This window comes from Megascapheus bottae, chromosome 1 (genome assembly GCF_031878675.1).
Source record: "Megascapheus bottae isolate mThoBot1 chromosome 1, mThoBot2.hap1, whole genome shotgun sequence".
Taxonomy (NCBI): domain Eukaryota; kingdom Metazoa; phylum Chordata; class Mammalia; order Rodentia; family Geomyidae; genus Megascapheus; species Megascapheus bottae.
Genome location: NC_143509.1, coordinates 4,767,433 through 4,904,670, shown reverse-complemented (window position 1 = coordinate 4,904,670; position 137,238 = coordinate 4,767,433). Strand labels below are relative to the sequence as shown.

Below are 137,238 nucleotides of genomic sequence, written 5' to 3'. Positions count from 1 at the left end.
ACTAACACTGAGAGAAAGAGCTCTGTGTTGAAAGCAAAGAGTTTCTTGTTTATTAAGACTGCATGGAAATAGCTCTGTTCTTCCTGGTTTTCCACTGATCTGCAGTCACCTCTGCTGGTCTTGGGGTATTTGTCAAGCACCAAGGCAGTAACCACGATCTCAGGTACATCCAGCTGATCTCCCACATCTACTGCTTCCTCTGCTCCTTGCTCGTCCTCAGCCACCCCCACACAGCCACATGCATCCTCCAGCAGTCCATATTGGCATTGCTCTTCTCCAAGGCTATCTGCACTGTCCTGGCCTAGACCATCAATATGGTCCTGGCCTTCAAGGCCACTTGTCCAGGGAGAAGGATGTGGTGGCTGCTGGTATCTGGGGCTCCTAACTTCATCATCCCCATTTGCATCCTCGTCTGTGTGGCCTCTGGCTGGGAAGCTTTCCTCCCTTTGTGGACATAGACGCACACTCTGAACATGGCCACATCATCATCCTGTGCAACAAGGGCTCCCTCACTGCCTTCTACTGTGTCCTGAGATACCTGGGCTCCCTGGCCTTGGCCAGCTTCTTGGTGGCTTCTCTGGCCAGGAACCTTCCTGACACCTTCCATGAGGCCAAGTTCCTGACCTTCAGCATGCTGGTGTTCTGCAGTGTGTGGCTCACCTTCCTGCCTGTCTACCACAGTGCCAAGGAAAGGTGATAGTGGTTGTGGAAGTCTTCTCCATCTTAGCTTCCAGTGCAAGGATCCTGAGCTGCATCTTTACCCCCAAGTGCTACATCATCTTAATAAGACCTGATAGGAATGTGCTGCAGAGGTTCAGAGCAAGATATAAATCTGAAAGAAATGAATGTTAACATGACTACAAATGTTGCTTAGATGAATCAGAGATTCTGAGACCAATCTTTACTATTTTAGAAGTCAAATCTTAGTTTAACTTGAGGAATTTTTCAAACAAACAAGTTATTCTCATTCACTTTGCTGGTTATATGCATCAATAAATTTTCTGCCCTGTTATACAGCTTATGCATACATTTTCCTAACAAGAGTTATACACACACACAAACACACACACACACACACACACACACACACACACACACACAAATGGAACTGTGGTACAAGTGGTAGAGTGCTAGCCTTGAGCAAAAAGCACAAGGACATTTTCTTGACCCTTAGTTCAAGTCCTAGGAATGGTGCAAATAAATAACAATAACCAAAAAAGCATCCACCTCACTTTTATTTACCAAGAGCTAGAGGCTCACACCTTTAATCCGAGATATACAGAGTGCTGGGATGTCTAGATCTGGCCAGACTGTGGCTAGAAAAGCTCTTGATCTCATCTATAAAATAACTATTTAAAAAAAATAGAAGGCACACCATTTGGTTAGCAATCAGAAAGCCCTGTTCAAACCTCAGTATTATGAAAATCAAAAAAATAAAGTAAAATAAAAGAAGACAGGAATATATAAAGAAAATTTATATAATAAAAACTTTACATCTCAATAACCATAAAATTCAGTTTGTAGACTGACCTTCTAGACACTCATCATCTTTACAAACTAAAATTTCATACATTAAAAAAATGAGCTCCTCCTTCATAAATGCCTATTAACTTGGCTCCAATCTTCTTCCAGTGCTACTTTGTCAAGAATTGTACAGATGAGAAGAAGGAACATGGCGCCGAGACAATAGGGATACTGCCTAGCTCTCTGTCACAAAAAGAGAGAACCAGGGAGTCCCACGAGCCAATTATCATAAGAAATCCACAACAACAAACTCAAAAAGCAACAGAGAAGGACTCAAACCGGAAAAGAAATCCAGATAAAGCTTACATCCAACTTTCTCAAAGAATTCGGATCGCGAGGATCCCTCCCCCACCCCTCCCTGCAAGCTCCAAGATGCAAAAAGCGGCGGTGGAGGGCACCTGGCCAGGAGCCTAACCACTGCAGAAATCAGCACAGGACTGGGCCAGAGAGCCGCGGAAGCAGCAGAACACAGACACAGAACACAGGCAGCAGAGGAGATGGGAGGGGAGTGAAAGACTCCCCACCACCGTGGAACAACCATAGATGGAATACAGAGGTATGAGTAGCACAGCGCGTCCCCAAGCACATAGGGAAAGCAGAGCCGATGCCAAGCAATAGAATTTAACTCAGACCCCTCCACCCCGTCCTAGAAAGACTGGCAGGAGCAGGGAGGCAAGGAATTTACAATCCTGTCCCTTCCCTCAACAGCCCCCTCAATCAGGCCATTAACTGGAAAATGACAGGGGGTCTACCTAAGACCCAGCAACCCACCAACTCCCACCCGCCCAACAGGCTCAATTCCCAGCAGTCTGACTGGAGACTGACAGGTGGGCAGACCCTAAGACTTAGCACCCCACCAGGGGAGGCGGAGCTGTCCCAGCTCCCACCCGCCCAACAGGCTCCTCTCCCAGGCCACTGGATCTGGAGAGGGGAGGACGCTGGGACAACAGCGGGTAGGGTGTGTGGTAAATTAGGAGCCAGCATCTGCCTCCCCTCAATTCTTGAGCGGGGCATCCTCCAGCTGGGAATCCTGAGCATGACAGCACCCAGGGGCCCCCCACAATCACAGACTCTCTGACAAAGCAATGGAAACACAGCAGGGATCTGAACGGCCAATCAGCAGCCAAGCTCCCATTCTGAGAATCAGAAAGGCGAGGCTCTGCACTTGGAGCCCACATCCTGAGGTGGGCCCCACCCCCGGGAACAGAGTGGTCTCCTGCTGGTCCTGCTGAGAGCCCCTGGAAATTCTCAAACCCCAGACCCTTGGCTGGGGGCCGCCCCTGGAAGCAACACAGGAAAACGCCTGCCCAGGGCGGTCAGACTGAAGCTCACAGACCCATTCCATGGTCCACTGTGAGGCCACTTGTTGGGCTAAGAGCTAGCGGTGCAGCAACACATAAGTTTTATTCTAATACTTTCCGAACATTGTACTCAAATAAGCTACCTACTTACCAACTTAGGTCAGTTATCCTTACTCTATACATTTTCTACATTACTATAATATTCTTACACTCCTATGTTAATCCTCTTGTACCTCCACTGACCTCTCTCATTCAATTTTTCCATCTCTGGTCCTCTGTTCCTCTTTCAACCCTTAAAATGTATGGATCTACACTTGATGACTGTTGAGCAATACTGTATATCTAGGTGTTTAATTATTCTCTAAGCTCAGAGGGACTTAAAGACAATAGAGATTGGATTGAGAGGCTTATTGTTTTGGGTATAAGTTGCTTATCAGTGGTTGTATTAGACTGCTCTGTAAGTGCACAAAAAGAAGGGGTGATAGCACCAATCAAAAATTGTGAACATCTAGTGACTGCCAGTTACAGAGATCTAGGTTGGTTATATCTGCAAAACTATAATCATGTTTAGTATTAATCTTGCTCCCATTTTCAAATGGACAGAACAAGAAACTCAAGAAAAATGTCAAATCAAGAAACAACATACCCCACACAATCTAAACAGACAATGGAACAGTCACTGGCAAAGCTAGAGGAGAGTCTTCCAAGTGCTATACAAATGCAAGTGATAAACATCATGAATGAAAAATGTGAAAATAAAAAGAAAGAGATAAGGGAGGAAGCCATAGCTAAACAAAAGGAAACCATAAACAAGGTCATAAGTGAAAAAGAAGAAGCCATAAAGGAGGCCACAATAAAGGTTTTTCAAAGAAAGATGGAAGAATTCATAGAATCCACAAATAAAAAGGTGATCCAACTCCAGCAAATGTCCAAAGAGAATAAAGATACTGAGCTAACCACTCAAATAGAAATCAAGGAGCTAAAGAAATCCATACATGATCTAAAAGAAGAGATGCAAGGCATCAAAAATGAGCAATTAGAAGCAAGGGAGATGAAAAATAAAGTAGATAGCTTTGATAGCAGGTTAGACAATGCAGAGGAGAGAATTTCTGGGGCTGAAAATAATTTAGTTATTATAGAGAAAGAGCAGAAAATGAGTCAATCCAAATCTAGGAAATATGAGAGAGTGCTTCAGGAGGTCCAAGATACAATTAGGAGGCCGAATTTAAGGCTAATTGGTATTCAGGAGGGCATGGAGAAAGAGGTCAATGGTATTGGAAATGTACTTCAGGGAATCATCTCAGAGAATTTCCCAAATATCCAGAAGGGCAGGCCCATCCAGATACAAGAAGCTTTTAGAACTCCAAACAGACCTGACCAGAAAAGGACATCCCACCGCCACATCGTAATCCAAACTGGATCAATAGAAAGCAAAGAAAGGATCCTAAAGGCAGCCAGGGGAAAGGGATCAATAAACTGTAAAGGCAGGAGAATAAGAATAACCCCAGATTTCTCAGCAGAGACCATACAAGCAAGAAGTGACTGGAAGCATATATGTCATGCCCTTAAGTCAAATAACTACCAACCAAGAATACTGTACCCAGCTAAGCTCTCATTCATAACTGAGGTAACAATAAAAACATTCCATTCCAGAGAAAAGCTGCAACAATACGTAGCAACAAAACCAACACTACAGAGAATTCTCAAAGAAGTTGTATACATAGAAAACCAAAATAAATGCAATATAGGGAAAGAAATGGCATCTAAACAGCATACAATCTGAGGACCACAGAACTGTCAAGACAGAGGCCCTAATAAAAGCTTTTAAAAATGGTAGGAACTAATAAATATCTCTCAATCCTAACTCTCAAAATCAATTGGCATAACTCTCCAATTAAACAGCACAGACTGTCTACTTAGATCAAAAAGCAAGAGCCATCGTTCTGCTGTCTTCAAGAGACACATTTACCCAAAAAAAACAATCATCTTTTGAAAGTGAGAGGTTGGAATAAACTCTATCAAGGTAACGGCCCCCATAAGCAGGCTGGAGTTGCCATCCTCAGACCAGATAAAATAGACTTCAAACTAAAATTAGTGAGAAAAGACAAAGAAGGTTACTACATACTACTAAATAGATCTTTCCTCCAAGAAAAGATAACGATCCTAAATATTTACACACCCAATCCCGGAGCTCCTTACATCATCAGGCTAACTTTACTTACACTGAATCCTTACATAGATCAAAACACAGTGATTGTCGGTGACTTTAGCACACCACTCTCACCTACGGACAGATCAACAAGGCAAAAACTCAACAGAGAAACCTTAGAACTGAACAACTATATAGACCAACTAGATCTAACAGACATCTGCAGAATATTCCACCCAGCAACAACACAATATACGTTTTTCTCAGCAGCACATGGAACATTTTCCAAAATAAACCACATCTTAGGCCATAAAACAAACCTGGTCAGATTCAGAAACTCTGAAATTATTCCCTGCACGCTCTCAGAATACAAAGGCATCAAATTGGAACTGAACACACATCTCCACCAACGAAAACCCTGTAACTCATGGAGACTGAACAACACATTGTTGAATCACCAATGGGTCATCGAAGAGATCAGATCAGAAATCCAACAGTTTACGAAATTTAACAATAAGGAGCACACAAAATACCAACTCCTTTGGGACACAGCAAAGGCAGTACTCAGAGGAAAATTTATAGCGCTGAGTGCCTATAATAACTAGTTGGAAATATCGCAAACCAACAAGTTAATGTCTCACCTTAAGTTCCTGAAAAAAAGAGCAACAAACCAACCCTAATCCCAGCAGAAAAAAGCAAATTATTAAAATCAAAGCAGAATTAAATGATTTGGAATCCAAAAAAACTATAGAAAGAATCAACAAAACAAGTTTTTGGTTCTTTGAAAGAATTAACAAAATTGACAAACCCTTAGCAAATCTTACCAAAAAAAGAAGACAGCAGATTGAAATAAATAAAATTGCAGACGAAAATGGTAATATCACGACAGAAATTACCAAGACCCAGAATATCATGAGGGAATACTTCTCAAACCTTTATGCCAACACATTTGAGAATCTAGAAGAAATGGATGAATTCCTAGCCAATATTAACATACCTACCCTGAACCAAGAAGAACTAACCCAACTCAACAGGCCTATTTCAAGCTATTAAAGAGAAATGGCAATTAGAGAACTTCCACCTAAGAAAAGCCCATGATCAGATGGATTCATAGCTGAATTCTATAAGATTTACAAAGCAGAGCCCACACCAATACTCCCCAAGCTCTTCAACGAAATTGAAAATGAAGGTTCTTTACCAAACTCATTCTATGAAGCCAGTATAACTAACCCTCATCCACAAACCAGACAGAGATTCATGAAAGAAAGAGAATTTTAGACCCATTACTTTGATAAACATCGATGCAAAACTTCTCAACAAAATACTGGAAAACAATCTACAACAACTCATCAAAAATTATACACTATGATCAAACTGAATTCATCACAGGGAGGCAAAGGTGGTTCACCATACACAAATCAATTAATATGATTCAACACATCAACAGGAGCAAGGACAAAACTCACATGCTTGTCTCAATAGATGCAGAAAAGGCAAGGTCTGGAGAAACTAGGAATCCATGGAACATTCCTCAATATAATAAAGGCTGTGTATGACAAAACCACTACCAGTATTACACTTAATGGTGAAAATCTAAAGCCATTCCCTCTAAAATCAGGGATGAGACAAGGATGCCCACTCTCTCCCCTCCTCTTCAACATAGTATTGGAATTCCTAGCCAGTGCAATAAGGCAAGAAGCAAGCATAAAGGGGATCCAAGTTGGGAAAGATGAAGTAAAACTATCCCTCTTTGCAGATGACATGATTTTGTATCTAAAGAATCCTATCAACTCTACTCGCAAGCTCCTCAAACTGATTCAAGACTTTGGAAGGATAGCAGGCTATAAAATTAGCCCTCAAAAATCAACTGCCTTCCTTTATGCCAACAGTGAGACGAACAAGGCAATAATAAGGAAAGCAACTCCTTTCACAATAGCCTCAAAGAAAATAAAGTACCTAGGAATTAGCTTAACTAAGAATGTAAAGGACCTTTTTGATGAAAACTTTAAAACCCGAAAAAAGGAAATTAAACCAGAACTGAGGAAATGGAAAAACCTGCCATGCTCCTGGACTGGAAGAATCAACATTGTGAAAATGACAATCTTGCCAAGGTCTGTCTACAAATTCAACACAATACCCATCAATATCCCAATGGCATTCTTTAAAGAAATAGAAGAGGCAATTCAAAATTTCATATGGAATAATAAAAGACCCCGTATAGCAAAAACACTTCTTAGCAGAAAGAACAGCGCTGGAGGAATTTCAGTTCCAAATTTTAGACACTATTGCAGGGCTATAATTATGAAAACAGCTTGGTACTGGCACAAGAACTGGCCTGAAGACCAATGGAATAGAACGGAGGACCCAGATATTAAACCACAGACCTATAGCCACCTAATCTTTGACAAGGGAGCCAAAAAAAAAAGAATGGAAGAAAGATAGCCTCTTCAACAAGTTGTGCTGGCAGAATTGGTTGAGCACCTGCAGAAAACTAAAGTTGGACCCTTCTTTGTCACCCTGCAATATTATTAACTCCAAATGGACCAAAGGCATGGAGGTAAAAGCTGACACAAAGAAAACTTTACAAGAAGGAATAGGAGATACACTAGGCCTCCTTGGCACAGGTCGAAACTTTCTCAATAAGGACCAAGAATCACAACAAATCAGAGAAAGGCTGGATAAGTGGGACTGCATTAAACTGCAGAGCTTTTGTATGGCAAAGGACATAGCTAGTAAATTAATTAGGAAGCCTACACAGTGGAGAAGTTCTTCACCAACCAAACAACGGACAAAGGCCTCATATCTAAAACATATCTACAACTCAAAAAATTGAATCACTCCAAAACTAATCTCCAAAGTAACAACCATCCCATTAAAAAATGGGCTAAAGACTTAAAGAGAGTCTTCTCTGAAGAAGAAACAAAAATGGCCTATAGACACATGAAGATATGCTTAACATCTCTGGTCATAAAAGAAATGCAAATCAAAACAACTCTAAGATTCCACCTCACTCCTGTTAGAATGGCAAGGATCAGGAAAACGAATAATAACAGATGCTGGAGAGAATGTGGCCAGGAGGGATCACTACTACACTGTTGGTGGGAGTGCAAACTCATTCAACCACTATGGAAAGCAGTATGGCAGTGGCTCAAAAGGCTAAACATAGAACTCCCCTATGACCCAGCAATTCCACTACTTGGCATTTACCCAACCATCCAGAATCTAGGGCTACTAAGTCCACTAGCACAACAAAGTTCATTGCAGCACTATTCACCATAGCAAAGTTATGGAACCAACCCAGATGCCCTTGTGTTGATGAGGGGATTAACAAGATGTGGTATTTATACAAAATGGAATTCTATGCTGCTTTCAGAAAAAACGACATCGCCCCATTTGCTAGGAAATGGGAAGACTTAATTTGACACATTAATTCTTCACTTGTTTGTGGGGAGAACTTTCCATTTAAGATATTCATGTACATGTACAATGCATTTTAAAGCCAAACACACCTTCCAAAATACTTCCTCTTCCCTCCCAGAACTCCCACATTAATATCCACACTTCCTTTTATACATGAACATTGAGTATTGTGACAAAATTCTCCCCTCTGTGTTCACTGATTCCATGTGATCCATTCCTTCTTGGTAATCCCCTATTCAAGACACTGATATTCTAAGTATTTCCTTTCTGAATTGTCTGGGAACTACCCAAAGGGTTTGCAAGGCAGAATGCCCTTCCTGAATAGGCTATAATTAGTCATACTTTTCATCTTGTCATCTATGTATAGACTAGACCAGCTTTGTTTACCAAAGCACATGCTTCAGAACTATTCTTTAGGCTGTTGTTCTTCCTCACCCGCCATCCAAGTTAGTGGTTCCCTAGAGATGATTTGCTCGGCACCAGTTTGGCAAATTGTGAGCTCTGTGAATTGTGCATCCACAATCATAGAAGAGCCTATTATCAGCCAGTCCCCTGACATCTCCCTAAATATATTCAATGCAATTCTCCTGTGTTGTCCAATTCATGGTCAACTGTGAGGATTGAGCCTGAGGTTTTCATACACTTCAGACATGGGACAATCTTTTCATCTGTACTTCATGGACATGACCCAACAGAGAAGCAACACAACCAAGTGTGTAGAGGGTACCACACTATTCATACAAGCGTGCTTTCTTCAAGATTCCTGGTGATTTAGAGTTTTCCTTCTTGTCTTGATACACAGTCTAATGTCTTAACTAAAGAGCAAAACAACTGCAAGTACTGTTTTTGCATAATGAAGACAAGCCAGCATTAGTGAAGAATGTAAGTTATTTCATTGTTCTGCTGAAGCTCACAGGAGTCGTACCTAAAATTTCTTACTGTTTTCCTATAGTCTGCCTTGTTATCTAATAGAATATGACTGAACAAACTATTCATATGTAAGTGGTGGTAGATGGTTAGATAAAAAAAACAGCGTGAATCTAACTATTTGTCTACTGTCACTGAATATACTGAATATTAAAAACTGGAAAATGATTTGTGAAAGACCTTGTTAGGCTCCCAGTGAGAACCTGGGTATGTGTCTCATTTCTCTCTGACTTTGAGGCAGAGAATACCAGATTCTTGTTGAGGGGATTACTGACTGAACACAAAACAGAGCTGCAGGGGTCAAAGCTAGAAACCAGTATAGGAAGTGCAATAATCAGAAGATGATTGTAAAGGAAGAAATTACTAAATGTCAATCAACATTGCCTAAATCTCAGGAATCCCTTGCTACATTGTCAGCAAATTCCTCAATTCCTGAATATACTTCAGGAAGAAGCAGGTATCATATCGGAGATCTTGATATACTTATATGATGGAGACTTAAGAATTCATGTTTTTTTTTAAAGTATACTTCAGTCCCAGTCCTGGGGCTTCATACCTGGAATCCTAGCTACTTAACAGGCTGAGCTCTGTAGGTAGAAGTTCAAAGCCAGTATAGGCAGCAAAACCTGTGAGCTCTCATCTCCAATTAGCTACCAGGAAGCCAAAAGTTAAGTTTCTTACTCAAAAGTTTGAGCTTTCCTTTGTGCAGGAAAACCTCAAGGCCTGTACACAAGCCCAGAGTCAAAATACTAGGATCCATATGGGGAAGGAGGAGGGGAGATGGAGGGATGGGAGAGAGGGAGGGAGAGAGAGAGAAAAAACAAGGATGCAGAAATCTTCTTGGAGCTTGCATGCACATTGGATGAAAATGAATTTCACAGATTAAAAGAAATTACTGCTGTGAATTATCCTGTAATGAAGAATAATATGTATTTTGTCTTATCAGAAAACACTGCCTATAATGTTCTAACATGATTGAGTATCTACAATGAATATATAAACAGGAATATATGAGATATAAAATATCTAGGATGATTGTGTTTGTCACAACTGAAAAGTGTGGAACAGAATGTCAATATCAACTATGCATATTTGAGTTCAAAATCATTCTGGAATTCTGACTTCTTCATTTTGTATTGCTCTCTCTTTTCATTGAAGGTTTCCAATTAATGCAGAGCTGTGTAATCTAACACACACATTTCAGAATTTTATCTCCTGGCATTCTCAGATGACCCCGAGCTACAACCCATGCTATTTGGACACTTTCTATCCATGCACCTGATCACTGTGCTCAGAAATCTGCTCATCATCCTGGCCATCACCTCTGATCCCCACCTCCACACCCCCATGTACTTCTTCTTCTCCATCCTCTCCTTAGGTAACATTGGCTTCACCTCCACCACCCTTCCCAAGATGGAGGTGGACATCCAGACTCACAGCAGAGTCGTCTCCTATGTGGGCTTACTCATCCAGGTGTTTGGTTTTCTTACTTTTGGTTGTATGGAAGTTTTGCTTCTTAGTGTGATGACCTATGACCGATTTATGGCCATCTGTCACCCCCTGAATTACCCTCTCATCATGAACCCTCGTCTCTGTGTCTCCTTGGTTCTCCTATATCTTGGATGGAGAGATGCACGTGTGGATGGCATTATGAAAGACTGATTTCAAGGATGTGGAAATCCCAAGTTTCTTCTGTGATCCTCTCAAGTCCTGGAACTTTCCTCACACTCACTGATAATTTTATTTAAATACATTATTGGTAACATTTTCTGTTTCCTTCCTATCTTAGGGATCCTTGTCTCCTATTACAAGATTATTTCTTCAGTGCTGACAATGTCATCTTCAAGTGGGAAGTACAAAGCCTTCTCCACATGTGGCTCTCACCTGTGAGTGGTCTGCTTATTCTTTGGGACCTCAATGAGGATCTACTTTGAGTCACCTCTGTCACATTCTCCCAGGGGCAGCGCTGTGTCCTCAGCAATGTACACAGTGGCCACTCCTCTCCTGAACCCCTTCATCTACAGCCTGAGGAACAATGACCTCAAAAGTGCCTGGAGCAGGTTGTACAAACCACGAGCTGACAACATCAGGTAGGAAGTTTATTTGTTATGTCGTTTTTGCAGAAGCAACAAACTTGAGTATATAATCTGATAAATTCTACCTGTTTGAATACCTGATTATTCTAGCTTCATTAGTACAATCAATCCTTAGAAAACTCCTGGCTAAATCAGGATAGATTCCTACAGGAGGAATGTATGATTTTAATGTTTAAATTGTTACTTTGTAAAGAATGATGAATGTCTGCAGGTGGTGAGCCCAGCAAAGAATTTAGCAAGGATTGAGTGGCAAATTTGTAATATAGACAATTTAGCTCAATAAAATTGGGCAGAAACAGATATTTCTTTTCTTTATAAGCAGACTTTGAAGTCATAAATTTCTAATTGGTAGGAAGATATCCTGTTTCTTGTCCTTTAGTTTTGAGTTATTTTAGACTTATGAGTTAGTCTCCTAATTGTTTCTTGTAATGCATTTTGTTATTTTAAAGGTGACATGTAGATGGCTTCCATTATCTAATTCAAGTAAAGAGTGCATTTCATTCGGGACAGTGAAATTCCTTCCTTCCCTTTCTTCCATAATATCTTTCAAAGAAAATTGAAAATCTTGTTTCCTAGTGAAATTACCTGAGGATAGACAAACCTAATCCACTGGCACCTACACTTGGTTCTAGGCTGCTTGATTTTCTGGGTACATGAACTCTATGATATGGGGGTCTTGTAATGCTTGAGTGAGCTGGAGGAAGCTGTGAAATGGCAATCCATTACATAATCTACAGGGATTTGAGTGGTTGCTTGGACAGAAAGTTGAGTTTTCATCCCAAATTCACTTGAAGAAAAACCAAGAGTAAGGGACATCGGCTTGGTCCAAGTATTGGCAGCCCCGCACTTGGAGATTGAAGAAACTCCTGCATCATTCATAGTCTCATGCTGACCATCGACACACATGCATAGAAACTATTTGGATAGGTTTCTAGTTATGAATATAGAGATGTAGTACTTTTCTGACCCTTATATCTGTGCTATTCTAACTATAAATCTAGGCACAATTACAATTTCATGGATTGACATGTAGAGGAATGAGAACACCAGTGGGGTTTTCTGTCTAATACCAGGGTTTAAATTCAGGATCTCTTCATTATATCCCATTTTTTCAGCTCTTGTTTGCTCATTTGACCTACATCTCCAGCCTGCCTTTTTGCTGAATAATTAAAATATGTTTTCAGACAGTTTTTCTAACAGGACTGACTTTGTGAAATTCACAGGACAGATAGAAAATCCTGAAGATATAAGAGGAAAATGCAAGTGACACTAGAAGCAAGTAAAAGTACACCTATGTCACCGACAAATATTCAAAAGAAGTGGTATGGCTTGACTCTGATATTAACCTTCCCCAAATCCTGCACTTGTGATAAGCCATGCACAAGGAAGTCAGTTATCATTTTATTAGCTCCAAACCACTGCTTTGTATGCATTGGGCTGATATGTTATATCAGGCCACAGGAGGTTATCTAGGCTTATCTCTGAAGGCAAACTACTCGGCTGTTCTTGACAGGCTTATTTCCATAACACAGAAGGATGATATTCTGTTGTGGTAAGGTAGATTCTGTAAGAATATAAACGTCAAAAAGTTTGAACTTTACTTATTTAATGTTTTGAGGGTCATGGGGTTTGAACTTAGCCTGGGCACTGTCTCTGAGCTCTTAGGCTCAAGGCTATCACTCAACCCCTGGGCCTGGGTTCTGTCCCTGAGCTCTGCAGCTCAAGTCTACCACCATACCCTTGATGCAAGCCCCCCTTCCATTTTCTAGAGGTTAATTGTAGGTAAGAGTCTTAGGTCCTTTTGTGCCCCAGCTGGCTTTTAAACTTGATCCTCAGATCTCAGCCTCCCTGCTAGCTAGGATAAGAGTGTGAACTTTGAGTGCTTCTCCAGTATATCTTTAGTTGATAGTTTTACTGTTGTTGACAGAAAGCATCTTTCTATCTATTCCCTACGTTCATGACAAAAATTATTTTACTTCAATCATGTATATTTCACCTTCATAGACCAACTAGTAAAAATTTATAATAGTGGCTTTCTCTTCTAGTAAATTATAGCTACACATAGCCTTAGACTGAGGGTAAAACATCACTACTTATAACCTGGGTTTTTGAAATAACTACTACTTAATTGTGTTTCAAGTTTTCTAGTGTTTCACTGGCACTTAGGTCAGTTTTATATTGCAGACCAACCAGAAAAACTACATGAATGAGTGTTGGGTCTACAGTACCAACGGACTGAGTAAGTAAATCTTTACAGTAGAAAATTAGTTGTTGCCGAAGTTTCCTTGCTTAAGGATGGTGCTTTACCACTGAGTCAAAACTCTCATTCCTTCACTTTTTGGAGAGGGTATGAATTTTGAGGAGCTTACTTTATTAGGGAAAACAGGCCCCTGCACTTCTCGCACAGCCTTGTTGGAACCATGAACTTCAGATTGCCATTTCCTGAGGAACTAGGATTGCTAACTGGAGCCAAAGGTCATCTATCCTTTCCTGTGTTTTGAACACATTTAATTATTTTCCCCTAACCAGAGGCCCACTGAGTAGACAGTACATCATTTGAGTCAAAGGCACAAAGACAGAGAAAGAGAGATAAAGAGAAAGACAAAATGATTGTGTGTGTGTGTGTGTGTGTGTGTGTGTGTGTGTGTGTGTGTGTGTGTGTGTGTGTGTTATGGCCTAACAAGATATCCCCTGTGATATGAATTTCCCAGAATATATTGTAAGAATTCAATTCTGTATTGGTAGATAAAAACTATTTCCTAGACTTGGACAGCCTAATACACTTTGTTAAGTACCAGGACCAGGGCCCAAGAAATAAATTCACAAATAAATATAGGCAGCAATATAAAAACATTAAAATTATGTGGTAAATAAGAGTTTAAAACATTTATGTATATCCATGAGATCGATGATTGGTAGAAAGGCAGGGGACACAGGCTGTGGCCCTCAGTGTGGCCTTCAGCCTGTGAGGTGGTAGAGACACACTGGAGTCAGGCAGTTCACCACCAGGCTGCTGGAGTAACCACCACTTCCTGTCCGTGAAAACATTGGGAGGAGGGGCAGAGGGAAGAGGAGGAACACAAAGAGGAGCACATCCACCGCCAATGGCACCACTTCTGGGGGCCTAACACATCTAAAGGGACCACCTGTGTCCTCACCACACCGTTTTCACCTAGAGGGTTCAACCTAGCAGGTGTTTTCTAGACACTGCCCATCAACCCACTCAGCTCATCACATCACCAGCTCTGGAGCCAGCAGCACAGACCCCGCTAAGCCCAGCTTCTCTTTCCTGTCCCCTACAGTGCTGGACAGTGGGTGGGTGGTTTGTGAGCCATTCCCATGTCCCCTACTTCATTCTGCCGAACATCCAGCACGGACCCAGAAAAAGAGCCAGATAGGCTGTGTAAACTAGCTCAGAAGAAAATCCAATCCCCCTACTCAGCCTGCTTTCTACCTGACCAGAATCAACCTTCCCACAGCAGAGCACACCCTAACCATGGGTAGTGGGAGGGTGGAGGATTTGGAGGTTACTGGAGATGTGTCTCCAACCTACAGGAGACACATCGGGCTCCAGTTCAACAAGGGGTCCCTCATTGCCTTCTACTGTGTCCTGGGATACCGGGGCTCCCTGGCCCTGGCCAGCTTCATGGTGGCTTTCCTGGCCAGGAACCTGCCTGACTCTTTCCATGAGGCCAAGTTCCTGACCCTCAGCATGCTGGTGTTCTGCAGTGTGTGGCTCACCTTCCTGCCTGCCTACTACAGTGCCAAGGGGAAGGTGATGGTGACTGTGAAGGTCTTCTCCAACTTGGCCTCCAGTGCAGGGATCCTGGGCTACAATTTTGCCACCAAGTGATATTGTCTTTTAAAAAAAATCTTTGTTCTTTTTTTTTGCTTTACTGACTTCTACTCAGGGACAGGGCACTGTCTTGGTGTTTTTTCTCTAGGCTAGAGCTCTACCACTTGAGCCGGAGTACAACTTCTGGATTTTTTTTCTGTGCATGTGGTACTTGTAATAAAGGCAAGACATGATACAGATTCTCAAGAAGATCAGAGAGAATTTCTCTTCAAAAGTTCAGAGAGATACATCCCATTGTGTAAGCAAGAAATCTTAAGGTGAATGTTACGTGTTGCCTTTAATGCTTAAAGATTCTGTGCTATTTCGACAGCCATAACTCAGTAGAATTTCAGGAATTCCATCAACAATAAGTTACTATTCATTTCATTAGTTATATTATTGTCACAGCAAGTTTCCTCTAAGACTTTTTCATTATGCATTTTATCCTGGACTTTCTATATTTTCTAAGCAATTGGCAGCAGATGACTTTCGTTTTCCTTTCTTCCACCCTTCCTTACTTCCACCCCCCCAAACCCACCCTGCTTTCTTTCAGAAAGAGATCCTCTAAAAGCACAGGCCAATGCCGAGAGTTTAGCAGGAGGAATTCTGCTTGCCTAGCATGCCAGAAGACTTGGGTACTATTCTTTGGTTCTGAAAAAGCAGGAAGTGCTGTTGGGGCTCAAGTGGTAGTGGTATCCCAGTGCAAAAGAAGCTCAGGCAAAGTGCTCAGGCCCTGACTTTAAGCCCCAAGACTGGCAAAAACAAAGCAAAGCCCACAGAGTGCCCTGAAGTCTGGGGCAAACCTGAATGATCAGAGATTCATTCAACAATTATGGACCCAGGAAGTGTCAAAACACTTCGGAGGTGGAAGGACTGTGAAGAATTGAAATCATGCCCCAAGAAGAAAACAAGGCTTTGACCATTCCTCTCCCAAAAAGGTGAATGTGCTCATTTGAACTTCAATCACCAACTGCAAGTTTATGACAAGATCTTAATCCCCTCACTGCCTAGGGATCACTGAAGACTCAGGAAGACTTCTGAGCACAGTGATCAAGTACTAAAGACAGAAACATCCTACAGAGGATGAGCTGCAGATCTGGATTCTCAGAGAGATTTAGGAGATGGAACTCTGAGACTGGGGTAAAATTATCTGCTTTTGTCTTGCTTGGACACCTATTGAAACAAGAACATGTTTTAGAAAATTAAGTGGACAACAAAAACTATGTATAGATCTTCAAGTATCTGCAATTTAGTGTCACCACCTGATACCTAATAGTCTGAAATCATTCTCCATGGTGACATATCGTGAATGTCTTGAACTCTGTCTTTTGGTTGCTCTACTCTCAACTTCCTATTTGCTTCTACTGTAGAGATATACAGCCTTAGAAGGCAAAGATCTAAGTGTGTACAATAGCACTGAGATGCAATCTAGTCTTCAAAAATAGAGAATGAAAAGCTGGGCACTGATGGTGCACAGCTGTAATTCGAGCTACCCAGGAGGATGAGATCTGAGGATTGTGGTTCAAAGCCAACCAGGGAAGAAAAGTCCATTGACCCTTATTTACAATTAACCATAAAAAACAGGGGTTTAGCTTTGGTTTGAGTGGTAGAGCAGCAATTTTGAGCAAAAGGAAGCTTAAGGACAGCACTCTGGACCTCAGTTCAAGTCCAAGGTCTGGCCCAAGCAAAAAAGGGACAAAGAGAGAAACTAGTACACTCCCACCCCTTTGTAGAAGAGTATTATCCCAATGGAAATAATTTCAGCATCCATCAAGTTTATCTTATTTTCTTAAAAAAATTATAAAACTTTCCTGGAATTGGGTTTTGTTTTTGAGTAAACACAAGGTAAGTCAGGGCAGCATTTCTGAACACAAGTCGCAATCTGCAAATATTGTTTTTTGTGAATTCCCAGAAGTTTTAAATAGAACAGTTTAGGCAGAACAATTTTAGACAATTTTAGACAGATGCAGATTAGACAGAACAATTCTTAGCAGATCATCAGTGCAGAAGTAAGTTCAAGGCAAAAATTCAGTCTCCACTATAGTGGATCAAAGACTGCAAGGAAATAAAATCAGATACTTGAAGTTGCATATAGATGAATAAAAGACCCTTTTTAGACAGAAAAATCCTTTGCAGATAGAACAATGCAGGAGGATGTTCAGTGCAAAAATTCAGATTCCACTATACTGGATCCAAAACGTTGAGAAGTAAAACCAGACAAACTGAAGTTGCATAGGGATGAAAAATGCCCCCGTTTAGATCGAGCAATTCGTAACAGGTAGAACAATGCAGGCAGAAGATGAATACAAAATTCAGTCTCCACTATACTGGATCACAGGCCTCAATTAAGTGAAAGCAGGTACACTGAAGTTGCACAGGGACGAATTAAAAACTCCGTTTAGTCAGAACAATTCCTAGCAGATAGAACAATGCAGGACAAAGATCAATGCAAAAATTCAGTCCACCTTATACTGGATAAATACCTCAATTAAGTGAAAGCAGTTACACTGAAGTTGCACAGGAACGAATAAAAATATCCATTTAGTCAGAACAATTCCTAGCAGATAGAACAATGCAGGACAAAGATCAATGCAAAAATTCAGTCTAAATTATACTGGACAAAAGGACTCGAAGAAGTAAAATCAGAGATACTGAAGTTGCATATGGAAGAATAAAAGACCCTGTTTAGACAGAACAATACTTAGAAGATAGAACAATGCAGGAAGAAGTTCAACGCACAAATACATTCTTCCTTATACCGGATCAAAGATCTCGAATAAGTGAAAACAGATACACTAAAGTTGCAGAGGGGAGAATAAACGACCAGGTTTAGACAGTGCAATTCTTTGCAGATAGAACAATGCAACACAAAGTTCAATACATAAATTAGGTCTCCATAATACTAGATCAAAGACCTAGAAGAAGTAAAAGCAGAAACACTGAAGTTGCACATGGATAAATAAATGACAGTGTTGAGACCGAACAATTCTTAGCAGAAAGAACAATCCCAGAGGAAGTTCGACGCAAAAATCCAGTTTCCATTATACTGGATCAACGACCTGGAAAAAGTAAAAGGAGATATACTGAAGTTACACAGGGAAGAATAAAAGACTCTGTTTAGACAGACCAAATTTAGCAGGTAGAACAATGCAGGAGGAAGTTTAACGCAAAAATCCAGTCTCCCATATACTGGATCAAAGACTTCGAAAAAGTAAAACCAGACACACTGAAGTTGCATACGGGGGAATAAAAGACCAGGTTTAAAATGAACAATATTTAGCAGATAGGACAATTCATGTGAAAGTTCAAGGCAATAATCCAGTTTAAATTACACTGGATCAAATACCTCGAAGAGGTAAAAGCAGATACACTAAAGTTGAATGTGGAAAACTAAAGACCCCATTTAGACAGAATTCTTAGTACACAGAAAAATGCGGGATGAAGTGCAACGAAAATCCCATGTCCATTGTACTGGATCAAAGACCATGAAGAAATAAGATGAGATACACTCAAGTTGCATATGGAAGAACAAAAAATTCTGTTTAGTCAGAATAATTCTTAAGAGATAGAACCCTACAGCACCAAGCTCAACTGAAAAATCTCGTCTCCATTACACTGGATCCAAGAACTCGTAGTAAAACCAGATTCACTGAAGTGGTATATGCAAGAATAAAAGACAACGTTTACACCAAAAAATTCTTAGCAGATAGAATCATTCAGACCAAGTTCAACGCAAAAATCCAATCTCTTATTCAAAGTCTTTGAATAAGAGAAAGCAGAACACTTAATGGTGAAAATCTAAAGCCATTCCCTCTAAAATCAGGAATGAGACAAGGATGCCCACTCTCTCCACTCCTCTTTAACATAGTACTAGAATTCCTAGCCAGTGCAATAAGGCAAGAAGCAAGCATAAAGGGGATCCAAGTAGGGAAAGAGGAAATAAAACTATCCCTCTTTGCAGATGACATGATTCTGTATTTAAAGAATCCTATAGACTCTACTCCCAAGCTCCTTGAGCTGAATCAAAGCTTTTGAAGAGTAGCAGGCTATAAAATCAACCCTCAAAAATCAACTGCTTTCCTTTACGCCAACAGTGAGAGGAACGAGGCAATAATCAGGAAAGAAACTCCTTTCACAATAGCCTCAAAGAAAATAAAGTACCTAGGAATTAGCTTAACTAGGATTGTAAAGGACCTTTTTGACGAAAACTTTAAAACCCTAAAAAAGGAAATTAAAGCAGAACTAAGGAAAGGGAAAAACCTCCCATGCTCCTGGATTGGAAGAATCAACATTGTGAAATGACAATCTTGCCAAGAGCTATCTACAAATTCAATGCAATACCCATCAACATACCAATGTCATTCTTTAAAGAAATAGAAGAGGCAATCCAAAATTTCATATGGAATAATAAAAGACCCCGTATAGCAAAAACACTTCTTAGCAGAAAGAACAGCGCTGGAGGAATTTCAATTCCAAACTTTAGACTCTATTACAGAGCTATAATTCTCAAAACAGCTTGATACTGGCACAAGAACAGGCCTGAAGACCAATGGAATAGAACTGAGGACCCAGATATTAAACCACAGACCTATGGCCACCTAATCTTTGACAAGGGAGCCAAAAAAATAGAATGGAAGAAAGACAGCCTCTTCAACAAGTACTGCTGGCAGAACTAGTTAAACACCTGCAGAAAACTAAAGCTGGCGAGAGGTGGGGGAGGGGTCCTCACGTTCCGAATTCTTTGAGAAAGTTGTATGTGAGCTTTATCTGGATTTCTTTTCCGGTTTGAGTCCTTCTCCGTTGCTTTTTGAGTTTGTTGTCGTGGATTTCTTTAGAAAGTTGGCTCGTGGGACTCCCTGGTTCTCTCTTTTTGTCAGAGAAAGCTAGGCAGCGTCCCTATTGTCTCGGCACCATCTTCCTTCCTCCCCCAGGAAGTTTTCATATATGGCTTTCATTATTTTGAGTAATGTACCTCTTATTCCTATTTTTTCTAGTGCTTTCAACATGAATGGATGTTGTATTTTGTCAAATGCCTTCTCCGCGTCCAGAGAAATTATCATATGATTCTTATCTTTAGCTCTATTGATATGATGTATTACATTGATTGATTTCCAAATGTTAAACCAGCCTTGCATCTGTGGGATGAAGCCCACTTGGTCATAGTGTATGATTTTTTTAATTTTTTTCTGGATTCTGTTGGCTAATATTTTATTGAGGAGTTTGCATCTGTGTTCATTAGAGAGATAGGTCTGTAGTTTTCTTTTTTTGTTGGGTCTTTCCCTGGTTTGGGGATTAGAGTAATATTAGATTCATAAAATGAGTTTGGTATTGCTCCTTCTGTTTCTATTTCTCGGAAGATTTTCAAGAGTATAGGTGTTATTTCATCTTTAAACGTCTTGTAGAATTCCACAGTGAATCCATCTGGACCTGGGCTTTTTTTGGTTGGCATTTCCCTGATTGCTTCCACAATTTCGTTGTAAGAAATTGATCTGTTCAAGTTGTTTACCTCATCTTTGTTCAGTGTGGGTAGCCTATATTTATTTAAGAAATCATTCATTTCTACTAGATTTTCTTGTTTCTTTAAATATAGGCCCTGGTAATACCTATTCATTATGGACTGGATTTCTTGGGAATCAGTTGTGATTGTTCTTGTGGGGTCTCTAATCTTGTTTATTTGAGTCTCCCCTTTCCTTTTTTTGATTAATCTTGCTAAGGGTCTGTCTATTTTGTTGACACTTTCAAAGAACCTACTTTTTGATTTATCAATTTTGTGTATAGTAGATCTTATTTCAATCTCTGAAATTTCTGATTTTATTTTTGTTATTTCTGTCCTTCTAGCTGTTTTAGAATTAACTTTTTCTTGCTCCTCTAGGTGTTTTAGTTTTTTAAGGCTATTTATGTGCTCTTCTTCTGTCTTTTTAATATGCGCTTGTAGTGCGATAAATTTGCCTCTTAGAACTTCCTTTGCTGTGTCCCATAAGTTCCTTTGTGAGGTTTCTTGATTATCATTACATTCAAGGAAGTTTTTAATTTCATTTCTGATCTGATCTGTTACCCAGGAGTTATTGAGAAGTGTGTTGTTCAGTTTCCATGTGATTGAATGTTTTTTGACTTTGACTGCATTGTTCAGAATTAGTCTGAATCCACTGTAGTCTGATAGGATGCATGGATTATATCAGACTTCTTGTATCTGCTTAAGTTTTCTGTATGAACTATTATATGATCTATTTTGAAGTGTGTTCCATGTGCTGCTGAGAAAAATGTAAAAAGTTTCGCCATTGGGTGGAAGACTCTGTGTATATCTGTTAAGCCCAGCTGGGCTATGGTGTCATTTAAGTCGATGGTGTCTTTGCTTAACTTTTGTTGAGTTGACCTGTCATTTGTTGAGAGTGGAGTATTGAGGTCACTGACAATGATTGTGTTTGAGTCTATCTTGTTCTGTAGTTCTAAAAGAGTTTGTTTGACGAATTTGGGTGCTCCCATGTTGGAGGAGTAGATGATTATAACTGTAATATTATGGGCATGTATTGTACCCGTTACTAATATATAATGGCCATCTCTATCTTTATGTACTGATTTTACTGAGAAGTTAATTTTGTCGGAGATTAAGATTGCTACTCCTGCTTTTTTGCGTGGTGCATTGGAGTGGAAAATTCATCTCTATCCTTTCACTTGGAATTTGTTTCTGTCTTTGGCAGTGAGATGGGTCTCTTGGAGGCAACATATGGATGGGTGGTGTTTCTTAATCCAGTCTGCTGCTCTGTGTCTTTTGATTAGATTGTTCAGCCCATTCACATTTAGGGAGATTATGGAGAAGTGGTCAGTGTCCACTGTCATTATTTATTTTTACTTCTAGGTTTCTTTCTCTCTCTTTTTTCCCCTTTTGTGTTTAGTGAATTTTAGATGTTTGCTTCTTGATGGGATTTCTTGATGTTCTACAATTTGTTCTCTAATTAGTATTCTTTGTAATGCTGGTTTAGTGTGCACGTATTCATAAAACTTCTCTTTGGAGTGAAATATTCTTGTTTCTCCCTCAAATGTAAATGCTAGTTTTGCTGGATATATCAGTCTGGGTTGGCAGTTGTTGGTCTTCAGGACATCAATGATGTTTTTCCAAGCTTTTCTTTCATTTAGGGTTTGCGTGGAGAGATCTGCTGTAATTCAAATATTCTTCCCATTATAATATAGCTCCTTCTTTGTTTTTGCAGCATTTAAGATCAATTCCTTGGTATTCGGGTCTAATGTCTTTACTATGATATGTCTAGGTGAGTTCCTTCTAGGATCTTGCCTGCTTGGGGTCCTGAAACCTTCAATAATGTGAGTATTTTCCCTTTTGAAGTTGGGGAAGTTCTCTGCTATGATTTTGGTGAATAAAGGTTGCATACCTTTGTCCTGGAATTTGGCCCCCTCCTCAATCCCTATTATATGAAGATGAGACTTCTTTGCTGCATCTGCCAGTTCCTGGAGCTCTCTCTGGTAGATTCTGACTGACTTTTCCAAGGTGGCGATTCTCTGTTCCAGCTCTTGTGTTTTGTCTTCTGTTTCTGATGTTCTATTTTCCATCTCCATCAATCTGCTGCTTAATGCCTCCATTTTTGCTTGAAGTGTGGACACTGAGCTGATCATGTCTGCTCTGAGTCTATTGATCTTTTCTTCCATTTCTCTTTTGAATTCGAGGAGCTCTTTGGAGATTTCCTGCTTACGTTCCTGGAATTGTTTTTGGAGTTCTGTTTTAATCTCTTAGTCACATTCACAATCATCTCCTTAAATAGGATTATGTTTCGTGTCTCTTCAGGTGTCATTTCTTGGGATGGTGACATCTCTCTTGTCCCTTCGCTCTTGTTACCTTTTGGGCGTTGGGTGGGACTTTGATTATTTATGTGTGTCGTAATTCTTCTTTGCACTCTCCTCGGCATCGAGAACTGTTCTTGTAGTTCGCTCTCTGGTCAGTAGGTAGCTGTCTTTACTTGGATTGGGACTGTGGTTCTGGGAATATGTGAGTACCTGTGGTTCTCGGCCAAATTGGTTTCTCTGCTGACTAGGTCAGAGTTTGCAGTTTTTGCAGGTATTCGGCCCATTCCCAGAGGCTGTGTGCTGCTGCAAGACTAGCTCCCAGCCCAACCAGTAGCCTCACAGTGAGCTGTGGGATGGATCTGCGAGCTTCAGTCTCAGTGTGCTGGGCGGATGGCTGGTTTTCCTGTGCTGCTTCTAGGGGCGGGCCCCTGGCCAAGAGTCTGTGGTTTGGGAGTTTCCAAGGGCTCTCAGCAGGGCCTGTAGCTCTCTGCTCTGTTCCCAGAGGCAGGGCCCAGCTGAGGACATGGGCTCCAAGGGTGGAGCCTCGCCTTTCTGATTCTCAGAAGGGGAGCATGGCTGCTGGTCAGCCCTTCAGTTCCCTGCTGCTTTGTCAGAGAATCTGTGACTGTGGGGGGCCCCTCGGTGCTGTCTTGCTCAGGATTCTCAGCTGGAGGATGCCCTGCTCAAGACTTTAGGGGGACAGATGCTGGCTCCTATTTTCCCACACACCCCACCCTCTGTTGTAAGGCAGGGTCTCAGCGCTACCCACTCTCCAGACCCAGTGACCTTGGAGAGGAAACTGGTGGGCGGGTGGGAGCTGGGACACCTCCACCTCCCATGGTGGGTTTCTGGGTCTTAGTGCAGTCTGCCTGTCAGTCACCAGTCAATGGTCTGGGAAAGGGGGTTGTTGAGGGAAGGGACAGGATTCTACATTCCTTGCTCCCCTGCTCCTGCTCATCTCAGGCGGGGTGGAGGTGTCTGAGTTAAGTTCTATTGCTTGGCACCAGCTCTGCTTTCCCGATGTGTTTGCAGACCCGTTGCAGTACTCATGCCTCTGTGTTTGTCTGTGGGTGCCGTACGGTGTTGGAGAATCCTTCACTCCCCTCGGATCTCTGCCACCGCCTGTGGTTCGAGTCTGAGTTCCGCTGCTTGCTGTTCTGATTCTGTGTCTGGGTACTGCTGCTCTGTGGCTCGCTGGCCCGGTCCTATGCTGGTTTCTGCAGCGGTCAGGGCTGCCCGGCCCGGCGCCCTCCGCCACTGTTTTCGCGGGTCAGAGCCGGCAGTGAGGGGTGAGGGAGGGATCCTCGCATTCCGAATTCTTTGAGAAAGTTGGATGTGAGCTTTATCTGGATTTCTTTTCCAGTTTGGGTCCTTCTTCATTGCTTCTTGAGTTTGTTGTTGTGGATTTCTTAAGGTAATTGACTCGTGGAAATCCCGGGTTCTCTCCTTTTGTAAGAGAGAGCTAGCCAGCGTCCCTATTGTCCCGGGGCCATTTTCCGCACTCAGATAGAGCAATTCTTAACAGATACAACAATATAGGAGAAAGTTGAATACAAAAATTCAGTCTCCACTATACTCAATCAAAGGCCACACTTAAGTGAATGCGGGTACACTGAAGTTGCACAGGGAAGAATAAAAAACTCCGTTTAGTCATAACAATTCCTAGCGGATAGAGAAATGCAGGACAAAGATCAATGCAAAAATTCAGTCTACAATTATACTGGATAAAAGACCTTAAAGAAGTAAATCAGACACCCTGAAGTTTCATATGGAAGAATAAAACAACCTCTTTACACAGAAAAACTTAGCAGATACAACAATGCAGGAGGAAGTACAACACACAAAACCAGTCTTCATTATACCAGATCAAAGACCTCAAATAAGTGAAAGCAGATACACTAAACTTGCAGACAAAACAATTTTTAGCAGAGTTCACATTGCAGGAGGAAGTTCAACTCAAAAATCCAGTCTGCATTATCCTGGATCAAAGACCTTGAAGAAATAAAATCAGATACACTGAAGTAGCATATGGAAGAATAAAAGACCCTGTTAAGACAGCGCAATTCTTTGCAGATAGAACAATGCAACATGAAGTTCAATGCAAAAATCAGGTCTCCATTATACTGGATCAAAGACTTCGAAGAAGTAAAAGCAGATACCCTGAAGCTGCAAGTAGATAAATAAAAGACCCCTTTGAGACCAAACAATACTTAGCAGAGAGAAAAATGCTGGAGGAAGTTCAACGCAAAAATACAGTCTCCATTACACTCGGTCAAAAATGGTGTAAAGTAAAAGTAGATACACTGATGTTTCATATGGAAGAATAAAAGACCACATTGAGACAGAACAATTATTAGCAGAAAATAAAATGCCAGAGGAAGGTCGACGCAAAAACCCAGTCTCCATTATACTGGATCAACGACCTGGAAGAAATAAAAGCAGAATTTGCACAGGGCAGGATGAAAGACTCCATTTAGACAGACCAAATTTTAGCAGGTAGAACAATTCAGGGCAAACTTGAATGGAAAAATCCAGTATCCCATATACAAGATCAGAGACCTTGAAGAAGTAAAACCAGATACACTGAAGTTGCAGAGGGGAGAATAAAAGACTCGGTTTAGACAGACCAAATTTTAGCAGGCAGAACAATGGAGGAGGAAGTTCAACGCAAAAATCCAGTCTCCGATATCCTCGATCAAAGTCCTCGGAAAAGTAAAAGCAGACAAACTGAAGTTGCATAAGGAGGAATAAAAGACCAGGTTTAGATAGAACAATTTTTAGCAGAGAGGACAATTCATGTGAAAGTTCCAGGCAATAATACAGTTTAAATTATACTGGATCAAATACCTCGAAGAGGTAAAAGCAGAAACACTAAAGTTGAATTTGGAAAACTAAAAGACCCCATTTAGACAGAATTCTTAGTAGACAGAAAAATGCAGGATGAAGTTCAACGCACAAATCCCGTGTTCACTATACTGGATTAAAGACAACGAAGAAATAAGATGAGATATATTCAAGTTGCATGTGAAAGAATAAAAAACTCTGTATACAGAAGAGCAATTCTTAAGAGATAGAACCATACTGCACCAAGCTCAACTGAAAAATCGCGTCTCCATAACCATGGATCAAAGAAATCATAGTTATAACAGATTCACTGAAGTGGTATATGCAAGAATAAAAGACAAGGTTTAGACCGAAAAATTCTTAGCAGATATAACCATTCGGACCAAGTTCAACGCAAAAATCCAGTCTCCATTGTATGGGATCACAGACCTTGAATAAGAGAAAGAAGATGCACTGAAGTTGCATATGGATGAACAAAAGAACCTTTTTAGACAGAGCAATCCTTTGCAGATACAACAATGCAGGAGGATGTTCAATGCAAAAATTCAGACTCCATTATACTGGAACAAAAACATTGAGAAGGAAAACCAGACACACTGAAGTTGCATATGGACAAATAAAAGCCCCCGTTTGGATAGAGCAATTCTTAACAGATAGAAAAATGTAGGAGGAAGTTGAATACAAAAATTCAGTCTCCACTATACTGGATCAAAGGCCTCAATTAAGTGAAAGCAAGTACAGTGAAGTTGCCCAGGGATGATTAAAAATCTCTGTTCATTCAGAAAAGTTCCTAGCAGATGGAACTATGAAGGACAAAGATCAATGCAAAAATTCAGTCTACATTATACTGGATAAATGACCTGGAAGAAATAAACTCAGATACACTGAAGGTGCATATGGAAGAATAAAAGAACGTGTTTAGACAGAACAATACTTAGCAGACAGAACAAGGCAGGAGGAAGTTCAACGCACAAATACATTCTTCATTATACCGGATCAAAGACCTCGAATTAGTGAAAGCAGATACACTAAAGTTGCAGAGGGAAGAATAAAAGACCCCGTTTAGACAGCGCAATTCTTTGCAGATGAAACCATGCAACATGAGGTTCAATGCAAAAATCAGGTCTCCATTATACTGGATCAAAGAAGTCGAAAAAGTAAAGGCAGATACACTGAAGTTCACGTGGATAAATAAAAGACCCCGATGAGAGCTGAAGATATACAATGGAACAAACACAGTCTATTCAATTATTCGTGCTGGCAAACCTGGGCAGCCATATGCAGAAAACTAAAAATTGACACTAGCCTTTCACCATGCACAAGCATTAACTCAAAGTGGATCAAAGACCTCAAGATCATACTGGAAACCATGAAACTGCTACATGATAAAGTAGGAGAGACACTGGAACTCATAGGCACAGGCAACAGATTCCTAAACACAATCCCAGGGTCACAACAGATTGGAGAGAGACTTGATAAATGGGTCTACCTAAAAATAAAAAAGTTTCTGAACAGATAAAAACATAGTTGCAAAAGTAGAGAGACAGCCAACCAACTGGGAAAAGTTATTCACCAACAATTCATCTGGCAAATGCTTAATATCTAGTGTCTACAGGGAACTCAAGAAACTAATCCCCCAAAAACCCAATAAAGCATTCAATAAATGGGCAAGGGAACTAAAGAGACACCTATCAGAAGAAGAGATTAAAATGGCAGAAAAACATATGAGAAAATGTTCATCATCTATGGTCATAAAGGAAATGCAAATAAAAACAACCCTAAGATACAACCTTACCCCAACAAGAATGGCCAAGATTTCGAACTCAGACAATGGTAGTTGCTGGCGGGGTTGTGGAGAAAAAGGAACCCTACTACGCTGCTGGTGGGAATGCAGACTAGTTCAGCCACTCTGGACAGCAGTGTGGAGGTTCCCTAAAGAACTGAAAATAGACCTTCCCTCTGATCCCGCCATACCACTTCTGGGCATCTATCCTGAACAGCATGACCAGGATATTATAAAGACACCTGCTCAGCTATGTTCATCTCTGCACTATTCACAAGAGCCAGGTGATGGAAACAATCCAGATGCCCTACTGCAGATGAATGGATACAGAAAATGTGGTATATATACACAATGGAATTCTAAATAGCCAACAGACAAGATAAAATAATGGCATTCACAGGGAAGTGGATGAATCTAGAGTGAATCATGTTGAGTGAGACAAGTCAAGACCTAAGGAACAAAAGGCACATGTTATCCTTAATATGAGGCTATTAAGTCCAAAGAGTACAAGAGCGAAGACTCAGTAACTGCATATGCAAAGCTATGAACATGGTAATGGAAATACAAACCTAACTATATAGATATAAATTCTCCCACTTGGATTTCCAAACCATAGTCTGAGCCGGGAGAGATATAAGATGGAATGAGCAAACAAAGGACAGTTTAAGAGCACTAAGAATTGCCCCCGTCCTTGAGCTGGCAACATTCCCAGAGCACAGGGGCATCCTGAAAGACCAGTCATATCATAGATCACAAAGATGGTAGAGAAAGTTTCTGGCAATAGAAAAAGCCATGAAGTTAAAAAAAAACTAACCATAATTGTTCCTCAGCTTCAAGATAATGCAAAATTATAAAAATACAGTTTTAAGTGTCTAATTGTATCTATGCACCTCCACTATTTTGCACATAAGATATTAGAAATAACCAGCTACAACTTCAACTTATCTTGATCTTGGTAATAACCAAATAGAAAATTAAAGTGAAACCACTTTGGTTATCCTAAGTATAACAAAGGAAGACAAAAATATTACAAAGGGGAGATCCTTTCGGCAGGAATACATTTGAACATATAATTGAAAAAACGTATATATTTTCACTACGGAATCTAAGTCTTATTAATAACATTTTTAATTTTCAAAAAACTTATTTGTTTAAATGTATTAAATAATTATTTTAAATTATAGAATTCAAACTATAAACCCATATGAAACACACACACAACTCCATATGCATATGTACACAGCCAGACTGATGAAAAAATGATACATACTAGGATGGATTTCCATGGTAAAAGTTCTTAAACAATCAAAAACTAGTTTAACAAAGGAACATTTGAAAGCCAAAACATGTTTTGTCTGAGCTATAGGACTAAATGTAGACTGGTAGACAAATGGAGAGGAGAATGCTGACCAAATATGGTCATAATATTCAATTATACGTATGTGGAAAATGGAAATTTTAGGAGAGAGGTAGGGATCTATTAAATGGGTAGGGAGAATGACAGATATGCAATTAAGATACATTATAAACAAAAAGGATATGTTAAAATACTGCACTTTAGCACAATTACTTTAAAATTTAAAAGCATTCAATGGATTTTATTTTTTATAACTCGGAATTTTTTTGTTGCACGGCAAGCTCTAGAAGCATTAAAATTAATCTAAGGGAGAGGAAGACATAAGATCAAATCATGACAAAAGAAAATGTTGAACTTTCTCGATGGCCAATGCAATTACCTTTTTCCACAGAGCTTAAATGTCTTCATACATAAAAAGTAACTGGATAGAACCAAGGACACACTAAACCCACTAGTACAACGATGTTCATTGCAGCACTATTTACCATAGCAAAGATATGGAACCAACTCACATGCTCCTCAGTTGATGAGTGGATCAACAAGATGTGGTATTTATACACAATAGAATTCTATGCTGCAATCAGAAAGAATAACATAGCCCCATTTGCAAGGAAATGCAAAGACTTGGAAAAAAGTGAAGTAAGCCAGACTCAAAGGAACATAGGTTCAATGGTTTCCCTCATTTGTCACAATTAGTATAAACCTTGGACTCTCCTAGCAGTTTACATAGGGCAAAACCTAGATACATAAGGCCATATAGGATGAGGCTAAATGAAAGGACCTCCAGGATATGGAAACAAGAGCCATATAATGTGTGATTATTGTTTTTAATGTACTATGTTATTTCTCATCTCTTTTGTTGTCCCTTGGTTATCTCATATTCTTACAGTATCTTACCTTGTTATCTGGTATATGGTATATATGTTTATTTGAAATAGGATAGGGAAGGGGAAAACAAGATGAGGGGAGGGCATAGGAGGAGGGAAACGGAGACAAAATCATGAGGGAGCATCAATGTTTGTGAAGTAATTCACCTCCTATCTGGCAAATATAATGTAACCCTTCTATTAATTACAATAAAAAAGAATATACAAAAAAAATTAGCAGATAGACCAGTGCAGGTGGAAGGTCAAAGCAAAAATCCATTCTCCATTATACTGTATAAAAGACCTCGAAGAAGTAAAAGCAGATACACTAAAGATGCACATTGAAGAATATAAGACCTCGCGTAGACAGAACAATACTTAGCAGATGGAACAATGCAGGAGTAATGTCCACCGAAAAATCAAGTCTCCATTTTATCGATCAAATATCTCAAAAAGTATACATAGATGCACTGAAGTTGCATATGGTAGACTAAAAGTCCCCATTTAGACAGAACAATACTTAGCAGATCGAATAATGAAGGAGAAAGTTCAACGCCAAAATCCTGTCTCCATTACACTGGATCAAAGACCTCGAAGAAGGAAACACAGATACACCGAAGTTGCATATGGAAGAATAAAAGACCCCATTAGGCAGAACTTTTCTTCCCAGATAGAACAATGGAACAGAGGGTTCAACGCAAAAATCCAGTCTCCATTTTACTTGGTCAAATAGCTAGAAGAAGTAAAAGCAGATACACTGAAGTTGCACGTGGAAGAATAAAAGTCCCTGTTTATACAGAACAATACTTAGAGAGAACAATGCTGAAGGAGGTTCAACTGGAAAAATCCAGTCTCCATTATATTGGATCAAAGACCTCGAAGAATAAAAGCAGATACACTGAAGTTACATATGGAACAATAAAAGAACCTATTTAAACTATTCTTACCAGATATAGCAATGCAACAGAAGTTTCAACGCAAAAATCCAGTCTCCTATGAACAGAAGATGGCGCCGAGAGAATAGGGATGCTGCCTAGCTCTCTCACAAAAAGAGAGAACCAGGGAGTCCCACGAGCCAACTATCTAAAGAAATCCACAACAACAAACTCAAAAAGCAACGGAGAAAGACTCAAACCGGAAAAGAAATCCAGATAAAGCTCACATCCAACTTTCTCAAAGAATTCAGAATGCAAGGACCCCTCCCCCACCCCTTGCCACCGGCTTAGCCGTGAAAAGTTGCGGCGGATTTCTCCCTGACCCACAGAAACCAGCATTAGACCGGGCCAGGAGGAGACCCGAGGGGAGTGAAAGACTCCACACCACTGTGGAACATCCACAGATGGAACACAGAGGCATGAGTATCACAGCACATCCCCAAATACATGGGGAAAGCAGATTGGTGCCAAGCAATAGAACTTAACTCAGACCCCTCCACCCCATCTGAGAAAGACAGACAGGAACAGGGGGGCAAGGAATGTAGAATCCTGTCCCTTCCCTCAACAGGCCCCTCCCTGAGGCCATTGACTGGAGATTGACAGGCAGGCTACATAAGACCCAGCAAACCACAAAGGGAGGCGGAGCTGTCCCAACTCCCACCCGCCCAACGGGCTCAACTCCCAGCCTTCTGACTGGAGACTGACAGGTGGGCGGACCCTAAGACTCAGCACCCCACCAGAGGAGGTGGAGCTGTCCCAGCTCCCACCTGCCCACCAGGCTCCTCTCCCAGGCCACTGGATCTGGAGAGAGGAGGGCGCTGGGAACCTGCCTTACAACAGCGGGAGGGGTGTGAGGCAAAATAGGAGCCAGCATCTGCCCCCCCTCAATTCTTGAGCGGGGCATCCTACAGCTGGGAATCCTGAGCAAGACAGCAACGAGGGACCCCCCACAATCACAGACTCTCTGAGAAAGCAGTAGAAACAGAGCAGGGATCTGAACGGCCAACCAGCATCCAAGCTCACCTTCTGAGAATCAGAATGGCGCAGCTCAGCCCTAGGAGCCCAAGTCCTCAGCTGGGCCCCACCCTGGGAACAGAGCTGTCTCCTCCTGGTCCTATTGAGAGCCCCTGGAAACTCTCAAACCCCAGACCCTTGTCTGGGGGCCGCCCTTGGAAGCAGCACAGGAAAACGTCTGCCCAGCTCGCTCAGACTGAAGCACGCAGATCCATTTCATGGCCCACTGTAAGGCCACTAGTTGGGCTGAGAGCTAGTCGTGCAGCAAGACATAAGTTTTATTCTAATACTTTTCAAACTTTGTAGTCAAATACGCTACCTACTTACCAACTTAGGTCAGTTATCCTTACACTATACCTTTTCTTCATTACTATAATAATCTTACATTTCGACGTTAATCCTCTTGTACCTCCCCTGACCTCTCTCATTCTATTTTTCTATCTCAAGTCCTCTATTCGTTTTTAAACTCTTATAATACATGAACCTACACTTTGATGGCTGTTGAGCAATACTGTATATCTAGGTGTTCAATCATACTCTAGGCTCACAGGGGCTTAAAGACTATAGGGATTGGATTGAGAGGCTTATTGTTTTGGGTATAAATCGCTTATCAGTGGTTGTATTAGATTGGTATGCAAGTGCACAAAAAGAAAGACTGATAACACCAATCAAAATTTGTGAACATCTAATGTCTGCCAGCTACAGAGGTCTAGGTTGGTTATATCTGAAAAACTATAATCGTGTTGAGTAGTAATCTTGCTCCCATTTTCAAATGTACAGAACAAAAAATTCAAGAAACAACATGCCCCACCCAATGTAAACAGACAATGGAACAGTCACTGGCAAACCTAGAGAAGACTCTTCCAAGTGCTATACAAATGCAATTGATAAACATCATTAACGAAAAATGTGAAAATATAAAAAAAGAGATAAGGGAGGAAGCCATAGCTAAACAAGAGGAAACCATAAACAAGGTCAAGACACAGGCCCTAATAAAAGCTTTTAAAAATGGTAGGACCTAATAAATATCTCTGAATCCTAAATCTCAATATCAGTGAACTTAACTCTCCAATTAAATGGCATAGACTGTACAGTTGGATCAAAAAGCAAGAACCATCGTTCTGCTGTCTTCAAGAGACACATCTTACCCAAAAAAACAATCATCTTTTGAAAGTGAGAGGTTGGAATAAACTCTATCAAGCTAACGGCCCCCATAAACATCCTGGAGTTGCCATTCTCATATCAGATAAAATAGACTTCAAACCAAAATTAGTAAGAAAAGACAAAGAAGGTTACTACATACTACTAAAGGGATCTTTCCTCCAGGAAGACATAGCGATCCTAAATATTTACACATCCAATCCCGGAGCTCAGAACTTCATCAAGCAAACTTTACTTTCACTGAAACCATACATAGGTCAAAACACAGTGATTGTGGTGACTTTAATACACCACTCTCACCTATAGACAGATAAACAAGGCAAAAACTCAACAGAGAAACCTTAGAACTGAACAACTATATAGACCAACTAGATCTAACAGACATCTGCAGAATATTCTACCCAACAGCAACACAATATACATTTTGCTCAGCAGCACATGGAACATTTTCCAAAATAGATCACATCTTAGGCCATAAAACAAACCTGGACAGATTCAGAAACACTGAAATTATTCCCTGCATGCTGTCAGATCACAAAGGCATCAAATTGGAACTGAACACACATATCCACCAACGAAAACCCTGTAATTCATGGAGACTGAAAAACACATTGTTGAATCACCAATGGGACATCGAAGAGATCAGAACAGAAATCCAACATTTTATGAAATTTAATAATAAGGAGCACACAAAATACCAACTCCTTTGGGACACGGTAAATGCACTACTCAGAGGAAAATTTATAGCGCTGAGTGTCTACAACAACAAGTTGGAAAAATCGCAAACCAACAAGTTAATGTCTCACCTTAAGCTCCTGGAAAAAGAGCAACAAACCAACCCTAATCCCAGTAAAAGAAAGCAAATTATTAAAATCAAAGAAGAATTAAATCGTTTGGAATACAAAAAAACTATAGAGAGAATCAACAAAACAAGCAGTTGGTTGTTTTAAAGAATTAATAAAATTAACAAACCCTTAGCAAATCTTACCAAAAAAAGAAGACCAAAATAAACTAGGAATCCATTGAACTTTCCTCAATATAATAAAGGCTGTAAATGACAAACCCACTGCTAGTATTAGACTTAATGGTGAAAATCTAAAGCCATTCCTTCTAAAATCAGGAACAAGACAAGGATGCCCACTCTCTCCTCTCCTCTTTAACATAGTATTAGAATTCCTAGCCAGTGCAATAATGCAAGAAGCAAGCATAAAGGGGATTCAAGTAGGGAAAGAGGAAGTAAAACTATCCCTGTTTGCAGATGATATGATTCTGTATATAAAGAATCCTGTAGACTCTAATCCCAAGCTCCTTGAGCTGATTCAAAGCTTTGGAAGGGTAGCAGGCTATAAAACTAACCGTCAAAAATCAACTGCCTTCCCTTACACCACCAGTGAGAGGAACGTGGCAAAAATCAGGAAAGCAACTCCGTTCACAATAGCCTCAAAGAAAATAAAGTACCTAGGAATTAGCTTAACTAAGAATGCAAAGGACCTCTTTGATGAAAGCTTTAAAACCCTAAAACAGGAAATTGAAGCAAAACTAACAAAATGGAAAACCACCCATGCTCCTGTATTGGAAGAATCAACATTGTGAAAATGACAATCTTGCCAAGGGCTATTTACAAATTCATAGCAATACCCATTAATATACCAATGGCATTCTTTAAAGAAATAGAAGAGGCAATTAAAAATTTCATATGGAATAATAAAAGACCCTGTATAGAAAAAAATACTTCTTAGCAGAAAGAACAGCGCTGGAGGAATTTCAATTCCAAACTTTAGACTCTATTACAGGGCTATCATAATCAGAACAGCTTGTGACTGGCACAAGAACAGGCCTGAAGACCAATGGAATAGAACTGAGGCCCAGATATTAAACCACAGATCTATGGCCACCTAATTTTGGAGAAGGGAGCCAAAAAATGGAATGGAAGAAAGACAGCCTCTTCAACAAGTTGTGCTGGCAGAACTGGTTGAGCATCTGCAGAAAAATAAAGTTGGATCCTTCTTTGTCACCCTGCACTAGAATTAACTCCAAATGGATCAAAGACCTGGAGGTAAAAGCTGACAAACTGAAAACTTTACAGGAAGGAATAGGAGATACACTAGGTCTCCTTGGCACAGGTCCAAATTTTCTTAATAAGGACAAAGAATCACAGTAAATCAGAGAAAGGCTGGATAAGTGGGACTGCATTAAACTACGGAGCTTTTGTATGGCAAAGGACATAGCTAGTAAATTAATTAGGAAGCCTAAAGAGTGGGAGAAGATCTTCACCAACCAAACAATAGACAAAGGCCTCATATCTAAAATATATCAACAACTCAAAAAATTGAATCTCTCCAAAGTAACAACCATCCCATTAAAAAATGGGCCAAAGACTTAAAGAGAGTCTTCTCTGAAGAAGATACAAAAATGGCCTGTAGACACATGAAGAAATGCTCAACATCTCTGGTCATAAAGAAATGCAAATCAAAACAACTCTAAGATTCCACCTCATTCTAGTTAGAATGGCCAGGATCAGGAAAACGAGTTATAACAGATGCTGTAGGGGATGTGGCCAGGAGGGATCACTACTACACTGTTGGTGGGAGTGCAAACTCGTTCAACCACTATGGAAAGCAGTATGGCAGCGCCTCAAAAGACTAAACATAGAGCTCCCCTATGACCCAGCAATTCCACTACTTGGCATTTACCCAATCATCCAGAATCTAGGGCATACTAAATCCACTAGCACAACAATGTTCACTGCAGCACTATTTACCATAGCAAAGATATGGAACCAACCTAGGTGTCCCTCAGTTGATGAGTGGAGCAACAAATTGTGGTATTTGTACACAGTGGAATTCTAAGCTGATGTCAGAAAAAACAACATCGCCCCATTTGTTAGGAAATGGAAAGACTTAGAAAAAATCATATTAAGTGAAGTAAGCCAGACTCAAAGGAACTTAGTCTCAATGGTTTCCCTCATTCGTCATAATCAGTAGAAACCTTGGGCTCTACTAGAGGAGATCTGCAATAGAGCAAAATCTTGATACATAAGGCCATATAGTATGAAGCTAATTGAAAGGACCTGCAGGATATTGAAACAAAAGCCATATAACGAATGATTGTTGTCCTTAATGTACTATGTTATCTCTCATCTCCTTTGCTGTCCCTTCAGTATCTCATATTGTTAGAGTATCTCACTTTGTTGTCTGATATATTGAATTTATTTGTATTTGGATATTTGAAATTTGATAGGGAAGGGGGGAAAACCAAGATGGGTGGGGGGGTGGGGAGAGGGTAATAGTTACCAAGACATGTTAAAGGGTATCAATGTATGTGAATTAATGTATCTTCTATCTGGCAAATATCATGTAACCCTTTTATTAATTACAAAAAATATAAAAAAATGGAAAAAAAATCCAGTCTCCTAATGGAGACTTGTTCAAAGAGCTGGAAGAAATAAAAGCAGATACGCTGAAGCTGCATGTGGAAGAATAAAAGCACCGTTTAGACAGAACAACTCTTAGTGACAGAACAATGCAGGTGGAAGTAAACCTCGAACACTCATTCTCCAATATACAGGGTCAAAGACCTCGAAAAAGTAAAGGCAGATTTCACTGAAGGTTCATAGGGAAGAATGAAAGACCGAACTATTCTTAGCCGATAGAACAATTCTTAGCAGACACACCACGTTTAAGCAGAGCAATAATTAGCACATAGAACAATCCAGGAGGATGATCAACACAAAAATCTGGAAGCTCAACACAATCATTCAGGCTCCTTTGTACTGGATCAAAGACCTCAAAGAAGTTAAAGCACATACACTAAACTTGCATATGGAAGAATAAAAGACGCCAGTTAGACTGAACTATTCTTTTTTTTAGCTTTTAAAATAATTTAATTTACATCATGTATGAAAAATATAAATCAAAACTTCCCATATTTTTATATAAATGACTATTATTACATGGCAAGTGTATATCATTACGTACACTGGACTCAACTGAATGAGTAGGTAAAACATTTTTCATAAGTATTGATTATAAAAATGAAAACAAAATCATAGTTGCCAAATATTCAACATTCACCTCAGAAAACCATACACATAATGGTAGGGGAATAAAAGACTTCATGTGTGGAATTAAAATGGAATTTCTAAAAATTGTACTCCACTTGCTTTTCATTTAAATTTTATTGTAAAGGTTATGTACAGGTGGGTTTCAGTTACATAATTAAGATAATGAGAACATTGCTTTGAAAATAGTGTTACCTACTCCTTCATTTTCTCACCATTTTCCCTCTCTCAGTGCCCTCCCTAGTTATAAAGTTCATTTTCAGCATATTGTCTAGTGAGTATCTGTTGAATTGGTTCACTCTTGGTTATACTGTTTCTGTGATTCCCTTTTCCTTCCCCTAATCAGATAAATTTACATTCAAAACAAAGAGTACAGAAATAAAAAAAACAGTGACAACTGAGAATAAACCAAAGGAAAGACGAAATAAAAGGTAAAAACATATTAAGTAACCTAAGTAAGCCAGACCTAAAGGAACATAGGCTTAGTGGTTTCTCTCATTGGCAATAATTAGTACACATCTAGGACTCTTCTAGCAGAGGATTACAATAGCATAAAACCTAGATTCATAAGGTCATGTAGGATGAGACTAAATGAAAAGATCTCTAGGTTAGGGAAACAAGAGCTTTATCTTTTGCGATAGTTGTTCTTAATGTACTATGTTATTTCTCTACTCCTTTGTTGCCCTTTGGTTAATCTCATATTGTTACTATACTTGACTGTGTTCCCTGGCATATTGTATATACGTTGGATTATTTGAAATAGGAAAGGGAAGGGGTCTAAGGACCCGCTAACATGGATGGGGTGGTGAAGGGAACAAATGCCTAATAGTTTTGAAACATGTGTTTTATAAAAAAAGCTGGTTTAGTCTATGCATAAATGACAAGATGAAAAGTATAATTATAGGCTAATTATAGGCTATACAGGAAGGCAATTATATGTTACAAAACCTTTGGACAATTCCCAGATAATTCATAATGGAAATACCTAGAATATTGGTGTATTGAATGGGGGACTAGCAGGAAGGATTGAATCACATGGAATCAGTGAACAGTGGAGAATTTTCTCACAACACTCAATATGCATGTACAAGACAACGTGTGTCTATTAATGTTTCTGTTGGTGGATGGAGAGGGGGAGTATTTTGGAAGGTGTGGTTTTTTTCATATATTTTTATTGTAATTATAGAAGGGTTACAGTATATTCACCAGAAAGAAGGTGCATTAATTCACATACATTGATACCTTTCTTATGCCTTGGTTCCCATTTCTCTCCCCACCCACCCACCCCTCATCTTGTTTTCCTGCCTTCGCTATCCCCTTTCAAATAACCAAATACAAATGTGTCCAATATATCAGATAACAAAGTGAGATACTCTAACAATATGAGATAACCAAGGGACAACAAAAGAGTGAGAGATGACATAGTACATAAAGGAAAACAATCACTCATTATATGGCTTTTGTTTCTATATCCTAGAGGTCCTTTCATTTAGTGTCATACTATATTGCCTTTTGTATCAAGGTTTTGCTCTATTGCAAATCTCTGCTAGGAGAGACCAAGGTTTCTACTGATTATGAAAATGAGGGAAACCATTGAGCCTGTCTTCCTTTGAGTCTGGCTTCACTTAATATTATTTTTTCTAAGTCTTTCCATTTCCTAACAAATGGGGCGATGTCGTTCTTTCTGACAGCAGCACAGAATTCCATTGTGTACAAATACCACATCTTGTTGATCCACTCATCTGCTGAGGGACATCTAGGTTGGTTGCATATCTTTGCTATGGTAAATAGTGCTGCAATGAACGTTGTTGTGCTGGTGGATTTAGTCTGTCCTTGTTTCTGGACGATGGGGTAAATGCCAAGTAGTGAAAATGCTGGACTATAGGGGAGCTCTATGTTTAGTCCTTTGAAGAACTGCCATACTGCTTTCCATAGTGGTTGAACGAGTTTGCACTCCCACCAACAGTGTAGTAGTGATCCCTCCTGGCCACATCCCCTCCAGCATCTGTTGTTATTAGTTTTCTTGATCCAGGACATTCTAACTAGAGTGAGGTGGAATTTTAGAATTGTTCTGATTTCTTTTATGACCAGAAATGTTGAGCTTTTCTTCATGTGTTAGTGTTTTGGGTCAGGAAAAAAATAATAATGACTTTCCTTGCTATTTAACCTAGAAAAATATTAAATACACTTTCCCACATGACAGAAGGTTCACTTGCATGTAGAATATGGTTCAAACAAATGAAACTGCCTAAAATAAATCATATGAAAAGTGTGTCTCATCGTTTATAGTTTTTAAGTATGGGGAGGCTTTGTGTGTCCTGATGTCACTTCTGTAACCTGCCATAGTATACCACCATGTGCATTTAACTGGCATTTCTAAATAAAATTTTGCATTTCACATGAGTCATTGATGAGAGTTAAATATACATTACATTCTGTTTTTAACATTTTTTGTGCCGGTCCTTGTGGTTGAACTCAGGGATTAGACACTGTCCATGAGTTTTCTGGATCAAGTCCAGTGCTCCACTCCTTGAGCCACAGTGCCAGCCCTTGCTGAGGAGTCTATTGGAGATAAGAGTCTCACAGACTTTCCTGCTCATGCTGGCTTAAAAACCTGATCTTCACTCCCAGCATCCTGAGTAGCTCGGATCACACATGGGAGCCAACAGTGCAGCCTCGGTTCAGAGATATTAATTCTTCACTTTTTTTTACACAGAACCTTCCATTTAAGACATTCATGTACATGTACAATGCATGTTAAACCCGATCACACCTTCCAAAATTCTCCCTCTCCCCCTTCCCCACCTGCCACATTAATATCCACACTTCGTCTTATACATGAACATTGAGTATTGTAAAAAAATTCTCCACTGTCTGTTCACTGATTCCATGTGATCCATTCCTTCTCGGTAGTCGCCTATTCAAGACACTGATATTCTAGATATTTCCTTTATGAATTGTCTGGGAACTCTCCAAAGGGATTGCAACGCAGAATGGCCTTCCTGTATAGCCTATAATTAGCCATACTTTGCATCATGTCATCTATGCATAGACTAGACCAGCTTTGTTTATCAAAGGACATGCTTCAAAACTATTCTATCAGGCCTTTGATCCTGACCCGCCATCCATGTTAGTGGATCCTTAGAGATGATTTGCTCAGCACCAGTTTGGCAAATTGTGAGCTCTGTGAATTGTGCATCCACAATCATAGAAGAGCCTATTACCTTCCAGTCCCCTGACATCTCCCTAAATATCTCCAATGCAATATTAGCCCCATACAGACACACACAGAGAGAGAGAGAGAGAGAGAGAGAGAGAGAGAGAGAGAGAGAGAGAGAGAGAGAGAGAGAGAGAGAGAGAGAGAGAGAGGGACGGACAGACAGACAGACAGAGAGAGCAAGAGAGAGAGAGCGAGAGAGAGAGAAATTAGGAAACAAAGCAAGGATGCATAAATCTAGGAGCTTGCAAACACATTGGAAGAAAATGAATTTCAGAGATTAAAAGAGAACTGTTGTTCATTACGCTGTAGTGTAGAATAATCTGTATTTTCTCTGATCAGAAAACACTGCCTGTAATGTTCTAACACAGTTGAGTATGTACAATGAATACGTAAATGGGAATAAATGAGACATAAAACAATCTAGGATTATTGGGTTTGTCACAACTGAAAAGTGTGGAACAGAATGTCAATATCAACTATGCATATTTGAGTTCAAAATCATTGTGGAATTCTGACTTCTTCATTTTGTATTGTTCTCTCTTTATATCAAAGGACTCCAATTAATGCAGAGCAGTGCAATCTAACACACGTCTCAGAATTTTACCTCCTGGACTCTCAGATGATCCTGAGATACAACCCTTGCTCTTTGGGCTCTTTCTGTCCATGTACCTGATCACAGTGCTCAGAAATCTGCTCATCATCCTGGCTGTCACCTCTGACTCCCACCTCCACACCCCCATGTACTTCTTCCTCTCCATCCTCTCCTTAGCTGACATTGGATTCACCTCCACCACAGTCCCCAAGATTCTGGTGGACATCCACACTCACAGCAGAGCCATCTCCTATGTGGGCTGCCTCATCCAGGTGTCTTTTTTTCTCACTTTTGGTTGTATGGATGTTTTGCTTCTTAGTGTGATGGCCTATGACCGCTTTGCGGACATCTGTCACCCCCTGAATTACCCTCTCATCATGAACCCTCGTCTCTGTGTCTTCTTGATTCTGCTGTCATTTGTCTCCAGCTTCTGCTGATGTGGATGCAAGTGTGGATGGCATTACAGATGACCAATTTCAAGGAAGTAGAAATTCCGAATTTCTTCTGTGACCCTTCTCAAGTCCTGGAACTTTCCTGTAAGCACACACTCATTAATAATTTATTTAAATACGTTATTGCTACCATTTTCGGTTTCCTTCCTATCTTAGGGATCCTTTTCTCTTACTACAAGTTTATCTCTTCAGTGCTGAGAATGTTCTCTTCAAGTGGGAAGTACAAAACCTTCTCCACATGTGGCTCTCACCTGTCCGTGTTCTGCTTATTCTTTGGGACCTCAGTGGGGATCTACTTTGAGTCAGCTCTGTCACATTCTCCCAGGGACAGTGCTGTGTCCTCAGCAATGTACACAGTGGTCACTCCTCCCCTGAACCCCTTCATCTACAGCCTGAGGCACAATGAGCTCAAAAGTGCCCTGAGCAAGTTGTACAAACCACGAGCTGACAACAGCAGGTATGAAGTTTATTTGTTATGTAGTTTTTGCACAAGCAACAATCTTGACTATATAATCTGATAAAATCTACCTGCTTGAATACCTGATTATTCTAGTTTCATTAGTACAATCCATCCTTAGAAAGGTCCTGGCTATATCAGGATAGATTCCTAAAGGAGGAATATATGTTTTCAATGTTTAAATTGTTACTTTGTAAAGAATGATGAATGTCTGCAGATGGTGGGCCCAAGAAAGAATTTAGTAAGGATTGAGTGGCAAGTTTTTAATATGTATAATTTACCTCAATAAAATCGGACAGAAACAGACCTTTATGTTTTTTAAGCAGTATTTGAAGTCATGACTTTCTAATTGGTAGCCAGATATCCTGGCTCCTGCCCTTTTGTTTTGAGTTATTTTAGACTTATAACTTAGTCCCCTAATTGTTTCCTATGATGCATTTTGTTATTTTAAAAGTGATATGTAGATGGACTCCAATTATATAATTCAAGAAAAGAGTGTATTTCATTTGGGACAGTGTAATTCCTTCCTTCCCTTTCTTCCATAATATCTTTCAAAGAAAATTGAAAATCTTGTTTCCTAGTGAAATTACCTAAGCATAGACAAACCTAATCCACTGGCACCTACATTTGGTTCTAGGCTGCTTGATTTTCTGGGTACATGAACTCTATGATATGGGGATCTCGTAATGCTTGAGTGAGTTGGAGGAAGCAATGAAAGAGCCATCCAATACCTAATCTACAGGGACGTGAGTGGTTCCTTGGACAGTTGAGTTTTCATCTCAAATTCACTTGAAGAAAAACCAAGAGTAAGGGACATCGGCTTGGTCCAAGTATCAGCATCCCCATAACTGGAGATTGAAGAAACCCCTGTATTATTGATAGTTGCATGCTCACAATTCACACACATGCACAGAAACAATTTGTATAGGTTTCTAGTTTTGAATATAGAGAGGTAGTACTTTTCTAATACTTATATGTGTGCTATTCGAAGTATACATATAGGCACAATTACAATTTCATGGATTGACATGAAAAGGAATGATAACACCAGTGGTGTTTTTCTGTCCAATACCAGGGTTTCAATTCAGGATCTCCTTTTTACATTATGTTTGCTCAGATTGTTTGCTCATTTGAACTATATCTCCAGCCTGCCTTTTTGCTGAATAGTTAAAATGGGTTTTCAAACATTTTTTTCCGAGCCAGACTGACTTAATAACATTCACAGGACAGAGAGAAAATCTTGAAGATAGAAGAGGAAAATGTAAGTGACACAAGAAGGAAGTAAAGTACACCTATATCATTGAGAAATATTCAAAAGATATGGTTTAGCTTGGCTCTGATATTAAGCTTCCCCAAATCCTGGACTTGTGATAAGCCATGCATAAGGAAGCGAGTTATGATTTTATCAGATCCAAACCACTGCTTTGTATGCATTGGGCTGATATGTTACATTAGCCCACAGGAGGTTATGTAGGCTGATCTCTAAAGGCAAACTACTGGGCTGTTCCTGACAGGCTTATTTCCATAACACTGAAGGATGACATTCTGTTGTGGTAAGGTAGATTCTGTAAGAATATGAATGTAAAAAAGTCTGAACTTTACTTATTTAGTGTTTTTAGGGTCATGGAGTATGAACTTAGCCTGGGCACTGTCTCTGAGCTCTTAGACTCAAGGACACCACCCTACCCCTGTGCCTGGGTTCTGTCCCTGAGCTCTGCAGCTCAAGTCAACCACCCTACTCTTGAGGCAAGCCCCCCTTCCATTTTCTAGAAGTTAATTGGAGTTAAGAGTCTTGGGTGCTTTTGTGCCCCAGCTGGCTTTTAACCTTGATCTTCAGATAGCCTCTCTGGTAGCTGGGATAAGAGTGTGAACTTTGTTTGAGTGCTACTCCAGTATATCCTTAGTTGATAATTTTACAGTTGTTGACAGAAAGCATCTTTCTATCTATTCCCTACGTTCATGACAAAAATTATTTCACTCCAACCATGTACATTTCACCTTCATAGACCAAATATTAAAAATTTATAATAGTGGCTTTTCTCTTCTAGTAAATTACAGCTACACATAGCATTAGACTTAGGGTAAAACATCACTGCTTATAACTCCAGTTTTGAAACAAATACTACTTAACTGTATTTCAAGTTTTCTAGTAATTCACTGGCACTTAGGTCAGTTTTACATTGCAGACCAACCAGAAAAACTACATGATTGAGTGTTGGTTCTTCAGTACCAATGAACTGAGTAACTAAATCTTTACAGTAGAAAATTAGTTGTTGCTGAGATTTCCTTGCTTAAGGATGGTGCTGTACCATTGAGTCAAAACTCTCATTTCCTCAGTTTTTGGAGAGGGTATGCATTGTGAGGAGCTTACTTCATTAGGGAAAACAGGCCCCTGCACTTCTCCAGCAGCCTTACTGTAACCATGAACTTCTGATTGCCATTTCCTGAGGAGCTAGAATTGCTAACTGTTGGGGACCAACTGTGGGGTCAGTGACCGACTGTGGAGTCAGTGACCATGACTGTGGGGTCAGTGACCTTGGACCCGCACAAATGTGTACACAAGGAAGTACCTCTTATGATTTTGGGCTGTGTCAATAGCTTCTCATTTAACCTGTTTAGGACTTCATAGGTTCTCATTTAACCTGTTTGGGACAAACAGACCGAGAGAGAAAGAGAAAGACAAAATGATTGTGTGTGTGTGTGTGTGTATTATGGCGTAACAAGATATTCCCTGTGATATAAATTGCCCAGAATATATTGTAAGAATTCAATTCTGCATTGGTAGATAAAAACTATTTCTTAGATTTGGACAGCCTTATACACTTTGTTTAGCACCAGGACCAGAGCCCAAAAAATAGATTCACACATAAATAGTGACAGCAATATAAAAACATTAAAAATATTTGGTGAATAAAAGAGTTTAAAGCATTTTAATTATATCCCTGGGACAGATGATTGGTGGAAAGACAGGGGACGCAGGCTGCGGCCCTCAGTCTGGGCTTCAGCCTGTGAGTTGGCAGAGACAAACTGGAGCCAGGCAGTTCACCACCAGGCTACTGGAGAAAACAACACTTCCTGTCCATGAAAGCACTGGGAGGAGGGTAGAGCGAAGAGGAGAAACACACAGAGGAGCCCTTCCACAGCCATGTAAAGTGACCACCTGTGTCCTCACCACATCATTTTCACCAAGAGGGTTCAACCTAGTAGGGGGTGTTCTCTAGACACAGCCCCTCGTCCCACTCAGCTCATCATACCACCAGCTCTGGAGCCAGCAGCACAGACCCCACTGAGCCTAGCTTCTCCTTCCTGTCCCCTGTAGTGCTGGACAGTGGGTGGGTGGTTGTGTGAGCCATTCCCAGCTCCCCTACTTCATTCTGCAGAACAGCCAACACACAACCAGAAAAAGATCCAGAGAGGCTGTGCAAACCAGCTAAGAAGGAAATTCCTCCCCCTACTCAGCCGACTTTCTACCTGACCAGAAGCAACCTTCTGCAGGTAGGCTCAACTCACCCAAAGGCAGCACTTACCTATCCTGATTCAGTTCTGGTCCAGTTTACAGTGGATTCAGGTCCAATGTGGGTTCATTTTGTACACAGAACATAAAATTCTCACTAGTGGTGCCACCCTGTTTCAGTTAACACAACAGACACTTCACCAGTCTCTTTCAACCAGTTCCAACTAGATTCAGTAAGTCCAGCAATGGGGCAACATCTCACCACCACCTCAGCTCCAGATGTACAGGCATGTCCAGCTCACCCACAGGCCTAGACAAGGCCCATACACACTGGCAGAGTTCAACCTCCATAACAGATAAAAAATATTCCTGACCTTCAGAGTTAAAGTTATTCATATTCTCTTGCCAATGGTTTTCTTCTTGATGAAAAATGACTTTGAGTGCACATGACTTCATCTACTCATCCAGATCATTACAAGGCAATATTGACTCCAAACCTCCCTGACGACTGAAGGTCGATGAAAGCTCAAGGCTCAACTCTAGGGTTCCTGTGAGGGCAGCCAGTGTTTAGCTTCCAGGGTCAAGCATCTCAGGCACGAGATACTCAGCTGTGAGCCCATCAGAACTGCAGTCATTCAGAATGAACGTGGGTGCATACCAGGCCGAATAGCTACTGTAAGGAGCCTTGAAATTACAATACAGACCTCAAAAGTCCCCTGTCTCTCAGAATATATGCTTGCGCTTGAAGAACAAATTAGAATAGTTCCACAGAAGTATTTGTTCAGACTCTTCATATATTCCAGGAGAAACTCAAAGGTCAAATGGATTTCATTCAACTCTTCCCTTCTCTATCATTGCTTCTTCCAGGAAATTATTTTTTTCATATATTTTATTATAATTAATAGAAGGGTTTCATTACATGCACCAGAAAGAAGGTACATTACTCCACAAACATTGATACCCTTTCTCATGTCTTGGTTCTCATTTCCCTCCCACCATCCCACCCCTCATCTTGTTTTCCTCCTTTCTCTGTCTGACTTCAAGTAATCAAATATGCATATATCCAATATATGAGATAACCAGGTTAAATCCTATAAGAATATGAGATAACCAAGGACAGCAAAAAAGATGAAAGATAACATAGTACATGAAGGACAACAATCACTCATTATATGGCTTTTGTCTCTATACCCTGGAGGTCTTTCATTTAGTGTCATTCTATATGGCCTTATGTATCTAGGTTTTGTTCTATTGTAGATCTCTGCTAGGAGAGCCCAAGGTTTCTACTGATTATGAAAAATGAGGGAAACTATTGAGCCTATGTTCTTTTGAGTCTGGCTTACTTCACTTAATATGATTTTTTTCTAAGTCTTTCCATTTCTTCCAGGAAATTCTTAGAGTCTAAAATACCGTTGCAATTTTGTTCTATGCACATTCTATTTACACGAATTGCATTGAGAGCCTCACAGACAGAAAAACCATTTATTCTCCTGAACTGAATCTTTGCATCTGTCTATAAATACTCAGTCTCCAGAATACTAAGGCTCTTAACTACTGTGCAACAAAGGAACAAGTCGGGGAATTAATTAGCCAATTATTCTTCACATTTTCCACATGGAAAAAGAAGCAGAGAGCTGCCTAATTCTTCTATTTAGTTAAGTGTCCTACCCAAGTCCTGAGTTCCAAGGATCCTGCTGCCCAGCCTCTTCAGAGTCCTGCTAATATCCGTATTCCTCAGGCTGTAGATGAAGGGGTTCAGCATGGGGGAGACCACCGTGTACGTCACCGAGGCCACCACAAGCTTCTTGGAGCCATGGAACACAGTGGAACCACAGTACGCACCAAGCAAGGTGCCATAGAAAAAGCAAACCACTGACAGATGAGCCCCACACGTGGAGAAGGCTTTGTGCCTCCCACTTTCTGTGGGGATCCTGAGGATGGAAGAGATAATTTTGTAGTAAGAGTAAAGGATTCCTGAAAGAGGAAATAACCCCAAGACTACAGTAATTAAATATATGAACAAGTTATTTGTAAGGGAACCAGAACAGGACAGTTTAAATATTTGAGAAGCATCACAGAAGTAATTTGGGATTTCCACACTTTTAAAGCAAGTAAATTGTAAGATCAATATATTGTGTGACTGGGAATTCAAAACACTAAAGAAAGCAGACACCAATACTAAGATCCGACAGCAGCGAGGGTTCAAGAGGACCGAGTAGTGTAGGGGGTGACAGATGGCCACAAAGCGGTCATAGGCCATGACAGTCAGAAGCATGTCATCCATGCAGCCAAAAAAGAGGAAGAGAGACATCTGGGTGAGGCAGCCCCCATAGGAGATGGCTCTGCTGTGACTCTGGATGTTCACCAGCATCTTGGGTACAGTGGTAGATGTGAAGCAGATGTGAGCCAAGGAGAGATTGCAGAGGAAGAAGTACATGGGGTTGTGGAGGTGAGGGTCAGAGCTGACAGCCAGGATGATGAGCAGATTTCCCAGTATGGTGGTTAGATACATGAAAAGGAAGAGCCCAAAGAGGACTGGCTGTATTTCAGGGTCATCTGAGAGTTCCAGGAGATGGAACTCAGAGACTGTGGTTAGATTTTCTGCTCTGAGATGACTTGGACAACTGCTAAAGGAAGAAATCTCATTAGAAAAGCATAATGTTTGTCTAGGAACGTTCAACGGTATATACCTGATATTCAAATATGTATACGTTTAAATGTGTAACATACTTGAGGTGCAGTGTACTTGGAAATATTTCTCTGCTGTGGCAATCCCACACTTGTAGCCTCTGCTAACTCAGGTAGGCCTTTTTATCCCAGCCCTGTGCCTACACATCTGACCCACTGGGAGAACAACATATTAGAAATCCAAGATCATAAAAATAACTAGAGCATGTCAATACAACAATACAGCCTACTCTTATCTTCTTTTTAGAACAGCTTTTTTGGGAGATCATTTGTATAAGAATCATAGATTCACAGTAAGACAGCTTTTAGCCTAGTTGAATTTGACTATACTGAGAAGAAATCAGACCCACCAACAGTCACTTACTGTCCCACTGCAACCCAGACAGACCAATTTGCTTCTGGTCACCGTTGACTTTCCTATTCTGGTACTATGGCATTTGCAGGGAAATGAGTAGACCTAGAAATGTGCTAGTGAGTTCAGTAAGTCAGGCTCAGAGACAAAGGACACTTGTGCTCTCTCAGACATGGCTGTTAGATGTCATTTATATCCATATAAAAATCCATATACAGGTTCATGTGCATCTATACCCAAATTAATGTGTGATGAGTAGAAGAGGATTATGAGGGTGTTAACTCCTTGATCGCCTAAGCTGCAGTTTAATGAAATGAATATCCCTTCTTGAATACTTGTTTGTTAAACATGACATTTGAAATATGATGTAAAAATCAATGTTAATAAACTCTTTTTAAAGAGGGGTGGGAGTTCCCCCATGCCCTTTTTATGGTCTCTGATGTGGCTAACAGGTCTGTAGAAGTTCATACATATGATTTTACATGTCATTTTCTTCTTTATTCTATTTTTTGCCAATTGTGGGCTTGAGCTCAGGGCATGAGCACTGTCCTTGGACTTTCTCAAGGTTAGAGCTCTACCACTTGAGCCACAGCACCATTTCTGGCTTTTTTTCTATGTATGTGGTACCGAGGAATTGAACCCGGGTCTTCGTGCATGCTAGGCAAGCACTCTACCACTAGGGCAAACTCCCGGCCCTCCTCTTTATTCTTTTAACTCTTCTTAAAAGTCCTTGCTATCTTTGGGGCCAGCAGTTTGTCCTAGTGGTAGTGTGCTTGCCTAGCATTCATGAAGACTGGGGTCTGATTTCTTGGTGGTGCTATGGCTCAAGTGGTAGAGCTGTATCCTTGAGAAAGCCCAAGGACAGTCATCAGGCCCTGCGATCAAGCCCTGGACTCGCAAAAAATATTTTTTAAGTCTTTGCTATTTCTTGCAACTAGTCTGGAGGAAATAGTAAGTCCAATCTTCCACTTGTGTAATACGCTTGTTTGTGTATGAGTTAAAAAAATGAAATGAATATCAGAATGCTCAACCTACTTTAATTGTTTATATTTAGTTATTTATTTTGGGGGTGTCTTGGGGCTTGAACTTGTCCTGGGCACTGTCCCTGAGCACTTCATCTCAGGGATACCACCCTACCCTTGAGCCAACCCCACTTCCCATTTACTTGAGGTTAATTGGAGATAAGAATCTCAGGTACATTTGTGCCCAGGATTCTCAGACCTCAGCCTCTTTAGTAGCTAGGATTACAGGCAGGAGCCACCTCATTCAGCTCCTAGTTTTAAAAAAATATACAACATTCTATTTTCCAGTGACTCATGCCTGTAATCCTGAGATCTGAGGATAGCAGCTCTCAGTCAGCCTGAGCAAGGATGTCCTTGAAACTCTTAACTCCAGGGAACCACCAAAAGAGCAGGAAGTGGAGCTGTGGCTCGAGTGGTAAAGTGCCAACCTTGAGCTAAATATCTCAGGGATAGGTTACATCCCTGAATTCAAGACCTGACACTAATATATTATCCCTTTCCCTCTCTCACTCCCTCCCCCTCTTCTCTCTCTCTCTCTCTCTCTCTTTCTCTCTCTCTCTCTCTCACAGACACACACACACACACACACACACATACACACACACTCACAAAAGTATGGAGGAAAAGTGATGCATATGAAGTGAGAATGAATGACTTATAAAACTGAGCCCTGAAGCCAGGCTCTGGTGACCCACTTCTGTAATCCTAACTACTCAGGAGGCTGAGATCGGAAGATCATGGTTCAAAGCCACCCTTGGCATGAAGCCTGTGAGATGCTTATCTCCAATTAAACATCAGAAAACCAGAAGTGGCACTGTGTTCAAGGAGTAGTGCAGTACCCTTGAGCTGAAGGCTCAGGAACAGCCCTCAGACTCTGAGTTCAAAAAAAAAATCCAAACTGATCTCAGAGATTATCACATGGCATTCTGTAAACCATGGCTCATTGTTGTGTGGTGTTCCTGTCACAGACAGCAGCAGCAGCAGCCTCCACCACCTCCTCCATCTCGTCGTCGTCATCATCATCATCATCATCATCATCATCATCATCATTATCATCAACATCCTCTCAGTAAAGCCATCCTCATGGTCCACAAAACACACCTCCAAATCCCTTCTCCATCCATCCTCAGCACTCACTCGCTTAAGCTGCCTCTCTCCTTAGACATGATCCAGGTGGACAGGTCTGAGGACCCCAGACCCGCCGTGTAGCACCAGTTCAGCCTCTGTCCTCAAAGTGGATGTGAAGACACCATGGAAGCAATGCTGGGGGATGCTGACAAGAAGGAGATAGGTACTGCAAGCAGGAGAGTGAAAGGCAGGGAGCACAGGGTCACCCTCCAATTCTAGGTGGCCTTGGAGGACTGAGGCTCCCAATTAGCCAAGTTGAACACATCAATGACCAAGTCTCTGTAGACATTTCAAACAGAGAGCTGAGAGGACCTAAAGGAAATCCATGCTGGTTCAAGACTCTCTGTCTATGCAGATGATTACTACACTAAAACTTCTATCACTTATGCTTATGTGATGGAGAGATGGCATGGACTTTTCACAATCCTTATAATTGATCTCCAAACTTGGGTGACTTTTAATAAATTTTCTTTGTTCTCTATCCACACCATATATCGTCAGAATTATTATGATTCCAACTTCAAAGTTTACATCTTTTCTAATTTTATTTTGTTTTATTATTCATATAAACATTTAATCAAACATTTTCTTTTGTCCCACCCCCAAATGCCTACAGAAAACATTCCATGATTTAAGGATATATAAACCCTGAAGCAGTATAAACCCTGAAATTACAAATACAATAAAGACAACGAGTTGAGAAGTTGGGTATTAATTCTCCAGGTCTCTCTATTCCCTTACAAACAGTACAATATATTTTTTTCAGATGGGTGTATACAATTTCATTGTGTTTATAGACCACATTTTCTTGATTCATTCATCCACCCAGGGGTATCTCGGTTGATTGCATATCTTGGATAAGTAAACAATGCTTCAGTGATAATGGTGGTACTGACAGTTGCAGTGGGGAAATGTTTGTAGTGGATTTTTATCAAATGACCCAGAGTGGGAATGCTGGGTCATAGAGAATCTCTGTTCAGTCTTTTATGGAATCTCCATAGCTTTCTAGAAATTTTACCAACAACATAGGAATGTCCACTTCTGGCCACATCCCCACCAGCATCTGTGACTATCAGTTTTATTCATAATGGTCATCTAACTGAGGTTTGGTGGAATCTCAAATTTTTTTGATTTGCATTTTTTGTCAATCCTGGGGCTTGAACTCGGGGCCTGGGCACTGTCCTTAGACACTTTTTACTCAAGGTTAGTACTCTGCCATTTTGAGCCACACTGCCACTTCCAGCTTTTTCTATGGATGTGGTACCAAAGAATTGAATCCATGGCTTTGTGCATGGGAGGTGAGCACTCTACCATTAGGCTACGCTTACAGCCCCACTTCCTATTTTTTCCGTGCATGTGGCACTGAGCAGTTGAACCCAGGGCTCTATGCATGCTAGCTAAGCACTCTAATATCAGATTAACATTTGTCCATTGAATAGCACATTCACCGTTACCATACCTCTGCTGTGGTGACTAGTGCAGGAATTCCCTCGGATGTAAGAGATGTTGTGGTAGATCCTAAGCAGATGGCAGGGAAATGAAGTAGAAGCTAAAGCTTTATGCTTCTCACATGAGGAAGGAAAGAAGTTGTTTTCCAATACACAACAAATCTACATAGGGATCTAGAATTGGACATCCTTATGTGTGGGAGAAAGACAACAAGACTCTGACCTTCAATTAAACACCAAAAAAGTTGAAAGGAGTTATGTCTCAATGAAAGCAGTGCCAGCCTTGACAAAAAGAAAAAAATCAGGAACAGGGTAAGGTCCAGAGTTCAAGACCCAGAAAAAAGGATTGCAGTGCTAAATTCCAGAAATCTTAACAGCTTTAGTTTTGAAATCTCACCACTTGAGATCTCTCAATCTCAGTGACTTCTTTCTTTTCCCTTTCTCAAAATATTATTATGGTTAAATAGTTGTACCAGAGGATTCAACTTGTCATGTTTATTTATGGGCTCTGTAATCAAAGTCATTCATTCCACAGTTCTTCTAGACTCTCTCATGCCCTACCAATCCCCTCAATGTGTGTGGATCCCTTTCCACATACCTACATGAGCAAATGCAGTCATGATATTCTTTTGAACACAGGGTCTGGGTGCTGTCCCTGGTGCTGGTTTTGAACCATGACCCTCAGATCCCAGCCTCCGGAGTAACTAAGATGACAGGCATAAAACACCATCACACAGCTTTATTTCCCTTTAGTGTTTCCTGATGTTTTTAACTATTCTGAGCACATTTTATTTTGTTCATTACAATTTCAATAAATAATGAAAACCCCAACTATGTGTCAAATATACCTGTAGCACCACTATACATTAAAACAAAAAATAAAAAGATAAATTTTTAAAAAGTGGACACAAACGGATCATTTTTGTTTTGGTAGCACTGGTGTTTGAACTCAGGGCTTTCTGATTTCTTGGCAAATGATATAAAACGTGCTTTCTTTGTTTTTAGTAATTTACAGATGGGATCTAGGACTTTTGGGGTTTTTTTAAAGAACTTATTAATGTTGATTTTTTACATCATATTTTAAATGACAAGTTTAACAAACAAGTGCTCAAGGAGGGAATGTCTCTTTACAATTACTAGGACTTAGTATGTAGAACTTAATCAAAATTAGGCTAAGGGTTTGCATGTCATAGAAACATTAATTTAAGAAATAAGACATTATGTCTGTAGAGTCATAGGTTTTTATGTCTATATAGTTATGTTTATATTTCCATTACTATGTCCATAGCTTTGTGTGGGCAGTTATTGAATCCTTGCTCTTGTACTCTTTGGATTTAATAGCCACATATTAGGGATACCATGCGCCTTTTGTTCCTTAGGTCTTAACTTGTCTCACTCAGCATGATTCGCTCTAGGTTCATCCATTTCCCTGCAAATGCCATTGTTTTATCTTGTCTGTTGGCTCTGTAGAATTCCATTGTGTGTATATACCACATTTTCTGTATCCATTCATCTGCAGTAGGGCATCTGGGTTGTTTCCATCGCCTGGCTATTGTGAATAGTGCAGAGATGAACATAGCTGAGCAGTTGTCCTTGTAATATCTTGGGTCATGATGTTTAGGATAGATGCCCAGAGTGGTATTGTGGGATCGTAGGGAAGGTCTATTTGCAGTTCTTTAAGAAACCTCCACACTGCTTTCCAGAGTGGCTGAACTAGTCTGCAGTGTAATAGGGTTCCTTTTTCTCCACAACCCCGGCAGCAACTGTGAAAATATGGAACCCTTCACGAATTAGCGTGTCATCCTTGCTCAGGGGCCATGCTAATCTTCTCTGTATCGTTCCAATTTTAGTATATGTGCTGCCAAAGCGAGCACGATCTAGGACTTTTTAATGCACAGGTCTGCCCAGATGCTTATATCTCAGGGATGAGCCTCTAACTCATTTTTTGTTTTTTGTTTTTTGTTTTTTTGTTTTTTGCTTGCTTCTTTGCATCTTGGTTTGTACTATTCCTGGGGTTTGAACTCAGGATGTGGACACTTTCCCTGATTTTTTTCCTCAGGGCTGTTGTTCTGCTTCTTGAGCCATAGCTTGACTTTTTGCTCTGTGTGTGTGTGTTGTAATTGAATTTAAAACTCATAGTTGATGACGTGAGGGAAGAACTGGGACATTGGGAAGGTAGGAATTAGATTATCCAGAATGAAATGCACTCTTCGCCTGACTTATGTAATGTTAGCCCATTTATATAACACCTTTAAAATAACAAAAGTCATCAGGGGAAAAATTAAGGCACTAGTTTATAATTTTTAAATTAACTCAAGCAAAAGGGCAGGATGGGATAGCTGGCTACAAAATAACGTTCTGACTTCAAAGTCTGTCCAATAGCATTGAGGTAAAATGTACATATTACAAAATTTGCCACTCAATCCTTGCAACATTCTTTGTTGGGCCTAACATCTGTAAACATTCATCATTCTTTACAAACTAACAATTTAAACATTACAAAGATATATTCCTCCTTAAGGAATCCATCCTGACATAGCCAGAATGGTTTTCCACTGCTAATGAATTGTACTAATTAAACTAGATGCATACAGAATTCAGACAGGTAGAATTTATAGGACTACATGCTGAAGTTTCTTGCTTCTGTCAAAACCACATAACAAATAAACTTCCTACCTGCTGGTGTCAGCTGCCGGTTTGTACAACCTGCTCAGGGCACTTTTGAGGTCCCTGTTCCTCAGGTTGTAGATGAAAGGGTTCAGGAGAGGAGTAACCACTGTGTACATTGTTGAGAACACAGCGCTGCCCTTGGGAGAATGTGACACCGCTGACTCAAGTAGACACCCAATGCTGTCCCAAAGAATAAGCAGACCACAGACAGGTGAGAGCCATATGTGGAGAAGGCTTTGTACTTCACGCTTGAAGATGACATTCTCAGTACAGAAGAAATAATCTTGTAGTAAGGGAAAAGGATCCCTAAGAAAGGAAGGAAACCATATATGGTACCAATAATGTATTTAAATAAATTACTTGTGAATGTATGCTCACAGGAAGGATCCAGCACTTGAGAAGGGTCACAGAAGAAACTTGGGATTTCCAATAGCTTGAAATCAGTCGTCTGTAACACCATCCAAACATGCAGTTGTCCTTCCCAGGTGCTGGCGACAAATGACAGCAGAATCAAGAAGACACAGAGACGAGGGTTCATGATGAGTGGGTAATTCAGGGGGTGACAGATGGCCACAAAGCAGTCATAGGCCGTGGCAGTAAGATGCAAAACATCCATACAACCAAAAATGAGAAAAATAGACATCAGTGTGAGGCAGCCCACATAGGAGATGGCTCTGCTGTGAGTCTGGATGTCCACCAGCATCATGGGAACTGTGGTGGAGATGAAGCCAATGTCAGCTAAGGGCAGGTTGGAGAGGAAGAAGTACAGGGGGTGTGGGGGTGGGGGTCAGAGGTTACAGCCAGGATGATGAGCAGATTTCCGACTACAGTGATCAGGTATCTGGACAGGAAGAGCCCAAAGAGCATGGGTTGTAGCTCAGGGTCATCTGAGAGTCCCAGGAGGTAAAATTCTGAGATGTGTGTTAGATTACTCATCTCTGCATTAGTTGGATATAAAGAGAGAGCAATACTTAATGAAGAAGTCAGAATTCAACAATCATTCTGAACTCAAACATGCACAGTTCATAACAACATTCTGTCCGATACTTTTCAGTTATCACAAACCCAATCATCCTAGATTTTTTTCTTTCTCATTGATTCCCTTTCATGTATTCATTTTAAATACTCAACTATATTAGGACACTATAGGCAGTGTTTTCTGATCACAGGAAATACAGCTTACTCTTTATTACAGTCTATTTCACAGGTGTGATTTTTTAATCTGTGAAATTCTTTTTCATCCAATCTGTAAAGAAGCATGCTTACATGCTTCATTTTATGATATGGAAATAGTGAATAGGGCCATGGTGAAAAATTCAAATTGTCCTACTTACGAAAACTCTGTAAAATATACAGAGCTGCATGATCCAAAGTAATTTCACATCGAGAGTCCAGGATTAGAAAATCCTCTACCGTGCCTGCAATACCCCAGGAGATTTCTTCATCCTTGCTTTTTTTCTAAGTTTCATCGTTGTTTCCCTCCATCCCCCCTTTTTCTCTCTTTCTCTTTTTCTGCCTGTCTTTCTCTCTGTCTCTCTGTCTGTCTCTCTGTATCTGTCTCTGTCTCTCTGTGTCTCTCTCTGTGTCTTTGTCTGTGTCTCTTTGTCTCTTTGTCTCTGTCTCTGTCTCTGTCTCTGTCTGTCTGTCTCTCTGTCTCTCTGTCTCTCTGTCTCTCTCTGTCTCTCTCTCTCTCTCTCTCTCTCTCTCTCTCACTCTCTATCTCTCTCTCTCTCTCTCCGTCTGACTTTGTGTCCGTGTGTGTCCTAGGATTCTGACTCTGGGCCGGGGTACTGACCTTGAGGCTTTCCTGCCCAAAGGAAAGCTCAAACACTTGAGTAAGCAACTCCACTTTTGGCTTCCTGATAGCTAATTGGAGATGAGAGCTCACAGGTTTTGCTGCCCACGCTGGCTCTGAACCTCTATCCACAGAACTCAGCCTCTTGAGTAGCTAGAATTCCAGGTATGAGGCACCAGGTCTTGGACTGTAGCATAATTTAAAAAAAAACACAAAATCTTCAGTATCCTACATATAAGTAAATCAAGATCTCCAATATAACATCTACTTCTTCCTGAAGTAATTTCAGGAATTGAGGAATTTTCTGACAGTGGAGCAAGGGATTCCTGGGATGTAGGCAATGTTGGTTGACATTTAGTTACTGGGTTTCTTCCATTTCAATCATCTTTCTGATTATTGAACTTCCTATACTGGTTGCTAGCTGTGACCCTGGTGGCTGTTTTGTGATCAGTCAATAATCCCCTAGAGAAGAAATCAGTGTTCTCTTTCTGGAAGTCAGAGAGAGATGAGACAAATGTCCAGATTCTCACTGGAGGACTAACAAAGCCTTTCACACCACTTTCCAGTATTTAATATTTGGTGACAATAGACAAATAGAAAGTTAGATTCACACCGTTTTTTTTTATCTAAGCATCTACCACTACTTCCATATATATTGAGTGTTCAGTCATATCCGTTTAGATAACTAGACAGACTGCAGTAAACAATAAGAGATTTTAAGTAAGAATCCTGTGACCTTCTATAGAACAGATTAATAATTTTTTACATTCTTCACTACTGCTATTCCCGGGACTCCTCTAAAAGGATACCAAATTACTGGCTTGTCTTCATTATATTTATTATGTAGAAGCAGTCCTTGCAGCTGTTTTGCTCTTTAGTTAGGAAACAATGCATTTGACTGTATTTCTTGACAAGAAGAAAAACTCTAAATCACAGGAATCTTGCAGAAAGCACTTTTGTATGAATAGTGTGGTACACTCACTACACACTTGGTTGTGTTGGTTCTCTGTTGGGTCATGTCCATGAACTACACATGAAAACATTGTTCCATGCCTGAGGTGTATGAAAACGTCAGGCTCAATCCTCACAATGGACCATGAGTAGGGCAACACAGGAGAATTTCCAACTGGGGCTAATATTGCATTGGAGATATTTAGGGAGATGTCAGGGGACTGTCTGGTAATAGGCTCTTCTATGATTGTGGATGCACAATTCACAGAGCTCACAATTTGCCAAAATGATGCCGAACGAATCATCTCTAGGCACCCATGTTACGGGGGAGGGGGGTGAGGGGAACAAATGCCTAAAATATAGATTTGAAGCATGTCCTTTGGTAAACGAAACTGGTCTGTCTATGCAAAGATGACAAGATGAAAAGTATGCGTAATTATAGACTATACACGAAGGCTATTCTGCATTGCAAACCCTTTGGACAGTTCCCAGACAGTTCATCAAGGAAATATCTAGAATGTCAGTGTCTTGAATAGGGGACTAGCAGGAAGGAATAAATCACATGGAATCATTGAACAGACAGTGAGAGAACTTTGTCACCATACTCAATATGCATGTATAAAAGGAAGTGTGGATATTAATGTGGCAGGTGGGGGAGGGGGAGAGGGAGTATTTTGGAAGGTGTGATTGGGTTTAAGATGCGTTGTACATGTACATGAATGTCTTAAATGGAAAGTTCTACCTACAAACAAGTGAAGAATTAATATCTCCAAAAGGAGGCAGCACTGCTGGCTCACATCTGCGATCCTACTTATTCAGGATGCTGTGAGTGAAAGATGAGGTTTTTTTTTTTAATTAAAGAATTTATTAACATTGATTTTTACATCATATTTCAAATATCAAGTTTAACAAACAAATGTTCAAGAAGGGAATCTCTATATACCATCACTGGGACTTAGTTTTTAGAATTTAATCAAAATTAGGCAAAGGGTTTTTATGTCATAGAAATATTAATTTATGAAATAAAACATTATGTCTATAAAGTCATAGGTATTTATGTCTATATAGTTATATTTATATTTCCATTACCATGTCCATAGCATTGGGTTTGCAAATATTGTGTCCTCGCTCTTCTACTCCTTGGATATAATAGCCACACATTAAGGACACCATGCGCCTTTTATTCTCTTGGTCTTCACTTGTCTCTCTCAACATGATTCTCTCTAGATTCATCCACTTCCCTGTGAATGCCATTGTTTTATCCTGTCTGTTGGCTATTTAGAATTCTATTATATTCATACATATATATATATGTATATATATATCACATTTTCTGTATCAATTCATACGCAGTAGGGCATCTGGATTGTTTCCATCATCTGGCTCTTGTGAATAGTGCAGAGATAAACATAGCTGAGGAGGTGGCCTTATCACATCTTGGGTTATGATGTTCAGTGTAGATGCCCAGAAGTTGTATGGCAGGATCATAGGGAAGGTCTATTTTCAGTTCTTTAAGAAACTTCCACACTACTTTCCAGAGTGGCTCAACTAGTTTACAATCCCACCAGGAGTGTAGTAGGGTTCTCCACAACCCTGCCAGCAACTGTCATTGTCTGCGTACAAAATCTTGGCCATGCTTGTTATGGTAAGGTGGTATCTTAGGGTTTTTTTATTTGCATTTCCTTTATGACCATAGATGATTAACATTTTCTCATATGCTTTTCTGCCATTTTAATCTCTTCTTTTCATAAGTCTCTCTTTACTTCCCTTGCCTATTTGGTGAAAGGTTTGTTGGGCTTGGGGGGGGGATTAATTTCTTGAGTTCCCTGTAGATACTGGATATTAAGCATTTGTCAATTGTATTATTGGTAAATATCTTTTCCCAGTTGGTTGGCTATCTCTCTACTTTTGCTACTATATTTTTTCAATATCTTTTTTATTGTAATTAATAGAAAGGTTACTTGATATTTGCCAGATAAATGGTGCCTGATACCCTTTCACATGTTATGGTCCCCATTTCCCTTCCCCCCTGCCCCACTCCTCATCTTGTTTTCACCCGTTCCCTATCCAGTTTCAGATAACCAAATACAATTATATCCAATATATCAGATAACAAAGTGAGATAGTGTAACAATATGAGATAACCAAGGGACAGTAGAAGTGATGATAGATAACATAGTACCTTAAGAACAACAATCATTAATTAAATGGCTTATGTTTACATCATATTTTAAATGACAAGTTTAACAAATAATTGTTCAAGGAGGAAAACTCTAATTACATTCTCTGGGGCTTAGTCTTTACAACTTAATCAAAATTAGGTTAACGGTTTGTATGTCATAGAAACATATCAGTTTATGAAATAAAACATTATGATTATGGAGTCACATGTTTTTAGTCTATGTAGTTATGTTTGTATTACCATTACCGTGTCCATTGCTTTGGGTATGCAGTTATTGAGTCCTCTCTCTTGTACACTTTTGATTTAATAACCGCATATTAAGGATACCATGTGCCTTTTGTTCCTTAGGTCTTGACTTGTCTCACTCAGCATGATTCGCTCTAGATTCATCTACTTCCCTATGAATGCCATTATTTTATCTTGTCTGTTGGCTATGTAGACTTCCATTGTGTATATATAGCACATTTTCTGTATCCATACATCTGCAGTAGGGCATCTGGGTTGTTTCCATCGCCTGGCTATTGTGAATACTGCAGAGATGAACATAGCTGAGCAGGTGTCTTTATAATAAGCTGGGTCATGCTGTTCAGGATAGATGCCTAGAAGTGGTATGGCGGGATCATAGGGAAGGTCTATTTTCAGTTCTTTTTTTCATTGTAATTAGTAAAAGGGTTACATGATATTTGCCAGATAGAAGGTGCATTAATTCACATACATTGATACCCTTTCACATATCTTGGTACCCATTACCCTTCTCCTCACATCCCCCACCCATCTTGGTTTTTCCCCCTTCCCTATCAAATTTCAAATAACCAAATACAAATAAATTCAATATATCAGATAACAAAGTGAGATACTATAACAATATGAGATAACCAATGGAAAGCAAAGGAGATGAGAGACAACATAGTATATTATGGACAACAATCATTCATTATATGGGTTTTGTTTCAATATCCTGGAGGTCCTTTCAATTAGCTTCATACTAAATGGCCTTATGTATCAAAGTTTTGCTCTATTGCAAATCTCTGCTAGTAGTGCCCAAGGTTTCTACTGATTATGACAAATGAGGGAAACCATTGAGCCTAAGTTCCTTTGAGTCTGGCTTATTTCACTTAATATGATTTTTTCTAAGTCTTTCCATTTCCTAACAAATGGGGTGATGTCATTCTTTCTGACAGCAACATAGAATTCCATTGTGTACAAATACCACAACTTGTTGATCCACTCATCAACTGAGGGACATCTAGGTTGTTTCCATATCTTTGCTATGGTGAAAGGTGCTGCAATGAACATTGTTGTGCTAGTGGATTTAGTATGCCCTTGTTTCTGGATGGTTGGGTAAATGCCTAGTAGTGGAATTGCTGGGTCATAGGGGAGTTCTATGTTTAGCCTTTTGAGGCACTGCCACACTGCTTTCCATAGTGGTTGAACGAGTTTGCACTCCCCCCAACAGTGTAGTAGTGATCCCTCCTGGCCACATCCCCTACAGCATCTGTTATTATTCGTTTTCCTGATCCTGGCCATTCTAACTGGAGTGAGGTGGAATCTCAGAGTTGTTTTGATTTGCATTTCTTTTATGACCAGATATGTTGAGCATTTCTTCATGTGTCTATAGGCCATTTTTGTTTCTTCTTCAGAGAAGATTCTCTTTAAGTCTTTGGCACATTTTTTAATGTTATGGTTGTTACTTTGGAGATTAGTTTTGGAGTGATTCAATGTTTTGAGTTGTTGATATATTTTAGATATGAGGCCTTTGTCCGTTGTTTGGTTGATGAAGATCTTCTCCCACTCTGTAGGCTTCCTAATTAATTTACTAGCTATGTCCTTTGCCATACAAAAGCTCTGCAGTTTAATGCAGTCCCACTTACCTAGACTTCCTCTGATTTGTTGTGATTCTTGGTATTTATTAAGAAAGTTTCGACCAGTGCCAAGGAGGCCTAGTGTATCTCCTATTTCTTCCTGTAAAGTTTTCAGTGTGTCAGCTTTTACCTCCAGGTCTTTGATCCATTTGGAATTAATTTTAGTGCAAGGTGACAAAGAAGGATCCAACTTTAGTTTTCTGCAGGTGCTTAACCAGTTCTGCCAGCACAACTTGTTGAAGAGGCTATCTTTCTTCCATTCTATTTTTTTGGCTCCCTTGTCAAAGATTAGGTGGCCATAGGTCTGTGGTTTAATATCTGGGTCCTCAGTTCTATTCCATTGGTCTTCAGGACTGTTACTGTACCAGTACCAAGCTGTTTTGAGAATTATAGCTCTGTAATAGAGTGTAAAGTTTGGAATTGAAATTCTTCCAGCGCTGTTCTTTCTGCTGAGAAGTGTTTTTGCTATACAGGGTCTTTTATTATTCCATATGAAATTTTGAATTGCCTTTTCTATTTCTTTAAAGAATGCCATTGGGATATTGATGGGTATTGTGTTGAATTTGTAGATAGCCCTTGGCAAGATTGTCATTTTCACAATGTTGATTCTTCCAATCCTGCAGCATGGGAGGTTTTTCCATTTCCTTAGTTCTGCTTTAATTTCCTTTTTTAGGTTTTTAAAGTTTTCATCAAAAAGGTCCTTTACATTCTTAGTTAAGCTAATTCCTTGGTACTTTATTTTCTTTGAGGCTATTGTGAAAGGAGTTTCTTTCCTGATTATTGCCTCGTTCCTCTCACTGTTGGCGTAAAGGAAGGCAGTTGATTTTTGAGGGTTGATTTTATAGCCTGCTACTCTTCCAAAGTTTTGAATCAGCTCAAGGAGCTTGGGAGTAGAGTCTACAGGATTCTTTAAATACAGAATCATTTCATCTGCAAAGAGGGATAGTTTTATTTCCTCTTTCCCTACTTGCATCCCCTTTATGCTTGCTTCTTTCCTTATTGCACTGGCTAGGAATTCTAGTACTATGATAAAGAGTAGTGGAGAGAGTGGGCATCCTTATCTCATTCCTGATTTTAGCGGGAATGGCTTTAGATTTTCACCATTAAGTGTAATACTAGCAGTGGGTTTCGCATACACATTCTTTATTATATTGAGGAATGTTCCATGGATTCCTAGTTTCTCCAGAGCTTTTAGCATAAAGGGGTGTTGGATCTTGTCAAATGCCTTTTCTGCATCTATTGAGACAATCATGTGATTATTGTCCTTGCTCCTGTTGATGTGTTGAATTATATTATTTGATTTGCGTATGTTGAACCAGCTTTGCCTCCATGTGATGAATCCAGTTTGATCATAGTATATAATTTTTTTGATGAGTTGTTGTAGACGTTTGGCCAGTATTTTGTTGAGAAGTTTTGCATCGATGTTCGGCAAAGTAATGGGTCTAAAATTGTCTTTCTTTGATGAATCTCTGTCTGGTTTGGGGATCAGGGTTATACAGGCTTCATAGAATGAGTTTGGTAAAGAACCTTCATTTTCAATTTCGTTGAAGAGCTTGAGGAGTATTGGTGTGAGCTCTGCTTTTAAGACCTTATAGAATTCAGCTGTGAATCCATCTGGCCGCAGCTTTTCATGGCTTGCAGCCGGGTGAGAGTGGTGGGGGAGGGGGTCCTCGCTTTCTGAATTCTTTGATAAAGTTGGATGTGAGGTTTAACTGGATTTCTTTTCCGGTTTGAGTCCTTCTGCGTTGCTTTTTGAATTGGTTTTTGTGGATTTCTTAAGATAATTGCTCGTGGGACTCCCTGGTTCTCTCGTTTTGTGAGAGAGATCTAGGCAGCGTCCCTATTGTGCCGGCACCATCTTTCTTCTGCAGTGAACATCTTTATGCTAGTGGCTTTAGTATGACAATTTTTATGGACTATTGGGTAAATGCCAAGGAGTAGGATTGCTGGGTCATAGGGGAGCTCTATGTTTAGTCTTTTGAGGAATCGCCTTACTGCTTTCCATAGTGGTTGACGAGTTTACACTCCCATGAACAACAATCCCTCCAGGTTACTGAACAATTTTTTTATGAGTGCATTTCTTTTTTAATAGTGTTGACCTCTTCCCTCCTTACATATTCATTCTTTTTTCCATATATTTTATTGTAATTAATAGAAGGGTTACATTACAGTCGCCAGATGGAAGGTGCATTACTTCACATACATTGATACCTTTTCTCACGTCTTGGTCCCCATTTCCCTTCCCCCCACTCCCATCCTCATCTTGTTTTCCCCCCTTTCCTATCCAATTTCAAATAACCAAATACAAATATATCCAATATATCATATAACAAAGTGAGATACTGTAACAATATGAGTTAACCAAGGGACAGCAAAAGAGATGAGAGATATCATAGTACATTAAGGACAACAATCACTCATTATATGGCTTTTGTTTCTATATCCTAGAGGTCATACTATATGGCCTTATGTATCTAGGTTTTGCTCTATTGCAAATCTCTGCTAGAAGAGTCCAGGGTTTCTACTGATTATGACAAATGAGGGAAACCATTGAGCCTATGTTCCTTTGAGTCTGGCTTACTTCACTTAATATGATTTTTTCTATGTCTTTCCATTTCCTTACAAATGGGGAGATGTCATTCTTTCTGACAGGAGCATAGAATTCCGTTGTGTATAAATACCGCATTTTGTTGATCCACTCATCAACTGAGGGACATCTGGGTTGGTTCCATATCTTTGCTATGGTAAATAGTGCTGCACTGAACATTGTTGTGCTAGTGGATGTAGTATGTCCTCGTTCCTGGACAAATGGGTAAGTGCCAAGTAGTGGAATTGCTGGGTCATAGCGGAGCTCTATGTTTAGTGTTTTGAGGAACTGCCATACTGCTTTCCATAGTGGTTGAAGGAGTTGGCACTCCCACCAGCAATGTAGTAGTGATCCCTCCTGGCCACATCCCCAGCAGCAGTTGTTATTAGTTTTCTTGATCCTGGCCATTCTAACTGGAGTGAGGTGGAATCTTAAGAGTTGTTTCGATTTGCATTTCTTTCATGACCTTACTGGCCAATTTTTACAGGAGATAGACCCATATCTAAAATACTGTGCAGACATTTATTTATTTATTTATTTAGTCATGAGGTGTAAACTCGGGCCTGAGGACTGTCCCTGAGCTCTTCAGCTCAAGGCTACCGCCCTACTCTTGAACCACATCCCCTCTTCCTGTTTTCTAGTGATTAATTGGAGGTAAGAATCTCTTGGCTTTGTATTTCCTGGGCTGGCTTTGAACCGAACCGTGATGCTCAGATCTCAGCCTCCTGAGTAGCTAGGATTACAGGCATAAGCCACCGCGCCCGGCCCACATAGACATTTAAAGAAAAATAATTGGGGAGTGACAGTAAGAACAATGTGTCTCTTAAGCTGTCACTTTGTTTAACTTCTCAGCAATTACATCTCTCTACACACTACATCCCAGGTGTGGTGAAGGAATCATGCATGCGTATGTGAGACCATTGATGTGGATAAAGAGGTAGGAGAGGTAGGGACTGGAAGGTTACAGAAAGAAGAAAGATGAGAAAGAGGGAAAAGTAATGGATAAAAATCACCCTAGGAAATGGTAGCTGAAATCTGTCTCCTCATCTTTTTTTTTTCTTTCTTTTATGGCCAGTGATCAGTCAAAGAAAAGTAAATGAAGAGGGTAAATGCAAAGCCAATTTTGTTGCTGTTCCAATGTTCCAATGTGCTAAGACATATAAAATTAAACAATGTACTTGGGTCTGGAAGTGAAGATATTCATTGTGTTTTAGCCAATAAAATTAACGATGATTGAGAAACTCCTTTATTTCACATGTTAACCTGAAAAAGAAAATCAAAGAAAGATTTTGGGGTTGTAATTCAAGCTTATTGAAAATGTCTTCTAGGAGACTAGGAACCATCGCCTTGACTGAATGAACCTCAACTGAAGTTATAGCTTTACCCATAGACACACAACCACTCTGTACTGTCCCTACCTTACAATGACTTTATTAAAGCATTTTTATTTAAAAAATAAGGAAAAATATCTTTCTCATCATAGAAAATTTAAATATTTAATTTCATAGAGTAAGACATCCTCTAGTAAATGCCTTTGTTTTTGGTGTGTGCCTTGTAAAATAAAACAAATCACCTGTGAAGGGAAAGGCACTGGTTCTTCTCTATTTCTCATTGTTTGAACTTCTGTTTGATGAAGAAGCATCTCATAGAGAGCCTGGGCCACCTCGTACATTATTGGAGACATTATAACTGTCTGTACACATATCATGTCAAATGTGTGCCCAGACAGCAAATCCAAGGAGGCGTCATGAGGACAATTGTCCCATGTGACACAGTCAGATTCAGAATCTGAGCAATTAAGAGAAACCACAGCCTTGCAGAAAAACATCCTCGGTATATTTGGAAGGGTTAGCTGCCTTGACAAAAATCTGTGAATGCAGAAACAGCTGCATGACGGCGTGAAAAAATAAAAGGTACCTAGGATGAGCCTAGCATGAAAAATTTCTTTCTCATGGATAAATCCCACTGTGAGTTCATAATACAAACCTTGCTTTACCTAAAATTTGCTCCATACACACTATTAAATCTAGTTGTAAATCATTATCATGATTTATAATGAGGACATTTGCTGAAGGTTTATTTATTTGATTATAAACTGCCATTCATTTGCGTATATGTGACAAGACTTGTCTTGAGATCACTAGCCCATATGCTACCCAAACTCTGTTCTTGTTTCTTCTTTCAGCTCAGGAAAACATTCTCATCTTCTGAGGTCAACAGCCCTACCCCATTTCATTCAGCTGAAGTGAAGCAGTAAGGAGACCATGGCAGGGGCTATTGCTGTGTCCGTTGTTGCCAGTTAATAGAGAGCTGGAAATTTGTTATGATCACTCAGGGCCTGATCAAAAGGTCTGAAGGATAGCTAAAAATAGAGACAGACATTGGATACTCCATGAGTAAGAAGATTGCCATCCATCACAATCTCAATCTTGCATTCTATTAATAACCAGTTGAAGTGATTGAAGGTAATATTTGGTTTAAGGTTATGAAAAATTGCATTTATTTTTCTACAGTTGTACAACATCTCAATTTATTTGTAAACTTCCTCTTGGTCTTCTTCACTATTTCCATCACTCATCTCAATTAACAAACCCATTATCTGAGTTTCCTAATTCTATTTTCACTTTTGTACATTGAATTTTATGCTGTTTTTCCCCACACATCCATTCAGTGTTCCTTTACATTTTCTCTCTAATATCTACTCTTCCCACATGTGTTTCAGCTTTGTGGGGTTCATTGTTTTACAGTGATAGCAGATCAATAAATTTACACCTTGGAACTCCAACCCTATATATACCATATGTTAGTCAAAGTGAGTGTGTAAATGGCTGTGCATTGATTCATTATTGATTTCATATTACATGTTCCGATTTTAGATCTAACTTTCATATGTGAGGGACCTATTTCTCCTTTTTCTTCAGAAATCTGACTTTATAGAAAAGTAAAGAGGAAAGATAGGGTTCCTGAAAAAAAAATCATGACTTTCTACTTATAATTCTAGAATCAAAATAAGTTAAAAAGAATTGATGAATGGGGCTACATCATACTTAAATTTTTCTGCACTGCCAAGGGCATAGGTGACACAGAATGGGCATAGGTGACAAAGAATGAACACAGAATGGGAGATTTTCACTGGCTCTACATCAGATGAAAGACTGATGTATACAACTTTCCACCTTGGGGGTAGAATTGGGGCTGGAATTACAAAATAGCTGTGGTTATACCAATTGAAATCTTCAGTCCAGTGAAAGAAATGGTGGGAAAGAAAAAAGAATCATTAAAAATCTTGCTAGAAATTCATCTCACAGAGTCTGAATAGAATAGTGAACAAAACTCTGAAACCTAAATACCAGTAGGAGGAAATCGAATAAAAAAACACACTTTTATTAAAAGATTTCATTAACCCTGATTTTTTACAACATATTTCAAATGTTAGGTTTAACAAACAAGTATTCAAGAGTGGAATTTCTATATGCAATCACTGGTACACAAATATAAGAACTAATAAAAACTAATCTCCAAAGTAACAACCATCCCATTAAAAAATGGGCCAAAGACTTAAAGAGAATCTTCTCTGAAGAAGAAACAAAAATGGCCTATAGACACATGAAGAAATGCTCAACATCTCTGGTCATAAAAGAAATGCAAATCAAAACAACTCTGAGATTCCACCTCACTCCAGTTAGAAGGCCAGGATCAGGAAAACGAATAATAACAGACGCTGGAGGGGATGTGGCCAGGAGGGATCACTACTACACTGTTGGTGGGAGTGCAAACTCATTCAACCACTATGGAAAGCAGTGTGGCAGTGCCTTAAAAGACTAAACATACAACTCCCCTATGACCCAGAAATTCCACTACTAGGCATTTACCCAACCATCCAGAAACAAGGGCGTACTAAATCCACTAGCACAACAATGTTCATTGCAGCACTATTCACCATAGCAAAGATATGGAACCAACCTAGATGTCCCTCAGTTGATGAGTGGATCAACAAGTTGTGGTATTTGTACACAATGGAATTCTATGCTGCTGTCAGAAAGAATGACATCACCCCATTTGTTAGGAAATGGAAAGATTTAGAAAAAATCATATTAAGTGAAGTAAGCCAGACTCAAAGGAACTTAGGCTTAATGGTTTCCCTCATTTGTCATAATCAGTAGAAACCTTGGGCTCTATTAGCAGAGATCTGCAATAGAGCAAAATCTTGATACATAAGGCCATATAGTATGAAGCTAATTGAAAGGACCTCCAGGATATCGAAACAAAAGCCATATAACGAATGATTGTTGTCCTCAATGTACTATGTTGTCTCTCATCTCCTTTGCTGTCCCATGGTTATCACATATTGATGCAGTATCTCACTTTGTTATCTGATATATTGAATTTATTTGTATTTGGTTATTTGAAATTTGATAGGGAAGGGGAAAAACCAAGATGGGTGGGGGGTGTGAGGGGGAGTGTAATGGGTACCAAGACATGTGAAAGGGTATCAATGTATGTGAATTAATGCACCTTCTATCTGGAAAATATCATGTAACCCTTTTACTAATTACAATAAAAAAATCTTGCTAGCAATTCATCTCACAGAGTCTGAATAGCATAGTGAACAAAACTCTGAAACCTAAATGCCACTAGGAAGAAATCCAATAAAAAAAGATATTTTTATTAAAAGATTTCATTAACACTGATTTTTACAACATATTTCAAATGTTAGGTTTAACAAACAAGTATTCAAGAGTGGAATCTCTATATGCAATCACTGGCACACAAATATAAGAACAAAATAAAAACGAAGCAGAGAGTTTGTATGTCATAGCTACTTGCCGATCTATATAACATTGTCTATAGAATATAAATCCCATAATAGACTTATATGTCTATGTAGCTATATTGATATCCCCAAGATCATGTCAGTGACCTTGAGAACCCAAGTACTGAGTCTTCCCTCGTATACTGTTTGGATGTAATATCCACATACCAAGGAGACCATGCACCTTGTGTTCCTTTGGTCTTGACTTATCTCACTCAACATGATTGGCCCTAGTCTCGTCCACTTCCCAGTGAATGCCATTATTTTATCTTGTCTGTTGCGATGTAGAATCCCATTGTGTGTGTGTGTGTGTGTGTGTGTGTGTGTGTGTGTAACACAATTTTGTGTATCCATTCGTCTGTACTGGGGCATCTGGGTTGTTTCCATTGCTTGGCTAATGTGAGTAGTGCAGAGATGAACTTGGCTGAGCAGGTGTCCTTATCATATCCTGGATTATGATGCTCATAGTAGATGCCCAGGAGTAGTATGGCTGGATCATAGGGAAGATCTATTTTTAGTTTTTTGAGGAACCTCCAACCTGCCTTCCAGAGTGGTTGCACTAGTTTACATTGCCACCAGCAGTGCAGTAGGGTAAGGAAGAGATATTTTAAACATTAAAAACTATAAATATAGAATCAGTACAAAAAAATTTCAACCATTTGGAGCATTCAGGAAAACTATCAGTTACCCATGAACCCAAGAAGAAATTCAATTTTTTGAGCTGTTGATATATTTTAGATATGAGGCCTTTGTCCACTGTATGGCTAAAGCCATTCCCTCCAAAATCAGGAACCAGACAAGGATGCCCATTCTCTCCACTCTTTAACATAGTATTAGAATTCCTAGGCATTGCGATAAGGCAAGAAGCAAGCATAAAGGGGATCCAAGTAGGGAAAGAGGAAGTCAAACTATTCCTCTTTGCAGATGACATGATTCTGTATTTAAAGAATCCTGTAGACTCTACTCCCAAGCTCCTTGAGCTGATTCAACACTTTGGAAGAGTAGCAGGCTATAAAATTAACCCTCAAAAATCAACTGCCTTCCTCTATGCCAACATTGAGAGGAATGAGGCAACAATCAGGAAAGCAACTCCTTTTGCAATAGCCTCAAAGAAAATAAAATAGTTAGGAATTAGCTTACTAGGAATGTAAAGGACCTTTTTGATGAAAACTTTAAAACCCTGAAAAGGGAAACTAAATCAGAACTAAGGAAATGGAAAAACTCCCAAGTTCCTGGATTGGAAGAATCAACATCGTGAAAATGACAATCTTGCAAAGGGCTATCTATAAATTCAACGCAATACCCAACAATATCCCAATGTCATTCTTTAAAGAAATAGAAAAGGCAATCCAAAATTTCATATGGAATAATAAAAGACCCCGTATAGCAAAAACACTTCTTAGCAGAAAGAACAGAGCAGGAGGAATTTCAATACCAAACTTTAGACTCTATTACAGAGCTATAATTATCAAAACAGCTTGAGACTAGCATAAGAACAGGTCTGAAGACCAATGGAATAGAACTGAGAACCCAGATATTAAACTATAGACCTATAGCCACCTAATCTTTGACAAGGGAGCCAAAAAAATAGTATGGAAGAAAGATAGCCTCTTCAACATGTTGTGCTGGCAGAACTGGTTAAGCACCTGCAGAAAACTAAAGTCGAATCTTTCTTTGTCACCCTGCACTACAATTAACTCCAAATGGATCAAAGACCTGGAGGTAAAAGCTGACACAATGAAAACTTTACAAGAAGGAATAGGAGATACACTAGGCCTCCTTGGCACAAGTCGAAACTTTTTCAATAAGGACCAATAATCACAACAAATCAGAGAAAGGCTGGATAAGTGGGACTGCATTAAACTGCAGAGCTTTTGTATGGCAAAGGACATAGCGAGTAAATTAGTTAGTAAGCCTACAGAGTGGCCTTATTTTTTTATCATTAAATTCGTCTCTCTTCCTCCTCTGTGAGTTTGAAGTCATGTTATACACAGTACTTACACCTAAAATATAAACCTTTCTGCTTCGAGTACTTGCTTTGCGACAAAAATATTCGTGGATAATGAAGAGTATGGGTGTGTAGATTCATGATTAGATTGTGAAATATACATACATTTCAGAAAGATGAAGACTCTGTTTCATAAAGCTTTTATTTAATGTCACAATAGAGTGAAAGGTAAGTTGATGTGATAAATGATTTTTCCCTGGAATAACCATGATTGAAATAGAATAGAAAATATTAATGAAATATGCAGTTCAATACCCTGATTTGTAAATATTCAGGAGCAATATCCTCAATTGCTACAATTACATCACTCATTGATGATAGTTCATTACAAGCCTGTGTCAAGGTAGTTCTTGCATGAATGTCATCTAGGGTGCAATTGGATCACATCAAAATGCAATGTCAAAGTTAAGGTGAAACAATTGCAAACCACTGCTTTTCTTCACTCATTGTTATTTTCAGTTAAAGACCAAAAGCTAGAAATAGAGCTGAAGTCCAAGTGGTAAAGCAGCCTTGAGTGAAAAAGTTAAGGAACATACAATGAACACTAGAAGAAACAAAAAAAGAATACAATTCTGTCCATAGGTCTTAAATATGTGAGTCTGTAAAAATAGTATAGAACTTGCTAAGCCAACATACTTGAAGCAATAAGTAATGCTTTCCTTATCAAATTGAGATATTGAAATGTAACAGATAAAAAGTTTTGTGTGTTGGGGCCGGGAGTTTGGCCTAGTGGAAGAGTGATTGCCTACCATGCACGAAGACTTGGATTCCATTCCTCAGTGCCACATACATAGAAAAAAGCCGGAAGTGATGCTGAAGGACAAGTGATAGAGAGCTAGCCTTGAGAAAGTCGAAGGACTGTGCTCAGGCCCAAGCCCAACCCCAAGACTGGCAAAAAAAAAGTTTCATGTTTCAACAGATTGTAGGAAGTACATTGCAAGAAAATAACCTATATTCAGTTTGGCCTAGTGGTAGTTTGCCGAGCATGCACAAACACCCCGGCTCGATTCCTCCGTACCACATACACAGGAACAAAAGGCCAGAAGTGGTACTTGACTCAAGTAGTAGAGTTCTAGCCTTGAGAAAACCCACGGACAGTGCTCAGGCCCTGAGCCAAGTCCAAGACCAGCAAAAAAAATAACCTTTATACATAATATTCAAATTTTATGTTTTATGTATCAAGTTAATGAATCAACAATACATTACAAAGTATATCCAGACAGGAATAGGCTTTAATCTTTTTTAAAGTATGACTCCTGATTTATTATGTCAATGAATAATTATAAAAAATGCACAAGCCATTTGTATATATTCTGAATGCTAATATATAATTACACATCAGTTGAAAATGACAGAATCGTATTTTTATAAACTCAGGTTTTGCCTATTTGAATATTATCAATCCCCCCCCTGTTTACCCTGTGTGGGTGAACTGAATTTTTCTAAATAAGCAGTGTTCTTATTTCCTATTTTCATATTTCAAATTTTCACATTTCAAACCTATATATACAACATTCAAATTTTATGTATCTAATTATGAAGAATGATTAATCAACAATACATTACAAAGTATATCTAGACAATATAGATGTTAATCTTAAGAGAACCATCAAAAAATCACATACATTGTAATCTTAAAGTGTATTTCTATAGCACATGAGATATTCCTGAAGCTTTATCAGGAAAGCAGAGAGAGAGGGAGGAGGAAGAAAGAGAAGGAGTTGGAGACAAAGAGACAAAGAGAAAGAGAGACAGAAAACAACGCCCTCCATAACAGCCTCAGGTTTATTGCAAAAGGTGAAATCTGAGTAGAAATGCTCAAGTATTGGAGAAAGGAATCTCTGAAGATTATATTAGAAGATGAAAATTTGTTAAGAGGAAAGTGTTAGGAAAATGTATTAAATGACTGTGCAAAATGATGTTGTTCACAGAGAAAGTTAATATACGTAAAATTTAGAAAAGTGATTTACAAACAAAATAGTGAAATAACACTGAGAAGTGGAAATAATAGAATCAAGTATATATTGAACAGGAGGGGCCAAAAATATGACAAGTAACATTCCAGTTTAAATAGTTATCGGCACCACTTTTGACTACCATGAGTAGAAAAATGTACAGTAGATCCTTACACACTGAAGTAAAAGTTTCATAATACAAACTATTACAAGAAGGGAAAATTGCTGGACACTTACTTAGAAAGTCCAAACACAATGCAGGCACATGGGTTTAACCTTAAGAATGCTGACTTTTTTCCTCTAACTATGGCTTTTGACGGGAAAGACATGCAGAGAAATTTTATTTGGCATTGATAAGATGACAAAGCACTTTGGGACAAAAATGCAGTCCAGGAGGCCTGCCCCAGAGGCCAAGATGGAGAAGACCTCCACAGCCACCATCACCTTCCCCTTGGCACTGTGGTAGACAGGCAGGAAGGTGAGCCACACACTGAGGAACATCAGCATGCTGAAGGTCAGGAACTTGGCCTCATTGAAGGTGTCAGGCAGGTTCCTGGCCAGAAAAGCCACCGTGAAGCTGGCAAGGGCCAGGGAGCCCAGGGAGCCCAGAACACAGTAGAAGGCAGTGAGGGAGCCCTTGTTTTACAGGATGATGATGTGGCCATGTTCAGAGTGTGCATCTGTGTCCACAAAGGGAGGAGAGCTTCCCAGCCAGAGGCCACACAGACACACCTGGATGAGGGTGCAGATGGGGATGAGGAGGTTAGGAGTCCCAGACATCAGCAGCCCCCTCATCCTCCTCCCTGGACAAGTGGCCTTGAAGACCAGGACCACAGTCACCGTTTTGGCCAACACTGCGGAGACAGCCACTGTGAACACGACTCCAAATGTGATCTGCTGCAGGATGCAGGTGGCTGTGTTGGGATGGCCAATAAAGAGCAAGGCACAGAGGAAACACAAGATGAGGGAGATGAGTAGGATATAGCTGAGAGCCTGGTTATTGGCCTTGACAATGGCAGTGTCTTGGTGTTTCACAAATAATCCAAGCACAGCGGCAGTGAACATAGAGCAGCAAAGATCCATGCAGGCCAGAGCCATGCCCAAGGGATCTCCAAAAGCCAGGAAACTTTGTGCTCTCAGGAGGCACTCGTCTCTCTGTGTGTTGGCATACTGGTGATCTGCACACCTCACACACTGCTCCATGTCTGTGGGAAAGAGTAAGCTAGTATTAGTGTTTTGTTCTGAATTGTTTTCTCTTCAAAAAATTTCAAACATTTTTTACTTAGATGAAATCCTAACATGTCAGCATTTACAGTAAAAGTTCTTTTCATTTCTTTCCTTTTTTCATATATTTTATTGTAATTAATAGAAGGGTTACATTATATTCACCACATAGAAGGTGAATTACTTCACATACACTGATAGCCTTTCTTGTGTCTTGGTCCCCATTTCCTCCCCCCCATCTTGTTTTCCTCCCTTCCCTATCTGACTTCAAACAATCAAATACACATATATATTTTTGTTTCTTTTGGAAAGCATAACCCCCTCCCATTTCTCTCTTCTTCTTTATCAAGTTTTCATAGTCAATTTTTTCCTTCAGTGATTGTCACATGTATTATTATTGTGACAGTTGGGGTATTGTAATACCTAACATCAATTTTCTACTGATTTCCTTACTCTTATTAACAGAACTCTATACAGTCCTACAGTGCTATGGAAAATTTTAATTGTATAGCTTAAAGCTTCCTACATGTCTGTGTAGAACATTGATTTTATCCCTGTAGTATCTTCTTAAATTCGTCTCATTATGGTTGTCCAGCTAACCATCTGTGAAGCAGTAGGAACAGATAAACCATTTTCGGATACTCTATAGTTATGCTTACTTCTTGAAAAGATTTCACCTTACTGAGCACTTGCCTGTGCCAAGAACAGTACTCTGCACTGAAAAATAAAGGTAGGCAAAATCCATGTTTTCTGTGTGGACAAAATGTAAGTTTCAAGAAGAATGCTGTCCTTAATAATACTTACATTTATTTTCATGTGAGAGCTTACACTTGTCCTAATGATTATGGATAAGAGGCCTTCCTGGAGATAACATTGCCTGCAATACACTAGAAAGTATTACTAAATAGGTAATTCAAAGTCATTCTCTGTCATACTTTCCTAGCAATACTGCCCCAACAGTCTCTGTAATCCTAACCTACAACTTTTGCATTGACTTTACTTCATAAGATATGGACTTACCTGTCCCATTAGCAATCTGATTCTCAGGACACGGGGTACAATCAAAGCAACAGGCAGCCTTTCCCTCCTGAGGAGATTTCCTGAATCTAGGAGCACAAATCTCAGTGCAGACAGAGCGAGGAGTCTGAGGAAAATCACAGATGTATCAATAACTCTTCAGAATTATACAGAACACAAAAAGCCCATTGTTTAAAAACTCAGATTATTAAGCATGGCATTTCTTCTAGTCAAATTTTATTTTATGGTCATGGTGATGTTTAAAGGGGTTATAGTTACATTCATTGGGCAGTGAGTACATTATTTCTCAAACATTTTTAACCCTTCCCATGTTTTCGGCCACTTTCCCTTTCCCCAATCCCTCCCATGCTGCAAAGTTCATTACCAACATATTGTCTTGTGGATATCACTGTTACACTGATTACCCTTTGTCCTTTGTCTCATTATCTGCTTTTCCCTTTCCCTTCCTTATTTCAAATAAACAAATAAATCCATATACAATTCACAGGTATGAAATATAGGTACCAGAATCAGGTACACTAACAACAGGGGATCAACCATAAGGGGGAAAAGGCAAGAGAGAAAATAAATAATTTCACATGGTACATTAAAAACAACAATCACAAAAATAAAACTTTTGTCTCCATATCCTGGAGTTGATTTTGCTTGGCCTCATCCTACATGGTCATATGCATATAGCTTTTGAGCTATTGTGATCCTCTACCAGGAAAATACAGGAGAATCCTGCATGTGTACTAATTCTTAAAGATGAAGGAAACCATGAGCCAATGTTTCTTTGGGTCTGGCTTACTTCACGTAATATGTTTTTTTTTCAAATCTCTCCATTTCCTTACAAGTGGGTTAATGTCATTCTTTTGGAAGGCAGCATAGAATTCTACTGTGTATAAATACCACATTTTCTTGATCCGTTCATCTACCGCGGGGCATCTGGGTTGGTTCCATATCTTAGCTATAGTAAATGATGCTGCAATGAACATCATTGTGCTGATAGCTTCAGTATCCTTGTTTCTGGACATTTAGTTAAATGCCCAGGAGTGGGATTGCTGGGTCATAAGGGAGTTCTTTGTTTGGTCTTTGAAGGAATAACCATACTGCTTTCCAGAGTTGCTGAAAGAGTTTACACTCCCACCAACAGTGTAGTAGCATTCTTTTTTGCCCACATCCTTACAAGAATCTGTTGTTATTAGAGTTCTTGATAATAGCCATTCTAACTGGTGTGAGGTGGAATCTCAAAGTTGTTTTCATTTGCATTTCTTTTATGGCCACAGGTGTCGAGCATTTTTTCATGTGTCCATAGGCCATTTTTATTTCTTCTTCAGAGAAATCTCTTTTTAAGTCTTTTTTTAATGCCCATCCTGGGGTTTGAACTCAGGCTTGAGCTCTGTCCTTGGGCTTTTTCAAGGCTAGCACTCTGCCACTTGAGCTAAAACACCACTTCTGGCTTTTTCTATGTTTGTGGTATGGAGGAATTGAACCTGAGTCTTCATGCATTCTAGGCAAGCACTCCACCACTAGGCTAAACTCCCAGCCCTTTCTTTAAGTCTTTAGCCCACCTTTGAATGTGATGATTGTTTCGATGAGGATTTATTTTTGAGAGATTTCAGTTTTTGAGCTGTATATATATTTTAGATATGAGGCCTTTGTCTATTGTCTGGCTAGAGAAGATCTTCTCCCACTCTGTGGGCTTTCCATTTATCTTTCTATAAGCATGGTGTTTTCTGCAGGTGAACGCAGTCAATTAAACACTGTAATAGACTCCCACAGGCTTATGTGGTACAGTCTTGATTTGTAATCTGTTGAACTATTGAAAAGTATGGAACTTATAAAGGAAGAAACTAATGGTGAGAAATTTAAGTCAGTCTCAGTGTATGGTCCTATATAACTTCCTGGAATATATGTCATTATACATTGACTCCTACTTCTATGTAAAATGGAGAAGAGGATGGTGGATGTTCTATCTTGAATCAGGCTATGTGAACCGCAGGCTCATCATATCCTTGTCTTGTTTCCAGTGACCAGTCTTCTGAAAGGCTTCTTCAATGATTCCTCTCACCAGAGATGCCTAAGTAGCAGGTCAAGTAATGATAGAAAACTCTCCAGAAGGGAGCAAAATAAACCTTTCAACCCAATAAACTCATTCACCAGGGACTTTATTGCAGTGTTAGAAATCTACTAAGAAAGATATTTGTTTTTCTATTGTAGTGGTAATATTCTAAATCAATATTTAGTGACATGTTTAATTTTTTTAAATTCTGATCCCGGGGCTTGAACTCAAAGTCTAGGTGCAGGTCTTGAACATTTTTGCTCAGGTTCAGCACTCTACTACTTGAGTCAAAGCTTCATTTCCAGATTTTTGGTGTTCATTGGAGATAAGGGTCTCACAGACCTGCCTGTTTGGGCTCATTTTAATTGGTGTTAATCAAATCTTTGCTATCTGAATAGCTAGGATTACCGAAGTAAGTTTTCTGGCACTCAGCCAGGTATACATTTTAAGCGTGATTCTTTTCTTATGTACATGTCTTTACAATCACTGTGATTAGATGTAACCCACCTCTGCAGTTCCTATGGCCCATTCAATCATGTCTTCAGATAACGATAGTTGATTGCCATGGAGAGCATATGGGGAAAACATTCCTACTTTCACCTGATGTTCAAGACTTTCTGGAAAATTCCAAATGTTCAGAATGTCATATTCTGGCTCCAGTTTCCTTTTGGCATCCAAAATCACTAGATCTCCAGCAGGATTGTAAAATTGGATGGTCTTCAGAGAAGGGTGCAGCTAAATGAAATCCATCAAATTATGGTGAAGTACATCCTAGAGTTAAGGCAGAAAACCTGATCTATGAATAGGTCCTGATTGCCTTTATATTCTTTCTGAATTCAGAATCCAAGAATAGCACAGCCACTTAATGAACTCTAATAGAAAAAAATCTCTCTTTTTTTTCACTCAGCATTGATGCTTGAACTCTGGACCTGGGTACCAGTCCCTGAGCTTTTTAAGCTCAAGCCGAGTTCTCTATCACTTGAGCCACAGCATCACTTCCGGTTTCCTGGAGTTTCTTTGGAGATATTCTCACAGACATTCACGCCCCGGCTGGCTTTGAACCATGATCCTCAGATCTCAGCATCCTAAGTAGCCAAGATTACAGGCGTGAGCCACCAGTGGCTGGCTCCCCCCAAAAATTCTATGGAAAAATAAAAATTATTTTTCTGCACACTGGTATTTCAAAAAAGGCGCAGAGGCTTTTAAAAAGTGAAACCAATATTGAGGCTTGGAGAGAGCTAGTGGTAGAGAGCCCACTCAGCATGCAAGAAGCCCTGGGTTCCATTCCTCAGAAACACATACACAGAAAAAGCCAGAAGTGGTGCTGAGAAAGCTCAGGGACAGTGCTAAGGCCTTGAGTTCAAGCTCTAGGATGAGAGAGAGAGACAGAGAGACAGAGAGAGAGACAGAGAGATAGAGACAGAGAGAGACAGGGACAGAGAGAGACAGAGACAGAGACAGAGAGAGAATGTTATGGGGTGGATGGAGACAGGGAGAGAGTGAAAGTGAGAGGGAGAGAGTGAAAGTGAGAGAGAGAGAGAGAGAGAGAGAGCGAGAGAGAGCGGAGAGGGAATGGGAGAGGAGAGAGAGGGTAGGGGAGAGGGAGGGGGAGCTGGAGGGGGAGAGGACAGGGGGAGAGTAAGAAAGATATCACATAAACAGCAAGGAATGAGACAATACTCAGTTGCTTAGCTACAGTTTGCCCCAACCAAAATATTTAAGAAATGTATGAATGCCTTCACTTAAAGCTTGCTAAAATTTTAATACAGAGTTCAATGAAACTTGACCACTTATGAAAAATATGGGTAATTGTGTTGAACAGATCATCATTTACTATTACTGAAGGAACTTAGGGGATCCCTGAATTTACATTTTTGAAAACAGTTATGAACATGTTGAAGATGTTTGCAATGAAATGAATTCACAAGCCAAGATTCTGTGCCCCGTGCTTATCATTCTAATTACTCAGGAGCCTGAGATCTGTGGTTCACCATTTGAAATCGGTCCAGGCAGAAAAGTCTATGAGGCTCCTGTCTCTAATAAAACTACTCAGAAAAGCTGGAAGCAGTGTTGTGGCTTAACCAGTAAAGTGATACCTCTGAGTACAAATAGACCATGAGACAACACCCAGCCCATTACTTCAATCTCTAGGACAAGCAACAAACAAACAAACAAAAAACCCCCACAAAACATCAAAAAATGAATTATAGAAACATGGAAAATATTTTATTTTTGTTACTGGCCTGTTTATGCTTTACAGCATATGAACTCATGCCTAGAGTTCTTCACAGACATGTAAACAAAAATAATTTCCTGTGTATTGGAAAAACATCAGAAATATTTACTTTTATACACTAAGAAACTCTCTAGGAAGTGCCTTTATGCAGGATGTGTGCTCTCCAACATAGAAGACAATACCTGTGCAGGGGAAGGGACTGTCCCTTTTCTATTTCCCATGGTTTGAACTTCTGTTTGATGAAGAAGCATCTCATGGAGAGCCTGGGCCACCGCATACACTATATTGTAGATATTGTAACTGTATGCAGACATGGTCACGTCAAAAGTTTGTCCAGGCAACTAATCCAAGGAGGCATCAGGACAGTTCTCCCACGTCACACAGTCAGACTCAGAATCAGAGCAATTAAAAGAGAGAAACCACAGCCTCAGAAGGAAAATGTCCTCTGGGTATTTGGAAGGGTTAGCTGCCTTGACAAAATCTGTGAATCCAGATACATCTGCATGATGGTGAGAAAAAATGAGAGGCACATGAGATGAGCCTAGCATGAAATGTTTTCTTGTGGTTAAATCCCACTGTGAGTTCAAGATACAAACTTTGCCTGTTATCAAAAGTTGCTCAATACATATCATTAAATCTATTAGTGACTCATTATCACCATATATGATGAGAACATTTGCGGGACATTTATTCATGTGATTATACACTTCCATGAATTTGATTGCAGGTAATATGCCTTTGCTTGAGATCAGCACCTCATAGGCTACACAAACTCTGTTCTTGATCATCTGCTGTTTCAGTTCAGGAAGAATCCACAAACCATTGTCATCTTCTGAAGCCAATACTCCCACCCAGTTCCAGCTGAAGTGAAGCAGTAAGGAGACAATGGCTATTGAGGTTTCCTTTGGGGACATCTGATAGAGAGCAGGAAACTTGTTATTGTCACTCAGGTCATGAAAAAAGGCCCAAAAGTAAGCTAAAGGGAAAGAAATTTGTACAGTCTGTGAGTGAGAATATTGCCAAGAATCACAGTCTCATTCCTGAAGTATGTTAAGAATCAGCATCAAGGCTTATACTATAGGACTTGAGCCACACATCCCACTTCCAGCTTTTTTTCTGTTCAATTGGAGATATTTCCTAAATAGTTAGGATTACAGGTATGAGCCACCAGTACTCTGCTCATCATATCTTCATACCTCAAAAGATTCCTGCAGAGAATCCCATGGTAACAACTGAATGGAGAGAGACTCAATAAATGGGACTACCTAAAAATAAAAAGTTTCTGCACAGATAAAAGCATAGCCACAAAACTAGAGAGATAGCCAAAAAACTGGGAAAAGATATTTACCAATAATACATCTGACAAATGCTTAATATACAGTATCTGCAGGGAACTCAATAAACTAATCCCCCACAAACCCAACAAACCATTCACTAAATGGGCAAGGGAACTAAAGAGAGTCTTATCAAAAGAAGGGGTTAAAATGGCATAAAAGCATATGAGAAAATGTTCATCATCCATTGTCATAAAGGAAATGCAAATAAAAACAACCCTAAGATACCACCTTACCCCAACAAGAATGGCCAAGATTTTGAACTCAGACAATGACAGTTGCTGGTGGGGTCGTGGAGAAAAAGGATCCCTACTACACTGCTGGTGGGATTGTAAACTAGTTCACCCAGTCTGGAAAGCAGTGTGGAAGTTTCTTAAAGAACTGAAAATTGACCTTCCCTCCAATCTCGCCACACCACTTCTCGGCATCTACACTGAACATCATGACCCAAGATGTGATAAGGACACCTGCTCAGCTATGTTCATCCCTGCACTATTCACAAGAGCCAGGTGATGGAAGCAATCCAGATGCCCTACTGCAGATGAATGGATACAGAAAATGTGGTATATATAGACAATGGAATTATACACAGCCAACAGACAATATAAAATAATGGCATTTGCAGGGAAGTGGATGAATCTAGAGCGAATCATGTTGAGTGAGACAAGTGAAGACCAAAGGAAGAAAAGGCACATGGTATCCTTAATATGTGGCTATTTGATCCAAACAGTACAAGAGCGAGGACTCAATATTTGCATACCCAATGCTATGGACATGGTACTGGAAATATAAACACACCTACATAGATATAAAACATTATGACTCTATAGACATAATGTTTTATTACCTAGATTAATATGTACCTCTGATATACAAACCCTTAGCCTAATTCAGATTATGTTCTAAAAACTAAGTGCCAGTGATTGTATATAGAAATTCCCTTCTTGAATACTTGTTTCCTGAACACATCATTTGTAATATGATGTAAAAATCAATGTTAATAAATTCTTTAAACAAGCATTTTCCAGTTCATTTTTAAAGAAAATTATTGATAAGTTTTGGAGCAATACATGATTCATTTGTTTATCTCATTCCTCCATCTCCTTTTCCAAATGGTAGGATGATACATACCCCACTGTGTTTGAGTACTTACTCTTTCATACCACAAAATTCGATGGATTTGTAAGTCCATTCTCTTCTTGTCATTCTATTCTAACACCAAAAATGGTACCAAATTAGACATTTTTTTATCCCTCCAGCCTTCACCTGTGGAAATCTGTAGAGTTCCAGCAATGATCCAGTGTGGGCAGATGTTATTCCAAATGGTCCTGTAAGTGCTGCTATAGATTTGCTGTCTCTCATACATGACCAGTTTTCAATCTTCTCCTTCCCAAACAGCCAAATGAAGGGATTCTTAAATACTGTGGAAGTGCCAAAGTAAACATCTTAGATATCAAATCCCAGAGTCAAGTTATGTAAAAGATCAGAGCTTCTGTTGATCTCCTCAACAGCAAAAGCCAAGGCCAAAACAAATCGATAGTTCTTGAAGGTAAACCTGCAAAATGAGCATGGAAATTGAGGAGGAGTGCTTAAAACTATTAACTTTGCTGGATTAAATGCTTGCATCATTGCCAATGAATATGTTATAACATTACCTTCAATTGGGATGGAATGTGAATACCATGGCTTATGCTTCTATATAGAATTAATTCTGAATGAGATTCAGAAATGTACCTAAGCTGAGAGAGAACATGCTTTTTCTTCACGACCATGTGTATGTAAACAAAAAACTTTTGTCCATGGATTAAACATGGATTAGATGTTTATGTCACATTGCATATTCTGTTTCCTTTACCTTAGGATTACTAGCTCCACCTCTGTGAAAAATGAATTGAATTTTGAGTTACTCAATTGATGTTATGTGTTTTTATGGCAGGCCAGGCACAGTAATGAATGTTCAATTTAAGAGCAACTTAGAGAAGTGTTCTTTATGAAAGATTCTATAGCCATTATGCTCACACACCCAACATATTGAACACTACTTCCTACACTATCAACCAGAACAAGATCTCAATTATCAGGTGAGGAGATTTTATTCTTATTTATGTCACAAAGTAAAAGATGCATCCAACTCAAAGGAAGTCATTGTGAGGAGGAAACTCCAACAGTGGATAAAGAGGAAATTGCAAGCAAGTCCACCACTGTAACACAGAGGGATCTCCACTCCTCTTTAACACAGTACTAGAATTCCAAGCCAGAGCAATAAGGCAAAAAGCAAGCATAAAAGGGATCCAAGTAGGGAAAGAGGAAGTAAAACTATCCCTGTTTGCAGATGACATGATTCTGTATTTAAAGAATCCTATAGACTCTACTCCCAAGCTCCTTGAGCTGATTCAAAACTTTGGAAAGGTAGCAGGGTGTAAAATTAACTCTCAAAAATCAATTGCCTTCCTCTATGCCAAGACTGAGAGGAATGAGGCAACAATCAATAAAGCAACTCCTTTCACAATAGCCTCAAGGAAAATACAGTGCCTAGGAATTATCTTAAGAATGTACAGGACCTTTTTGATGAAACTTTAAACCCTGAAAAAGAAAATTAAAGCAGAACTGAGGAAATGGAAAAACCTCCCATGCTCGTGGAGTGGAAGATTCAATATCATGAAAATGACAAACTTGCCAAGGGCTATCTACTAATTCAACACAAAACCCATTTATATCCTAATGTCATTCTCCAAAAAAATAGAAGAGGCAATCCAAAATTTCATATGGAATAATAAAAGACCCCATATAGCAAGAACACTTCTTAGCAGAAAGAATAGCGCTGGAGGAATTTCAATTCCAAACTTTAGACACTATTACAGAGCTATAATCATCAAAATAGCTTGGTTCTGGCACAGTAACAGTCCTGAAGACCAATGGAATAGAACTGAGGACCCAGATATTAAACCACAGACCTATGGCCAACTAATCTTTGACAAGGGAGCCAAAAAAATAGAATGGAAGAAGGACAGTCTCTTCAACAAGTTGTGCTGGCAGAACTGGTTAAGCACCAGCAGAAAACGAAAGTTGGATCCTTCTTTGTTACCCCGCACTAGAATCAAAGACCTGGAGGTAAAAGCTGACACACTGAAAACTTTACAGGAAGGAATAGGAGATACACTAGGCCTCCTTGGCACAGGTCAAAACTTTCTTAATAAGGACCAAGAATCACAACAAATCAGAGAAAGGCTGGATAAGTGGGACTGCATTAAACTGCAGAGCTTTTGTTTGGTAAAGGACATAGCTAGTAAATTAATCAGGAAGACTACAGAATGGGAGAAGAATTTCACTAACCATACAACAGACAAAGGCCTCATATCTAAAATATATCAACAGCTGAAAAAGTTGAACCACTCCAAAACTAATCTCTAAAGTAACAACCATCCCATTAAAAGATGGGCCAAAGACTTAAAGAAAGTCTTCTCTGAAGAAGAAATAAAAATGGCCTATAGACACATGAAGAAATGCTCAACATCTCTGGTCATAAAAGAAATGCAAATCAAAACAACTCTAAGATTCCACCTCACTCCAGTTAGAATGGCCAGGATCAAGAAAACTAATAACAACAGATGCTGGAGCGGATGTGGCCAGGAGGGATCACTACTACAGTGTTGGTGGGAGTGCAAACTCGTTCAACCGCTATGGAAAGCAATATGGCAGTTCCTCAAAAGGCTAAACATAGAGCTCCCCTATGACCCAGCAATTCCACTACTAGGCATTTACCCAATTGTCCAGAAACAAGGACATACTAAATCCACTAGCACAACAATGTTCATTGCAGCTCTATTTACCATAGCAAAGATATGGACTGGGGAAGGTGTGGAAGATGGGGCAAAGACAATAGGGATGCTGCCTAGCTCTCTCTCACAAAAAGAGAGAACCAGGGAGTTCCACGAGCCAATTACCTTAAGCAATCCACAACAACAAACTCAAAAGGCAACGGAGGACTCAAACCGGAAAAGAAATCCAGATAAAGCCCACATCCAACTTTCTCAACGAGTTCTGACCGCGAGGTCCCCTCCCGAAAAGGTGCAGAAACCAGCATTAGACTGGGCCAGCGAGCCTCAGAAGCAGCGGAACCCAGAGGCAGAACCAGAACAGCAAGCAATGGAACCCAGATGCGGAACACAGGCGGCGGAGGAGACCCGAGGGGAGTGAAAAACTCCCCAACACCATGGAACACCCACAGACAGAACGCAGAGGTGTGAGTCATACAGTGGGTCCCCAAACCCCTCAGGAAACCAGAGCTGGTGCCAAGCAATAGAACTTAATTCAGACCCTCCACTCTGCCTGAGAAAGAATGGCAGGAGCAGGGGGGCAAGGAATTTAGAATCCTGTCCCTTCCCTCAGCAGCCCCCTCCCCCAGGCCATTGACTGGAGATTGACAGGCGGACTACCCTAACATCCAGAACCCCACCAAGGGTGGCAGAGCTGTCCCAAACCCACTGCCCAACAGGCACAACTCCCAGCCCTCTGACTGGAGACTGACAGGCAGGGAAAGCTAAGATTCAGCACCCTACCAGGGGAGGCAGAGGTATCCCAGCTCCCATCCACCCAACAGATTCCCCTCCCACGCCACTGGATCTGGAGAGTGGAGGGTGCTGAGTGCCTGCCTTACAGCAGCAAGTGGGGTGTGTGGGAAAATAGGAGCCAGCATCTGTCCCCCCTCAATTCTTGAGTGGGGCATCCTCCAGCTGGGAATCCTGAGCAAGACAGCACCGAGGGGCCCCCCACAGTCACAGACTCTCTGACACAGCAGTGAAACAGAGCAGGGATCTGAAGGGCCTACCAGCAGCCACGATCGCATTCTGAGAATCAGAAATGCGCGGCTCCGCCCTTGGAGCCCATGTCCTCAGCTGGGCCCCGCCCCTGGGAACAGAGTGGTCTCCTGCTGGTCCTGCTGAGTGCTCCTGGAAACTCTCAAATCCCAGACCCTTGGCTGGGGGCCGCCCCTGGAAGCAGCACAGGAACACGTCTGCCCAGCACGCTCAGACTGAAGCTTGCAGATCCATCCCAAGGCCCACTGTGAGGCCACTGGTTGGTCTGAGAGCTCGTAATGCAGCAACACATAAGTTTTGTATAATACTTTCCAAAATTTGTACTCAAATAAGCTACCTACTTACCAACTTAGGTCAGTTACCCTTATGCTATACATTTTCTTCATTACTATAAGAATCTTACACTCCTACGTAAATCCTCTTGTACCTCCCCTGACCTCTCACATTCTATTTTTCTATCTCTGGTACTCTTTTCGTCTTTCAACCCTCATAATGCATGGATATACACTTGATGGCTCTAGAGCAATACTGTTTATCTAGGTGTTCAATTATACTGTAGGCTCAGAGGGACTAAAATACAATAGAGATTGGATTGAGAGGCTTATTGTTTTGGGTATAAATCGTTTATCAGTGGTTGTATTAGACTGGTCTGTAAGTGCTCAAAAAGACAGAGTGATAACACCAACCAAATTTGTGAACATCTAGTATCTGCCAGCCACACAAATCTAGGTTGGTTATATATAAAAAACTATAATCGTGTTTAGTATTAATCTTGCCCCCATTTTCAAATGGGCAGAACAAGAAACTGAAGAAAGATGTCAACTCAAGGAATAACATCCCCCACACAATATAAATAGACAATGGAACAGTCACTGGCAAACGTAGAGGAGAGTCTTCGAAGTGCTGTACAAATGCAATTGATAAACATCATTAATGAAAAGTTTGAAAATATAAAGAAAGAGATAAGGGAGGAAGGCATAGCTAAACAAGAGGAAACCACAAACAAGGTGATAAGTGAAAAAGAAGAAGCCATAAAGGAGGCCAAAATAAAGGTTTTTCAAAGAAAAATGGATGAATTCATAGAATCCACAAATAAAAAGATGACTGAACTCCAGCAAATGTCCCAATAAAATAAAGCTACTGAGCTAAACACTCAAATGGAAATGACGGAGCTAAATAAATCCATACATGATCTAAAACAAGAGATGCAAGGCATAAAAAATGAGCAATCAGAAGCAAGGAGATGAAAAATAAAGTAGATAGCTTTGATAGCAAGTTAGACAATGCAGAAGAGAGAATATCCGGGGCTGAAGATAATTTAGTTGTTATAGAGAAAGAACAAGGAATTAGTCAATCCAAATCTAAGAAATATGAGAGAGTGCTTCAGGAGGACCAAGATACAATTAGGAAGCCTAATTTAAGGCTAATTGGTATTGAGGAGGCTCTGGAGAAAGAGGTCAATGGTATTGGAAATATACTTCAGGGAATCACCTCAGAGAACTTCCCAAATATCCAGAAGGGCAGGTCCATCCAGATACAAGAAGCTTTTAGAACCCCAAACAACCCAGACCAGAAAAAAACATCCCACCGCCACATCGTAATCCCAACTGGATCAATAGAAACCAAAGATAGGATCCTAAAGGCAGCCAGGGAAAAGGGATCAATAACCTATAAAGGCAAACCAATAAGAATAACCCCAGATTTCTCAGCAAAGACCATGCAAGCAATAAGTGATTGGAAGCATATATGTCATGCACTTAAGTCAAATAAATACCAACCAAGAATACTGTACCAAGCAAAGCTCTCATTCATAACTCAGAGAACAATAAAAACATTCCAATACAAAAAAAGCTGCAACAATATGTAGCAACAAAACCAACACTATATACAATTTTCAAAGATGTTCTACTCATTGAAAAGCAAAATAAATTCAATATAGGGAACGAAATGGCACCAAAACTAATCACCAAAGTAACAACCATCCCATTAAAAAATGGGCCAATACTTAAAGAGAGTCTTCTCTGAAGAAGAAACAAAAATGGCCTATAGACACATGAAGAAATGCTCAACATCTCTGGTCATAAAAGAAATGCAAATCAAAACAACTCTAAGATTCCACCTCACTCCAGTTAGAATGGCCAGGATCAGGAAAACGAATAATAACAGATGCTGGAATGGATGTGGCCAGGAGGGGTGACTACTACACTGTTGGTGGGAGTGCAAACTCGTTCAACCACTATGGAAAGCAGTGTGGCAGTGCCTCAAAAGGCTAAACATAGAGCTCCCCTATGACCCAGTAATTCCACTACTTGGCATTTACCCAACCATTCAGAAACAAGGGCATACGAAATCCACTAGCACAACAATGTTCATTGCAGCTCTATTCACCATAGCACAGATATGGAACCAACCTATATGTCCCTCAGTTGATGAGTGGATCAACAAGTTGTGGTATTTGTACACAATGGAATTCTATGCTGCTGTCAGAAAGAATGACATCCACCCATTTGTTAGGAAATGGAAAGACTTAGAAAAACTCATATTAAGTGAAGTAAGCCAGACTCAAAGGAACTTAGGCTCAATGGTTTGCCTCATTCGTCATAATCAGTAGAAACCTTGGGCTCTACTAGCAGAGATCTGCAATAAAGCAAAATCTTGATACATAAGGCCATATAGTATGAAGCTAATTGAAAGGACCTCCAGGATATCAAAACAAAAGCCATATAACAAATGATTGTTGTCCTTAATGTACTATGTTGTCTCTCATCTCCTTTGCTGTCCCTTGGTTATCTCATATTGTTATAGTATCTCACTTTGTTATCTGATATATTGAATTTATTTGTATTTGGTTATTTGAAATTTGATAGGGAAGGGGGGAAAACCAAGACGGGTGGGGGTGGGGGGAAAAGATAATGCGTACCAAGACATGTGAAAGGGTATCAATGTATGTGAATTAATGCACCTTCTATCTGGCAAATATCATGTAACCCTTTTACTAATTACAATAAAAAAGAAGAAAAAAAAGAAATGGCACCTAAACAGCATACCATCTAAGGACCACGAGAACTGTCAAGACACAGGCCCTAATGAAAGCTTTTAAAAATGCTAGGAACTAATAAATATCTCTCAATCCTAACTCTCAATATCAGTGGACTTAACTCTCCAATTAAACAGCATAGGCTATCTAGTTGGATCAAAAAGCAAGAAACAACGTTCTCCTGTTTCAAGAGACACATCTTACCCAAAAAACAATCAACTTTTGAAAGTGAGATGTTGGAATAAACTCTATCAAGCTAACAGCCCCCATAAACAGGCTGGAGTTGCCATCCTCATATCAGATATAATAGACTTCAAACTAAAATTAGTAAGAAAAGACAAAGAAGGTTACTACATACTAATAAAGGGATCTTTCCTCCAGGAAGACATAACGATCCTAACTATCTACACCCTCAGTCCCGGAGCTCTGAACTTCATCAAGCAAACTTTACTTACACTGAAACCATACATAGCTCGAAACACATTGAATGTTGGTGACATTAACACAGCACTCTCACCTATGGATAGATCAACAAGGCAAAAACTCAACAGAGAAACCTTATAACTGCACAACTATATAGAAAAACTAGATCTAACAGACATCTGCAGAATATTCCACCCAGCAACAAAACAATGTACGTTTTTCTCAGCAGCACATGGAATATTTTCGAAAATAGACCAAATCGTAGGCCATAAAACAAACCTGGACAGATTCAGAAACACTGAAATTATTCCCTGCACGCTCTCAGACCACAAAGGCATCAAATTGGAACTGAACACACATCTCCACCAACGAAAACCCTATAACTCATGGAGACTGAACAACACATTGTTGAATCGACAATGGGTCATTGAAGAGATCAGAACAGAAATCCAACAGTTTATGAAATTTAACAATAAGGAGTACACAAAATACCAACTCTTTTGAGACACGGTAAAGGCAGTACTCAGAGGAAAATTTATAGTGCCGAGTGCCTACAACAACAAGTTGGAAAAATCGCAAACCAACAAGTTAATGTCTCACCTTAAGCTCCTGGAAAAAGAGCAACAAACCAACCCTCATCTCAGTAGAAGAAAGCAAATTAATAAAATCAAAGCAGAATTAAATGATTTGGAATCCAAGAAAACTATAGAAAGAATCAACAAAACAAGGAGTTGGTTCTTTGAAAGAATTAACAAAATTGACAGACCCTTAGCAAATCTTACCAAAAAAAGGAGATAACATATTGAAATAAACAAAATCGCAGATGACAATGGAAATATCACGACAGAAATTATCAAGATCCAGAATATCATGAGGGACTACTTCTCATACCTTTATGCCAACAAATTTAAGAATCTAGAAGAAATTGATGAATTCCTAGCCAGTATTAACATACCCACACTGAACCAAGAAGAACTAACCCAACTCAACAGGCCTAATTCAAGCACTGAAATACAAATGGCAATTAGAGACTTTCGACCTAAGAAAAGCCCAGGGCCAGAAGGATTCACAGCTGCATTCAATAAGGTCTTCAAAGCAGAGCTCACACCAATACTCCTCAAGCTCTTCAACGAAATTGAAGATGAAGGTTCTTTACCAAACTCACCCTATGAAGCCAGTATAACCCTCGTCCCCAAACCAGACAGAGATTCATCAAAGAAAGAGAACTATGGACCTATTTCTATGATGAACATCGATGCAAAACTTCTCAACAAAATACTGGCCAAACGTCTACAACACATCAAAAAAATTATACACTATGATCAAACTGGATTCATCACAGGGAGGCAAAGCTGGTTCAACATATGCACATCAATAAATATAATTCAACACACCAACAGGAGCAAGGACAATAATCACATGACTGTCTCAATAGATGCAGAAAAGGCATTTGACAAGATCCAACACCCCTTTATGTTAAAAGCTCTGGAGAAACTAGGAATACATGGAACATACCTCAGTGTAATAAGGACTGTGTATGAGAAACCCACGGCTAGTATTACACTTAATGGTGAAAATCTAAAGCCATTCCATCTAAAATCAGGAATGAGACAAGGATGCCCACTCTCTCCACTCCTCTTTAACATAGTATTATATTTCCTAACGAGTGGAATAAGGCAAGAAGCAAACATAAAGGGGATCCAAGTAGGGAAAGAGGAAATAAAACTATCCCTCTTTGCAGATGACATGATGCTGTTTTTAAAGAATCCTATAGACTCTACTCCCAAGCTCCTTGAGCTAATTCAAAACTTTGGAAGGGTAGCAGGCTACAGAATTAACCCTCAAAAATCAACTGCCTTCCTCCACGCCAACAGTGAGAGGAACTAGGAAACAATCAGAAAAGCAACTCCTTTCACAATAGCCTCAAAGAAAATAAAGTACCTAGGAATTACCTTAACTAAGAATATAAAGGCCCTTTTTGATGAAAACTTTAAAACGCTGAAAAAGAAAATTAAAGCAGAATTTAGGAAATGGAAAAATCTCCCATGCTCCAGGATTAGAAGAATCAACATTGTAAAAATGACAATCTTGCCAAGGGCTATCTCCAAATTCAACACAATACCCATCAACATCCCAATGGCATTCTTTAAAGAAATAGAAGAGGCAATTCAAAATTTCATATGGAATAATAAAAGACCCTGTATAGCAAAAACACTTCTTAGCAGAAAGAACAGCGCTGGAGGAATTTCAATTCCAAACTTTAGACTCTATTACAGAGCTATAATCATCAAAACAGCTTGGTACTGGCACAAGAACAGGCCTGAAGACCAATGCAATAGAACTGAGGACCCAGATGTTAAACCACAGACCTATTGCCACCTAATCTTTGACAAGGGAGCCAAAAAATAGAATGGAAGAAAGACAGCCTCTTCAACAAGTTGTGCTGACAGAACTAGTTAAGCACCTGCAGAAAACTAAAGTTGGATCCTTCTTTGTTACACTGCACTAGAATTCACTCCAAATGGATCAAAGACCTGGAGGTAAAATCTGACACACTGAAAACTTTACAAGAAGGAATAGGAGATACACTAGGCCTCCTTGGCACAGGTCAAAACTTTCTTAATAAGGACCAAGAATCACAACAAATCAGAGAAAGGCTGGATAAGTGGGAACTGCATTTAACTGCAGAGCTTTTGCATGGCAAAGGACATAGCTAGTAAATTAAATAGGAAGCCTACAGAGTGGGAGACCATCTTCACCAACCAAACAACGGACAAAGACCTCATATCTGAAATATATCAACAGCTCAAAAAATTGAATCACTCCAAAACTAATCTCCAAAGTAACAACCATCCCATTAATAAATGGGCCAAAGACTTAAAGAGAGTCTTCTCTGAAGAAGAAACAAAAATGGCCTATAGACACATGAAGAAATGCTCAACATCTCTGGTCATAAAAGAAATGCAAATCAAAACAACTCTAAGATTCCACCTCACTCCAGTTAGAATGGCTAGGATCAGGAAAACGAATAAAAAGAGATGCTGTTATGTGGCCATGAGGGATCACTACTACACTGTTGTTTGGAGTGCAAACTCATTCAACCACTGTGGAAAGCAGTGTGGCAGTTCCTCAAAAGGCTAAATATAGAGCTCCCCTATGACCCAGCAATTCCACTACTTGGCATTTACCCAACCACCCAGAATCTAGGGCATACTAAATCCACTAGCATAACAATGTTCATTGCGGCATTATTCACCATAGCAAAGATATGGAACCAACCTAGATGTTCCTCAGTTGATGAGTGGATCAACAAGTTGTGGTATTTGTACACAATGGAATTCTATGCTGCTGTCAGAAAGAATGACATTGCCCCATTTGTTAGGAAATGGAAAGACTTAGAAAACATCCTATTAAGCGAAGTAAGGCTCAATGGTTTCCCTCATTCATCATAACCAGTAGAAACCTTGGGCTCTACTAGCAGAGATCTGCAATAGAGCAAAATCTTGGTACATAAGGCCATATAGTATGAAGCTAATGTAAAGGACCTCCAGGATATTGAAACAAAAGCCATATAACGAATGATTTTTGTCATTAATGTACTATGTGATCTCTCATCTCTTTTGCTGTCCCTTGGTTATCTCATATTGTTACAGTATCTCACTTTGTTATCTGATATATTGGATACATTTGTATTTGGTTATTTGAAATTGGACAGGGAAGGGGGAACAATAAAAATTATTTTAAAAAAGATATGGAACCAACCTAGATGTCCCTTAGTTGATAAATGGATCAACAAGCTGTGGTATTTATATACAATGGAATTCTATGCTGCTGTCAGAAAGAACGACATCGCCCCATTTGTTAGGAAATGGAAAGACTTAGAAAAAAATCATATTAAGTGAAGTAAGCCGGACTCAAAGGAACATATGCTCAATGGTTTCCCTCATTTGTCATAATCAGTAGAAACCTTGGTCTCTCCTAGCAGAGATTTGCAATTGAGCAAAACCTTGATACAAAAGGCCATATAGTATGACGCTAAATGAAAGGATCTCTAGGATATAGTAACATAAGCCATATAATGAATGATTGTTGTTCTTAGGGTACTATGTTATCTCTCATCTCTTTTGCTGTCCCTTGGTTATCTCATATTGTTACAGTATCTCACTTTGTTACCTGATATATCAGATATATTTGTATTTGGTTATTTAAAATTGGATAGGGAAAGGGGAAAACAAGATGAGGGGTGGGGGTGTGGGGGAGGAAAATGGGGACCAAGACATATGGAAGGGTATCAATGTATGTGAATCAATGCACCTTCTATTGGCAAATATCATATAACCCTTCTATTAATTACAATAAAAATATATTTAAAAAATTTAAAAAATCTCTTCAGATGTTAAAAAAAGAAACAAAAGCCATATAATGAGTGGTTGTTGTCCTTAATGTACTATGTTACCTCTCATCTCTTTTGCTGTCCCTTGATTATCTCACATTGTTCCAGTATCGCACTTTGTTATCTGATATGTTGGATATATTTGTATTTGGTTATTTGAAATTGGATAGGGAAGGGGGGAAAACAAGATGAGGGGTGGGGTTGGGGGGAGGAAAATGGGGACCAAGACATGAGAAAGGGTATCAATGTATGTGAATTAATATACTTTCTATCTGGCAAATATATTGTAACCCTTCTATTAATTACAATAAAAAATATATGAAAAAAACTCAAAAAGAAAAAAAGTTCATTAAGAGAAACAATCACTCAAAATAATGTTTTTGTTTCCATATCATGGCGGTTGCTTCATTTAGTCTCATCCTATAAGACCTTATGTACCTAGCTTTTCGTATTGTAATCCTCGGCTTGGAGAGTCCTAGATGTGTACTAATTATTACAAATGAAGGAATCCATTGAGCCTGTCTTCCTTTGGGTCTGCCTTACTTTACCTAATATGATTGATTTTTTGCAAGTCTTTCCATTTTCTTACAAATGGGGTGGTCATTCTTTCTGATGGCAGCATAGAATTCCATTGTGTATGAGTACCATATCTTCTTGATCCAATCATCTACTGAGGGGCATCTGGGTTGCCTCCATGTCTGACTGTGGTAAATAATACTTCAATAAACATCATTGTGCTAGTGGATTTAGTATGTCCCTGTTTCTGGGTCAGTGCCAAGGAGTGGGATTGCTGGGTCAAAGGTGAGCTCTATGTTTAGTCTTTTAAGGAATCACCATAATGCTTTGCAGAGTGATTGAATGAGTTCACACTCCCACCAACAGTGTAGTAGCAATTCTTTCTGGCCACATCCCCACTGGCATCTGTTGTTAGATTTCTTGATCATGGCCATTCTAACTGGAGTGAGGTGCAATCTCAAAGTTGTTTTGATTTGCATCAAATGTAATGTATACATATTATGTATAATTGTACATCCCTTATATGGCCAGAGAAGAAACAACCATTCCATTAAAAGATGGGCCAAAGACTTAAGGAGAGACTTCTCTGAAGAGGAAATAAGAATGGCCTACAGACACATGAAGAAATGCTCCACATCTCTGGTTAAGTTTTTACAGTCATTTTTCTTTCCTTTTAAAAAAATAGCCCTTTATTAGTGAGACTTTGTGTTACAGACCAAGAGCCAAGAGTATGCATGTGTGCAAGTAAAGCAGAAGTCATCTAGGGCAGTTAAAGTATCCCAAAAGGGTTGTTTCATAACACTGAGCTTTTTTTCTCTCAGCTAGCACGGTGCCACTTGAGGCATAGCTCCACTGGCAGCTTTTAGATGGTTAATTGGAGATAAAAAGTCTCACATATGTTCTTGTCTGATCTAGGTTTAAACCTCAATTCTCGGATATAGAAACAAGAGGTTTATCTTTGTGATTGCTGTTCTTAATGTACTATGTGAAGTTATTTCTCTCTCTTTTTTATCCCTTTATGGTTAATCTCATGTGGTTACTATGTCTAACTTTGGTACCTGGTATGTTGTATATATGTATATTTGTTCATATAAAATAGGGAAGGGAAGGGGGAAAACAGGATGATTGGGGGTGAAGGGAGGGACAAAAAGATGAGAAGGGCTATCAATGCTGGAAAAGTAATGCACCCACTATGTGACCAGTGTAACTGTAAACCCTCTTTATATTCCCCTGACTATAGAATACAATTAAGAAATAAACCTCAATCCTCAGATATCAGCCCCATAAGTACTTAGGATTATAGTTATGAGCCACCAAAAGTTTTATCAATGTCCTCCACATATTGGTGTCAGTAGAGAGAAATTCTCAGACTACTGGCCTGAGGGGACAAGAAATACAGCTGCAGCCTTTTTGTCTCCAACACATACTAGAAATTCAGGTTGTGTATGATAACATTACTTCATTTTCTGTGATGGCAGCTGGAACAGAAGAGATACAGGATTTTAGAATAAAGTGAAGACCCTAACTACCTGGATAGTAGAAGCAGTATGTAACAAAACAGAGTCCTCGCTGACTAGCAGGCAGGCAATCAAGTAATGTAGATAGAAGGCTAACTATGAAATTGAGCTGTTCCTGAAGGAATAAGGATGGGAGGTGAAGAGCAGCCAAGACACTACATTCCTGGGCACCCTAGAGGGCTCAGCCATTCCCCATCATCAGAATAAAGCAGTGAATGGGAATAAATGATGAGTTACTTACAGCTTGTTCTTTTCTTGCTTGGAAGCAACGCTGTAGCTAAGATCTGCTCCCAACGTGTAGAGAGCAATCATCACATCTCCATCCATGTGTGCTCGGTGCTTCATGGTAGAAAAGCAGCTGGCGGCAGCGAAGGACTTGACAAGGAGGGGAAGCTGGAGGAGAAGGAGTGTTAAAATCACAGGCGTCATCCCTGAAGCATCTGCCAGGCTAAATGTCTGGCTGGAAGTGAGGCCCACATGGCAGGAATGTATATTCAAATATCTTATTATATGTGAATATATGTCTTTGTATTGATCTACATTATAGCTCACCTTTCATCAAAGCCTCTTGTGAGTCCCCAGAAGTTATGTGCAAAACTATTCCCCCAGGCTCTGCATCTGTGGCCTTCATCCAGGAGAAGAACATGAGTTGGAAAACATGTTTGCAGAATTGTCTTCTTCACCCCAGGTGCTGTGATTTTAACCAAGACCACAGAGAGTGAGGCCCCAGAGATGGAGTTATCTCGAATAACTCTGGGTCAAGAAACTATTTGCATGAACGCGATGTGGGATGATGCAAGCGGGTGGCCTCAAAGGATGCCATGTCAAGTGCATGGTGAAATAGCCTGAAAAGTCTATTCCTGTGAGATGTCAACCAAAGTCATGAGGGCATCACACCCAGAGGGTCGATTCAAACATACAATGTCCATAACAGCCACAGAACTGTGGTGATTGATACAGGCCACTGTTAATAAGAATTCTTTGAGCAGAGGGCTCCAGAAATGTACCCATTTAACTATTGCCTGAAGAAGCAATGATCCAGCTGAAACTAGCAATTACATGTCAATAGTTAAATGGAGAAAGACTGGAACCATTTACCTTAAAATCAGGAACTAAACGAGGATGCCCACTCTCTCCACTTCTCTTCACTATAGTGCTAAAACGCTTAGCCAGAGCAATAAAGAAAGAGAAGGGTATCAAAGGGATCCACATAGGGAAAGAAGAAATTAAACTATCCCTATTCGCAGATGACATGATCCTATACCTGAATGACCCAAAATAAGCTCCACTCCCAAACTCCTAAATATAATAAAACACTTTAACAAAGTTGCAGGATACAAAATTAAACTGCAAAAGTCAGTAGCCCTCTTATACACCAGGAATACACAAACAGAAGGCCAAATCAAGAAAATGATCACATTTGCAATAGCCCCCAAAGAATAAAATACTTAGGAATTAACTTAACTAAAGATTTAAAGGAATTATTAAATGAAAACTATAAAAGCCAAATGAAAGAAATTAAAGAGGATACCAGGAAATGGAAAGACATGCCATGCTCATGGGTAGGGAGAACCAACATAGTAAAAATGGCCATACTGTCAAAATTGTATACAAATTCAATGCAATCCCCATCAAAATCCCGAAGACATTCTTTACTGAAATAGAAGTATATTCCATGGTGAATAAAGCTGCAATGAACATTGTTGCGCTATTGGATTTAGTATGCCCTAGATTCTGGATGGTTGGGTAAATGCCAAGTAGTGGAATTGCTGGGTCATAGCGGAGCTCTATGTTTAGCCTTTTGAGGCACTGCCACACTGCTTTCCATAGTGGTTGAACGAGTTTGCACTCCCACCAACAGTGTAGTAGTGATCTCTCCTGGCCACATCTCCTCCAGCATCTGTTATTATTCGTTTTCCTGATCCTGGCCATTCTAACTGGAGTGAGGTGGAATCTTAGAGTTGTTTTGATTTGCATTTCTTTTATGACCAGAGATGTTGAGCGTTTCTTCATGTGTCTATAGGCCATTTTTGTTTCTTCTTCAGAGAAGACTCTCTTTAAGTCTTTGGCCCATTTTTTAATGGGATGGTTGTTACTTTGGAGATTAGTTTTGGAGTGATTCAATTTTTTGAGTTGTTGATACATTTTAGATATGAGGCCTTTGTCCATTGTTTGGTTGGTGAAGAACTTCTCCCACTCTGTAGGCTTCCTATTTAATTTACTAGCTATGTCCTTTGCCATACAAAAGCTCTGCAGTTTAATGCAGTCCCACTTATCCAGCCTTTCTCTGATTTGTTGTGATTCTTGGTCCTTATTAAGAAAATTTCGACCTGTGCCAAGGAGGCCTAGTGTATCTCCTATTCCTTCTTGTAAAGTTTTCAGTGTGTCAGATTTTACCTCCAGGTCTTTGATCCATTTTGGAGTTAATTCTAGTGCAAGGTGACGAAGAAGGATCCAACTTTAGTTTTCTGCAGGTGCTTAACTAGTTCTGTCAGCACAACTTGTTGAAGAGGCTGTCTTTCTTCCATTCTATTTTTTTGGCTCCCTTGTCAAAGATTAGGTGGCCATAGGTTTTTTTATAAGCTTTAAAATGATATTTTTTCTGCCTTGAGATTTCCATCAAGAAAAACCACCTCTCTTCACCTGAATGCTCTGAAGACTAGAGACTTACTTCCTACACTTAACAAGTGTGTTGTACCCACATTTGGTAGTATCAGTTGTTAAGAAGGAAATCAATTATTGCATTTGATCTGGATCGATTTTAAAGAACATAATGTTTCCTATTCCAAGGGTAATTAACATTTACCATCATCATGTTCTTTTTTTCTGAAAAAGATACTAGAACTTGGAGACGTTAACATGCAAAAGTCTTTCATCATTAGCTCCTGAATTTGAGAAGGAGCAGCTGTCTTTTTATATGCATTTTGACAAATCATATTGTAATTCTTTTATACAAAAAAACTACATGTATTCAAGAAGAAATATGAAATGCATAATTTATAAGTGGGTGAAGATTTTTTTCCGATATTGTTTTCGTCGAAAATGAGAGAGGATCATGGATTTTAGTTTTGGGGTCAGGGAACATTTTGAAAATTTTAGTGTATGGACCAATGTTTTCTGAAAGCTAAGGGAGAGCAAGGGTAAACTAGGGCTTTAGTCTCTCACTCTACATAGACCAGCACACTTCCCTCTGCAAACCTGAGAATGACTGCACCACAAAAGCTAATTTGCTTTGTCCCCTGTAACCTCAGGACTTGGCGTGAATATGAAAGATAGACAACTGATAGATTTTCATTGCATAGTCAGCCAGAAAACACTTGGTGTCAGGTAATGTATATTTGTTTTATATTTATTTTTCATTTAGGTTTTATTGGGAATGGTTTTCAAAATACTCAGTTTTGCTTAGGTTTTTTTTACGTGGTGGGGAATCCTCTTTTCTGTAGTGTAATTCCATTTAAGAGGTGGTCTGAAGGTTAGTCTTCAATATATAGGTAGATTTTAATACCTGAGAAGAATCAAATTAAGAATATAAACTTTTGTAATTTCTTGTTATGACAAGGAAAAAGAGAAAAAGGACAACCTTTGAAATTATGTAACGTTAGTCATTTCAATTTTTTTGTACATGGGACAGCACCTTGGTCCTGTACCTATTTTAAATTCTGTTAGTATTTACTTCATTGTAAATACTTTGAGGGTACCTTTGTACTTTGCTTTTCACATTGGTTCTGTGATTTGGGAGTCAACAATTTCCCTAAAAAGCACCAGTATGTTAAATTCTAACATCAAGATCTCAAAATTTGTTACTGATCTTTAATCATTTTCTCACTCTTGATGTGAACAGTATTTTTAATAAAGAGTTCTGGAGATAAAAAAATGAGAAAAAGACTTACTTATTGAAATAAACATTCCACAATAAAAACTAATAAAACAGTGGAAAATTTCTGTAGATTTAAACCAGACATTCTCTATACAAATCAAAAACAAGAATTTGTGAGAAAGCGAATTTCTCCTACAATGTCTTTATTTTCTGCCACTCCTGGACTTGGGCTCAGAGCCTGAGCAATGTCCTTGTGCTTTCTCAAGGCTAGACCTCTACAACCTGAGCCTCAGCATCACTTCCGACTTTTTTCTATGTATGTGGTACTGAAGAATGAAAGCCGGGTTATGGTGCATGCTAGGCAAGCACTCTACCACTAGACCAAACTCCCGGCCATACTATGTATTTTATTTCTGAAGTCATGCAGATAATTGCTATTGGGCTTAAATGTAATGATATAACAATTTCGGGCAAAAATGCAGCCCAAGAGGCCTGCCCCAGAGGCCAAGATGGAGAAGACCTCCACAGCCACCATCACCTTCTCCTTGGCACTGTGGTAGACAGGCAGGAAGGTGAGCCCCACGCTGCAGAACTCCAGCATGCTGAAGGTCAGGAACTTGGCCTCATTGAAGGTGTCAGGCAGGTTCCTGGCCAGAAAAGCCACCGTGAAGCTGGCCAGGGCCAGGGAGCCCAGGTAGCCCAGGACACAGTAGAAGGCAGTGAGGGAGCCCTTGTTTTACAGAATGATGATGTGGCCATGTTCAGAGTATGCATCTGTGTCCACAAAGGGAGGAGAGCTTCCCAGCCAGAGGCCACACAGACACACCTGGATGAGGGTGCAGATGGGGATGAGGAGCTTAGGAGCCCCAGACACCAGCAGCCCCCTCATCCTTCTCCCTGGACAAGTGGCCTTGAAGGCCAAGACCACAGTCACCATTTTGGTCAACACTGTGGAGACAGCCACCGTGAACACAACTCCAAATGTGATCTGCTGCAGGATGCAGGTGGCTGTGTTGGGATGGCCAATAAAGAGCAAGGCACAGAGGAAACACAAGATGAGGGAGATGAGTAGGATATAGCTGAGAGCCCGGTTATTGGCCTTGACAATGGCAGTGCCTTGGTGTTTCACAAATAATCAAAGCACAGCAGCCATGAGCATAGAGAAGCAAAGAGCCATGCAGGCCAGAGCCATGCCCAAGGGATCTCCAAAAGCCAGGAAACTTGCAGCTCTCAGGAGACACTCATCTCTCTGTGTGTTGGCATACTGGTGATCTGCACACCGCACACACTGCTCCATATCTGGAGAGAAGTGTAATCTGCCATTAATCAATATTGCAAGCTTCATTTTCTTCAAAGAAATGTGGAAAGTATTCATTTAGATATAATCCTGATATATCAGCATTTCCTATCATAAAAGCATTTTAGTTTATTTTCTAAACCATAAACACCTCCCACATCGATATTTTTCTTTACTCAGGTTTTTTGTTCAACTTCTTTTTCCTTCATTGTCTAATACTTGAATTGATAATGTGCCCTTTGGGGCTTCCTATTAACAAGTATTATCTACACATTGTCTCATGTGTTCTCACACATGTACTTTTCTGCTATCCAATGGAAATTTTGCATAATATAGCTTAGTTGTCCTGAACATATTAATTTTATTCCCTTAACACATATTTGAATTTTACTCATTAAATTTTGTGTCCAATTCAGTGGTGAAGCTGCTGAAACTGAAAACCTAGTCTTGGACACTCTAAGACATGCTCACTAGTTAAACTGAATCCATATTTCTGAACACTTGCTATGTGGCATGAAAGGGTTTCAGCAACAAGAAATATAGAAGCAAGATTCATGTTTTCTATGTGGATAGAAAGTAACTTTCCATATGAACAATATTCTTATAGGACTTCTGTTTCATGTTATGTTCAGGTTTACACATGTCTTTTTCATTATTGATATAAAAGGTTTGTGGAACATAACCTTGTCTGCAATATACTAGAAACTATTACTGAAATAGGTACTTTGGACACATGATGTAATGTATTTCAAAAGCCAATGCCACCACTGGACAATATGAACTTTTATCAGAGAGAAGGAAAATGGGTTGTCTAATCATTATGTACAAATTTTCATTGATTTGTTAGGATTAAGGAGAATAGAGTGAAATAAACCCACTACCTGATGAATGTAACTGTAATCCCTCTATAAGTTACCCTAACAATAAAGGGAAAAAATGAAGAATTTTGCCATAAGTCATGGATTTACCTGTCCCATTAGCAATCTCATTTTGTGGGCAAGGGGTACAATCAAAGCAACAGGCAACCTTTCCTTCCTGAGGAGATTTCCTGAATCCAGGACCACAACTCTTCCTGCAGACAGAATGAGGAGTCTGAGAAAAATCAGGGATGTGTCATTAATTGTTCAGACTTACATAGATAGCACTCCAAGTATCTAGCATTTGAAAGAATCAGATTAGTAAATATAATGTGTTTGTTGTAGTTGTAGTTGTTGTGGTTAATGTGGCTTAAACTTTTTAGCTCAAGACTACAACCCTACCCCTGGGCCTGGGCGTTGTCTCTGAGCTCTTCAGCTAATGCTACCTCTCTACCCTTTAGCCAAGCCCCACTTCACGTTTTCTAGAGGTTAACTGTAGATAAGAGTCTCTGTATCTCATATTGTTGCAGTATCCCACTTTGTTATCTGATATATTGAATTTATTGCTATTTGGTTATTTGAAATTTGATAGGGAAGGGGGGAAACCAAGACGGGGGTGGGTGAGGGGGAGGGAGGGTGATGGGTACCAATACATGTGAAAGGGTATCAATGTATGTGAATTAATGCACCTTCTATCTGGCAAATATCATGTAACCCTTTTATTAATTTTTTTTAATTTTTTTATTGTAATTAGTGAAAGGGTTACATGATATTTGCCAGATAGAAGGTGCATTAATTCACATACATTGATACTCTTTCACATGTCTTGGTACCCATTTCCCTCCCCCCCACACCCCTCACCCGTCTTGGTTTTCCCCCTTCCCTATCAAATTTCAAATATACAAATACAAATAAATTCAATATATCAGATAACAAAGTGAGATACTATACCAATATGACATAACCAAGGGACAGCAAAGGAGATGAGAGACAACATAGTACGTTAAGGGATTATCATCAGGATAATCCCGTTTATTAATTGCAATAAAAAATTTATAAAAAAAGAGTCTCTGGTCCTTTTATGCCTTTTATGCCCGAGCTGGCTTGGAACCTTGATCCTCAGATCCCAGCCTCCTGAGTACCTAGGATTACAGTGTGCACCACCGTGCCATGCAGTATAATGATTTTATGTAGCTAAGTGCAGTCAGTAAGATAAATTCTGTATAGAATACATATCCTGTGATTACCCTAGGCTTATGTAATACATCCTTCATTTCTATACTGTTGAAATATTGAAGAGTATGGAATCTTTAAAATGTTGAAACTGAGGTCTGGGAGTTTCACTGAGTGGTGCAGTGCTTGCCTAGCATGCTCAAAGTCCTGGATCAACTCCTCCTGTACTACATACATAGAAACAGTCATAAATTGTGCTGTGGCTCAAGTGGTAGAGCTCTAGCCTTGAGAAAGCCCAAGGACCGTGCTCAGGTCCTGGATTCAAGCCCCAGGACTGGCAAAAAAACAACAAGAACAAAAAAAGTGGAAACTGATGATGAGGAAGTAAGTCCTAGCGCACAACCCTATGTAATTTTCTAATATTCATGTTACTATCTGTTGTCATTACTCATCTGTGAAGTAGAAAAGAGCAAGGAGGAAGTCCTCCTTATTGTAGCATTGTGAGAACCCCAGGCACATAGTATCTTCCTCTTAGTTTTCCAGTGGCCATGAAGTGAGCATCTTCTCAAAGCTGCCTTCAATCTTTCCCGTCCCCAAAAGTGCCTAAGTAGAGAGGTCAACTAAGCATTGAATAAACCTTCTATAGAAGGGAACAAAGTAAACCTTTCAAGCACCTAAAGGGATCTTCAGGTACTTTATCACAGTGTAGGAAATCTTCTGGAAAGACCCAATTTACATTTTATGATGATATTATAATCAATATTTAGAAATATTTAATTTTTATTTATTAGGGCAGTGACCATGACATACTATTGCTTTAGATTTGCATGCTACTATTTGAGACACAAGTCTACTAGTAGATGTTTTTGTTCATAATTGGAGAAAAATGTCTCTCACAAGTGTCCTTTTAATGTAATCTTAAACCATGATACTCAGATCTTGGCACTTTGGGTATCTTGGGAGATAGGAGAAAGTTGCTGGGAATCAGCCAGTTATAAATTTAAAGGAAGACTTCCACTTATATATACATATGCCTGTAAAATCATTATTTTTATTTTCAACCCACCTCTGTAGTTGCTATGGCCCACTGTACCATCGCTTCAGATAGAGACAGTTGATTACCATGGAGAGCATATGGAGAAAACATTCCCAGTTTCACCCCACGTTCAAGACCATCTGGAAAATTCCAGATGTTCAGAATGTCATACTCTGGCTCCAATTTCCTCGTCTCATCCAAAATCACTTGATCTCCAGCAGGATTGTAAAACTGGATGTTCTTCAGAAAAGGGTGAAGCTAAAAGAGATACAACATCTTCCAAGGAATTACATTTCAAAATTAAGACAGAAAACCTGAACTAAGAAAGCCTTTTGATTGTCCTTAATTTCTAACTTCAAAATCAAGAATAGCTCAAATATCTAATGAAGTCTTCCAAAAGAAAATCTATAGAGAAATAATCTTTTCGAAATCAGGTTACTCAAAAATGGACTACAAGGCATATTCTTCAAAGACAAACCAATACCAGGTGAATGGCAGTATATAAGACAATTCTGAGTTGCCAATCTACAGCTTGACACAACCACTGCTTTCATGAATGTCTATCAATCTAGCCTACTAAATTGTTAATACAGCTGAATGAAACTAGTTGCCGTAGAAAGTATGTATAATGCTGTTTATCAGGTCCTCATTTGATACTACTGCAGAGGCATGTAAGGAAAAGCTACATATTCAATTCAAAAACAATAACTATGAAAAGTACAGATTATATTAACTAAAAAAATTCAGAACTTGGGCATTGACAGCTCATACCTGTAATCTTAGCTATCCAGGAGGCTAAAATGTCTGTGATACCCTTGTCTGTAGTAAGATACAGAGAAATACTCATAAAAAGTGCTGTGTCTGTAGTGATAAAATACTAGACTTGAGCCCAAAGAGTTCCAGAGATAGCACACAGACCCTGGCAAAAAAAACCCAAAAGCAAATTATATAAACATGGAATATATTTAAATTTTTACTGGTCATTCTTTTGTATGAGGGATATAATCACATATCTAAAGTACCTCAAAGACATTTAAATAAAATCATTTGGGACTTGGAAAACCACTAGAAATATTTACTTTCATAGAGTAAGACACCCTCTAGTAAACGCCTGGGCTAATGATGTGTGCCTTGTAAAATAGAACAAGTTACCTGTGCACCAAAAGGCACTGTCCCTTTTCTATTTCCAATTATTTGAACTTCTGTTTGATGAAGAATCATCTCATGGAGAGCCTGGGCCACCGCATATGCAGAGTTGTAGATACTGTGACTCTCTCTAGACATGGTCATGTCAAACATATGCCCAGGCAAAAATTCCAAGGAGGCATCAGGACAATTGTCCCATGTCGCACAGTGAGACTCAGAAGCTGAGCAATTAAAAGAGAGAAACCACAGCCAAGCAAGAAAAAAGTCCCCTGGGTATTTGGAAGGGTTAGCTGCCTTGACAAAATCTATGAATCCAGAAACTTTTGCACGATGGTGTAAAAATATGAAAGGTACATGCAATGAGCCTAGCATGAAATATCTCCTTTTCATGGTTAAATCCCACTGTGAGTTCATGATACAAACTTTGCCTTTAGCCAAAACTACAGTAAATCTAGTAGTGATTCATGATCACCATATATGATGAGAACGTTTACTGAAGATTTATTGATCTCATTATAAATTGCCATCAATTGGAGCATTTGTGACAAGCCTTTGTTGGAGACCAGTAGCTCAAAAGCTACAAAAAGTCTGTACTTGGTCATTTCTTCTTTCAGTTTAGGAAGAAACCACAAACCATTCTTATCTTGTGAAATCAAAAGCCCCACCCAGTTCCAGCTGAAGTGAAGCAGTAAGGAGACCATGGCAGGGGCTATTGATGTGTCCTTTGGAGCCACCTGATAGAGAGTTGGAATCTTGGTTCACAGCAAGTTCAAAAGAGCCAAAGGTAAACTAAAACAAGAAAATTGGATTCTCCATGAATGAGATTACCATCCATCACAATCTCAGTCTTGAAGCCTAATAAGCATGAGTTAACATCGGTGAAAGATGATTGTTTTCAGTTTTTTCAAAAAAATCAAACTGATCTTTAATAGTTGTACAACAGATCAACTTCATGGTAAAGTGCCTCTTGATGTTTGCACACTGATTCCTCCCATGTTTCTCCACCTCAGCCACTCCCCAAGTTTCCTAGTTTCATTTTCACATGAGTGTGGGGATTTATGTTGTTGTTCTCAAGCACCTGTTCCTTATATGTCTAAAGGTTTCCCTTAACATCTACCCTTTCCACACATGCTTCAGCATAGTGGTGTTCAATGTTTATACTATCTATAGATCTGAAAAGGTATTGTTTTTAGCCCTATTTTTTTCAACATAATAACGTGCTCATGTGTGTACATGTGAATGTGGGTGTTTGTGTATGTGTGTGAGAGTGCATGCCAGTCTAGGTGCATGAACTCAGGACCTCGTGTACTTTCTTGGCTTTCTCCCACCCGTCTGATATTTTTACTACTGGAGCCAGATATTCTCTACTTGCTATTTTTCTGATTCATTAGAGAGAACTTTGCAGAGTAGCTAGGACAAGAGGTAGAATCAACAGTACCCTCCTCAACATATCTTCACATTTGAAAGTCATTTTCCATTCCCTGATTTGTGATGAAGAAAATTAATGATAAGGTTTGAAACAACAAATAATCCATTTGCATGACTAATCTTCCATCTGATTTTCCAAACAATGGAAAAACACATATCCCACTCTCCTTCAATACATGCCTGTTGATATCACAAAATTTGATAGGCCCTTATAATATTCATTATTTCCTATCCTTCTAACACCTAAAAGGACATCAAAATTAGACATTTTATATCTGCCCACAATCCATCCCTCACCTGTGGAAATCTGTAGACTTCCAGCAATGTTCCAATCTGGGCAGCCATTGATCCCAGTGGTCCTGTAAATGCTGCTACAGACTTGCTGTCTCTTCCACAGGAGTAGTTTGGGATTGTGCACTTCCCAAAGAGCCAAATGAAAGGATTTTTAAATGCTTCCCAAACTCCAGTGCAAACATCATAGACATCAAATCCGAGAGTGAAGTTATGTAAACGATTTCCTTAATAGCAAAAGCCAAGGCCAAAACAAACTGATAGTTCTTGAAGAAAAACATGCATGGTGAACATAGAAAGTGAAGAGGAGCATTTCAAAACATTTTGATGATTTGAATACTAGCTTCTTTGCCAATAAAACTATGAAAACATTATTTGTTATTGTAGCACTCAGAGCTATGAATTTTCCTCTGAGTACTGCCTTTGCCGTGTCCCAAAGGAGCTGGTATTTTGTGTGCTCCTTTTTGTTAAATTTCATAAACTGTTGAATTTCTTTTCTGATCTTTTCGATGACCCATTGGTGATTTAACGATGTGTTGTTCAATCTCCATGAGTTACAGGGCTTTCATTATGGAGATGGGAGTTCAGTTCCAATTTGATGCCTTTGTGGTCTGAGAGAGTTCAGGGAATAATTTCAGTGTTCCTGAATCTGCCCAGGTTTGTTTTATGCCCTAAAATGTGGTCTATTTTGGAAAATGTTCCTGTGCTGCTGAAAAAAAACGTATATTGTGTTGTTGATGGGTGGAATAATCTGCAGATGTCTGTTAGATCTAGTTGGTCTGTACAGTTGTTCAATTCTAAGGTTTCTCTGTTGAGTTTTTGCCTTGTTGATCTGTCTATAGGTGAGAGTGGTGTGTTAAAGTCACCAACAGTATGTTTCGATTTATGCAAAGCTTCAGTGAAAGTAAATTTTGCTTGATGAAGTTCGGTGCTCCGGGATTCAGTGTGTTGATATTTAGGATGGATATGTCCTCCTGGAGGAAAGATCCCTTTAGTACTATGTAGTAACCTTCTTTGTCTTTTCTCACTAATTTTAGTTTGAAGTCTATTTTATCTGATATGAGGATGGCAACTCCAGCCTGTTTATAGGGGCCATTATCTTGATAGAGTTTATTCTAACTTTCAAAAAATGTTTGTTTTTTTGGGTAAGATGTGTCTCTTGAAGACAGCAGAATGATGGATCATGCTTTTTACTCCAACTCGATAGTCTATATCATTTAATTGGAGCGTAAAATCCATTGGTATTGAGAGTCAGGATTGAGAAATATTTATTAGTTCCTGCCATTTTTAAAAGCTTTCATTAGGGCCTGTGTCTTGATAGTTCTTGTGGTACTTAGATGTTATGACTTTTAGGTGCCATGTCTTTCTCTGTATTACATTTGTGTTGGTTTTCCATATGTAGAACATCTTTGAGAATTTTCTGTAATATTGGTTTTGTTGCTACATAGTGTTGCAGTTTTCCCCTGGAATAGAATGTTTTTATTGTTCCCTCAGTTGTGAATGAAAGCTTAGCAGGGTACAGTATTCTTGGTTGGTATTTATTTGACTTCAGGGCATGACATACATCCTTCCAATCTCTTCTTGCTTGCATGGTCTCTGCGGAGAAATCTGGGGTTATTCTGATTGGTTTGCCTTTATAGATGATTATTCTCTTCTCCCTGGCTGCTTGTAGGACCCTATCTTTGGTCTCTATTGATCCAGTTCAGATTATAATGTGGCGGTGGGATGTCCTTTTCTGGTCTGGTCTGTTTGGGGTTCTAAAAGCTTCTTGTATCTGGATGGGCCTGCCCTTCTAGATATTTGGGAAGTTCTCTGAGATGATTCCCTGAAGTATATTTCTAATACCATTGACCTCTTTCTCCAGACCCTCCTCAATACCAATTAGCCTTAAATTAGGCTTCCTAATTGTATCTTGGACCTTCTGTAGCGTTTTCTCATATTTCAAGATTTGAATTGACTCATTTTCTGTTCTTTCTCTATAACAACTAAATTATTTTCAAACCCGGAAATTCTCTCTTCTGCATTGTCTAACCTGCTATCAAAGCTTTCTACTTTATTCTTCATCTCCCTTGCTTCTAATTGCTCATTTTTGATTCCTTGCATCTCTTGTTTTAGATCGTGTATGGATTTCTTTAGCTCCTTGATTTCAATTTGAGTGGTTACCTCCGCAGCTTTATTCTCTTTGGCCATTTGTTGGAGTTCAGTCACCATTTTGTTTGTGGATTTTATGAATTCATCCATTTTTCTTTGAAAAACCTTTATTTAGGCCTCCTTTATGGCTTCCCCTTTTTCACATATCACCTGGCTTATGGTTTCCTCTTGTTTAGATATGGCTTCCTCCCTTATCTCTTTCTTTATATTTTCACACTTTTCATTAATGATGTTTATCAATTGCACTTGTATACCACTTGGAAGACTCTCCTCTAGATTTGCCACTGACTGTTCCATTGCCTGTTTATGTTGGGATGGAGATACTATTCCTTGATTTGACATTTTTCTTGAGTTTCTTGTTCTGGCCATTTGAAAATGGGGACAAGATTAATAATAAACAAGATTATAATTTTTCAGATATAACCAACCTAGACCTTTTCAGTTGCTGACGATAGATGTTCACTCTTTTAGATTGGTAATATCACTCTCTCTTTCTTTTTGTGCACTTACATACAAATCTAATACAACCACAGATTACCGATTTATGACCAAGACAATAAGCCCCTCAATCCAATCTCTATTGTATTTGAGTCCCTCTGGACCTAGAGTATAGTTGAACACCTAGATACATAGCATTGCTCAACAACCATCAAATGTAGATCCCTGCATTATTAGAGTTGAAGGATGAACAGAGGACCAGAGATAGAAAAATAATATGAAAGATGACAAGGGTGGTAGGAAAAGAATAATGCAGGAGTATAAGATTATTATAGTAGTGAAGAAAGGCTATTGTGTAATGATAACTGACCTAAGGGGATAGACAGGTAGACTATTTTAGTATAAAATTTAGATGAACTTAGATAAAACTTATGACAATAAGAAGAGTACTAAGGAGAATATAGAGAATTGAGGGAGGTAGATATTGGAGATTTCAATGATACAAATTTTAAAAAGAAAAAATAAACAAAACAACAACAAAATAAAAGAAAACAGAACACAAAAAAAACAAAAACAAAACTAAACTAAAAAAAAAAACAAAAAAAACCAAAACAATCCAAAAAAAGGGTTTTCTTCAGTTTTGGGGTTTTTTGGGGGGGTGGACAGGAAACTTGGGTCTCGACTAAATTCAGGATCTAAACATTTCACAAAGTCTTTTTCTCTTGAGATTTGGCTTTGTGGTTTTGGGGATCAGATTGCTTGATTGGTAAAACAAAGCTGAAATATCCGCGGGTGGCTTTGTTTACCAGGCTTCTGGCTGGCGCAGGGGACGGACATCAGCAGCACTGGGGCCAGATTTCCGACTAAGGGATGTTTTGGAAATCCTTTGCCAGTTAGAAAGATGGCTCTGTCAGAAACACCTCTCAGGCTCCAATTGCTTTGACCCGTCTTTGCCAGTAGTCAAGATGGCGCTGCTCTCAGCTGGAGGGGGAGGGGCTCCCCTTCCAATGCCTCCTCGGAGGTACTCACAAATTGCTGGATTCTCCGGTTTGGTGAAGCTGGCAGGTCCGTGCAAACCCATACCTAGTATTATACTTAATGGCGAAAAGCTAAAGCCATTCCCTCTAAAATCAGGAATGAGACAAGGATGCCCACTCTCTCCACTCCTCTTTAACATAGTATTAGAATTCCTAGCCAGTGCAATAAGGCAAGAAGCAAGCATAAAGGGGATCCAAATAGGGAAAGAGGAAGTAAAATTATCCCTCTTTGCAGATGACATGATTCTGTATTTATAGAACCCAATAGACTCCACTCCCAAGCTTCTTGAGCTGATTCAAAACTTTGGAAGGGTAGCAGGGTATAAAATTAACCCTCAAAAATCAACTGCCTTCATCTATGCCAACATTGAGAGGAATGAGGAAACAATCAGGAAAGCAACTCCTTTTGCAAAAGCTTCAATGAAAATAAAGTACCTAGGAATTAGCTTAACTAAGAATGTAAAGGACCTTTTTGATGAAAACTTTAAAACTCTGAAAAAGGAAATTAAAGCAGAACTGAGGAAATGGAAAAACCTGCCATGCTCCTGGATTGGAAGAATCAACATTGTGAAAATGACAATCTTGCCAAGGGCTATCTACAAATTCAATGCAATACCCATCAATATCCCAATGGCCTTCTTTAAAGAAATAGAAGAGGCAATCCAAAATTTCATATGAAATAATAAAAGACCCCGTATAGCAAAAACACTTCTTAGCAGAAAGAACAGAGCAGGAGGAACTTCCATACCAAACTTTAGACTCTATTACAGAGCTATAATTATCAAAACAGCTTGGGACTAGCATAAGAACAGGTCTGAAGACCAATGGAGTAGAAGTGAGGACCCAGATATTAACCCACAGACCTAATCTTTGACAAGGGAGCCCAAAAAAATAGAATGGAAGAGAGACAAGCTCTTCAACAAGTGGTGCTGGCAGAACTGGATAAGCACCTGCAGAAAACTAAAGTTGGATCCTTCTTTGTCACCCTGCACTAGAATTAACTCCAAATGGATCAAAGATCTCAAGAAGTAAAAGGAGATACACTAGGACTCCTTGGCACAGGTTGAAACATTCTTAATAAAGACCAAGAATCACAACAAATCAGAGAAAGCCTGGATAAGTGGGACTACATTAAACTGCAGAGCTTTTGTATGTCAAAGGACATAGCTAGTAAATTAATTAGGAAGCCTACAGAATGGGAGATGATCTTCACCAACCAAAGAATGGATAAAGGCCTCAGATCTAAAATATATCAACAGCTCAAAAAATTGAATCACCCCACAACTAATCTCCAAAGAAACAACCATCCAATTAACAAATGGGCCAAAGATGTAAAGAGAGTCTTCTCTGAAGAAAAACAAAAATGGCCTATAGACACATGCAGAAATGCTCAACATTTCTGGTCATAAAAAAGTGCAAATCAAAACAACTCTAAGATTCCACCTCACACCAGTTAGAATGGCCAGGATCAAGAAAACTAGCAACAACAGATGTTGGAGGGGATGTTGCCAGGAGATATCACTACTACACTGCTGGTGGGAGTGAAAACTTGTTCAACCACTATGGAAAGCAGTATGGCAGTTACTCAAAAGACTAAACATAGAGCTCCCCTATGACTAAGCAATTCCACTACTAGGCATTTATTCAATTGTCCAGAAACAAGGACAAACTAAATCCACCAGCACAACGATGTTCATTGCAGCACTATTTACCATAGCAAAGATATGGAACCCACCCAGATGTCCCTCAGTTGATGAGTGGATCAACAACATGTGGCATTTGTACACAATGGAATTCTATGCTGCTGTCAGAAAGAATGACATCACCCCATTTGTTAGGAAAGACTTAGAAAAAATCATATTAAATGAAGTAAGCCAGACTCAAAGGAACATAGGCTCAATGGTTTCTCTCATTTGTCATAATCATTAGAAACCTCGGGCTCTCCTAGCAGAGATTTGCAATAGAGCAAAAACTAGATACATAAGGCCATATAGTATGATGCTAAATGAAAGGACCTCTAGGATATAGAAACAAAAGCCATATAATGAATGACTCTGTTCTTAACGTACTATGTTATCTCTCATCTCTTTTGCTAGCCCTTGATTATCTCATATTGTTACATTTTCTTACTTTGTTATCTGATATATTGGATATATTTGTATTTGGTCATTTGAAATTGGATAGGGAAGGGGGGAAAACAAGATGAGTGGTGGGGGCAGGAGGGAGGGAAATGAGGACCAAGACATGAGAAAGTTTATCAATGTATGTGAATTAATGTACCGTCTATTTGGCAAATATAATGTAACCCTTCTATTAATTACAGTAAAAATATATGAAAAAATAAAAGAAATAAAAAAGAGTCTCACAGACTTTTAGACCCAGGCTGGCTTTGAACTGTTATCCTCAGACCTCAACGTCTTAGTCACAGGAATTATAGGCATGAGCCACCAGTGCCTGGGTATAAATTCAGTTCTTGAAAATAGTAAGTTATGAGGTTGGGAGTTTGGCTAGTGGCAGAGTGCTTGCCTAGCATGCACCTGGGTTTGATTCCTCAGTAGACATTCATAGAAAAAAAGGCAGAAGTGATTTTGAGGCTTAAGTGGTAGAGTTCTAGCCTTGAGAAAGTCCAAGGACAGGGCTCAGGCCCTGAACTCAAGCCCAGGACTGGCAAAAAATAGTAAGTTATGCATACCCAGTGAATACATAAGAATAGGAGAATGACCTAGGGCCTCATTTGTGAAAATCAGACTAATGGCGACTCTTTCTGAAAATCAACCCTAACGTCAAATTAGAATGCATTTTGTGTGAGCTAAATTTTAGCCCAGGTTGTCTACATTATTAGATGCCTTTGTGTAGATAATAATCTGCCTTGCCTTTCCAACAGGTCTAGAGGCTCTTTATATCACTAGTTCTTATTAACTGTATGTCAGAAAAGTCTGAATAGGTTTTTTGACACTATATATTCCTATCTAAGCCTCAACCAACCTCAACTATTTGGACTCCTACAAAATTGGTTTAATTGAGTTTGCTTGCTTGTTTGTTTTTACTCAAGGTTTGAGTTCAGGATCATGTCCTTGCTAAGACAGTACTATATCACTGGAACCATACTCCCAGCTCTTCTTTTCTTTTTTGCTTATTTTTTTGGATATGGTTTTACTTTGCGGGGGGGGACAATTCTTTTTCATTGTCAGGATAATGCATAGAGGGGTTACAGTTACATTTGTCAGGTAGTGGGTATGTTACTTCTAGAACCTTTATTCCCCTTCTCCTGTTTTTGTTCCCCTTTCTCTCCCCCTAGTCGTCTTGTTTTCCCCCATCCCTTCCCTATTTCAAATAAACAAATAATCATATATTTAAAGTATGCTAATATACAAATTCAGATACAGTAACTTCATGAAATTAACAATAAGTGGAAAAAAAGAGAAAAGAAACAACTTCCCATAGTACATTAAGAACAACATTCTCATACCTACAGCCTCTCATGGATTCTGATGTCACTCATCAAACCCAGCTTATGTGTTGAGATATAGTCTTGGTAAATTTCTGCATGGACTGTCCTCAAATCCTCTTCTCTTACAGATCACATATTTTGAGTATCTAGGATTACAGGAGTGTCTCACATACCCAGATCATTGATTTATTTTTTAAGCCTCCAGATATTACAGACTGATTTGAAAACTACATTTTTTATCGATTTTACCTTTTTGAAGGTGGCTGTATTACACAGGGAGGCTTGAATAATATAAGCACTCATTGACATGTAGATGGGGTCACATTTCAGAAGAAATGATATCATCAGTACCAACCATGTATATATCTAGAGATACTTTCTGGAGGCCTTAATGTTATCACTTATGTCAGTTCCTCTCTGACCAATCTCTCACTGAGGGAGTAGTTAGAAGTCCATAACAATATTGGAATTGCTGCCATTTAAGACTATGGGAAGATGAACCCTAAAAGGAAGCCTTACATCTATCTGTGAATTTCTTGGGAAAGTTTCTTAACAATTCTCTGTTTGAGTTACCTTGGCTATAAAATTAACTAATGGCACAGATCTACTTGCCAAAAATGTCATAAGTAATTGCAAAGTACTCCACCAATAGAAATTGTGCAATTGCTAACTAACTAATTGTATAAAATTCCATAGAAGTCTATGCTTTTCCTTTGGGCTTTTAAATAATTATTTATTTGATTTATTTATACAAGGTGGCATTTGCCTAAAACCTCTTTCTTATAGGGTATTGTCTTTGATTTATGCTCTTTCACTTTGCCAGCACACTACTTGGCATGTGTATAAAGGATTTGCAAGAAAAATCACTTAATTCACAGCATTTCCTTTGTTGTGACTGTCTTATCACAAACTGTTAAAGTTGTCACTTCTTCTCAGAATTGTTTGTCTAGTTTTTGTTCAGGCTTATAAATACACTCACCTTGGACATGGTTTATAGACAGTGTTAGGAAAACAAATACATGTGCTAGAACAGTTACCTTAGATTTATTCTTATATAAGAAAATCAAGGTCGGGGCCGGGAGTTTGGCCTAATGGTTAAAGTGCTTGCCTAGCATGCATGAAGACCCGGGTTTGATTCCTCGGTACCACATACATAGAAAAAAGCCGGAAGTGGTGCTGAGGCTGAAGTGGTAGAGCTCTAGCCTTGAGAAAGTCCAAGGACAGTGCTCAGGCCCTGAGCTTAAGCCCAGGACTGGCAAAAAAAAAGAAAATCAAGGTTTAAAGGTTTAAAAAAATAAAGCATCTGAACAGTTATCAACACATATCTAATTTTCTTCAGACTGCTCCCTCAGTTTGGAGTGAACGTTGTGGTCCTGAATTTCAGAAATCACCTCAGAAAGAAAAGACTGGCTGTTGTTTGGATTGCAAACTTCATCCAGAGAATGAGATTCTTATGGGACAGGGTAAGTCCAGGACTCAAGTAGAAATTCTCCATAATGTCATCCAATTAATGTGAGCCAGTAGAAGTTCAGATTGCAGAGGCAAAACTGCCATTCTTTCAGGTACTAACACTTGATGCTATTGCCCCTTGAAATTACACAAAGCACAGCCTTGAATGACATCTGACTTTGCTTGTTTTATATCCCAGTATATTCATGCTTTTCTCAAGAAAACTCAGTTCCCCATACTCAATAATGCAAGTTTTACTTCTATTATAGCATTAAGTACAAAGTAATAAGGACAGGGTCTGCATATTCTTCCAGATTCCATTTATAAAATCAGGAAAGCAGGGATCATGTACAAGTGCACAGACTGCTTTTGCCACAGAGCAAGGGATCAGAAGGGTCTTTTGGTTTAAGAAGTAGACAACGGTTCAGTATAGCATCATGCTTAGAGCTTCAAACTTGGTTTGGTTCTTTATTCACCACTGCTTCACAGGTGAGGAAGAGCAACCAAATAATGCCATCATTGAAGGACATACTGTAGGGCTTTTATTAATATTTCATAGGGATATATAAACCATATTACCCATAATTTTAATGGTTGGTGCTGTCTATACCTTTTTTCACTGAGTATCAGAACTATTATTAAAATAGCATACAGAATCATTTTGATAGTAAAAATATTTTTTAAAAATCCACCATTAAAGCCTTAGAAAAAATCATATTAAGTGAAGTAAGCCAGACCCAAAGGAACATAGACCCATTGGCTTCCCTCATTTGTCATAATCAGTAGAAACCTTGGACTCTTCTAGCAGAGATATACAATAGAACAAAGTCTAGATACATAAGGCCATGTAGAATGATGATAAATGAAAGGACCTCCACAATATAGAAACAAAAGCCATATAATGAGTGATTGTTTTCCTTGATGTACTATGTTATCTCTCATGTCTTTTTTTCTGTCCCTTGGTTTTCTCATATTGTTACAGTATTTCACCTGGTTATCTGATATATTGTATATATGTGTATTTGGTTATTTGAAGTCTGATAGGGAAGGGAGGAAATCAAGATGAGGAGCTGGGGTGGGGGGAGGGGAATGGGGACCAAGACATAAGAAAGGATATCAATGTATGTGAAGTAATGCACCTTCTATCTAGTGAATATAATGTAACCCTTCTATTACTTACAACAAAAATACATGGGAAAACACCATTATGTGTTATAGTCATTTAGTGTAAAATTTCAATTAGAAAACAAAATAATTTGCATGAGATGTTAATGGGGGTTTTTGGGTTTTTTTAGCCAGTACTGGGAATGAGCTCAGGGCTTGAGCACTGCACTGGGCTTTCTCAGGGCTAGAGCTCTACCACTTGAGCCACAGCACCACTTTCTGCTTTTTCTATGTAAGTAGTACTGGGGAATCGAACCCTGATCTTTGTTCATACTAGGCAAGCACTCTACTATTAGGCCAAAGTCTCAGTCTGCGAGGTTATTGATATAGTTCAAAAAAGCCTAAAATAAAACAATACTAACCATTTTTGTACTACTTGATAGTACATTAAACAGTCTCAAATCGTTAATTTCCATTTAAGAAAAGGCAGGATGGAAATGGGATGAATTCTTCCCAATTCCTTCCTCATTATCTTCCTCATCAGATATGGGGCTGTGTATGAAGTGTTCAGATCAAGAGTATGCTAACACAGACAGAAATCATGTCTCCCTGGGTTGCAGGTTTCCTGGATGATGAAGCATGCCTGGGAATGTCCCTATGTCCCTGGCCTGCGGGCTCTTTACTTGGACAAAATGGCTGCTGCTATTTTTTTTTGTTTTTTTTTGAACAGTGTCAAGATACTGACCTTGGTTTACCTTCCTGCCTGTCTACCACAGTGCCAAGGGGAAGGTGATGGTGGCTGTGGAGGTCTTCTCCATCTTGGCCTCCGGGGCAGGGCTCCTGGAATGCATTTTTTCTCCAGTGTTACATCATCCTGTTCAAGTCACATACAAATTATCTTCCTGCCATCAGTGATAAAACACATAATCAGAAAATAGGATTTAAGATGAATTCAATGTGTTTCATGAATGAATAGAAATCTGAAGTACACCAACATCATTTTCCCAATAAGCTAATAGTGGGTACTGTTGGAAGTACTTCAGTAAAAAAAATGGCCCACACTCATTTCTCTAGTGGTGATAGCACAGTAGATGTCAGCTTCTTACTAAATGATCTCATTTTCATTTTATTCTGCATATATGTGTTTCTGCCAATTCAATCTGCATTTAATATGTCTATTTGTATTTAGTATACAATCTTTGTCTTTAGTCTTTGTTGTCTTTTATTTAATTTTCAAAACATTTCAATAAAGCAAATTCTTCCCTATATCGTGTTTATTAGCTCCCTAATGAATTCTGTTAATATTTTCCTAGTTACATAGTTCCATATTGTTCTATGCTCATTAGAGCATGTTATATTAAGTAATTAAACATTATCATTTCCACATTTGCCTTTTGAAATTTTGAAGAATGAGTTTTTGAGAATTCATTTTTTTTCTTTCCCCTCTGTATTTTGCATTGTGGATAAGGGTGATTATAGGCTATAAATACACTCAAGTTTGTTTCACAATGTATTGAGGCTTGAACCAAAGTTGGATGAAATTTGTGGAGGCATTATAATAGCTGAATCAATCACTGCTGGATAAACTAGTGAATTTCTCCTTGCTTAATCAACGTGTATACATTAAATAACCATATATATATTTATTACTAGAGTATTTCTTTATTGAAAAGAAGATGAAGAGTGGTATATCTATTACATAATTAAAGGAATGAGTACATTTGGTTATTTTCATTGTTACTGCATCCTCAAAAGACCCCCTATGACCTAGCTAACCCACTTCTGGCCATTTACCCAACTGTCCATTAACTGTCCATTAACTAGAAATACTAGCACAACCATGTTCATTGCAACATTATTTACCATAGCTAAGGTGTGGAACCAACCAAGATACCCTTCAGTATATGAATGGGTTAAGAATATGGGTTATTTGTACACACTGGGATTCTATGCTGCCATCAGAATGAGTGACACCATCCCATTCATAAGGGAAAAGAAAGACTTGCAAAAATGCTACGAAATAAAGTATGTCAGACCCAAAGAAACATAGGCTCAATGGCCTCGCTTAGTTGTAATAATTAATTAAAGTCTAGGATTTTCCTAGAAGAGGATAACAATAGCTCAAATGCTATTCTTTCACACAGGAAAAGCTAGGCAAAATGAACTTTATGATAGGGATTGTGATGGTTGTTCTTATTGTATTATGTGAAGTTATTTCTTTCTCTTTTTTTTCCTTTGCTTTATCCCCTGTTGTTACTGTGTCTGACTTTGGTACCCTATGTATTATACATATGTCTATTTGTTTGTTTGAAACAGAAAAGACAACAGGAACAACAAGATTATTGGGAGAGGGTGGAGGGAGGAAAAGAGGGAGAAAAACATGGGAAGGGGTATCAATGATTAAAATGAAGTGCACCCACGACATGACAAGTGACAAATGAAACTGGAACCCCTCTATAGATCACCCAGAAAAAAAGACAATTTTTAAAAAAGAAACAAATGCCAATTCACTGTGCTCAAGGTTTCAGAACAAGAATAAGGAATGGGGTTGCTTTGACCATATATGCTCATGGAAGTTGTTTAGAAACATCAGCCTCTAAATGGTTTAAGTTTGTTGCTAGCAGAATGAAGTCTTCCTAGCTGACTGTAATTAGCTTCTGAGCTATGGCAAATTTATAAATTTATTCTATGTGGTTGTTATTTTAATATTCTATGTGAAGATACTTTTTACCTTTTTCTCTTTTTCTTTTTTCTTTCCCTTATGACTTATCCCATGTTGTTGCTTTATCTGACTTTGGCACCTAGTGCATTGTAAATACATTCGCTTATATTAATTACTGAAGGGAGGGGAAAAACACCACAATGAGTCACATAACATAGGCTGACCCAGTGTAACAGCAATATTCACAAGATGTTATGTTGGAGATGAAATCCAAAACTGGGAAGGAGGGGAAAGAAAAGTGAGAAAAAAATAAGAAGCAGTAACAATGTTCAAGAAGTAAAGGACTCACTACTGTACAGATTTAATTGTAACCCTGCTATACATCACCATGAAAATAAAACATTTTTTTAATTTTATATTTTATTTTTTATTGTAATTAATAAAAGGGTTACATGATATTTGCCAGATAGAAGGTGCATTAATTCACATACATTGATACCCTTTCACATGTCTTGGTACCCATTACCCTCCCCCCACACCCCCACCCGTCTTGGTTTTCCCCCCTTCCCTATCAAATTTCAAATAACCAAATACAAATAAATCCAATATATCGGATAACAAAATGAGATACTGTAACAATATAAGATACCCAAGGGAGAGCAAAGGAGATGAGAGACAACATAGTACATTAAGGACAACAATCATTCATTATATGGCTTTTGTTTCAATATCCTGCAGGTCCTTTCAATTAGCTTCATACTATACGGCCTTATGTATCAAGGTTTTGCTCTATTGCAGATCTCTGCTAGTAGAGCCCAAGGTTTCTACAGATTATGACAAATGAGGGAAACCATTGAGCCTAAGTTCCTTTGAGTCTGGCTTACTTCACTTCATATGATTTTTTCTAAGTCTTTCCATTTCCTAACAAATGTGTCAATGTCATTTTTTCTGACAGAAGCATAGAATTTCATGGTGTACAAATACAACATGTTGTTGATCCACTCATCAACTGAGGGACATCTAGGTTGGTTCTATATCTTTGCTATGGTGAAAATAAAACATTTTTTAAAACTCCCCCCCAAATATTCAAATTTTAGTGATCACTACTACTTGTGATTACCAGTGCTGTAAAAATGAGCAATAGTCCCTTATTCATTGAAATAAATATTACAAAATACAAACTAATATAACAATGGAAAATTCCTATAGATTTACATGACACATTTCATACAAATCAAGCATGTAATTTTAATTATAAGAAAGTCATTTTCTCCTACTGTGTCTTTTATCCCAGAAGTCATGCAGAGAATTCCTATGGCACATTATCACAATGATGTAACACTTTGGGGCAAAAATACAGCCCAGGAGGCCTGCCCCAGAGGCCAAGATGGAGAAGACCTCCACAGCCACCATCACCTTCCCCTTGGCACTGTGGTAGACAGGCAGGAAGGTGAGCCACACACTGCAGAACACCAGCATGCTGAAGGTCAGGAACTTGGCCTCATTGAAGGTGTCAGGCAGGTTCCTGGCCAGAAAAGCCACCGTGAAGCTGGCCAGGGCCAGGGAGCCCAGGTAGCCCAGGACACAGTAGAAGGCAGTGAGGGAGCCCTTGTTTTACAGAATGATGATGTGGCCATGTTCAGAGTGTGCATCTGTGTCCACAAAGGGAGGAGAGCTTCCCAGCCAGAGGCCACACAGACTCACCTGGATGAGGGTGCAGATGGGGATGAGGAGCGTAGGAGCCCCAGACACCAGCAACCACCTCATCCTTCTCCCTGGACAAGTGGCCTTGAAGGCCAGGACCACAGTCACCGTTTTTGCCACCACTGTGGAGACAGCCACCGTGAACACAACTCCAAATGTGATCTGCTGCAGGATGCAGGTGGCTGTGTTGGGACGGCCAATAAAGAGCAAGGCACAGAGGAAACACAAGATGAGGGAGATGAGCAGAATGTAGCTGAGAGCCCGGTTATTGGCCTTGACAATGGCAGTATCTTGGTGTTTCACAAATAATACAAGCACAGCAGCAGTGAGTACAGAGAAGCAAAGAGCCATGCTGGTCAGAGCCATGCCCAAGGGATCTCCAAAAGCCAGGAAACTTGCAGCTCTCAGGAGGCACTCATCTCCCTGTGTGTTGGCATACTTGTGATCTGCACACGGCATACAATGCTCCATATCTGGAGGAAAGTGTACGGTACCATTATTTCTTGTTGCAAATTCTTTTTCATCAAAGAAATTGAGAAAGTGTTCATATATATCTCTATCTATCTATCTATCTATCTATCTATCTATCTATCTATCTATAATCCTAATACTTAAGCATTTACTATTATAAATGCAATTTGGTTCTTTTCTAAAGCATAAATCCATCATATTTCCATATTCTTCTCCATTCAGGCTTTTTATTAAACTTTTTTTCCTTCATTGACTATTGCTTGTATTGATAATGTGCTCTTTGGGACATCAAATCTCATAGAAACTATTCCCTACACATTTTCACACTTGTAACAGGTGTGCTTTTAGGCCATCCAATTGAAAATTTTATACAATACTGCTTACCTGTCTTTGTAAAACATTATTTTTATCCCTGTGCCACATACTTGAATTATTCATGTTATATTTTGCAGTCAACTCATTTGTTAATCAGTTAAAAGAGTAAATTCACTCTTGCATACTGTAAGTTATAATCACTTCTCAAACTCTGTCCACATTTCTGAGCACTTGCTCTGTGGCATCAATGGATCTTGGCAGAGAGAAATATAAATGTGCAAGTTCCATCCTTCTTTGTGCACAGAATGTAACTTTTCATGTGAACACTGTTTCATGTTTTGTTCATTTTACACATCTCACTCATTATTGATACAAAGGATTTCTGGTCATAATTTTGCATGTGATATGTAATTCAAGCTATGATATGTCATATTTTAAATTGCAATAGCAAAACTAGTCAGTATCTGTGGGGACTCCTAGCTAGTGGTGTGGGAGCCCCGCTGCTTGCCCCCTGTGCTTCAGCACGTACACACTCAGTAATCCTTCCTTTACTTGAGGTCAAGTTGAACCCTCAACATGGCCTTCTGGAAGTATTCCCAGTAATTGTTACTCCCCAGGCTTCCTTTACCCTCAGTCTGACAGCAATCTTCCCCGGCCGATCTGGGAACCACACAGCCTACAACTGCTTCAATATCGGAGGGCTGTTTACTTTCGGGATACGTTTCTTATGATATAAATCCTCCTTTTTTAATAAAGCTGCGGTCAGAGGCAACACCATTGCCTCACATGGAATTCAGATCTCCTCCCAGGCCTTAATAGATACTGGAGCTAAAAGAACTTGCCTTAGGAAGCAGGAAGTTCCTGCCTCCTAGAAACTCTGCCTTAGGCCCCAGCTCCAGGGTTTAGGCAGCCTAGTAGCATGTTCCTCAATGGCATGCCCTCTGCCCTGGGGAGAGCTGTTCAGCACTGGTCTTAGAGGACCTGCCCAATAATCTCTTGGGAGAAACATTTTACAAAATATGGATGTTGTGGCATTCTACGCCGACTGCATTATCTATGAGAAAATTGGCATAAAACTGCTCCCCCAATTCTAGGTGCCACAGTCTCCCATGGTTTCCATTTCCCCCTACAGTTAATTTGGAAATTGCATGACCCTGTATGGTTGGAGCAGTGGCCTATTGGCAGGAAAAACTATTGGAGCTACTAAAATTAATATTGGAATAGCTTCAGAAGTCCCCATTTTTGTTATCATAAGGGTCAGGAAAATACAGGTTTCAAATACAGGTTCCTTCATGATCTCCCCACAGTAAATATGCCCATGGGGGCCATCCAATCAGGGCTCCCAAGTCTTTCATCAATTCCTGATGATTTGTATATTTATGGTATTTAGATAAAGGATTGCCTTTACCGCCCCTCCTATTACAACCTTTTTTGGAAAAGATGCCCAGGTTAAAAGCAAAGGCCTCCGGAGGTATGTAGAAGTCGGTTGACCCCCATGTATGTTTGTATTTTTTTCCAGAAAGTGTACTGTGGGCCTGAAACGGAGAGGAAAAGCTGGACGGAGCTAGCTCTCTAAGGCCTGAGTGGTCAAGGGATGCCTTGACCCCCTTTCTGGAGTTCTTGTTGATAACAGGGCATGTCTGAGAGGACGTGTGGGTTCAAGTCCCATCAGCAAGACATGTCTAAATCTAAATAAGCTGTTTTGTGAGAATATTCATCTGATTTCATGTTTTTGTGTTAAGTGTATCTGACCCAGACAAATTTTCTTGTTGTTTTGTTTTCCCTCTTCCTTGAGAATGGCCTCAGCCCAACCAGCTACCAAGAAATGGAGATCTCCATTGGGGAGGCACCCCCTGAGTTCAGGGCCCCATGGTCTTTCTATCACTCTGATAGCTTAAGGCCAGTTATGCCATCAGAAGTTTGGGGGTTACTTAAAAGTCTCTGCTTAGCTCTGTCTTGTCCATGTTACATGTTTTTCCTTGGGTATTTTTTCTTGTCTGGTTTTGTCTTTGAAATTGGTACCAGTCCTAAATATGGATCCTTGTGGTTTTTATATGTGTGTGTGTGCATCTTTGTTATCTATTTGAATCTCTTGAAAACTTCAGAAAATGTACAGCCGATATTAATTTTGCGTGCTTTTAGATGTTTGAGTATGAATGTGTGAATGTGTGTGAGCGAACATGTTCAAGATTATACTTGTATACAAGTATACACATTTATTCTTGAAACTAACATACACAAAAGGGGTAGTTGGTTAAATCTAAGTCTAAACTCCAAGCAAAGTCAAATGCCTCAAGGGATTATTGTATTGTTTTAAAGAGGAACTACTTTAAAAATCTAGTACTGTATTGCATAGAGCTGTTTATATTGTAAACATTTTATTCAGTTTAACAAAAAGACATCAAGGAACTTTGAATTTATTTCCTTGAATTTAAATTTGGAGATAAGTATCAGAAATTTAAGTGTGAATTTATCAGTTTCAAAAACCTTGCCCATCTGTTTTTTAGAAAGGACAAGGCTTCATCCTGTCTTCTTTGCAGACTGACACTGGAAATCTGATGGTAAAGTGGGTGATGTGATTAGTATTTCTTAAACTTGTCCCCTAAAATGTATTAAATTGGGGAAAGAGGATTTTAAAGAAATGTTTAAGTAAAGTGTTAAGTATTGAAGTTTTAAAGAAAATTAGAGCTGGGTTTCTGGATGAAATTTGGAAGTGAGGTTATACTAAATGTTTGTTTCAAAAATATAATGTAGATCTGGAGGCCAGGTTTAAAAAGCTCTCTGGATGAGTGGAAGATGGCGCCGAGACAATAGGGATGCCGCTTAGCTCTCTCTCACAAAAAGAGAGAACCAGGAAGTCCCACGAGTAAATTACCTAAATAAATTCACAACAACAAGCTCAAGAAGCAACAGAGGAGGACTCAAACCGGAAAAGAAACCAGATAAAGCTTACATCTAACTTTGTCAAAGAATTCGGAACGCAAGGAACCTCCCCCACCCCTCACCGCCAGCTCTGAGCCGCCAAAAGCCATGGTGGAGGGCACCGGGAGGTAGTCCTGACCGCTGTAGAAACCAGCATAGGATGGGGCCAGCAAGATGCAGAAACAGCGGAAACCAGACACAGAACCAGAACAGCAAGCAGTGGAACCCAGACACAGAGCACAGGCAGCAGCAGAGATCCAAGGGGAGTGAAGGATTCTTGAACACCGTGCAGCACCCACAGATGAACGCAGAGGCGTGAGTAGCACAGCAGGTCCCCAAACCCATTGGGAAAGCAGAGCTGGTGCCAAGCAATAGAACTTAACTCAGACCTCTCCACCCCACCGGAGAAGGACTGACAGGAGCAGGGGGCAAGGAATTTAGAATCCTGTCCCTTCCCTCAACAGTCCCCTCCCCCAGGCCATTGACTGGAGACTGACAGGCAGGCTACGCCAAGACCCAGAACCCCAACAGGGGAGGCAGAGGTGTCCCAGCTCCCACCCACCCACCAGGTTCCTCTCCCAGACCTCTGGGTCTGGAGACTGGGGGGCAATGAGACTCTGCCTTACAACAGCGGGTTGGGTGTGCGGGAAAACAGGGGCGAGCATCTGTCCCCCCCCAATCTTGAGCCAGGCATCCTCCTGCTGGGAATACTGAGCAAGACGGCCATACCACCCTGAACGCACCCTATCTCATCTATTTTCAGTTCTTTAAGGAACCTCCACACTTCTTTCCAGAGTGGCTGAACTAGTTTACAATCCCACCAGCAGTGCAGTAGGGTTCCTTTTTCTCCACAACCCCGCCAGCAACTGTCATTGTCTGAGTTCAAAATCTTGGCCATTCTTGTTGGGGTAAGGTGGTATCTTAGGGTTGTTTTTATTTGCATATCCTTTATGACCACAGATGATGAACATTTTCTCCTATGTTTTTCTGCCATTTTAAACTCTTCTTCTGATAGTTCTCTCTTTAGTTCCCTTGCCCATTTAGTGAATGGTTTATTAGGTTTTCGGGGGATTAGTTTCTTGGGTTTCCTGTAGATACTGGATATTAAGCATTTGTCAGATATATTGTTGGTGAATATCTTTTCCCAGTTGGTTGGCTCTCTCTCTACTTTTGCAACTGTGTTTTTATCTGTACAGAAACTTTTTATTTTTAGGTAGTCCCATTTATCGAGTCTCTCTCCAATCTGTTGTGATCCTGGGATTCTGTTCAGGAATCTGTTGCCTGTGCCTATGAGTTCCAGTGTCTCTCCTACATTATCATGTAGCAATTTCACAGTTTCCGATCTGACGTTGAGGTCTTTGATCCACTTTGATTTAATGCTTGTGCATGGCGAAAGGCTAGGGTCAATTTTTAGTTTTCTGCATGTGGCTGCCAAGTTTTGCCAGCACCAATAATTGAATAGACTGTGTTTGTTCCATTGTATATCTTTGGCTCCTTTGTCAAATACAAGTTGCCTATAGGGATATGGTTCTATTTCTGGGTCTTCTATTCTGTTCCACTGATCTTCTGGTCTGTTTTTGTGCCAGTACCAAGCAGTTTTTGTTACTATAGCTCTATAGTAGAGTTTGAAGTCTGGTATTGTAATACCACCAGCATTGCTCTTTTTGCCTACAATTGTTTTGGCTATTCTAGGTCTTTTCTTGTTCCATATGAATCTTTGGATTGTATCTTCAATTTCCGTAAAGAATGTCTTTGGGATTTTGATGGGGATTGCTTGAATTTGTATATCCGTTTTGGCAGTATACCCATTTTCACTATGTTGATTCTCCCTAGCCATGAGCATGGGATGTCTTTCCATTTCCTAGTGTCCTCTTTAATTTCTTTCATTAGGCTTTTATAATTTTCATTGAATAATTCCTTTACTTCTTTGGGTAAGTATATTCCTAAGTATTTTATTCTTTTGGGGGCTATTGCGAATGGGATCATTTTCTTGATTTAGCCTTCTGTTTGTGTATTGTTGGTGTACAAGAAGGCTACTGACTTCTGAAGTTTGATTTTGTATCCTGCCACTTTGCTAAAGTGGTTTATTAATTCTAGTAGTTTGGGAGTGGCGTTTGTTCAGTCACTCAAGTAGAAGATCATGTCGTCTGCGAATAAGGGTAGTTTAATTTCTTCTTTCCCTATGTGGATTCCTTTGATGTCCTTTTCTCATCTTATTGCTCTGGCTAAGGGTTCCAGCACTATATTGAAGAGAAGTGGAGAGAGTGGGCATCCCTGTCTAGTTCCTGATTTTAAGGTGAATGGTTCCAGTCTTTCACCATTTAGTATAATATTGGCTGTAGGTTTTTCATATATGGCTTTCACTATTTTGAGGAATGTACCTCTTATTCCTATTTTTCTAGTGCTTTCAACATGAATGGATGTTGTATTTTGTCAAATGCCTTCTCTGTGTCCAGAGAATTATCATATGATTCTTATCTTTAGCTCTATTGATATGATGTATTGCATTGATTGATTTGCGAATGTTAAACCAGCCTTACATCTGTGGGATGAAGCCCACTTGATCATAGTGTATGATTTTTTAAATTTGTTTCTGGATTCTGTTGGCTAATATTTTATTGAGGAGTTTTGCATCTGTGTTCATTAGAGAGATAGGTCTGTAGTTTTCTTTTTTTGTTGGGTCTTTCCCTGATTTGGGGATGAGAGTAATATTAGCTTCATAAAATGAATTTGGTATTGCTCCTTCTGTTTCTATTTCTCGGAAGAGTTTCAAGAGTATAGGTGTTATTTCATCTTTAAATGTCTTGTAGAATTCCGCAGTGAAACCCTCTAGACCTGGGCTTATTTTGGTTGGCATTTCCCTGATTGCTTCCACAATTTCATTGTAAGAAATTGGTCTGTTCAATTTCTTTACCTCATCGCTTTTCAGTGTGGGTAGCCTATATTTATTTAAGAAATCGTCCATTTCTACTAGATTTTCTTGTTTCTTTGAATATAGGCCCTAGTAGTACCTATTCATTATGGACTGGATTTCTTAGGAATCAGTTGTGATTGTTCCCGTGGGGTCTTTAATCTTGTTTATTTGAGTCTCCCCTTTCCTTTTTTTGATTAATCTTGCCAAGGGTCTGTCAATTTTGTTGACTCTTTCAAAGAACCAACTTTTTGATTTATCAATTTTTTGTATAATAGATCTTATTTCAATCTCTGAAATTTCTGATTTTATTTTTGTTATTTCTTTCCTTCTAGCTGTTTTAGAATTAACTTTTTCTTGCTCCTCTAGGTGTTTCAGTTTTTTTAAGTTTATTTACGTGCTCTTCCTCTGTCTTTTTAATATGTGCTCCTAGTGGGTTAAATTTGCCTCTTAGAACTGCCTTTGCTGTGTCCCATAAGTTTCTTTGTGAGGTTTCTTGATTGTCATTACATTCAAGGAAGTTTTTGATTTCATTTCTGATCTGATCTGTTACCCAGGGGTTATTCAGAAGTGTGTTGTTCAGTTTCCATGTGATTGAATGTTTTTTGACTTTGACTGCACTGTTCAGGATTAGTCTGACTCCACTGTGGTCTGATAGGATGGATGGGATTATATCAGACTTCTTGTATCTGCTTGAGTTTTCTGTATTAACTATTATACGATCTATTTTGGAGTGTGTTCCATGTGCTGCTGAGAAAAATGTAAAAAGTTTCGCCATTGGTTGGAAGACTCTGCGTATATTGTTAAGCCCAGCTGGGCTATGGTGTCATTTAAGGCGATGGTGTCTTTGCTTAACTTTTGTCGAGTTGACCTGTCATTTGTTGAGAGTGGAGTATTGAGGTCACTGACAATGATTGTGTTTGAGTCTATCTTGTTCTGTAGTTCTAAAAGAGTTTGACGAATTTGGGTGCTCCCGTGTTGGGGGAGTAGATGTTTATAACTGTAACATTATGGGCATGGATTGTACCCTTTACTAATATATAATGGCCCTCTCTATTTTTGTGTACTGATTTTACTGAGAAGTTAATTTTATCGAAGATTAAGATTGCTACTCCTGCTTTTTTGCATGGTGCATTGGAGTGGAAAATTCATTTCCAGCCTTTCACTTGGAATTTGTTTCTCTCTTTGCCAGTGAGGTGTGTCTCTTGGAGGCAACATATGGATGGGTGGTGTTTCTTAATCCAGTCTGCTGCTCTGTGTCTTTTGATTGGATTGTTCAGCCCGTTCACATTTAGGGAGATTATGGAGAAATGGTCAGTGTCCATTGTTGTTATTTATTTTTACTTCTAAGTTTCTTTGTTTTTTTCCCCTTTTGTGCTTAGTGAATTATAGATGTTTGCTTCTTGATGGGGATTCTTGATGTTCTACAATTTGTTCTCGGTTAATTAGTATTCATTGTAACGCTGGTTTAGTGTGCACGTATTCATAAATCTTTTCTGTGGAGTGAAATATTCTTTTTTTTGCCAGTCCTGGGCTTAAGCTCAGGGCCTGAGCACTGTCCTTGGACTTTCTCAAGGCTAGAGCTCTACCACTGAGCCTCAGCACCACTTCCAGCTTTTTTCTATGTATGTGTTACCAAGGAATCAAACCCGGGTCTTCACGCATGCTAGGCAAGCAGTTTAACCACTAGGCCAGACTCCCGGTCCTGGAGTGAAATATTCTTGTTTTTCCCTCAAATGTATCTGCTAGTTTTGCTGGATATATCAGTCTGGGTTGGTAATTGTTGGTCTTCAGGACATCAGTGATGTTTTTCCAAGCTTTTTTTGCATTTAGGCTTTGCGTGGAGAGATCTGCTGTAATTCGAATGTTCTTCCCATTATAATATAGATCCTTCTTTGTTTTTGCAGCATTTAAGATCAATTCCTTGGTATTTGGGTCTAATGTCTTTACTATGATATGTCTAGGTGAGTTCCTTCTAGGATCTTGCCTGCTTGGCGTCCTGAAACCTTCAATAATGTGAGTATTTTCCCTTTTGAAGTTGGGGAAGTTCTCTGCTATGATTTTGGTGAATAAAGGTTGCATACCTTTGTCCTGGAATTCGGCCCCCTCCTCAATCCCTATTATACGAAGATTAGACTTCTTTGCTGCATCTGCCAGTTCCTGGAGCTCTCTCTGGTAGATTCTGACTGATTTTTCCAAGGTGGTGATTCTCTGTTCCAGCTCTTGTGTTTTGTCTTCCGTTTCTGATGTTCTATTCTCCATCTCCATCAATCTGCTGCTTAATGCCTCCATTTTTGCTTAAAACGTGGATGCTGAGGTGATCATGTCTGCTCTGAGGGTATTAATCTATTCTTCCATTTCTCTTTTGAATTCGAGGAGCTCTTTGGAGATTTCCTTCTTATGTTCCTGAAATTGTTTTTGGAATTCTATTTTTATCTCTTTTTTATCTCTTTATCTTTTTATTTTAATCTCTTTAGTCATGTTCATCATCATCTCCTTGAATAGGGTCATGTTTCGTGTCTCTTCAGGTGTCGTTTCTTGGGATGGTGACATCTTTCTCGTCCCTTTGCTCTTGTTACCTTTTGGACTTTGCGTGGGCTTCGATTATTTATGTATGTCGTGATTCTTCTTTGAGCTCTCCTCGGCATTGAGAACTGTTGTTGTAGTTCACTCTGTGGTCAGTAGGTAGCGGTCTTTGCTTGGATTGCGACCGTGGTTCTGGGAGTTTGTGAATACCTGTGGTTGTCAGCCAAATTGATTCCTCTGCTGACTATATCAGAGTTTGCCGTTTTTGTAGGTGTTCGGTCGATTCCAAGAGGCTGTGTGCTGCTGTATGACTAGCTCTCAGCCCAGCCAGTGGCCTCACAGTGGGCCGTGGGATGGATCTGTGAGCTTCTGTCTCAGCGTGCTGGGAAGATGGTTGGTTTTCCTGTGCTGCTTCTAGTGGCGGGCCCCCAGCCAAGGGTCTGGGGTTTGGGAGTTTCCAAGGGCTCTCAGCAGGACCTACAGCTGTCTGCTCTGTTCCCAGGGGCGTTGCGCAGCTGAGGACATGGACTCCAAGGGTGGAGCTGCACCTTTCTGATTCTCAGAAGGCGAGCATGGCTGCTGGTCGGCCCTTCAGTTCCCTGCTGCTTTTTCAGAGAGTCTGTGACTGTGGGGGGGCCCCACTGTGCTGTCTTGCTCTTGATTCCCAGCTAGAGAATGCCCTGCTCAAGATTTGAGGGGGACAGATGCTGGCTCCTATTGTCCCGTACACCCCACCCGCTGTTGTAAGGCAGGGACACAGTGCTCCCCACTCTCCAGACCCAGTGGCCTGGGAGAGGAACCAGGTGGGCAGGTGGGAGCTGGGACACCCCGGCATCCCCTGATGGGGTGCTGGGTCTTGGCTTAGCCTGCCTGTCAGTCTCTAGTCAGAGGCCTGGGAGAGGACCCTGGTGGGTGGGTGGGGACTGGGACACCTCTGCCTCCCTTGGTGGGGTGCTGGGTCTTAGTGCCTGCCGCCTGTCAATCTCCACTCATTGGCCTGGGGGAGGGGGCTGTTGAGGGAAGGGAAAGGATTCTAAATTCCTAAGTACCTATGAATTAACTTAACTAAGAATGTAAAGGACATTTTTGATGAAAACTTTAAAGCTCTGAAAAAGGAAATTAAAGCAGAGCTGAGGAAATGGAAAAACCTCCCATGCTCCTGGATTGGATACTTCCCTAGTTTAGTTGATCATGATGAACAAGTATACCTTCAACCTGTTCCTGTTAAACTATTATGGGATTTAAAGAGTGCCTGCTCCCAATATGGGCCAACTGCCCCTTTTCTTAAGTAATATTGGAGGCAGCGTGTGCTGGTATCGTATGCCCAAATGACTGGAAGCGGCTTGCCAGAGCATGCCTTAGTGCAGGAGAGTACTTATTATGGGAGACAGAGTTCACTGCACAGTGTCGGGCTAAAATTGAAACAAATAGGTCTAAGAACCTGTCTTACACTTTTGATCAGTTTTTAGGAGAGGGAACCTATAAAAACACCGAAGATCAATTGGGTTATGCAAAGGAAGCCTATTCACAAATAAATGCTGCGGCCAAAGAGGCTTGGAAAAGGTTACGTAATTTCAATCGTACAAAAAATTTAATAGAAGTTAAACAGGGACCGAATGAACCTTATCTAGAATTTTTGTCTCGATTAATGGAGACTGCAGGCCGCCTAGTACAAGATGAGAACACAAGGAAGATTATAGTTAGACACATAGCCTATGAAAATGCCCATGCCGCCTGTCAGGCGGCTATCAGACCCCATAGGAATAAGGGAGGAATCACGGACTTTATTTCACTGTGTGCTGATATTGGACCCTCCCATGTACAAGGCCTTACTTTAGCCGCCGCTCCTCAAGGAAAGACTATTACTGAATTTCTAAAATATAGAGGTCAGCGGCATTCTCGGGATGCTAGTCCCCTGGGGAGTTGCTTCTCTTGTGGACAAATAGTACATTGGATGACACAATGCTCACGCCAGGCCAGATTAAAGAGAGAAAAATCACCTGGCACATGTCCACGCTGTGGTAAAGTGAAGCACTGGGCTAAAGATTGCAAGTCAGCAACAAATCGCAATGGCCGCCTGTTTTCGGGAAACTGGAGAAGGGGCCAGCCTCTGGCCCCGCAAAACCATGGGGCAGTCCCTCCCTCTTCTCGGCCACAAGTACATCTTCTAACAACCCCCCAAATTCAGTCTCCAGCCTCTTCTGTGCCACCCCAGGCAGTGCAGGATTGGACTTCTGTTCCTCCACCTGCTCAATATTGACCCCAGAGATGGGGACACAAGCTCTCCCCATGGGGGTCTTCGGTCCCCTTCCCCCGGGAGTGGCTGGATTGCTGATAGGGCGAAGTAGCTCAGACCCTAAAGGGATACAGATTACACCTGGCAAAATTGACCAGGATTTTACTGGAGAAATCAAAGTTACGGCCTCTGCCCCGAAACACATAGTATCGATCCCAGCTGGTCAAAAATTAGCACAACTAATACTTGTGCCTTTACCTCCCGGGGAGACTGCTAATTCTTCTGCCCTATGTGGACAGAGAGGATTTGGATCCTTTGATATCTATTCGGTACAAAGCATAAAACAAGAGAGGCCTGAGATGAGTATATTTATACAAGAAGAACCCTTTAAAGGAATATTAGACACAGGAGTGGATGTGTCTGTAATATCTAAAAAGCATTGGCCAGCCCAATGGCCCCTGACAACCTCTATGACTTCCCTGCAGGGGACTGGGCAAGCAACTGACCCACAGCAGAGCAGTGCGATCCTTGTTTGGAGAGATAAGGAAGGACACTCTGGTCATTTTCAGCCATTTGTCCTGGATCATCTGCCAATTAAGTTATGGGGTCATGATATCATGGAAAAAAATGGGAGTGTATATGTTTAGTCCTAGTGCTGCGGTCACTAAACAGTTAATTGATCAAGGCCTCCTCCCCTTTAGGGGACTAGGCCGAGCAGCACAGGGGGAGCCAGAGCCACTCCAACCCCAGTCTCACCCCCCGAGACAAGGATTAGGGTATTCTTTAACGGGGGCTGTTGTTTGTCCTGCCCCTCATGCTGATCCCATAAATTGGCTCTCTGAAGAACCGGTATGGGTCGAACAGTGGCCTCTCTCTCTAGAAAAGATCATTGCAGTACAGCAGCTGGTACAGGAACAGCTGGACTTGGGACATGTGGCCCCTTCTAACTTTCCATGGAATTCTCCAATTTTTGTAACAAAGAAAAAGTCAGGTAACTGGAGGCTGTTACAGGATCTGAGAAAGGTAAATGCAACTATGGAACTGATGGGGGCCTTACAGCCCGGCTTGCCTTCACCCATGGCAATCCCAAAGGATACTTATAAGATTATTATAGGTTTGAAGGATTGTTTCTATACTATACCCCTGGCGCCTCAAGACTGTAAGCGCTTTGCCTTCAGCGTCCCCTCTGTTAATTTTAAAGAACCCATGAAGCGATATCATTGGCTTGTGCTCCCACAGGGCATGGCAAATAGCCCAACTTTATGTCAAAGTTTTGTAGCCAGAGCCATTTCTTCCACCCGTGAAAAATTTTCTTCTGTTTATATTGTTCATTATATGGACGACATCTTGTTGGCTTGTTCTGACCCTATCGTCGTACGACAAGCCTTTGGACAACTAAAGCAAGATCTGAGCCTCTTTGGCCTTATAATAGCAGCTGAAAAGGTTCAGGAACACCCCCCTTTTACGTATTTAGGCCATATATTAGGCCCACATTATTTTAGAAGCCAAAAAATACAATTAAAAACTTCACACTTAAGAATTCTTCATGATTTTCAGCAATTTTTAGAAGATATAAATTGGCTTCAGCCTTATTTAAAGCTGTCCACAGGAGAGTTAAAACCCCTCTTTGATCTCTTAAAAGGAGATACCAACCCTACATCCTTGTGCAATTTAAATCCCGACCCCAGGAGGGCCATTCAAATCGTAGAAAAGGCAATTTCCCAGCAACAAGTGACCCATTGTGACTACTCTAAACCATGGGGAGTTTACATTTTAGCTACTTCTCACTCCCCAACTGCTGTATTGTGGCAGGATGGCCCACTTTTATGGCCTTATCTACCATCAACACCCGGCAAACTGCTGACCCCCTACTACGAATTGGTAGCTAATCTGATACATATGTGCCGAGTGGATTCCCGTAAATATTTAGGTCAGGAACCTCATTTTATCTGTGTCCCATATAATTTACAACAACAAGATTGGCTATTCGCCCATTGCGATTCTTGAGCCATTGCTTGGGCCAATTATACGGGAAAAATTTTGCATCACTACCCGTCTAACAAACTTCTCCAATTTGCTGCGTGTCATACGTTCCTATTTCCTTCCATAGTACGGGCCTCACCTTTATCTTCTGCTGCTTTAGTATTTACAGATGGATCCTCTAATGGGACGGCTGCTTTGACCATTAATGGGAAAACTCAATCTTGGGTTACGGGTTTTTCCTCCACCCAAGAGGTAGAATTAGAGGCTGTTTTACAAGCCCTCGTCCTGTTACAAGATGAGCGCTTTAACTTATACTCAGACAGTCAATATGTAATTCGTGCTCTTCAATCATAGAAACTGTTCCCTTTATTGGAACTACTAACTCCAATATCCAGACCCAATTTCGCCAAGTACAAACTTTTCTTTGTTCTCGCAACCACCCCTGTTTTTCTGGCTTCATTCGAGCTCACACTAATCTTCCTGGCCCTTTAAGTGAGGGTAACGCAGTTACTGATTCTGCCACCAGAGTTTATTTAACTCAAATTGAACGTGCTAAGCAGTCACATGCCATCCATCATCAAAACAGCCCAGCCTTGCGCCGACAGTTTAAATTATCTAAGGAAGCAGCACGTCAAATAGTTAAAACTTGCTCCAACTGTGTGCCCTTCTCACCAGCTCCTCATTTAGGTATAAATCCACGAGGACTGCTTTCTAATCACATTTGGCAGATGGATGTCACACATGTTCCATCATTTGGCAGATTAAAATATGTTCATGTTACTATAGATACTTATTCTAATTTTATCCTGGCCACCCCCCTTGCTGGGGAAGCTACTAAACATTGTATTTCTCACTGCATTCGATGCTTCGCTGTGATGGGGATTCCCTTGCAAATAAAAACAGATAATGGCCCTGGCTATGCAGGCCGAGCATTTCAATTCTTCTGCCATTCTTATAATATCACTCATATTACAGGCATTCCTTACAATCCTCAAGGTAAAGGCATCGTGGAGAGAGCTAATGGATTATTAAAACATCAAATTGCTAAAAATACAGAAAGGAGAGTCGTATCCCGCTACCCCTGTGAATATACTTAATCATGCTTTATTTGTTTTAAATTTTTTGAATCTGGATTCAAATAATTTATCTGCTGCACAGCGATTCTGGGAAAAAAGAGAGCAGCGTGCTTTTGCCTTAGTAAAATGGAAGGATCCCCTAACTGGTGCTTGGCACGGACCAGATCCTGTTCTAACCTGGGGTAGAGGGCATGTATGTGTTTTCTAACAGGAAGAAAATGATGCCCGCTAGCTGCCCGAACGCTATGATCGGATTGTGGAGAGTGACAGTGGTCATCCAAGCAGCGACTCACTGGACTTTCACCCCCAACCTTCCAGTAATGCATCAAGTAATGGGGAAAAGACCTGAATTCATGTTTTTGTGTTAAGTGTAAAAGTCTCTGTTTCTTTGTTTTGTTCGTGTTACATATTTTTCTTGTCCAGTTTTGTCTTTGAAATTGGCACCAGTTTTTTTTCTTTTTTATTGTAATTAGTAAAAGGGTTACATGATATTTGCCAGATAGAAGGTACGTTAATTCACATACATTGATACCCTTTCACATGTCTTGGTACCCATTTCCCTCCCCCCCACCCCCCACCCGTCTTGGTTTTCCCCCCTTCCCTATCAAATTTCAAATATCCAAATACAAATAAATTCAATATATTAGATAACAAAGTGAGATACTATACCAATATGAGATAACAAGGGACAGCAAAGGAGATGAGAGACAACATAGTACATTAAGGACAACAATCATTCATTATATGGCTTTTGTTTCACTATCCTGGAGGTCCTTTTAATTAGCTTCACATTATATGTCCTTATGTATCAAGATTTTGCTCTATTGCAAATCTCTGCTAGTAGAGCCCAAGGTTTCTACTGATTATGACGAATGAGGGAAACCATTGAGCCTAAGTTCCTTTGAGTCTGGCTTACTTCACTTAATATGATTTTTTCTAAGTCTTTCCATTTCCTAACAAATGGGGCGATGTCATTCTTTCTGACAGCAGCATAGAATTCCATTGTGTACAAATACCACAACTTGTTGATCCACTCATCAACTGAGGGACATCTAGGTTGGTTCCATATCTTTGCTATGGTGAATAGTGCTGCAATGAACATTGTTGTGCTAGTGGGTTTAGTATGTCCTTGTTTCTGGATGGTTGGGTAAATGCCAAGTAGTGGAATTGCTGGGTCATAGGGGAGTTCTATGTTTAGAAATTGGCACCAGTTTTAAATATGGATCCTTATGGTTTTTCTAAAGTTTTGTTTTGAACCTGGTTCTCACCTGCAAGAGTAAAATTGGCAAAGTTTTCTTGACACAAACTTCCGGAAAATGAACGGCCAATATTAATTTTGTGCACTTTAAAATCTTTGAGTATGAATGTGTGTGAATGAGTGAGTGAACATGTTCAAGGTTTAATCAAGAAAATCATTTAGGTTTGAATTATTGCATTGTTTAAAGAGGGGGGAAAATGGAACATTAGATCAGCAAAAAAAAATGAACTTCATGTTGGTATGACAGCTCTTAAGTCCCATTTAGAAGGTCAAATCAGTAGATTGGAGAGAGAACTCTGAGAGCATCAAGGGAGGCACTTAGAGCCGAGAAAAGAGCCTCAAGAACCTACTAGTAAGGTCCCAGAACAGCAGAGACAGATCACGTTGAAAACTACTGCAGCTTCTGAAGAATGAGGAATTGCCAGCACTTCAGATGCACCAACAGCCAATATCAAGCCAACTCCTGTTGTTTCTACTCCAAGTAAAGTGACAACTGAAGCTATGGCTTGGAACAAATCAACACCTATGGCCAGTACCCGTCCAATGGTCACATCTGCAACAGTCACCAATCGAACAACTCCGCAGATCTAAGCCCCAGATGGATGAATTCCCCCCAGAGAGGAATCGCAGTCAAGGACGGGATAAGAGGGGATGCTCTCTGACCAACCTAAGACAGGGCCTTCAGCTTGATCTGAAGAAGTTCCCCATGACGGGTAAGGCAGAGTCAGCGATCCACCCAACCTAAGACAAGCGAGTCCGCATCTTTTAAAAGAAAGACGGGGGAGATGTTGGGGACCGACTGTGGCGTCAATGACCTTGGACCTGACCTTGGACCCACACAACTGTATACACAAGGAAGTAACTCTTATCAGGATAACTTTAAGCAATGTCAATCAGTTCTTATTAGGATGACTTTAAGCAATGTTAATCCTTTCTCATTTATCCTATACTTGACTTGTTTACTATTTTGTATGAATGTAGCCTCTGGCAGTTCCCTAGTTTTAAGTAGAGTATTTAAAGTCAGAATTTAAAATAAACAGGACAGTCTTAGGCGGCAGTCTGGAGCTCACAGCCTTCTTGGACTGCTGACTTGGGCTGTAGTCCTCCCGAACTCCATCTGTTTGTCTTTCTTTTAATTTTTCCTAGTCCTTGCCCCTATTTCAGGAATCCCAATCTGCGAATGCTGGTTTGCTGCCGGCTGGCCCCGGCAGCCATTTT

At 39.7% G+C, this 137,238-nt stretch overlaps 1 non-coding gene and 3 pseudogenes across 1 annotated transcript; all 4 read right to left on the bottom strand.

The window, feature by feature from the left end:
* Window positions 1–47,023: 47,023 nt before the first annotated feature.
* On the bottom strand, window positions 47,024–47,753 carry LOC150068092 (putative gustatory receptor PTE01 pseudogene; annotated as a pseudogene).
* Window positions 47,754–53,646: 5,893 nt separating this feature from the next.
* Window positions 53,647–53,753, bottom strand: LOC150068091 (U6 spliceosomal RNA). The gene has a single exon (XR_016538629.1). It is a non-coding gene; the product is annotated as a U6 spliceosomal RNA (small nuclear RNA).
* Window positions 53,754–73,002: 19,249 nt separating this feature from the next.
* Window positions 73,003–81,944, bottom strand: LOC150068090 (vomeronasal type-2 receptor 116-like; annotated as a pseudogene).
* An 80-nt stretch (window positions 81,945–82,024) lies between these two features.
* Window positions 82,025–124,140, bottom strand: LOC150068089 (vomeronasal type-2 receptor 116-like; annotated as a pseudogene).
* Between the last annotated feature and the right edge of the window lie 13,098 nt (window positions 124,141–137,238).